At 42.2% G+C, this 144,179-nt stretch overlaps 1 protein-coding gene and 1 long non-coding RNA gene across 3 annotated transcripts; both read right to left on the bottom strand.

Annotated features, from left to right (window-relative positions):
- Positions 1–16,506: 16,506 nt before the first annotated feature.
- CACUL1 (CDK2 associated cullin domain 1) lies at positions 16,507–94,568 on the bottom strand. Of its 2 annotated transcripts, none has more exons than XM_027591566.2 (9): positions 93,730–94,566; positions 63,927–64,053; positions 62,661–62,763; positions 40,663–40,758; positions 38,541–38,643; positions 26,518–26,607; positions 23,415–23,553; positions 17,144–17,187; positions 16,507–16,715 (listed from the first exon to the last, which is right to left on the bottom strand). In XM_027591566.2, the coding sequence occupies exons 1-9, from the start codon at positions 94,094–94,096 to the stop codon at positions 16,675–16,677; spliced, it is 1,110 nt and encodes a 369-aa protein (XP_027447367.1). In that variant the 5' UTR covers positions 94,097–94,566; the 3' UTR covers positions 16,507–16,674. The 2 variants fall into 2 exon arrangements, with proteins under 2 accessions (XP_027447367.1, XP_027447371.1); XM_027591570.2 differs by lacking the exon at positions 16,507–16,715 and adding an exon at positions 16,766–17,050 and having other exon boundaries at positions 93,730–94,568.
- An 8,860-nt stretch (positions 94,569–103,428) lies between these two features.
- On the bottom strand, positions 103,429–117,035 carry LOC113921045. The gene is made up of 2 exons (XR_003519485.1): positions 116,883–117,035; positions 103,429–103,648 (listed from the first exon to the last, which is right to left on the bottom strand). It is a non-coding gene; the product is annotated as an uncharacterized LOC113921045 (long non-coding RNA).
- Between the last annotated feature and the right edge of the window lie 27,144 nt (positions 117,036–144,179).

Genomic DNA, 144,179 nt, shown 5'->3' on the forward strand with positions numbered 1-144,179 from the left:
GCTGCTCAGTGGCTGTTTATTGAGTTAAAGGAAAACAGGCATCTAATTTTAGCCCAAAGAAGAGAAAGTTAAAAAGCAACCTGAATAGTGGACTTTGGCTAGACAGTATGATCAAAACTGCTGTCATTCTCCGTCATGTGATAATGACTTTTAAAGGAAAGAAGCCATTCGCACTCACTGCGATCAGAGCTGCCCTGGTTTTCCTGGGACTACGACTAGCCCCACCTCCAGTGCCAGCCCCCTGATCGGGTCGGGGAAAGGCAGGCCACAACTACACTGCCCTAAGTACTTTCCTAAGTGGCCTGGTTCCAAAGAACCGAGCGGCTAACCAAGCACCCGGTACGCAACGTCAGGAAGAAAACCCCACAGCAGCTAACACAGCACGAGCTCGCCCACTTCTGTCTCTCCAGGTGGCAGGGGACCCATGACAAGGCCCCCACACAGCACTGCAACCTCTCCCCTCCAAGTAGGCACACCCTGGTGCCGCGGGCCAGGCGCAGGTGCATGGATGGAGCAGCGTTGGAGAGGCGATGGCCCTGTGGCTGGTGCGGGGAGACCTGGAGTGATCACCAGCTGGCTCCCCAGGACCCCGGTGTAGCAGAAGCCCCGTTGACTCAAACGCCCTGCTTGGGACCCAGGACTGAACCCCATGTGGAAAATGGGGTGGTAACAGCAGTGCCTGCCTCCCAGGGCTGAGCGAGGGGATGTGACACAGAGCTTGGAACGAGGACTTGCTCACTGGGGCTGTTCTCCTACACGACCTCATTTACAGACAGAAACTGAGGCCTGCGGTTTGCTGTCCTGCTCAGGGGGCTCCTTCCAGACGTCAGGTGGTGGCCCCCGCCCACCCCCAACTGTTAAAGCCCACTAGGTTCCCAGAAGGTGCCCGTGGCCCGTCCCCTCCCTCCAGGATGCCCTGGCTCCCGCTCTCCTGGAAGGTCCCCTGTGCTCTCAAAGCCCCTGAGCCCCGGTCCTCCCTGCTAGCTCGCACTGCTTCCGGGGACGGGAAATGTGTTGTCTTTTTTTTTTTTTTTAATTTAATTTAATTTTATTATGTTATGTTAGTCACCATATAGTACATCATTAGTTTTTGATGCATGATCAAAACAGGTTCATTGTTTTCGTGTAACACCCAGTGCTCCATGCAGTACGTGCCCTCCTTAATACCCATCACCGGGCTAACCCATCCCCCCCCACCCCCCTCCCCTCTAACACCCTCAGTTTGTTTCTCAAAGTCCATAGTCTCTCATGGTTCGTCTCCCCCTCCGATTTCCCCCCCTTCAGGTTTCCCTTCTTTCCCCTAATGTCCTCCATGCTCTTCCTTATGTTCCACAAATAAGTGAAACCATGTGATAATTGACTATCTCTGCTTGACTTATTTCACTTAGCATAATCTCCTCCAGTCCCATCCATGCTGATGTAAAAGTTGGTTTTCATCCTTTCCGATGGCTGAGTAATATGCCATTGTATCTAGGGACCACATCTTCTTTATCCATTCATCTGTTGAAGGGCATCTCGGCTCTTTCCACAGCTTGGCTATTGGCAGACATTGCTGCTATGAACATTGGGGTGCATATGGCCCTTCTTTTCACTACATCTGTGTCTTTGGGGTAAATACCCAGTAGTGCAATTGCTGGGTCATAGGGTAGCTTTATTTTTAATTTTTTGAAGAACCTCCACACTGTTTTCCAAAGTGGCTGTACCAACTTGCATTCCCACCAACAGTGTAAGAGGGTTCCCCTTCCTCCACAACCTCTCCAACATTTGTTTCTTGCCTTGTCAATTTTTGCCATTCTGACTGGTTTTCCACTTTGTCGGGCACCAGGGCAAAAGCAATTTACAAACAGCTGAGGAGAGCGGCGGCGGGAAGTGTTTTGCAGTTCGTTAAGCTGTGGTAACCGGGGCTTCGAGAGAGACACTGGCAGCCATGCGGGAGCATCTGCTCATGCAGACCAGAGGCCTGGCTGCGCCCAACAGGGTGGGTTACGGACGGGGCCAAATCAAGGACGGGGGCTGCTAGGGACCCCATACCTGGTTACTCCATCCTAGATCCACTGTGATGTCTCCCTTTACTTCCCAGAGAGAAAATGCAGAGGAGGAAGAAGTCCTCATCTCTATGTTCAATGTGTTCATCTATGTGTCCACCACCTCATTTCAGAAATGCTCCAAAGTGGATAACAGTCCTCACTCTGGGGAAGGGATCCTGCACAAGAGATCTTCTGGGGGTCTAGCCAGAGCACTTGGGCTGCAAGCACCAGTCACTGACTGCCACCCCTGAAGACGGAGGTAAGGCCACAGTGGGCGAAGGGATGGTGGTCACCAGGTGGAAGGAGTGCTGTGAGCCACACTTTGGAGCCCCCACACCTGGAATGAGGGCTATCTCCGTGGCAGGACCCCCACCCAGTCCCTGCTGTCTCTGTTCTTGCAAAGGGCTGGCTCCTGTCCATTTCAGACTGCAGATTTCTCCACACACCATCCCAACTCTGGGGGAGAAAGCCTGGATGGCTCGGGTGGCCTGCCCACCCAGGGCTTCACCAGCAGTGCCCCTAAGACTATGGCAAACAGGAGGAACAATCCCCCAAAGTAGACTACATGAAGAAGGGAAATGGAAGGTCAGAAGACCCAAACAATGATGTTCACCACCATGGGCCAATTTTTGGTTTTATAGATGAGGAGACTGGAGGTCAGAGTGGTTCAGTGACTTGCCCAGTGAATTAATGGTGGAGCCAAAATCCCCAGTCTGCTCCAGATTCTAAGCTGAGCTCTCCCTGCAACAGGGTTCAGTCTCCTGAGTCTGTTTGCCCTTGGCTTAGATCTCTGTCCCTCCAAACAGCAAGCAATAGCCACTCAACTGCGATTTCTGGCTGTGTTGGCAGGGCAGTCATTTTTTAGCCTCGGGAGTCTCTGGCTCTGCTGAGAGAGCTGACTCTTGACCACCTGTTGAGCACCTGTTCTTCCGTGTGCCCGCAAAGTCTGGTCTTCCCTGAGGCTGGGGCACTCAGATGGGGCTCCATCTGCAGGCCGAGCGGCCACCCGGAGATTACAAGGCACTGCCCAGCAGAGAATGCTGTTGGCAAGAGACGGCCCAGAGGCTGAGGACTCAGCACCACACAGGAGGCTGAGTTCACGCCCCTGGGACCCCTCTGCCATCCAGACAGCTGCGCCCTGGAGCAGCATGGCCACCATAAGGAAGCAAGTGAGCCCTTACTGGGCTTGCCAGGCTGTGTTCTGGTTACATCTTGCAGCCCTTACATCAACCCAACAGTGTGCAATCGTTGAGGACCGGCTGCTGTGTCCCCGGTGGGTGACCTTGGACAGGTCACTTCACATCTGTGAGCTCCACCTTTGTCACCGGAAAATGGAGCTGCTATGAGCATCATTCAGACGATGGACAGAGTGCTTCGCACAGTGCCGGGCACACAGCTGACACTGGGTGATAGAGCGGTGGAAGAATCACTGCGGTGGTAGTTGTTATCCTGAGAACTGAAGGATGAGAAGCATCTGAGCCATGGAACAAGTGAAAGCCTGAGCCCTCTGGCTTTACATCAGGAGAAACTGAGGCTCGGAGAGCTGAAGTGACCTGCACGGGGACATACCGCTCATAGACCAGGAGCTAACCGACCCCAACGCATCTATGTATATTCTTTCAACTGCACCACGCTGCCTCTGAGAGGTCCTGGTCAGTGTCCCAGCCACTTGCACCCCTAGCCTGAGTCTCAAGCCCCACACCCCCCCACCCCATGTCTCCAGGCCACGGTGGCTCCCCATGGGCCCTGGCCTTGGATGGCCTGATGTGACTGGCAGTCTCAGTTCTTAAAAATGCCTTCATGGCCAGGGTGCCTGGGTGGCTCAGTTGGTTAAGCACCTGACTCTTGATTTTGGCTCAGGTCATAATCTCAGGGTCATGAGATCGAGCCCCGTGTTGGGCTCCATGCTCAGCGGGGGAGTCTGCTTGAGATTTTCACTTTCCCTCTCCCTCTGCCTCTCCCCCTGTGAACGCTCTCTCTCTAAAATAAATCTTTTTTAAAAAATGCCTTTACATCCAAACTTCACTGGAGCACCTACCTCTCACTTGAATTTTCCCATTTTTCTTTCCAAGGCTCCCCTGTACCCTAAGATAGCACTCCCAGCCCAGCAGAAAGCCTGCTTGCCTTGATTTGATCTCTCCTGTATCAGCACATGGGGCTGGTGCCTTAACCTTCTTGCTGTGCTTGCACAGCACCTCCCCACCTCACAGCTTGGATCAGTTTGACTTAGCATGATTTTCAGTCAATGTGAGAACTCCGGGTCTGTAGGAACTAGGGAGTAGCTGACTAAACCCAGGTTATCCTTGGAAACCCTGAGAGTAGAGGGTGCAAGGAACCCAGAAGAGAGGGATTCCCCCCCCCCCAGTGCCCCAGGGAAGATCTCCCAGCTACAGGAGATCCACATGCCAGGGACTTCAACCACCCATCTTTCAAAGCTTCCTCTGATGGGTTGAGTTGCCATGTCATTTTAGCTAAAGCTAGGCTGGTAATACCAATACCAACCCAATTCTCCAGTCCCTGATTGGAAGCCAAAAATGTACTGTCAACACCAGCAAGAGGGCAGTAGAAGCAACACACAGGTGTTAACACAGACCCTTTGATTTGAAGATAAACATTTAAGTCATCTCAAAACAGATTTTTTACTGGCAGAGCTTGGCAGCCTGCCATCAGACCCAACACCACGTGCATGTTGGGATTATTGCAGCTTCCCTGTGAGCTTCTAAAAGAGGACTGGCAGCTCAGGTTCGAGGACTGTTATTTCATACCCCTTTATAACCCTGAGAAACCCATGGGATTAAAAAAAAAAAAACTTTTGGGGAAAGTTTTTGATTTATGGAAGAATTGGAAAGACAGTACAGAGCGTTTCTATAAATCCTTCCCTCAGCTTCCCTGAGTGTTAAAACCTGATGTTTGGTTCATTTATCAAAAATAGGAAATCATCATTGGTACCACACTATTAACTAAGCCACAGATTTTATTCAGACTTCCCCAGCTTTTCCACAAACATCCTTTTTCGATCCCAGGATCCCACATTGTGTTTAGTCGCCATGTCTCCTGGAGTCTTTTGTAACCTAATCACAGAAGTGATGTTCATCACTTTTGCTGGATTAGAAGTGAGTCATTAGGTCCAGCTCCCACTTGAGGGTGAATGAATACCAGGAGGTGAGGATCACAGAGGGCCATGTCAGAAGCTGCCTACCACACTTCTGGAGAGTGAGGCTAATAACTGCCTTAAATAATTGAATGCTCTTAAAATGTGCACAAAGCACCTGCCATACAGGCGGCCAGCCAGTAAATGGCAACCATTACCCATAAAGTAGGCGCTTGGTTCACATCTATTTCCTTTCCCTCTTTTATACTGTTTGAGCCATCTCCTTTCATTGATAGATGTGTTCACCAAGCACTAGCTCAACTAACATGGCCCTTCCTTTGTTGCCCGATGCCCTGTCACCATTACATTGTTACATACCACCACCCTACCTAGCTTCCTTATGGGTGAACCCAGTCACACCCAAGAGAGCACTTTTCCCAGCCAGGGACGTGGTTTTCTTGGGCCTCTGTTCAGCTAGTTCCAGCTCTGTTCGGCTTTGTGCTATTTATAGTTCCCTGGCTATTACAGTCAGGGGTGTGCCTATATCCTTGTTTACAGATTCTAGATTTGGGCCACCGTGACTTTCAAACAAGAGTACATCAGTTCATTCTGGACAAGAGGTGGTGTATTTGTGTAGTTGTGTGGAAAACAAAATTGATGTAGAATTGGGGGTTGGCAGGGGGAAGGTTGTTTCTGGCACCTCCCAGAGGCTCCTTAGTAGAAGTCATTGCCCCGTGCAGTGGATCCCAGTACCCAACAGTCACCAACAGCCATTCTTCCCTTCCCCCTTCCTAACAGAGGCCTGGCTCAGTTCAGGTCCATCCTCCTCCCATGGCCACTGGGAAGTTGAGCCCAGTCCCAGCCCCAGCAGGGAGACGTACCTAAGTCTCCCATGGTGGTCCCAATCTCTTTCCCACTTATTAGTTTGGGCATATCTATGTATCCCAACTTCCCCAAAGTGGGGGGGGGGGAGCTGGGGAACAAGGTCGTCTTCTCAAGTGGCTGGCCTCATGGTCTGACAACCATAGCAGCCGAGATGACCCTGAAGGAAGCAATTCCAGAATAAAGCTAACATACCGAGGCTGGCAGAGCAAAGAACTGGAAGAAACCTGGCTCCTTAATGATGTCAATGAGCTGCTATATTTATTGACCCTGGCACTGCCCAATCTTGGGACTTTTGTGAGATAACTCGACTCCCTTAATGTTGAAGCTAGTGGGTCTCTGAAGTAAAACAAGATGATCCACAGAGATGCAGGAAGAAAACATGAACTGTAGAGGTTTTTAAGAGTAAAGAAACTTTACCCAAACACAATGCACACGTAGGGGTCAGGCAGCGCGAAGACACGAGGTACGCCACAAGAAGCGGCGAGAGCTCCGCGAGCAGAGGCGGCGACCCACGCGCCATCCTCTTGCAGAACAGAGGAGTCTGTGTGGCAAGTGAACTCACGGATTTGATCTTACGTAAGGGCACGCTTACAATATTTTATACGATGGGGAAATTTAAATCCCAAATGAGGCTGCTGGTTTTCTTAAAAGTATTGTCAAACTTAAAGATGGCATGTATTTATTGAGAAAAAGAAAATGTTTGCAATTTTGCCAACCTTTCTTGTGGTGACAAGGGCCTGTCAGTAATATGCAATGTAAAAGGTATTAAAAAAAGAAGAAAAAAAGACTATCTGACCCTTCAAAGTAAAGAAGATATTCTAACAATGAGTAAGAAAGCAGCTACCTTTTCCAAAAGAAATTCATGTTAAAAGCATTTTGAAAATGGTTAGACATGTTTCCAGCTTTATGAAAATGTATTACCAAAAACTGTCACCTATAAAAACTCTCTTAACACCTAAACCTTGGGAAATGAAATCCAAAAATGACTTTCAGCAAGTTTTGAACCCATTTCTTTTTTAACCAATAAAAATGCCACACTTGCAACTGAGCAAGAACAAGGTACTGGCAGTGAGAAAGATGGAAATTTATTATAAAGATTTCAACAAACACTTTTGAAGACTAGATGGAGTTGAAAGTCATTGGGACCCACAGATCTTAACGAAGTGGCTTTTTTAGCTACAATAGCCACTAAAACCCAGCATTAAAATAAACTTACCTTAGAACCAGAAATTAATTTTTATCACAAAATGTTAAAACTAGAAGTTTCAAAAATAATGAAGCATTTTTAATTGTATAGCTCTCACTAAAAGAAAAAAAATTTTTAGAGCAAAAGGTATTTTTTTAACAATACACATAAAAGATATTTTAAACATTTTCACTTTTTCCTGATTTTTTTTTGCCTTATGTGTATTGGTATAGTACGTAAACATTAATTTAAAAAATATACATGTCTATATACACATGCTGAGGTGGGTGGTACTCTACACGCACTCGGGTGACTGGTTTGGACAGCGATGTTTCATGCCATTCCTTACATCCTTAGAACAAACTTCTCCAATCCCCCAAATATTAACTATACTGTCTTCTAACTTTTATAACTTATTCTTAAATTTTTAGTCCAACTGGAATTTCTTTTGGTGAATGGTCTTACGGGAATAAATTTAATTTTCTCTACTTACACCAGCACCTTTTACTGAGTAATCCATCATGGTCAGAATTATTTCAAAAAGCCACCTTTAATGTACTCTAAATTCTTAAAAGCATTTGGGTCTATTTTTAAAACTACTTTCCCCTGAACGGTCCATTTTTATGAGTGTAAAAATTTAATTGCACTTTAAAGATTTTTTTTGGTACAGCAAGTTCCCCTTTTTCTCCCCTTACAATGAAGATCCTCTTATTTTCATCTGTTATACTTCCATATGAATTTTTAATTTGTATTAAAAATAAATACTCTATGGCATTTGGATTGACTTTGCACCGAATATACACACCAACTCAAGAACTGACATATGTACAACGGTCAAAATGTTCCTATTATCAAGCGCTTATAAGCCCGTGTTGCTCTCTGCTTTCCTTCCACCCCATCCCTAAGGACACCATGATCTTACATGTTGTTAGTCTTCCTTTAGTTTTACTACTCATGAATCATTCTGACTTCTTTAACTCGTGATTTCTGAAATTCACAATGTGCAAAGCTCCACACTACCCTCACTGCTCTCTAGAATTCCACTGCACTGGGGATGGGCATTTGGCTTTCTTCTTCCTTCTTTTTATTATAAACAACGCTGTTGCGACCATTCCTGTGGGTTTCCTGGGTGTATACACCCATACAGGAGTTTCTCTGAGCGTAAATCATTGCCTGTAAGATAGATCTGTGGTCAACTAGATAATACTGTTTTCCAAAAGTGCTAGTACAGACTTACATGCCAACAGCAGCAGATGAAAGAGACCCTGCAATCATAATCTGTCCAATTGTTGGTATTTTCTGATTGTTTAGTGGCTGCCAATTTGGTGGCCACGAAATGATAATAATGGGTTCATTTCCTGATGACTAATCAAGTTAGACATCTTTTCAGGTTTATGGGTCATTTCTGTCCCTTCTGTGAAATGCTTGCATCTTTGCCCATTTCTCCCCTTTTTGTTACTGATTTGCATGCAGATAGCTTTTTAACAAGTTAGGTATGTTGTGAGTATCTGTATTGTATTCCACTTTGGGCTTATTTTTTCCACTCTGTGGAATGTTCAGTAAACAAAAGTGCTCTATCAGCGCAGTCAAATCATTCATCTTTCAATGTTTTGCACCTCCTCCTTTGTTTACAAAATCCTTCCCTTCCCAAAAGTCATAAAAACATTCTTCTATATTGTCTTTTAGAAGTTTTATAGTTTTAACTTTCCTATGTGAACCTTTAATCCACCTGGGATTGCTTTTTGTGCCTGATGCAAGGCAAGGGCCAAGTCACTTTTTTTGTGAAAAATTACTGAATCCCCGTTTATAAATAATCCATCCTCGGGGCGCCTGGGTGGCTTAGTTGGTTAAGCGACTGCCTTCAGCTCAGGTCATGATCCTGGAGTCCCGGGATCGAGTCCCACATCGGGCTCCCTGCTCAGCGGGGGGTCTGCTTCTCCCTCTGACCCTCCCCCCCTCTCGTGCTCTCTCTCTCTCTCTCTCTCAAATAAATAAAATCTTTAAAAAAAAAAAAATAATCCATCCTCTTCCCCAAGGTCTGCCACGACTGCCCTTTTAAAAATTAAGTTCTCGTACTAATTGGGTCAGTTTCTGAGCAATTCATCCTTGTCTGTTCATCTACTCGTACTCTCTGTATCAATTCGACATTGTCTTAATCACTACATTTTACGGTAAGCTTTTTGTTGTTGCTTCTTGAGATGTCTGAGTAATGGTTTCTGTTTTTTTTGCATTTTAGAGGAAGTTTTAAAATCTGGTCATGCCAGTTCCCTTCACACTTCATTCTTTTTAAATAGTGTTCTGAATACCCTTGCCCTTTGCTCTTCCATTTACATTTTGGGATCAGCTTGTCAAGTACCACAGTGAAAACCACTGGGACTTTTGGTTGGCATTGCATTAATCTATTAACCAGTTTGGACAAAGAGTTGAGACCGAGATCATCTTCTCCATTACACGCTCTTCATTTATTTAGGTCAATAAAGGTGTTGGGTTTTTTTAAATCATCATTTTCTCATTAAAAGGCTTACACAGCTCTTAAGATGTATTCTTACATACTTTATATTGTTTTGTTCCTACCGTAAATTTTATTTCTTAATTACATTTAAATTTTTAAGACGTTACAGCTTGTAGCTGGATGCATGGAAATATAACTGACATTTGCATATTGTTCCAGGGATCTTGATAACTCTTAAGTCTTTTTCTTTCTTTTAAAGATTTTATTTATTTGACAGAGAGAGACACAGTGAGAGAGGGAACACAAGCAGGGGGAGTGGGAGAGGGAGAAGCTGACTCCCCGCGGAGCAGGGAGCCCGACGCGGGGCTTGATCCCAGGACCCCGGGATCATGACCTGAGCCGAAGGCAGATGCTTAATAACTGAGCCACTCAGGCGCCCCGATAAACTCTTAAGTCTTTTAATTTGCCTTGTAGACTCTGGATTTTCACAATCTGATCATATTTTAGTCCATTAACAGATAAGTCACACTGAATGATTTTCTAATATTAACCAATTTGCTTCCTGGGATAAATCCAATGCGGTCATCATTCCTTATACTTTAAATACAATGTTAGATTTGGTTTGCAAAAAATGCCTATTTTCAGGGCGCCTGGGTGGCTTGGTCATTAATTGTCTGCCTTCAGCTCAGGTCATGGTCCCAGGGTCCTAGGATCGAGCCCCGCATCAGGCTCCCTGCTCCACAGGAAGCCTGCTTCTCCCTCTCCCACTCCCCCTGCTTGTGTTCCTGCTCTGGCTATCTGTCAAATAAATAAATCTTAAAAAAAAAAAAAAAAAGCCTGTTTTCTTATTGGAAGGTGCAGGGAGATTTTATATATCTCCATCAGGTCTAATTTATTAGTTGTGCTATTTAAATCTTCCATGCCCTTCATCATCATGATCGTGTCTTCTTCATGATCTATTAATCAGGGAGGTATGTTTAAAATGCCCATTATATTAGTAGATTAACCTATTGCTCTTTGTAGTTGTAGCCATTTTTTTAATACATGTTTTGGGGTATACGATGAGTCACTTAAGGTGCATAGTTAAGAAGTTCAGAATTGTTCTGTCCTGGCCAATGAAACCCACTGCCCAAGGCAGAGGCTCTATCATGAGTAATCTGGGGAGGAAAAAGGGCTTAATACGGAGAGACTAAGGTTGAGAAAAATAACCTTACCCAAGAACACACAACTCAGTTAAGCTAAAACAGACTTTTGCTCTCAGATTATCTGTATATGATATTCCTTCTACCAAACTATGTTCTTTGAAATCCAAAATGTTTTGGAATTTTAGATTATGAAGACATAAGCCAATAGAGGAAATAAACACACATCAACACACACAAAGAACTGACTCTAGTAGAAAAGTTTTATGCTCAGTAAAAAAAAAAAAAAAAAATCTGCTAAAAGAAGGGAGAGGATTTAAATAACTCCCTATGTGGCTGAAACAAAGAAAAAGCTGACGGAGGAAACTGTCAGGTGATTTCAATGCAGAGAGTAAAAGACAGTCATGGAATCCTGCTGTGTGCGGTAATCAAAAAGAAGGTACCAGTACAACACAGGTCAGGTTTTAAGAAAGAACAGGATGACAACTGGCATTCTGAGAACATAGCAGGAAGGACACTTGAAGAGAGAAAGCAAGAGAGACTAAAACTGTAAAGTGAGATTTCAAAAAACCTAGTGAATAATTATTAATTTCATAGCAAGAAACCACAAAGGGTTATTTTTTAAAAGTGTGGTATCATCAATGCAAAAAACCACCAAGTCAGAAACTTTTGATAAAGGTCCACAATGTGCCAGTGTTTAAAGAAAAACAACATATACATATGTACATATGTATACATACTACATACATATGCAGAGCAACTAAATGTATATATAATTAAATACACACACCACACCGTTTTTTTTTTTTAATCACTGGTACAAGGTCAAGATGGACACTGACCCTGCCAGCTGATTAACCAGCTGACAGAACAGACAATGTGCTGAGGGTGGTTATTATTTAGGAGGCATTATGAATATACTGAAAGCAAATCATATGTTCTGTATAACAAGTTACTGTGAACCAAGTATCAACATAACAAGCCAAGGACATCTGTACAAGATTTATTTCATTAACCACAATGTTTTCGAGTGATGGTATACACCCTTAATACAGAAGGAGTGAATCCAAATCCATCAAGAGTTAAAGGTCAGAGCCAAAGTCAGTGGCTTTAATCCCCAATCAGTAAGAGTTTCATCCACCATTTTGTTTTTCTTGGATTGATAAAAGAGATGGTGCACAGAACACCCTGTTCTAAGCTCCACCATGCTTTCCAACAAATAAGCACCACCAGGGACTAGACTTCATTGCTTCATCCTTGCTCTGGCTGTGCTGGTGGGTGGCAAGAGCCTCTTGTCTGCATTTGACCTATTTATTCATAAGCATTCCTGTTTCCAGCCATAACTCCCCACAACTTCACATTTGAATAATTTCTCCTGAATCGCATGGTCTTAATATTGACAACCAGGGCTAATGAGAGCGATTAAATTGCCATCTGTTTAACAAAACATACCCTTCAAAGAATATCCACAGTCTTATTGCATTTAGTACATCGTCACCACATTGAAATGACATGTTAGAATCAATACAAAATATTTATTTTTTTTCCAAACCACAAAATTTACCCCAGAGCCACACTATAAATTTCCTAGAATTATAAACCATTAACATTTTTCTAAACAATGCAGTCCAACCAGAAATGAAGATAATTTTCGACCAGCAGGGGTACAATGTATACTGAGGTCCTGTAAGAATGTACCTCTGATGAGGATTTTCTCTAATGCTCCCACAGCCACACCATCAACATCAGCAGAAATAGTCTATGTACTTGTGCCACTCGGCTCTGTAAAGAAGTTCAAAATAGGATCTTGGCCAGGCAAGGAGGAAAAGTGTCAGTGACCGAGTTCATCAAAACTAAGGGGACAAAACAGGTATCATTACCCTTGAAAAAGAACAGGGGTCCTTTCATCGATTCTGGTGGCCAGAAACTAGGACAAATTTCCACTAGGCAATGAAAGTAACAAGAAAGCCATTTCTCCAAGAACTCCTATTTTAACTTCTGATAAACGTGAACTTCATCTTATGCAATCTTACTGAAAACTGCAACCACAACCGAAAAGGCCCTATAAACCTATTCTAGGTGTCAGTCAAGGGATTCACATTCTGATCTTACATTTTGAAGTCCCCTTAAGAGGCCTAGACCTGGAGTAAAGTAAACATAATACTCTGAAGCGCAATGAGACACCATAAAAAAAAAAAAAAAAATCAGCTCAAAACATCCCAAATGACTGGATACCTAATGTAGGTTTTTTGTTTTGCTTTTTAGTTTTAGAATTTTTTAATACCTCAGATTAGTGTATATTCATAAAACAATGTTCAGTTATTTTTAATAATAGCTTCTTCTTAAACAACTGAATTTTAGCTCAAGGGCAATGCCCCTATAATAATCATGGAAATAATTAACTGCTATAAAACAGAAAAAACACAGAAGAAAATATAGCCAGTCTCAATAAGAAAAGAAGACAAAATCTGGAAGTGCTACTCTGGAGATTAAACAGGCTTATTTAAATACTATGATACAAGTGCTCCTGCTCACTTTATACTGCAGAAACCAATCGTGTTTGCTAGATCACCATGACCTTTGCTAGTACGAGTGCACAGACCACCATTCTGAAGCTCTCCTTTTGTGCTGAAAAACGTTCAAGTCCCTTGTTTGGTCAGTAATGAATATTGCAAGGTGATGCATGTGCAAACTCTTCCTGAGGAATTCTTCACGTGTGCAAATTTGCAACCCGACAGAAAGCACGGAGTCTGCACTCCAGGGGAGTGCGGCTTACATGGCTGGGGCACTGGAGACGCACACAGCAGTAATGCCATGGGCGCCCATTCTCCTGACATCTCACTTACCGCTCAGTTTCCGTCCTATACCCCAAAGAAGGGGAGAGGAACTGCCTCAAACTTGTGAAAGGGACAGGAAAAAAAAAAACTTTCCCACAAAATTTAATAATGCACAACTCATGCATCCAGGTTTGTGTTTCCTCTAAATCTACCTAAGAACTACTAGATTAAGAGTCACACTCTACGAAGTTTTGCCTTCCGCCCCACAGAAAAAAAAGCAGTAGCTCCTGTCAGGTTAGGGTGCAGCTGTGACAACAGAGACCAGGAGAGGACACTGTTACTGAAGAATAAGGCCAACTTTTAAAGTAAGTACCGTCTCTCAAAACCATAGTCATTTACTTTGACGGGTCATTGTTCAGGTGACCGAGCTGCCTTTCTTTCGGGGAGTCTAGCTTCAGGCTGCACATACACACCAGTCGGGCTCGCCGGATCAACTACATGTAGCCTAATGAGACAATCAGTGTATAATTTTCTGTCCTCGGTGATTTGGGCCCCACAAAAGCTAGGATTTAACTGGGGTGGAAAAACTAGACACTGTACTGGCAAGAAAAATACAAGTAAACATGAGAAGAAAATACTTTCTGGCCAACCGAGCTTAGTCAATACAAAATGGAGGGCAAATCTTAATTTCCTCTCCTGTTGCAAACCAAGAATTTTGTTAAACCCAATTAAATAAGCAAGGTCAATTTCTACTTAAAATAAAGAAATAGGTTTTTCATCCTGCAATGCACCTCAAGGGGCCAAGATGAGTAACAAGTCACATACACTAGGAGGATGCATGTATGATTTCTATAGTGCCTTCCACTCACGGCTTTGCAGTACTAAGCCCTGGCCCACTGTGAGCTGCAGTCGCTGCGCAAATATTTAGAGAGACTAAATTTTGCAAACTTGGCCCACTTTTTGCTAACACATACATAATAATAATAAAAGACAATATAAAATCTTTCTCCATTAACTTAATAATGCAAAAGCATCAGAAGATTTTAATGCCAGTTCACATCATAATATAATGCTTTTATAGAGAAAGTTCCATTGTTGGCCAAAGAATACTCTCCCAGAAAAAGCATTTGGGCACATTATTAGGATAATGAAGAACTCATCCACATTTAAAGAATCATCCCAATTTTATTCCTTTCAGAAGTATTATTAAAACCACTCAGGAGAGATGTTAGTCGCAGGTGTTATTTATAAGCCCGCAGCGAGCACTCCATGGCAAGGAGTAAAATTTGGACTTCACGATGGAATGCAATTCTTCCTTGACACCACAATGTTACTGGGGTAGCAAATCAACCTATACAGGGCACAGTGAGAGCCTGTATATATTCTTACAGTAATTCAGTGTTTATCAATACAATCTAAGATGCTCACAGAGTTAAACAAGTCCAATCCAAAGTCCTCTGCAAAATCCACCAACTCTGGTTTGTTTAAGTACTTAAAAAATAAATCTGACACCCTTTACGTTTACTTCTCAGAACAATAATTTTACAAATAGAGGACTTCTATTAGATGACTTCCTTGCTCCTATCATCACACTTCAAACTCTCCCATCCAGCCTGCTCGTGAAAAAAGACAAACTGAATCGGCAGAGGCACCTATATGAGAAACCTGACAATCAGAAGTGTGACACTATCCCTGATACATCTTGTTTTGCCCCAAGTTCTCTGAAGAGGTAAATATTAGTGTGACAGAGCCAAACAGAATCAAGCATATGCTCAATTTAGAGTCAAGCAAAATTGAGAAAATATTTTCACCTGCCACATCTATTTTTCTTTGCCTTCCAAAAACAACTAGAATAAGCTTTGGAGTCTTTTGTAAGAAACTAAACAGCACTGTGGGTACAGAAAAAAAACAAAATATAGCTGTGTCACAGGTGGAAGGAAGCTTGAAACAGCAGTGCTACTTCTCTATTATACTTGAATATAATGCTAAAAAAGATGCAAACTGCAGACTTTTTTTTTAAAAAGTACCTACTCACCCATTTAAAATGAAATGGATCCGGAAGCCCACACCAATTATTATATTTGGATTTAATAACCATATCTGCTTCCTAGAGCACCACAGTAACTAGCTGTTACCACTGGAAATTTCTCCACAATACTAAAAAGGGAGCTTAGTGCTAAAGTACAGCCCACCCCTACACTAGCATCATGCCAATACTCCAGCAGCTGGTGAAATCATGTGAAGTGACAGAGGGAATGGATATGTTCTACAAGAGTTGGTCCCCAACATTAATATGAACATGCCACGGTGAGGCAGGGGGAGATCTGACCAATGAGCAACACACTTCTATTTTCCCACTTACTTAGCATCCTGCTACAAAGTCACACCTGACATCTTAGTGGGTTAGTCTGTGATACCATAAACTTTTTCAGGAAGCATTTGTGAGTTGAACATCATGGTCACAGAGTTGCAAAGTGCACAAAGCTCAAGGCACACAGTAGAAAAAAGTTGTGAACTGGTGAGGGGAAAAGTTATAGCAGAAGCCAAGTTAGCATTTTCCTTTAACAAGACTTTCTAATGCTAAACTCTTTTAATGACCAACTCTTTTAAAAGGGGTTTGTTTTGGTAATGGGTGAAAAACACTGTATTGTAATGATCTGCTTGATTTTAAAGCAAAAGAGATCCTGATGTGTAAAGCCAATATGCTGAAGTGCCAAGTCCACAAATGAACAAAACAAGTGCTTTAAAAAAAAAAAGATTCTTCGGCTCTTATATTTTTGGAGGAAGCTGCTGATGTCGGCTGCTGGATTTCCCTTAGCAATGGTCACTTTTCAAGACGCTTGTTCCTCATGGAATCTGTAGATAAACTCATTAAAAGATTGTCCCATTTCAAAATCATCCCCAAGTCTAGCAGCAACTGACTGTTTTTTTTGTTAGTTTTTTTTGTTTTTTAAAATTACAAACCAAAGTAAGAAGTCCAACATCCTCTTCCAAGAACAACTTTGTGACAGAGCTCCTGAGTGTCTGCAGGCCCCCCCCGCTGTGCTCCGAATACAGTCTCTGCAGCTCCAGTGTGTCCTCTTTTCGGGAAGGAAAGTACATTCAATACATTCACTATCTGTACCCTCTGGAACTTGCACATGCTGATGAGCTGTCTGGAAAAAAAAAACATTGCAATGGGAAAAAGTATGAATAGCAGACAGCATTTGATAATGGTAAGAATCTCTTTATTTAATACATATTTCTCTCTCACCCTTCTCTCAATCCCCAAAAGGAGATTTAAAAAAAAAAAAAAAAGCTGGCTGAAGTGTAAGGGGCTGTGTCATCAGGAACTGTATCATCATTCCATTCTAGTAGAGACTCCAGAATCTGGGAGGCTCTTGACAGCTGCTGAAAACCACTGCCACAAACCAGACTCCAGCGCTGCCACAACCCGCAGAACAGTCTGGCGTCAATCACAGAGTGCCTCGTGAGGCCACCATCAAGAACACTGCGGATTTCATTATACTCACCGCACGGTCCCCACCAGGAGCTGCCTGACATAACAAAACCATCAGAAATGGTAAGGAACATCATTACTTACTATAAGCCAACTCATCCCCAGCTCTTTTCCGGGACTGGTCACCTCTGGGGATAAGAAAAGAAGGAATCAACAGAACACTCAGACATCTTCATACACCAAAACAGGAGAAATGAAAGAACTGATAACAGAAGTAAAGCACGTATTTCAATTCTAACAACCTATCTTAAAACAGACACTAAACTTAAACAGTAGTACAGTCATATATAACATGAATATTCTTAGCTAAAAGGTGCTGCCTTTTAAATATAGAAAGCTATTAAATGAAGGAAGGGTTATCTATAAAAGTGGCTTACACTGGGTTCTAGAAAACAGGTTCAGACTAAAAATGTCTTTGAAGATAAACCTGAATTCTGCTACCAACATCCCTAGTGACCTGGCATATACTAGGACAAATTTCAGATATGAATCCAAAATGTTCCCCCCAAACGTCCCCCCCTTTTTAAGGAGGCTCCACCCCAGTGTGGAGCCCAACATGGGGCTTGAATTCATGACCCTGAGATCAAGAGTCAGATGCTCAACTGACTGAGCCACCCAGGCACCCCTCCCCCAAAAAGCCTTATTATAAGACCAAACACTGCTTAAGGCTTTGAAAAATCTCAGAATCTTAATGTATACGAATGCCCTTCCCGCAGGTGGGAGAACACGAACCTTCACATGTATTAAGCAGTTCATCTTCAACACCTATAGAAGTTCTAGTTCCATTTTACAGATAAGGAAATAGAGGTCCTGATTAGGTCCTGTGCTGCCTGATAAATCCTAGTTTTATCTCTCTGGTTTCTCAGACAATAATCCAGACAAATAACTAAAATGCTCGAGTAATGAGTAATAACAATGGATTTGCTAGCTTTTTCTTGCTCAGTCCCTCAGTGGCATCTACACAGTTCATCTCCTCTTTCCCAAAACAGTTTTGGCTCCACCCAACACTGTCCTTGGCCACTGTTTCTTCTCCGTGTATATATTTGGCTTAGTCTAAGACAGCAATCATACCAGCCTGTGACTTGAAATACTATCCATATGCCAATGACTCCCAGATTTCTGTCTCCAGCTCTCATTTCTTCCCTACACTTCAGACTTGTAGGTCCAACTGTCTCATCACCACTGTCACTTGGAAGATTGATAAATACTGCCAGTGTACCATGGTCAGTGACTCCACTCGATCCCCACTCCTTCTCCAGTCTTCCTCAATAAATGGTACTACTAGCCACCCAATTACTCAGACCAAAATCCTAGCTCATTCTTGATTTCTTTCTTCCTCTCATTCCAGAGCACTCTGTAGCAAAACATAATCCAAAATCAAACACTTCCCAACAACTCCCTGGCTACACTCCCAACCTTCGCCACTATCATCTCTCCCCGACACAATCTGCAAGAGTCTTATTATTAGTCCAGACCAGAGCCAGAGCAATCTTATGTAAAAGCATAAATTAAATTATTTCATGCCTCTGATTAAAGCCCTTCAGTGGCTTTCCATCACAGTTAAGAATCAATTCAAATTCATTTCCCAGTCCTATGAGACACGGCTCTTGCCTACCTCCCCACCCTCAACTTCTACCTCCGCTCACTGTACGTCAGCCACGCTGGCTCTCCTTCTTCCCTGGCACATGCTAGCACTTTCATACTTCCCATTTTCTCTGCCTGTAGCATGCCTGCCGCCAGTTAGCCATGTGGCTGTCTCCTTATCACCTACGTACGTCCTCACTGGAATGTCTCCCCCTCGGAAGGCATGTCATCTCCAGTTAGCTGGACCAGCCCTTCACTCATGCCCTGTCACTCACTCCCTCTTTATCCCACACTCTGTCTCAATTTCTTCACAGCACTTTTTATTATTTGAAGTAATTTGCTTACACGTTTGTTGTTTATCTCCTAACATTACAGCATAAGCTCCAAAAACACAGGAACTTGTTTACCCAGTACCTAGAACAGTGTCTAGCAGAAAATAAATATTTACTGAATTAACAAATCAGTGAATAATTGATAAATGGCCTCTACAGACAGACTATGAAGATGCTAGCCCAAGTAATTATTTCATGCTTCAGAGTGATCTTCTAGATTAGCAGTTTCCCTCTCCCTTTCTCTGGCTGTGCTTAAGACCAGGACAGAAACCTCTTGCTGGCCGAGGTGAGGAGTCTCAATGACCAGGCAGGAAGAGAAGATGTCAAAGGGCCTCCAAAGAGATCTTCTCTAGGTTGGGCATTTAGAGAAAAACATGCACCACATTTGGCATGAACCAGCCTTAGACGGCCTACAGAGCTCTTAACACCTGTGTCCTAATGCCCTTTTTAAATACCTCCTGTTAACACTATGCCTACAAAGCCAGTTGGCATCTCGTATTATTATTTACGCTTATGTATTACCTTACATGAGTACCATCACAGTAATATTCATCAAATATTCTGAAACAAGTAAGTTAATGCTGATCAAAAAGGAAGACAGAGGATTTTATATCTAGAACCTCAACTTCTATAGATAACCTTCATTCCCACACCTGAAAGGTTAAATAAAAACTGAACGTGCAAAAATAATAGGAGAAAAATGTAGATGTGAAAACAACAGAAGGCAGAGAGAGAATGTAGATGTGATCTACACAAGAGGCTGCCAAAGATACCTCCTAATGCCCCACATCTGGAAAGCTATGGCTGCCCTCAAAACCAGACCCCTGTTACTAAATGAAAAAGTGCCAATTTTAGAGTGACCCTCTCAGTTAAAAAATCAACAATACCCCTACAAGGTACCATTTTGTTCCAGAAATCAAAGTAACAATTACTCTGCAAAATACTTCCCTTTAAAAGCCATTTGGTACGAGCTTTGAAGAGGCCCAACAGGCTGGTTTGAAAGAGAATGTTCCATCTGAGGGCATGCACGTTAGAAGTTCCCAAACAAGGTTCCCTCCATAATGTAATCTCAGACACCAACCTGCCCTCCCCCACCCTCCAATAATCAATTCAATTACCCAGATAACTGATAAAAACAAAATGTTGCTCTTAGCTTATATGTTAATTCTAGCTTACAAATAAGTATATTTCCATGTATCTAAAGATGCTGCATATAAATTCCAGCTCAAATGAGAAATACCCATTAACTATAATTGAGGATATATTTGACAACATTCACAACATTTCCAAAACACTTTGAAGACATCCTGTGCCATCTACATCAAAGCTGGGTGCTGCCTTTCAGGACCATACCACGTAAACAAAACACAGTCCTAAATGAAAAAATAGTTTGCAAAGCTGAACAGGAATCATGTGACTTGTTAGGCATAAACCATAAAATGACTGCTCAATCGGAACAGCCAGTAACAGAATTCTTGTTGGATAGCCTATACTATATTCTCAAGGTTTTCTGCACCAGTGGACACCATTTCTTCCAAAACAATCCTAGTCAAATAATGATCAAAGGCAGCATCAGGTCTGCCAGGGCAGAATGTGGAAGGCCCATACACAAGAGCTGGAAGCATAGGCAGATTCTCTCTCAGCTGCTAAGTATAGGACGGGTGCACATCCTTTCCGATGGGTCTGGGCCAGCTCAGCAGTGGACTGCAGGAAGTCCGAGAATGCAGGTTAGGCAGGACCTACAATGTGCAAAGTACCCACCAGAATAATTTGTAAGGCAGACTTCAGTTCTCATATTAATGTATAATATGTTGTTAATTCTAGAAATGGCCCAATTTGGTTTGTACAACAAAACAGTTTAATCGTATCACCTCTTGGAATACTAACGTTTAAATGCAGCCCTGCACCCTGGTCTCTTCTTTCAGTTCCAAAATTAGGATTAGGAAAATATCTCTGGATATGTTTACACAGTTCTACACACTGTTGTGGAAGGTGAGTTCAAGGTGTTCAGAGAAATCCACAAGAGCTATCTTATAATACATTGCTTCATAGAAATAGAAGTTTTCAGAAGCTTGTTTATTTTTTAAAGGTATCAATAAACTCACCTCTAAAATTAAAAGAAAACATTCAAATAAAAACATGAATCAAAGCATAAAAGACTTCAATATTATGGTAAGTCTAGAGAAAACCATAAAAGGTAGACTCAGATTATTTTGCATTTACTTAATTTAAGAAAAAACTTTTAACTGTAATTCAAAACCCATAAGCCATAAAGAAAAAACCTGATAAAGTTACACAAAAATAAAAAACTTCTGCATGACTTAAAATAAAACAAAAAACCACCATAAGCAAAGTCACAAACTGCAAAAATCAACTGACTTATCTTGGGCAGAGAATCAATCTCTTCAACATAGAGCTCCTAGAATTCAAGGAAGAAAGGCTAACGAATAGAAAAGTGAGCAAAGGGCATAAACAGGCCATTTACAGGAAAAGAAATACAAACCTGGTAATATTCTCAGCCTCACTCTTAGTAAGAGAAATGCAAATTAAAACAATTTTTCGGAGTAATTATTTTTCACCTGCCAGACCAGTGAAAATCCAAAAGCCTAACAATATACTCTACGAGCAAGGCCATGAAGAAGAGGAACTTTTCAAACTGTGCTGGTGGATATGCAAAATGGCACAATCCCCCATGAAGGGCAATTTGGCGATATCAATCAAAGTTACAACTGACTGACTTCTTGATCCAGCAATCCCACTTATCGGAATTTACTCTCCATATATACCTGCAACAGGTACACAATTATGCATGTACAAGGGTATTCATCACAGCATTCTCTATCACAGCAAGACTGGAAATCATTCCAATTGCCATCTGCAGGGGACTGGTTAAACAAGTTCTATCTACACAACAGAAGGGGTTAAGAAAGGAGTAAAAGTAAAAAAACTAAGAGTGAGGCTGAGAATATTACCAGGTTTGTATATTGTGTTTGTGTTTGCTTGTATCTGTATATTAAAAGAAGTACTGAAAGGAATCATAAGGAACTAATAAAATGGTCACCTAAAGGGGTAGGAATAGATGGGGAAACAACTAGGAGCAAAACTTCTCAATGTGTACTTTCTGTATCATCTTTACTTTTGAACCACATGAATATAATAGCTCTTCAAAAATAAGTAAAATTACTATAGCATTAAACGGGCTCATTCTGTATATGAAAATAATACTGCTATTAGAAATATTGTAATTAATGTCAGAAAACACCTGACCACTGGACTTGAGGGAGGAAAATCAGCTGCTTACATTCCAGCATTTTCTATGGCCTTGCCTTCCCTTAACTTGACCCAAGAAAGTCAGGTCTGCCAGACCTACCTACACAGCTTCCATGAGCCTTTCCCGTATGAGCTGCCAGTGAGTGGGGTCACTGAGTAGGGATTACTCAGTGACCCCACATCCACAGGAATACAGATGGCACCAGGACAAAAGGGGAATAAATACCAATGCATGAGGCTGCAAAGAACAGGTTTTTCGGCTTTCTTTCCTAATCTGTGCTGAGACTAGAGACAGTAAAAACGATCTTGGTCAAGACTGGTATTCTGAGATGTAGCTTGGCCTCAGAACCTATAAAAGAGAATGTCCATCCCCAGCCCTAGTCAGATAAGCGAGTCAATATTCAACCTACTATTTATGATCACAACTATACCTCAGGGAGAAACCTAGGCGTCTAACTTTCCATAACTTTCTTCCTTTAATGTCAGGAATTCAAATAAGAGAAGATATGTAAAAGTGCTACCTTACTGCACCCTTCAATGATTTGGTGAGGCAACTGGGTGTTTTCCCATAATATAATCTATTTTGGTTGAAAATTCGCACTTTGCAAGATTTTCTGGGATATAGCTAAGATCCTGAATCGCAAATTTTAGAAAAATCAGCCACATGTATATATCAAAACCAAGGAAGGCAAATTTTCTGGATACATACAGAGATATCCTACTTTTTAAGAAGAAACAAGTAGAATTTAGGGCAGAAGTAAAAATACGAAAACCAGAACTGAAAAGCCATTTTACTGGTTTAGTCATAAACTAGTCATTTGCTAGTTCATTCATAAAACTACATTATAACTAATCATAACATCCCACCAGTGCTGAGAACAATGTAGAGGGTCACAACTGGAAGAGCGCTTATAGGCCTCCCAGCCTCACTGTCCCTCCAGTGAGAGCTCCTTTCTTCTAAATCCATGTTTAGTGAAGGGCAGCTTCCATCAAATCAAATCCCAGCTTCACCATTTCCACAGGCAGCTAACCCCCTCCCCCAGCAACATCACTGTGATTGCTCAATGGCTGTTTCCCATTCTAAGAACCCTGGCCTCCCTCCCTTGCCAAGCCAAACCAGCCGAAGGAAATGGACATATTTTCTCAAAAAGGAAAGAAAAAAAACTTGCCTCGTAAAACCATTCTGTATAAGTTCTCTTTGAAGTTTCTGATCTTCAGCAGCATATTCAGAAAGTTCAGATTCCACAGCCGGAGGGAGAATGTTTGGAATAAATTTAGAAAACAGAGTTGGAGCCATCTGAACCCACTCTGTGAGGGAAGGAAAAGATTCATTAAGGAAATCATAAAGACAAATTAAATGAAAAAGGGAAACTTTTCTTTTGTTCAAAGAATATATGTATTAAACCGAACTTAAAGTGGGGAAAAAATTAGTGCAAGCCCATTCTGATAAGGAATATACGAACAGATTAAATGTCCTTTCTAAAAAGAATTTATAGTACAAAGCAAGCAGATATTTTTACATTTTGCTGATAAACACTCTCTTACCCTTATTCTGTGAATACTAAATATAAATAACATCCACCTGTATCAAGGGCATGCTAAAACTAGCACTCCCCCATCCTTGTTGCTGGTCCTAATTTAGCACTGTTAAACCCCTGTTAGATTCTTTTAATCCTGCCCTTTCAAATTTTCCCTTTGGAAAACATCTTGGCTGTATAGATCGAAAACCACAAAATGTCAATCTGTATTTAATCCAGTGAGCTCAACGCTTTAAAAATTGTAATCTGAGTAAATAATTCTAAATCTTAAAAAAAAAAAAAAAAAAACAAGGGGCACTTGGGTGGCTCAGTCATTAAGCATCTGCCTTCGGCTCAGGTCATGATCCCAGGGTCCTGGGATTGAGCCCCGTGTCGGGCTCCCTGCTCAGTGGGAGCTGAGCTCCCTCTCCCACTCCCCCTGCTTGTGTTCCCTCTCTCACTGTGTCTCTCTCCGTCAAATAAATAAAATCTTAAAAACAAGCCATGTTTGATCCTGTGCAGTGCTGGATGCTAGGTCAATGGTAAGTAAAAAGTGTCCAACAGGAGAATAGTTAAGTTAGACATGACCAAAACAAAACAACAACAAAAAAAACAAGTACCACAAAAAACAAGACCAGAGCCAATCCACTCATCCCTTGTATAAACTCATGGCAAAATGTTCTCAACAGTGTCCCTCCTTCCAGCTCAACTCAAATATACCTTTAGAGTCTCAATACGGAGACCTGGAGAACCACTGACCCACCAGGGAGGGGTGGCAGGAGTCAAACTGATCTGCCATTTTATGGAACTCCAGGAAATCATTAAAATGAAGATGAAGAAATCAAAGAAAAGTGTGTGTATTAAACGAAGAAGGGCAGGATAGGAGAGTTGGCACTGTGCCTAAACTAAGCTTCCTAAAGATCAGATGGAAACATACCAAAAATTCTAAGAGTCATAAGAATCTCCAAGGATTAGGACCCAGGAATTTAGTTTAAAAAACTTCCTTGGGTGATTCAGATGCATTCATTATATGAAGATCGGCACTTGAGAACCAGTACAGTGGACTCAACTTTTTACACTTAAAATTCAACTTTTAAAATATTTTAACCTTAATCTGTCAGGTGAATAAAACTACTTCAACAAACCAGGAAGAGAATGGGTACTGGCAAGACGTGTAAATGTCAAAATATTTTTAATAGTATCTCAGAAAATGCCTAGTGCAGCAAAAGGTTAGTCTCTGATAAAATTCTCCTTTTCAAAAGGACAACTCTCAAAGACAGAATTCTCCTCACAAGTAGTATGAATCCTATTACAAGAGCTCAAACCTGGATAAAACAGCATTTGGATAAACATGTATCTATGAGTTTTTCTACCCTTAGTGATTAGTTTTATTTTGCCATTTTGTTATTTATGATAAAATCCAGAGCTGATAAAGCTGCCTACTCTTTAGAGACAGAATTTAGAAATGTGTTTAATACCACATTTGGATGATTCCAAAATAAAAGAAAAAAAATCATTCATAACCTAGCACTAAAAGAAAAATTCATGAGCCATTTTTATCACATTTAGTAAAATGAATACAAAACTGAGAAACTAGAAACATCAGTTTATTGGACATATGTAATATTTTTGCTACCTTATAGAAGTAATTGCTAAGAAAAACTTGTTTATGAAGTAGAGTAAGACCCGATGCAAATTTAAGTTAACATGACATCAGGATATTCTAGAAGACCCTAACTGCTTAAAGCAGCCTGGGAAAGAAGGTATTTCTGACATCACAGTCTACCCACAATGCCACAGTTTTTAATTTGTTTCCATTTCAGCGAACTAAATTCTGACGTATCTTTCAAATTATTTAAGCAAACAATCAAGCCATCAGTTAATTAAAATAACTACTGGACCTAACTGGATAGTAATAAAAACAGCTAATGTTAGCCACGCTTATTATCAGGTACTATGTTAAGCTCTTTAGATAATGTTTTATTTCATTTAACCCTTATAGACAAAAGAATTCCACAGAAAAAGTACTGTCAAAAAAACGTCCCTTATGTTTCTAGATGGGGTAGCACAATGTTCCACCCTGAGAATTTTTGCAGTCTCTTTACTATGGGCTTTTAAAACATTTGCTAGACAACTGTATGACAAGTTTGAGGTTCTGGCTTACAAACGGGAAGATATATACAAAACATCTTGGAATTCCTTTAAATTCACAATGGCTTTTTTATTCTAAGATAGATACATTAAGATAATTTACAAACCATGCCTTTGAATATAGTGGTCTTTGATTTTTGGTTCTGCTTTACTGAGTATCTCTCTCCTCACAATACACTTATGAAATGACTGTAATTTTACCAACACTTCTAGATTCCCTACAAGTTACAAAACTGGCCTAAGAAGATGGGAGTTGTGGATGTGTATGTCTATGCATATCTGCAGTGTGGGATACAGGTGAAGGAGAAACTCCACAACAAAAAAGACAGAAATGAATACTGGACATGAGATTCAATTTTATCCAAAACATCTGCTACAAATTATTTCTTGTGTTTCCTAAACTAGTCGGTTTTCCAAGTGAGTCCTGATTTTACATTTCACAATGATAACTGTACTATCTACTCAATTTTTTTTGGCTATAACAAATCCAAATACCATTAGGCCTCAAAAAAACACACAAACACTGCCCTCTTGGATAAGGCTGGAGCTCTCATTAACAAACAAATCAACAAGTCCAACCTCAAAAGAAATGGTGACTGTTTACCTGGTCTGAGAGTATACAGGCCTTTCACAATATTTGCCATAGTTGAAGGTGTGACTTGAAATGGTGTCGACTGGGCTTCTAAAAGTAAAGCTGAAAGAGAAAATGGGTTAAAAATATGATAGAACACAATGATTGTCAAGGTTTCTCTATAATTATTTCTCCCAAAGACGAAAGGGCAAACAAGTGTAAGAAAAGAACAGCCCCAGGGGACAAACCAAGTCTACATGCTAAAGATTTTTTCTAAAAAATCCAATGCAGCAGAGTTCAATCTAACAAGTAAATATGTGCAGGTCTGTTAAAACACTAATGGAGATGATTCAATTCATGGGAATTCTGAAAATAAGCTTTCCAAAAGCAGTAGTATTCATGGTACTTAGCGAGTGAGCTGAAAGTGCTTCCCATTAAGTTCATGAGTCAGAAGATTTACACTTGGAAAATAAAATATTCTCTAACTCCCCCAACCATTGCTCTTTCCCCAAATCACCATATCTGAGGCCCTTGGGATATTTCTGAAGACACATTATTGGTAATTTTAGTAACTACGATCTGAGTCAGAAACTCACATTCCCGAACCCCACAGGTGCGTGTACTTTTTCCTTACTAAACATACAGGCAAGGAATTGCCTGGCTCATCCTCACTTTCTTGACTCTCACAACCACTTGACCCCGACTGACCATGCCAAGTCAGCTTTCTTTTAGGTTACCTTCTCCAACGAAAATTTTATTAGAACATTTATAAATAAATAGGAATAATTCTTCTAAATAACATCATTAACAGATATGAATGTATTCCATCATTTTAGTAGATACAACAAATAACAATGATTCCCGTTAACTTTTAATTTCTCTCAAAGACCACCTGCAATTTACTACCCCCAAAACCCACAAGACTTAGCATAACTTTATGCTAATCAAGGCTTGTAAAGCTGTATAAGCTATGCCTTTGCAAAAAGGAAAGCGCCTCCTCACTTGACCAGCAATGATTTTATAGTTTTCAAACATACAATGCGAGTTACATTTCAATTTATATGATGAAGGCCAGAGGTGCATTTAAGTGTATCCTTCTGATTCTATCAGCAATAGACAGTGATAACTCGGAAAGGCACAGATAAATTTTAAGGATGACAAATGTTAAACACTGCAGAAAATCAAATTTTAGGACGTAATGTTTAATAACTGCAATTCTAAATTTTAGGTTCTGGGAGTCTCTTCCACTCAATGTTATCTCTAATTACAACATGTGCCCCACACACAGGCTCTATTTCTATTCATTCATTTTCCTACTTTTTGACAATCGTTTTGGCCTTCGTAAGTCTTGTTCCCACTAACTCTTCACATTCAATCACACCTTAATTATGTCATCAAATATATACATTTGGAAATGAAAAAATGATACATTCACAGATTAAATTATACATAAAATAAATAAAAATTAATTTGGGGAGCGCCTAGATGGCTCAGTCAGTTAAGCGCCTGCCTTCGGCTCAGGTCATGATCCCAGCGTCCTGGGATCGAGTCCCACATCGGGCTCCCTGCTCATCGGGTAGTCTGCCTCTCCCCTTCTCCCCCAGCCCCCATTCGTGCTCTCTCTCTTTCTTGCTATCTCTCTCTCTCAAATGAATAAATAAAAACTTTAAAAAAATTAAAAAATTAATTTGGGATGGATTAATGAAAAGAATTACATTTGGGAGGAGGAGCAAGATGGCGGAGGAGTAGGAGACCTAAATTTCGTCTAGTCCCAGGAACTCAGCTAGATAGGAGATCAAACCATTCTGAACACCTACCAATGCAACAGGAGATAGAAGAAAAGAATAGCAGCAACTCTCTGAACAGAAAAGCGACCACTTTCTGGAAGGTAGGGTGTGCAGAGAAGGGAATCCGAGGCGATACTCGGGAGGACGGATGGCGAGGGAGGGAGCCTCCATCAGCCAATACCGTCAAGTGATAGAGCAGCAGAGCACAAAACTGGAACTTTTAGAAGGCGGCTCCGCTGAGGGACGTCGCTCCAGGGCTAAGCCGGGGTATGTGTGTGTGGAACCCTCGCTGGGACAGTGTGGTCGCAGGACCCTCAGGGTCACAGAAAGACCGGGGGTGCCTGAGTGTGGCAGAGCTCCCAGGTATCGGAGCAGGGAAGCTGGCTGCAGACACAGAGCCGAGGAGCAGGCTCTCAGCTTGGGGTTGCCATAAACCGTGATCCGCGGTACAGTCGGGCCACTGCTCTTCAAGCAGGGACCCAACAAGTGGCAGATCCGGGAAGACTCCCCTTCATCCCCCGGGATGAGCGGCACAGGAGCGCACCACAGGAACCTGCTGGGTTTGGAGACTCCAAACAGGGTCGTGTGCTGGAGAGAGAAACGCTGGGTCACAGGCCAGGTGAGCACGGAGCGTGGCCAGAGAGAGGGGAGACAGAAATGACTGACTGCTTTTCTCTGGGAGCTCACTGAAGAGTGGGGACCCAAGCTCTCGGCTCCTCCGGGTGGAGATTGGGAGGCCACCATTTTCACTCTCATCCTCCAAAGCTGTAGGGAAAATTTGCAGGGAACAAAAGCTCCTGAGAGCAAACCCGAGCAGATTACTTAGCCCAGCCCCCAGCAAGGGCGGTGCAGTTCTTCGTGGGGTAAAGACATTTCAGAACCACTGCCAACAGGCCCCTCCCCCAGAAGATCAGCAAGAACAGCCAGCCAAGACCCATCACTGAGAATGGCAGAACTCCAGCACTAGGGGAATACAGCACACAGAATTCATGGCTTTTTTTCCCATGATTCTTTAGTCTTTCAAAGTTAATTTTTTTTATTTTCCTTTTTCTACATTTTTTTTAATTTTTATTTTTCCCTTTTTCAACCAACATCTTATCAATCCCTTTCTTTAAAATCTTTATTTTTCATTTTTAGAGTCATATTCTATCCCTTCATTAGTGAACCTTATTTTTGGTATATATATGTAAGTTGTTCTCTCTTTAAAATTTTGGGATACAGTTTCTTCTAGAAGACCAAAATATACCTTAAATCTCTACTGTATGGCTTTACTCTAGTCTCCTGCCTGATCACATTCTCTCCCCCCCTTTTTTTTTAATTTCTCTTCTTTCTTTTTTCAACCAATTTATCAATTCCTTTTATAAAATCTTTTATAATTTTCATCTTTACAGTCAGATGCCATCTCTTCATCGTATTTACTCTTATTTTCGTACATACATAAGTTTTTCTTTCTTTAAAATTTTGGGAGGCAGTTTCTTCTAAAAGACCAAAATACACCCAAAATCTAGTATGTGGCACTGATCTATTCACCAGTCTGATCATATCTGATCATATCCTTTTTTTTTCTTTTTTCTTTCCTTCCGTTTCTTTTACCCCGGTTTTAGGTCTCTTCTGATTTGTTTAGTGTGTATTTTTCTGGGGACACTGCTACCCTATTAGCATTTTGTTCTCTCATTCATCTATTCTCCTCTGGACAAAATGACAAGACGGAAAAAAAAAACTCAAAAAAAAGAACAAGAGGCAGTACAGACGGCCAGGGACCTAATCAATACAGACATTAGTAAGATGTCGGAACTAGAGTTCAGAATGACGATTATAAAGATACTAGCTGGGCTTGAAAAAAAGCATGGAAGATACTAGTGGAACCCCTTCTGGAGAAATAAAAGAACTAAAATCTAACCAAGTCGAAATCAAACAGGCTATTAATGAGGTGCAATCAAAAATGGAGGCTCTAACTGCTACGATAAATGAGGCAGAAAAGAGAATTAGTGATACAGAAGACCAAATGATGGAGAATAAAGAAACTGAGAAAAAGAGAGATAAACAACTACTGGATCACGAGGGCAGAATTCGAGAGATAAGTGATACCATAAGATGAAACAATATTAGAATAATTGGGATCCCAGAAGAAGAAAGAGAGAGGGGGGCAGAACATATACTGGAGCAAATTATAGCAGAGAACTTCCCTAATTTGGGGAAGGAAATAGGCATCAAAATCCAGGAGGCACAGAAAACCCCCCTCAAAAGCAATAAAAATAGGTCAACACCCTGACATCTAATAGTAAAACTTACAAGTCTCAGAGACAAAGAGAAAATCCTGAAAGCAGCTCAGGACAAGAGGTCCGTAACCTACAATGGTAGAAACATTAGAATGGCAACAGACCTATCCACAGAGACCTGGCAGGCCAGGAGGGACTGGCATGATATATTCAGAGCACTAAATGAGAAAGATATGCAGCCAAGAAGACAATATCCAGCTAGACTATCACCGAAAATAGAAGGAGAGATAAAAAAACTTCCAGGACAAACAAAAACTAAAAGAATTTGCGAACACCAAACCAACCCTACAAGAAATACTGAAAGGGATCCTCTAAGTAAAGAGAGAGCCTAAAAGTAACATAGACCAGAAGGAACAGAGACAATATACAGTAACAGTCACCTTACAGGCAATACAATGGCACTGAATTCGTATCTTTCAATAGTTACCCTGAGTGTAAATGGGCTAAATAAATGCCCCGAACCAAAAGACAAAGCGTATCAGATTGGAAAAAAAGCAAGACCCATCGATATGCTGTCTGCAAGAGACTCATTTTAGACCCAAAGACACCTCCAGATTGAAAGTGAGGGGGTGGAAAACCATTTACCATGCTAATGGACATCAAAAGAAAGCTGGGGTGGCAATCCTTGTATCAGACAAATTAGATTTTAAACCAAAGACTGTAATAAGAGACAAGGACACTGTATCATACTTAAAGGGTCTATCCAAGAAGAAGATCTAATAATTTTAAATATCTATGGCCCTAACATGGGAGCAGCCAATTATATAAGCCAATTAATAACAAAAGCAAAGAAACACATCGACAACAATACAGTAATAGTAGGGGACTTTAACATCCCCCCTCACTGAAACGGACAGATCATCTAAGCAAAAGATCAACAAGGAAATAAAGCCTTTAAATGACACACTGGACCAGATGGACTTCACAGATATATTCAGAACATTCCATCCCAAAGCAACAGAATACACATTCTTCTCTAGTGCCCATGGAACATTCTCCAGAATTGATCACATCCTGGGTCACAAATCAGGTCTCAACCGGTACCAAAAGATTCGGATCATTCCCTGCATATTTTCAGACCACAATGCTTTGAAACTAGAACTCAATCACGAGAGGAAAGTCGGAAAGAACTCAAATACATGGAGGCTAAAGAGCATCCTACTAAAGAATGAATGGGTCAACCAGGAAATTAAAGAAGAATTAAAAAAATTCATGGAAACCAATGAAAATGAAAACACAACTGTTCAAACTCGTTGGGATGCAGCAAAGGCGATCCTAAAAGGAAAGTATATGGCAATACAAGCCTTTCTCAAGAAACAAGAAAGGTCTCAAATACACAACCTAACCCTACACCTAAAGGAGCCAGAGAAAGACCACCAAATAAAGCCTAAACCCAGCAGGAGAAGAGAAATAATAAAGATCAGAGCAGAAATCAATGAAATAGAAACCAAAAGAACAGTAGAACAGATCAACGAAACTAGGAGCTGGTTCTTTGAAAGAATTAACAAGACTGATAAACCCCTGGCCAGACTTATTAAAAAGAAAAGAGAAATGAACCAAATCAACAAAATCATGAATGAAACAGGAGAGGTCACAACCAAAACCAAAGAAATACAAACAATTATAAGAACATATTATGAGCAACTCTATGCCAGCAAATTAGATAACCTGGAAGAAATGGATGCATTCCTAGAGATGTATCAACTACCAAAACTGAACCAGGAAGAAAAAGAAAACCTGAACAGACTCATAACCACTAAGGAAACTGAAGCAGTAATCAAAAATCTCCCAACAAACAAGGGGAAACACTGAGAGCTTTCCCCCTAAGGTCAGGAACATGGCAGGGATGTCCACTATCACCACTGCTATTCAACATAGTACTAGAAGTCCTAGCCACAGCAATCAGACAACAAAAAGAAATAAAAGGCATCCAAATCGGAAAAGAAGTTAAACTCTCACTCTTTGCAGATGATATGATACTTTATGTGGAAAACCCAAAAGACTCCACCCCCAAACTGCCAGAATTCATACAGGAATTCAGTAAAGTGGCAGGATATAAAATCAATGCACAGAAATCAGTTGTGTTTCTATACACCAACAAGACAGAAGAAAGAGAAATTAAGGACTCAATCCCATTTACAATTGCACCCAAAACCATAAGATACCTAGGACTAAATCTAACCAAAGAGGCAAAGAATCTGTACTCAGAAAACTATAGAATACTCATGAAAGAAATTGAGGAAGACACAAAGAAATGGAAAAACGTTCCATGCTCATGGATTGGAAGAACAAATATTGTGAAGATGTCAATGCCACCTAGAGCAATCCACACAATTTAATGCAATCTCTATCAAAATACCATCAACTTTTTCGAAGAAATGGAACAAATAATCCTAAAATTTGTATGGAACAAGAAAAAACCCCGAATAGCCAGAGGGAATGTTCAAAAAGAAAAGCAAAGCTGGTGGAATCAGAATTCCAGACTTCATGCTCTATTACAAAGCTGTAATCATCAAGACAGTATGGTACTGGCACAAAAACAGACACATAGATCAAAAGAACAGAATAGAGAGCTCAGAAATGGACCCTCAGCTCTATGGTCAACTAATCTTCGACAAAGCGGGAAAGAATGTCCAATGGCAAAAAGACAGTCCCTTCAACAAATGGTGTTGGGAAAATTGGACAGCCACATGCAGAAGAATGAAACTGGACCATTTCCTTACACCACACACAAAAATAAACTCAAAATGGACGAAAGACCTAAATGTGAGACAGGAGTCCATCAAAATCCTAGAGAACACAGGCAGCAACTTCTTTGATCTCAGCCGCAGCAACTTCTTCCTAGAAACATCGCCAAAGGCAAGGGAAGCAAGGGCAAAAATGAACTATTGGGACTAAATAAAAAGCTTTTGCACAGCAAAGGAAACAGTCAACAAAACCAAAAGGCAACCGACAGAATGGGAGAAGATATTTGCAAATGACGTATCAGATAAAGGGCTAGTATCCAAAATCTATAAAGAAATTATCATACTCAACACCCAAAGAACAAATAATCCAATCAAGAAATGGGCAGAAGACATGAACAGACATTTTTCCAAAGAAGACATCCAAATGGCCAACAGACACATGAAAAAGTGCTCAACATCGCTTGGCATCAGGAAATCCAAATCAAAACCTCAATGAGATACCACCTCACACCAGTCAGAATGGCTAAAATTAACAAGTCAGGAAATGACAGATGTTGGCAAGGATACGGAGAAAGGGGAACCCTCTTACACTGTTGGTGGGAATGCAAGCTGTTGCGGCCACTCTGGAAAACAGTATGGAGGTTCCTCAAAAAGTTGAAAATAGAGCCACCATACGACCCAGCAATTGCACTACTGGGTATTTACCCCAAAGATACAAAAGTAGTGATCTGAAGGGGTACGTGCACCCCGATGTTTATAGCAGCAATATCCACAGTAGCCAAACTATGGAAAGAGCCAAGATGTGCATCAACAAATGAATGGATAAAGACGATGTGGTGTATATATATATACAATGGAATATTATGCAGCCATCAAAAAATGAAATCTTGCCATTTGCAATGACGTGCATGGAACTAGAGGGTATTATGCTAAGTGAAATAAGTCAATCAGAGAAAGATATGTATCATGATCTCACTGATATGAGGAATTCTTAATCTCAGGAAACAAACTGAGGGTTGCTGGAGTGGTGGGGGCTGGGAGGGATGGGGTGGCTGGATGATAAGACATTGGGGAGGGTATGTGCTATGGTGAGTGCTGTGAATTGTGTAAGACTGACAAATCACAGACCTGTACCTCTGAAATGAATAATACATTATATGTTTAAAAAAAAAAGAAGATAGTAGGAAGGGAAAAATGAAGGGGGGGAAATCGGAGGGGGAGACGAACCATGAGAGACTGTGGACTCTGAGAAACAAACTGAGGGTTCTAGAGGGGTGGGGGGATGGGTTAGCCTGGTGATGGGTATTAAAACGGGCACATACTGAATGGAGCACTGGGTGTTATACGCAAACAATGAATCATGAACACTACATCAAATAAACAGATAGATAGACAGACAGGTTATAAAATACAGTTTCCGAGACATGGTAAGGACTCAATAAATGAACTCAATAAAAATAAAAAAGATTTACATTCAATAACATAACGATAACAAAGTTGAGATGGCGTAACAGTTCACTAAAATCCTCTCCACCTAAATTCTTTTTAGGAGAACAGTGCTTAAGAGATTTACTCGTTGGTCTCCTCTTTTAAGGAAAAAGAAGGGAATGGGGGCGGGGGCAGCAGCATGAAACTGAGAAGAAAATATTTCTTGAGGATTTAACAGGTGCTAGGTACTTTACAGGTTTAATTCTTTTAAACTTTAGGATTTACTTTCTCACAAGATTATCTTTTTTTTAAACAGATAAGGAAGCTGAGGCTAAAAACAAAACAATAAAAAAACACTGCATAATTCATCTGAAGTCACAGAGCTAGCAAGTGGCAGAGAGGTCTGAGAACTTTTGTTTCACTCTAAATTCTGTATTCTTTCTAGTTCACCATGCCACCACTGAAATACAGATCTTATATGTAACAGGTACTAATGAAGTTTTACCCTTAGTAAAACTTAGTAAACAGTTTTCTCCCCTAAATTATAGAATTAAAAAAAAATACTCCAACAATTCCACTGATTGTTGATTTTAAGTTAACAGTTTTAAAACTAGACTAGGACCTTCCTGAACTTCCAGGACTAACCTCTTTCATTACAGTTTATGACACTGAAGTCTAGAGAGATTAAGTGCCATCCTAAAAGTCACACAGCTTCTTAATAGCTGAACTGGAGCCAGAACCAAGCCCCTCAGAGCTTTCAATTATCCCTCAGAGCTACAGCCTTACCTAAGGGCTTCTCTCCTTTTCTAATTTGAAAAGTAATTCTTAATATCAAAACTAAAATTAAAAATATTCTTGACCTTTAACAAGTTCAAACTATAAGGGTCTGAACTAAAAGGCAGAACCTAAGAATAACTGATAATCATGTAAATTTTTAAAGCCCTCTGTCAAAGTGAACTATAAATCTTCTACTGTAACTCAACATGTATTTTCTCAAGAAACTTCTACCATTAACCAGCCCATTTTGTCACATTTGCTCAGAATCATCAATATAAAAATACTACAGATACCCTGGCTAAAGTAGATCCCAGTATTTCTGTTTTCAAAGATTAATGCGAAGTAAAAATTAAATTCAAAGGAAAACAAATTTACTACCAGCCAGAAGCTAAAGCTTTTTTATTCTATAAGCATGTATGTACCAAGAGATGGTAGAAAATGGCCTTTATTTACAGTGAGAAGTAACTGTATTCATTCATGAAACAATCATTGAAACAGGGCATTGGAGTACCAATTATTCATTAGCAGAGGGGTGTTCATTTGCCTCTGCTGTAAAACACGGCCCCTCAATTCTTCCAGCATGCCTCCCATGGAGAGGTGTGTCCATGCCCACTCGCCTGGAATCTGGGCTCTGTAACTGCCTGCCCAACACAACACAGCAAAAGTGACACTGTGCCAATTTCCAGGCCCAGGACTTAAGAAACCAGCAGTTTCCATTTCCTATATGTTGGGACACTCACTCTTAGAGGAAACTACAGTCACCACAACTTGCCAGTCATATGAGTGAGCCGTCTTGAAAGTCCCCAACCCTTGGGTGAATCACATCAGCCCATGCTGAGTGCAGCTGAGATAAAATGCCTCACCAAGCCCTGCCCCAACTGCAGCTTTGTGAACAAAATAAAAGACTTTATAAAAAAGACTATGTTTTGGGGTGGCATAATAATAATAAATGAAACACTAGCATTTTCAAATGTATCTAAAGCCACAGAAGGAAATTAACTGATGAGAATTTGTTTTGTTGGAGTGAGGGGGACGTACAGGAAAATGTATAACTAGAGATGAGAAATCAATTCTTCATAGCTCTGTTCTTCCAATTTAATTAATATTAACCTTTCTATGCCTGAATTTCTCCACCTGTAACATGGAAGTAATGACTACTACACTTTAGAGTTATGAGAAATAAATGTTAGTATTTGTAAAGTATCTAAAACAGGTCCCAGTACATAGTAAGCAGTGAGTGTATTTTTTAAATCTTTTTGATGACCATCCACATAGCAGTAATAAACTAGAGTGTCCCTTGTTGTTACAGAGCCCAAACCAATGAGGCCAGTGGTCACTGTCTGAATGCCTTACTCTAAGCACAATGCCTGATAACTGCTCAATAAATACGTGATCAGCTCAGTTTTATACAATTTACAAAAGCTCTGGGGTGCTCAGGTGGCTCAGTCAGTTAAGTGTCCAACTCTTGATCTCAGCTCAGGTATTGATCTTGGGGTCATGAGTTCAAGCCCTGCATTGGGCTCCATGCTGGGAGTAGAGCCTACTTTAAAAAAAAAAAAAAAAGCTTAATAGCTTTACAGTTTACTTGGAAAAGAAAGGCGTATCTGCTTTTGAATGAAAATCAAACTATATAATGACAAGAGAAAGATTACTTTTTTGAAAAATAAAGTACAAATTAATTGAAGGTTTAAGAGAAAAAAAATTCATCTTTTTCCTGACTTTATGTATTTACGTGGAGAGGCCTTTATGTGGAGACTCTTCACAGGGTGTGACCTTGTAAAATATCATGAATCTATGGAAAGCTCACACGGATCAGAAGAGAGATTTCTCTCACCAGATCTGGACGACTATATTCTCTTTGAATATTCTCTTTGCATATGCCCAATAAAATTGATTTCCAAATTAATGACAAATATAAAAACATATTCAAAGAGTAAATAAGCTTTTCTACCAAATGGTAGCATTTCTCTAAAAAATTTTAACAGGAAAGACTTCAAAATGCTGTGTTCTATTTTACAATGAAAGCAAAGACAATGTCAACTTCAGAGATAATACTTAAGTGCTGCTCCCAAGATTCTGGTCTCTATTCTGATTCTAGAATCTGTTGGGAACATAATAATGAAACAAATATTACCTTAATCTATCATATTATTTGAAAACTTGGCCTTTTTAAAATAAACTGGCCCAATGTTTAACAATTCATTCTCTTCATTTTCTTAATTTAAACTCAAAAATGAAAAAGAGTTTATGGTCAAGCTTAGAACAATTCTTCCATAAATACTGGTAAGAGTTCACTGTGGTAGAAACTAATCATGACTATGAGAAAAGCAAAAAATACATACTATAAATCCAAGTATGTGCCAAATTCTAAAAAATGACTTCAATGATATACCGCATAAAACATGAACTTTTAAAAGATGCTGAGACATTAGCTTGCAGGGACTTTCCTAAACTCCACTTAGAGAGGTATACTCTTTTAGGAAAGGTAGGCTAAGACACCACCTACTGTGAGGGGGCAGGGGGCCCAAGAACAGGGGGGAGAGAAAAACTAACTGAACTTGGTGCTTTGATCTGCTTACTTACCAATCTACATTACCAAGTTAAATCTTTTATAAATCCCAATTCATAGAAGAAAAAACCAGGACCAGAGGCTGAGAAGCTTGCCTAAGATATAGTTAATAAATAACTAGACTAGACTAGGCTAGAGAAGGGATTTCACACCAAAGAGTAAAAATCAGAGACAATTCTGTGCTACCATTTCAAAGATACAACATAGTGCTCCTTCTAGAATTACCAGTAACAAAGCTAGGGTGAACCGCTTAATAGTATTTCCCCCATTGTCAGGGAGAAAAAAGGTAAGTATCAGGCCAGATATAAAGACATTGTCCAATGACCTGGCTAAGCTGCTCTCAGCTCTCTAGGGGACTTTAAGTCACATTTTCAATTCCTCCAGGTCTCTCTCTATAGAACTGGACTTGCAATACCTCTTGCTATATGAATCAGATGTCAACACTGGCTGTATATGCCAAAACTCTCTGATCAAAAATCAAAAAGATCATTGCTAGTGTTATCTCATCCCTGAAGGTTGAATTACTTACGCATTAGGCTGTAAATGTGCTTTTCTGCAACATGTTCCGTAAACAGCTTTATAAGGTCATCTTTTAGGTCTCTGTTAAGCTTGGTTTCGATGTAAAACTTATTCTGAAAAAGAAAATAGTTTTTTAGTGCCTCAATTAGGGGGAAATGATTTGTCTAATGAGCTGAAGCACCAAAAAATAATTTTAGGGAACAATTAATAAAGGTATCGATTAAAACATAAAAACCCAACATCAAAAAACAAAAGCCCTGCTACTATTAGTTGTCTTTCTGGCATGGGGTTAAAGCACATAAAGACAAAATGTTATGAACCATACACCTCCCAAAGAACACAGGAAGACATTAACTAAACAGAGAGGTAGAGACAAATGGACCACACTGTGTGACAGGCACATAATATTCCTTTTAAAAATACTATATCACCATCAAAAGGCAACAACAGGAAACACTAATAAAAGGTACCCCGTTTATCAATGATCTAGGCTGAAAGCAGGCAGTGGACATGCACTGGTTGACTCCCCAACATACAATCCACTTCACTGATTACTCTAAGTTACTCAGCTTATGGCATTCTTAGGAGTGGTCTTTGGTTCAAAGGCTGACATGTGACCCCACATAGAGCAATCAGATTGAGAGAAGCCTAGGCTTCAGTGCAAAGTATCTTATAACTCATCTTATGACCATGAGAACAAGATGAAACAGATGCTGTGGTACATCAAGGAGATAAGAACGAACCTGAGTCCCTGTAACACTATTGAATCATGGGATTCAACCAACCCTAGAGACTGCCATATTTGCTTATTAGTTTTATTACAAGAGATTAATACTTTTCCTTATTTACTGAAGTCACTTTGAATCAGGTGTTCTGTTTTTCTGTAGCCAAAAGCATCATGATTAGAATGACTGGCAAGTCAAACAAGACTGAATTTGTTCATGTTTAAATGTTAACTCAATGTATAGGTGTGGAAAATAAAAACAGGAATGTTAACAAGTTGCTCACTGATTCTAATTCTTAAACAGAAGATTATGAAAATTATAAACATGCACATGGTAACAAAACCATGCAATAAAAACCAGTCTCCCAAAGCAGACCCTCCGTTGCATTCTCAAAGGCCCCATTCGAATGGGAAAACATTTGTATGTTCTTTCTAAAATGCTCCTTGCATATATATGGATATATATATCTGGATATGCTTTTTTATCCCCAATAAAAAAAAAAACACTTGCTATGAAGAAATATCATATACTGTGTTGCATTTTGCTTTTTCACCTAATGTATCTGGAGATTTCTCTCTAAACGTACAGACATGTCATTACCTTTGACTACTTGTTTTTCTACTGTAAATATCTCCCCACAAATTAACAGTCCTCTGCTGATAATACAGATTCCTCTCAATGTTCTGTTTTGTATTTTTTTTCAGTGAAGTATATTTTATAAAGAATAAATCATTTTGAAGATCAGTACTCCACATATAGCAATCTTTATGCTACAGAATGTAGGATGATCAACCCAAACATCCCATTGTCTAATCTAATAAACAAAGAAGAATTGGGATAATGGTTGCTAACGGCCCCTGCCTTCAATAGGAATACTAACATTAAGATTCCATGATTTTATATATTTAGGAGAGAGAAGGGGCTAATCAACAAAATCCAGAGACTACAAATTATACTCATGGTGTAATTCTCCAAAATGAAAGAGATCACCATAATGGAAGAAAATTTTATTATTCTACTTTCTCTATGGCATGACTTACTTGGCATTTATCATATGTCATGTTTTTAGATAGATGGCTTAACTCTCTACTTTCTGAAGACAAGAAATCTTTCTTATATATCTTTATTTTCCAAGCACAGTATCTTCTGTATGGCAAAAATAAAATAAATGCTGAGTACTGATTATTAATGCCTAATTGTCTATTCAGCAGTGTTATTTATGGAATTTTTAAACAGTAAAAGGGTAAACAATTCTACGTCAACACAATCAAACATTACTAAAATAGATTAACTTCCATTTCTAACATAATACATAGCAAAAGATAAACAGAACATGCTTAACTGCATCTATCTGTACTTAGACCAATAAACAGAGATATTTGGAAAGGGAAAACAGCTCTTACTTACCATATATATGAAAAGAGGCACAATGCTCTGCAATGCTCCCATATACTGTCCAAGAGCTATATTAAATCTTTCAATATAGAGATCTGGAGGGCTGGCCTGTGAGAAAGAACATTAAATGTGATCGTTCTTGGAAACCAAGTTAAAGACTTTTCATCCACCACAATCTAAAATGCAAACAGACTTAGAAGTCCAAGTCAAAATTCATTCTTTCAAAGAATTTTTTTATTTGAGAGAAAGAGAGAACACGCGATGGCGGGGGCGGGGGGGGGGGTGGAGAAGCAGACTGCCCGCTGAGCAGGAAGCCCAATGCAGGGTCTGATCCCAGGACCCAGAGATCATGACCTGAGCTGAAGGCAGAACTTAACCGACTGAGCCACCCAAGCACCGCCCAAGTCAAAATTCATATTGAAATTTACAATAAAGAAAAGGAGAAGACATATCCTGAAGGTTAGTTAAGACTTCTATCTTTGTTCCAAAATCTGCTATGCAAAACGGAGGTTTGGTTTAGCTGTCTTTAAAAACTGTGTAATTTTACCATGTTAGCTAAAAAGGCTTGCTCAGTTAATGAGTAAAAAGTTGCATTCACAAGTTGTGTTTCTTAAGATAAATGAGTTTAAAAACTGTCACTCAACTATGTGGACATTTCCTATAGGAACCAAACTATATTTGAGCCTAGAAGAAGAAGAAAGAGAGAAAAAATTCAGGGAAATGGTACAGGTTTAACATACTATTAGAATGGTTGCTGAATTTTTATAATTACCTTAGGCACAGTAATATTCTGACTTCTCTACCAACTTGGCTGTAAACCACTTCTATAGCTAACCAATTAGCTACAAAGCAGAGACTTAAATGGTCCATATACATCTACAGCTCTGGAGAGTAATACATGCCTGGCTTTTAACTCATTGTTACCAAAATACCAAGTCATAAAGCCAGCAAAAGAAATACTTTCAATTTTACTGCATGTTATGGGCTAAATTATGTGTCCCCCTTCCCAAATTCGTATGTTGAAGCCCAAACGAGTGTGGCCGTATGTGGGGTAAGGAAGCAATTAGGCTAAATAAGGTCACTAAGAGTGGAGCCCTGATCCTTTAGGATTTGTGCCATAAGAAAAGATACCAGGCAGCTCGCTCTCCCTTCCCCTCTCTTCCTGTCTCTTTCCCTCTATCCTATCTCACCCCCCAGCACACTTGGAGGAAAGGCCACGTGAGCACACAGCAAGCCCGTAGCTATCTACAAGCCAGGAAGAGAATTCTCATCAGAAACCAAATCAGCCTTAATCTTAGACTCCCCAGCCTCAAGAACAGGGAGAAGTACATTTCTGTTGTTTAATCCACCCAAAGTCTGTAGCATTTTGTTATGGCAGCCCCAGCGGACTAAGGCACTATGCTTTATGAAAGTATATCCATCCACTGTTTAATTTTATTCTCTAAAGCTAAATTAATTAGGTACCATTTTAATACTGAAGAAACGCACAAATGGGCAAGTCACTTGTCTAAAATTAGAGTGTTAAAAGAGGATACATCCAGGTCTCCCAGGTAAGAATTCATTCCAGGGCCAGAGAGTTGGGGAGAGGGGATGGCACAAATCGTCATGCAAACAAAAGTGAGTCGAACCACTGGCAGTCTCACTACTGGACAACCATACCCTGGTACAGAAAGTCTTGCTTTCAAACGAGGAAAACAGCGAAATGCCACACTGAAAGATTCCAAAATATTAAACAATGAAATTAAAAAACCACTTCAGGTAAGATGTTTTAGAAATGTCCAAATGTTCCAATATTTTTTCTTTTTTTTTTTTTAAGATTTTATTTATTTGACAGAGAGAGACACAGTGAGAGAGGGAACACAAGCTTGGAGAGTGAGAGAGGGAGAAGCAGGCTTCCTGCTGAGCAGGGAGCCCGATGCAGGGCTCGAACCCAGGACCCTGGGATCATGACCTGAGCCGAAGGCAGACGCTTAACGACTGAGCCACCCAGGCACCCCTCCAATACTATTTTTAAAATAAGATTTCATTTCTATTTTTTTCAGGTCTACTTAGATATTAGAACATGTGTAGTGAACTTGTCCTTACTTCTAGTTCATCTTCCATGATTGCATATTTAGAGATTTGGCACACACTAGGTCCTTACATTTATTTCTCTTAGTCTTCCTAATTACCTGCAATCTGAATGTTACTGCCATTTACATATGAGGTCACTAGGGTTTGGAGTCACTTTATCTACAGTCCCACACTAAGCCCAAGAACGAAGAATCAAACCTTAGTCAATCTGAGTCCTTCCATCGATTTACACTGCATCCCTCTTTTAGCATGCTGTACCTTAGAAAACTTTAGGGCACGCAGTCTCTCTGCTTTCACATCCTATTCTTCTCACACGCAGCCCAGCACAGTACTCCCACGGCACGACTAACTCTTCAGTGTGCTGCTTCAGACCTCCTCGAATCTTTTCTTCCTGAATGCCTTTATCACTACCCTGGCTAACTTCTATTCACTCTTCAAGATTTGTGTCACTTCCTCAAAACTGGTGGAAACAGGGGCGCCTGGGTGGCTCAGTTGGTTAAGCGACTGCCTTCGGCTCAGGTCATGATCCCAGGGTCCTGGGATCAAGCCCCACTTTGGGCTCCTTGCTCAGCCCACTTTGGGCTCCTTGCTCAGCAGGGAGTCTGCTTCTCCCTCTCCCTCTGCTGCTCCCCCTGCTTGTGCTCTCTCTCTCTCTCTCTCTCTCTGTGTGTTAATAAATAAAATCTTAAAAAAAAAAAAAAGAAACCTGTCGGAGACATTCTGCCCTCATATAGAGCACCATTCCACTTCTTCACTTTTCCCACTAGGTGGCCTCTGCCACTAAACTTCAAGCCCCTGGAGGGAAAGACCTGTGTCTTGTCTTCATACCTCCATAGCTCACCACAAAACCTGGAAGACAGCATGCAGAGATAAACAAGGACAGTGTTGCCTAAAACTAAATTTGCTTAAATCTAAATCTAACCTAGCCTTGTTTCCATCTAAACTGCTTTCTTATTATCTAACAAGGTTGTATTTAGGCAATTCATTTAGCCCTCTGAATTTCAATTTCCATAACTATAAAATAGGAAAAATACTAATTGCGCTACTTCCAAGATGTGCCAACAATCAAAGAAAATAATATGTGTGTGCTTTGAAAAATGTCAGACGTTATAAATGCACATGCAACTACTGAGTACTGATGGTAAATAAACTCTTATGAATTAACTATTTGTCTAATACTTCAGAAAAACCTATTAACATTATTAAAGGCATTCTCTGTTAACTAAAGAAATTGGGGAAAATGGTTCTACATTATGGGCAAACCTTTAACTATAATGGGCAGAATCACATGTAATACCTCTTTCTAAACTGCTGCAAAGAACTCTGGAAATGATATTTCAGCATTCAAAGAAATAAATTTTAGAAGTATTATATGAGAAAAAAAATCCGAAGAGTTTTTGCATTAAAATAATTTTCCCTTTTCATAAAAAGACACTTTATCTATTCAAAAGTTAAAAGTATGAACATTTATCAAAAGACACACTTAATAGCAGAGAGAATAAATAAAATTGAATTCTTTATTCTTTTCAAGAATTTCCAAAGCCTCAAAAGTTATGAGTATTAAAAAGCACTTTTTGTACTAAATCAAATGTCAGAACATTAGTTCCACATTTCATGCTGCACTTATTAAACCTTTTAAATGACAGGACTATAAATTATAAGTCTTCTAAAATAAATCCAATCTCTTTACAAGGAACCAGAAATAACTGCCATTAAAAAAAAAAATAACAAATTGTTCCTCCTTAAAACTTAAGTTCAGTATACTTTGGGCCCCACTGGGGGAACTGCTGCTACCTGTTTGATTTACATTATTTCACAATATGAATGTATTTGGCTTGGACATTAAATGAAATTTTTTACCCTAAAACAAGCAAGTTAGAAAGAAAAGAAAAGAAAAAAAGGGAAAAAAGAAAAAGCAAGCTGCCAGAAAAATAACTATTGCTCCAAACTTCCTCCAACTTTTCCTAACAGAGCCAGATTCCCTGAAATTTGTAACATATCTGGTAGGAATGCTTCAATTTCTTCTTTTTTTTTTTTTAATGAGTAATGCATTCATCTGGGGGGCGCCTGGGGGGCTCAGTCGTTAAGCGTCTGCCTTCAGCTCAGGTCATGGTCCCAGGGTCCTGGGATCGAGCCCCGCATCAGGCTCCCTGCTCCGTGGGAAGCCTGCTTCTCCCTCTCCCACTCGCCCTGCTTGTGTTCTCTCTCTCGCTGTGTCTCTCTCTGTGTCAAATAAATAAACAAAATCTTAAAAAAAAAAAAGAAAAGAAAAAATAAATAAATAAAATTCAAATGCATTCAAAAGGAAGTAAACAGTTTACCTTTATTTCCTCCTCGCTGAACCAACACTTAATTCCTTTATATCCTTCCAGAAGAATTTTACATACATACATACATACATGAAAGTAAGTATCCCATTTATATCCTTTTCCCCACAAATGCTAACATAAAACCAACACCAATCTGTACTTTTCCTAACAACATATCTTGGGAACTTTTATTCTAGTGGTTCTCAAACATTTTGGTCTCAGGACCTCTTTACATTCTTAAAAATAACTGAAGATTCCAAAAAGCTTTTATTATATGGGTTATATTTATCAATATTTACCATATTAGAAATCAAAACTGGGTTTTAAAAATATGTATTAATTTATTCTAAAATGACAATAATAAAGTTTGTATTTTAACATTTAATGATAAAATAATTATATATTTAATATTCTAAACTAGTTACATGTAAATAACTATTTTCCCAAAAGAGGTTAAGAAAAATGGCATTGTATCCACATTTATGCAAGTCTCCTTAGCTTCTGCCTTTAATAGAAGACTGCTAGATTCTCATTCTGCTGCTGTATGGAATCAGTTGTGGTATGTTGTTTTAGTTGAAGTAAATGAAGAAAATCTAGCTTCACACAGATATATAGGCAGAAAAGGAAGGCATATTTTAATATCCTTTTCAGATAATTGTGGATATTTTTCTTTGAAACTTGATGAGTTTCTTAAAGGTTAGTTGCACCAGGAAATCTGAAACTACCAATGAACTCTCTGTACTCTGTTACATTAAAACCCATTGGTCTATCTTCTACTTTGAATGGATCTTTTAATACATTTTATAACATCAGAAATTGGTCATTTGTAAAATACTGAGTTACATACATCTTCCACATGTCGACACATTTCACTATACATCAAAAAGAAAAAATTACATTTGTTACTATCACCACCTATTTCATCAGAAGAGTCTTTTTAAGTACTGGGAAGCCATCGAGGTCACGGTAGTAGCTACAGGCTTTCCAAATTCTAATTTTCACTTCAAAGCTCGAATTTTATCATTGGCAACCAATACTGTCAGTTGCTTTCCTTGAAGTGACACATTTCATTTTTGAGAAAATGTCATATACCAAAGTCAAGTTAAATAACCATAGTTTGTCAGTCAGTCATTCTTTCAAATAAAAACAGTGTTCTATAGGGAAAAAAACACCCCAGCTAGTTTAGCTCAAAACTCATACAACCATACAAGTGCTTTTTCTTAATCACTGTACTTTGGGGTATGTATGTAGCTTCCCATTTCTTCACACAGAATATTTTTTAAAGTATATTCAAAGTCACAATAAAATTGTGAAACAAAAGAAAAATTTTTGCTGCTTCATCTAGGATATTCTTAAGTGAAATGTTTTTGTTTTCTACTGCAAATGTGTGGAAGTGAAGATTTGTGCAAAGGCATCAACAGTCTGCCCACCACTGTTTGTGAACCATCAGAACAAATATCAACATACAGAAAAGGGCAAATAACATCTTAGTATTACTAGAAAGTTTCTATTTTGCAGACCCTCTGAAAGGATTTCAGGAACACCCCCCCCACCCCACCCCCGCCAAACCACATTTTAAGAAATCTGTTCCTAAGTACAATGTTTAAACATACTATTTAACCAATCTCCACACTGACAGCTTGTTGCTAATCTTCTGTTACCACAATGTTGCAATTAATAACTTCCTACAGATAGTATTTTGTAGACAGTGCTTTTTTAATTTTTTAAGTGAAATAAAGAACTAGATGATAACCTCATGGATAGCTGTATAGAAACAAAGTAATTTCGGCACCTAATTTTGAAGACCTAACCTGCTTAATATCACTAGCATTATACATGTATATATTTAGTTCCTATATATATTCCTTAGAGCAAGGACATAAGGGTCAGATTTGATATACCATACCATGCCTTCACAGAAGGGAAGGAAAACAAGTTTGTTATCCTTACTTTTGAAAGCTAGATAAGGAAGTTTGGTCAGTTATTCTGATTAGATGTATATTTAATTTTATAACAACATGATTTATTTAAATAATTTTCTAGCCAATAGACTTGAAAATACTATGATTTAGGTCAGTACTGCCCAACAGAACTTTCTGTGATGGCAGAAAAGTCCTATATCTGCACTATCCAATATGGTACCCACTAGCCATGTAGGTCTTCTTAGCACTTAAAATGTATTTCATTTTCGTTTGAAGAGTTACATGTGGTTAGTGGCTACCAAAATGGACACCACAGATGTAAAACACAAACAAGTTCACAATTTCATACTTAATATCCCTCCTCTTCCACCTCTGCCCCCCCCACCCCACCAAAATGAAACACAAACAAATTTTAAGAGTATGTGCTTTTGGGGCGGCTGGGTGGCTCAGTCAATTAAGTGCCTGCCTTCGGTTCAGGTCATGATCCAGCTCCCGGAGTCAGGCTCTCTGCTCAGCGGGGAGCCTGCTTCTCCCTCTCCCTGCCCCTCCCCCTGCTTGTGCTCTCTCTGTCAAATAAATTAATAAAATCTTGTATTTTTTTATTTTTTTAGAGATTTTATTTATTTGACAGAGAGAGAGCAAGAGAGGGAACACAAGCAGGGGGAGCGGGAGAGGGAGAAGGCTTCCCGTTGAGCAGGGAGCCCAACGCGGGGCTCCATCCCAGGATCCTAGGATCATGACCTGAACCAAAGGCAGGCACTTAACTGACTGAGCCACCCAGACGCCCCATAAATAAAATCTTAAAAAAAATAAAGAATATTTGCTTTTATGTTCACAAAAACATTTTCTTCAAATAAAGAAATGACTTCTGCATGTTAAAATGAAATAGGGAAGAAGAAAGGATGGGAAGGAAGAGTAAAAAATATAACAAGGCCACCAACCTGTATCTTTATAGAAGTAATACATGTTCATTGAAATTTTAAGATTAAAAATGCTATTATAGAAAAATAACCAATACCAACATTGGTAGATAACTACCATTAACATTTCCTTCTGTTCTTGTGTGTGTGTGTGTGTGTGTGTTTTAACAAATATGGAATTATATTATTTTATAATCTGCTTTATCACCCAGATATATATCATCATCATCTGCCAGGTCAAATATATTTCTATAACATAATGACCATCTGGACACACCATTGTCTATTTCATCTGCCCTTCTTCATGAGATACTTGAACTATGCTTAACTATGTATATTATCCAGGTCCGCATGGATCCCTCTAATCCAGATTAGGACTTCAGTGGTGCAAATGCGTTGAGTGCCACCAGCAACAAAACAATCTTATATTTAAACATAAGATGACACCACTCCTTGCTTAAGAGAGACCAGGTTCAGGAACAATGGTGCATTTCCACAGGCCAGTGAATCTCAAAGAATGTTGTTCTCCAAATCATCTGAAAGGCTTGTTAATGATGCAGATTCCTTGGCCACACTCCAAAGTCCTGACTCAGAAACTTTCGAGAAATGTCTATTTTTAATGAGAACTTCAGGGGAATTTTTGTAACAGCCAGTCCAGGAGCTGTTAAACATTTAGAAAACTCAAGCGTAGACCACTTCAAAGGAAAAGTTTTATGGGAAGGAAGTCTAGAGGATTCAAGAGAGGGCTGAGCAGTAATCACCCATGCAACCCAAAACGTGATTTACTGCAGGACAACATCAACAATTTAGCTGCAAACTATACTGATAGTATTAAAAATGTGATAAGCTAACATTTTAACATTAGTGGTACGACCCCACATGAATTTTTCTTTTAAATTTAAGTTTCTTGACTGCTGTCAAATTCAGTGCTTATAAAGTTACTAAAATGTAAGAGTGAAGTTCCACATCCACTTTCTTGAAATGGAGAAAGCTGCTAGAGAACATCAGTCCCACCCTGATAACAAAAAAAACTAGCTAAACTACATTAATTTTCCAAGCTCATCAGAGACCTCAGGTGTCTGTGTTTTACAGCTGCCCTGTCCAACCAGGTGAAATGAATTCTAAAGCGTGAGCAGCTCTGGGGCTCCTGTCTGGCTCAGCTGGTAGAGCATGTGATTCTTGGTCTTGGGGTCATGCGTTCAAGCCCCATCCATATTCGGGGGTAGAGATTACTTAAAAAAAATAAAACCTTAAAAAAAAAATAAAAATAAAAAGTGACCAGTTCTTCTAAGGAAAGATGGGACACATAAACAGTTTCTCCATCGGTGATGGCAGCCATAAAAGCTGGTAAGAAAACGATAGAGGCTTTGGCCAATCATTCAAGGCCAAGTGTAAACTAATAGTACAGAATCCCTGTGAGTCTCAACACAAGGACAGTCCACACTTTCTCTCCAGTTCCTTTATAGAAGTTTGCACTGGCTCTTTGAGAGTAAACTAAATTAAAAGTCCAGCCTCGGGGCACTGGTTGGCTCAGTCATTAAGCGTCTGCCTTCGGCTCAGGTCACGATCCCAGGGTCCTGGGATCAAGCCCCGCATCGGGCTCCCTGCTCGGCGGGAAGCCTGCTTCTCCCTCTCCCACTCCCCCTGCTTCTGTTCCCTCTCTCGCTGTGTCTCTCTCTCTCTGTCAAATAAATAAATAAATAATCTTGAAAAAAAAATAAAAGTCCAGCCTCTGTGATCCTGGATTCCTTTAGCTTATCCATATAACAATGACTAAGCTAAGTGACACAGCAGCTACAAAAGGTTCACAGATTACTTAATAGAGGAAAATACCTAAAGAAAATACCTAAAGAAGTCAGATGGACTAGGATGACTTCTCACTTTCCTACACACCTCACCTCTTTTAACACTTAGCAAAAATTACTTACTCCTATGTGCTTATTTTTTAAAGGAAACCTTTTTCCTTATCTTTTCCAATTTAAGTCAAAACTGTCTCAAAACAAAAAGTTTATTTTAAAAAGAATACAACTCATAGTGCACTCTGTACACTGTGATGACAAACAATTGCAAGTAACTACTCATTATTTAAGTAATTTGACTCTCTTGCTCATCACAAATTCCATTTCCAAGATGCTGTTTTAACTCAACAAGTAGATGGTTCTAGTAATCTCAAGCATATGCTTTTTATCAACTAGTGAGTGTTTTATTGGATCTCTCTTTAGGTCTGGCATTATGTTAAGCCCTATGAGGACATATAAAAAGAAAACACACACACACACACACACACAAAGAAAACACAGTCCCTATCTTGAAAAAATGATAGTGAACTTATTAAAATTATGGTCTGCTGAGGGTTCCAGTGTCTCATTGGCAAATTCTGTGAGACAAGTACAACATTGCTATAACAACTGCTTTAAGTTTTAGTTTAGATTAAAAAACAGATCTCCAAATAACTTATTCAGAAAAAAATTCAGTAGAATACACACATGAAGAGCTACCTACCAGTAGGCAATGACATTTATTTTACTTGAAATCCACGTGGGGACAACAGGCAATTTTCTTATAATCTAAAATCATCCTCATTCAGCAAGGGGTGAACAGCATATTTGGGGGAATGAAAGTTTTTCTAAAAACACACTCTGTAGTTCAAAAGATATAGAAATTATAGTCTTTAAAAAAAATATGTAAATATCCAAAGATCACATGCAAGACAATCAGTTGAGTTATGCTGCCACCCACTGGACAGAACATAAACAGCAAAGCAAACCTTGCTCTGATTTTAAAAACCAAGAGATTCTGGCTCAGTTTGTCGGCAATTTGGTAGTAAAGCTTTTATATGTAATCTGGTGTCTGTGAAGAGCGAAACAAAGTTAAGTAATGTTGACTAATTATGGTTTAATTTCTATTAATTTCCATTATTACTAATAGGTTTGAGAGTCAAATTATATTTACCTCAACCAAGATGTATTTAGCCCAAAAGATATCAAAACTGTAATCTTATTAAAATAAATGGTTAAAATGTAATTAGTTAGTTGACAAATAAGTCATTAAAACTGTCCCAAATTCAGCACTACTGGGAGAACAAAAACTGCGACACTTTTCTTCTCCACCTCTGTGTTTGTGGTCTCTCCTGAGGACCTGAACTCAGGTTAATATTATTGGTGGTTTTCCTAATGCTTTATTTAATGTTACTGGCCTGGCCTGGGAACCAAGTCTGTTTAAACACTCTCTGTATGTGTATGTAATGTACAGTGTAAGTTCCAAATCACTGACAAACTGCTGGAAGGAACCCACTTGTTAATGGGTTACTGGCTATAAAGCTAGCAGATCAAAACATCAAAACAGTTTTTATGTAGTAAAAGTGAAAATATACTCTCAACAGGATAAAGTGCGTTTATACATAATTTATCAACATTACATGGGGGGAAAGTGCCTCACGACTGCTCTAATGGATTCTGGATTCAGTTGTACACAAAATAATCAAAATATGGAAGTGTCCCTTAAGGAAAATTTTAAGAGTAAAGAATGTTATATACATTAAACTCAATTATCCAAATGGTGATCCAAACAGGATATTCTAAATATTGTCAATTCAAATACTTTTTGTATCAGTCAAAAAACAACCCTTAAAATCTCAGTGACTTAAACAAAGTTTGGATAAATAAAATGTAGTACAATGGAATGTTATTCAGCCATAAAAAGAAATGAAGTATTAATCATGATACAAACATGAATGGACCCTGAAAACATTGTAAATTAATTAAGCCAGACACCAAAGGTCACATATTGTCTAACTTCATTTCTAAGAAATGTCAAGAATAGCCCCAAATCCAGAGGCCGAAAGTAGCCTGGTGGTTGCCAGTGGCTAAGAGAAGGGAAGGGTAGGGCACTAGCGCCAATGATGACTAGCTTTCTTTTCTGGGGTAACTAAAATGTCCTGAAATTAGCAGTGATGGCTGCACAACTTTGTGACTACACTAAAAACCAATGAGTTCGTACACTTTAAGGTGAATGTTAGAGTATGTGATTGTATCTCAAAAAAAATTTTTTTAATGGGTTAAAAATCAAGAAAAAAAAAAAAAACATACTTACCCAGGGACCCAGGATAAGAGAGTCTCTACCATCCACCAGCATTCCCTTGGCAGGCAAAGGGAAACACGGAAGTTTGGACAACTGATCTTAAGGGCTTCAGATCTTTCGGTACACACGTAACCATACATACCTCACTTGAATTCACAATTCACAGGCCAAAGCCTAAGTCTAATTTCAATGTGATAGAGACGTATAGTCTTACCATGTATTGAAAAGTAAGAGAAATGCAAACATTTGGTCAATAGCATTATGATCAGCACCTTTATCTAATGAGTACTTAACTAGTTCAAAATTACAATAGGCCAAAAGAAACCAACACTAGTACCTCAGGATTCTGGCCCTCTAGAAGCTCACAATGCCACAAAGATGGCATCCTCCTTGGTAACTAAACCTATGCCAAAGTGCTAAACTAAGGACGATAGTAGCAACACAAATACAGTGCTCCAGAATCAAAGTAGAGAAAGTGATTCATGAAGCCTGCCTGGAACACTGAAGTTAAAAAAGCTCAGCAAACCCTAACAGACAAGGAGAATGCCCCCTCTGCAGAAAGGGGGAGCTAGGCCCTCAAACAACATGGGTTTGAACTACATGGGTCCACTTATTCGTGGATGTTTTTCATACAGTACAGCACTGTAAACATATTTTCTCTTCTTTATGATTTTTCTTAACATATCCTTTATTATAAGAATACAGTATCTAACACATATAACATACAAATCTGTGTTAGTCGACTCTTTATGTTGTCAGTAAGGCTTCCAGTCAACAGCAGGCTATTAGTAGTTAAGTTCTGGGGGAGTGAAAAGTTATACTCAGATTTTCAACTGCTTGGGAGGTTGGTGCCCCAAACCCCCCACATTGTTCATGGGTCAACTACAGTGGCAAAAGAAACCAAATGAGAAAATACACAAAGATGAAAACACACAGCCCATTTAAATTTTAATAGCAAAATAATGTTACACTATCTTGCTGAGTTCACAGTGTGGAGAGCCCTGAAATCCTTGCTAAGGAGTATGTATGGTCTTTGCTCTTTAGGTACATAGAGAGCCAAAGTTTACAAAAACAAATGCTATGAGGGGTACCTGGGTGGCTCAGCCCAGGTCATGATCTCAGGGTCATGGGATCGAGCCCCACATTCTGTGGATCGAGCGGCTCCCCCACTCAGCAACTCTGCTTGAGATTCTCTCTCCCTCTCCCTTTGCCCCTCCCCCATCAAATAAACAAATCTTAAAAAAAAAAAAAAGAAAATGGATGACTTAAGTCTGAAAAAAACACAATGGACTGATGCAAGATGTACAGTCAAGGCACAAACTAGAATCTTTCTCTATTTTTCAGCCAAGTACCAATGAGAATCTAAACTAGGCACATGGCATGGGATAAATTTGAGACACTTTACAAGGGGGAAAATTAGCAAGAATTGTGATTCATTTCTTATCTCTATCCTATTATTCATCACATTCAGTATATTAAAATGATCATTACACCTTTCCCCTAAGCAGTACTAAAGAATAAACCTACATTTTAATTATCTCTGCAGCCTAAGCATCTAGCACACGTGCTCACACGGACATTCAATGTTTGCTGACCTTAACATTCTCAAACCACTATTGTGCAAGACTGTTGAATCACAGTTCTGTACTTCTGAGACTGTTGAATCACAGTTCTGTACTTCTGAAACAAATAACGCAACATATTTTAAGAAAAAAGAAAAAGAAGAAGATAACAGGAGAGGAAGAAAAGGGGAGTATGTCAGAGGGGGAGACGAACCATGAGAGATGATGGACTCTGAAAAACAAACTGAAGGTTCTAGAGGGGAGGGGGGTAGGGGGATGGGTTAGCCTGGTGATGGGTATTGAGGAGGGCACGTTCTGCATGGAGCACTGGGTGTTATGAACAAACAATGAATCATGGAACACTGCACCAAAAACTAATGATGTAATATATGGTGATTAACATAACAATAAAAAATTTAAAAAAAAAAAACATTCTCAAACCACTAGCAGCCTCCTTCCCCATTCCTCAAGTCCCCTCTAGCAACTGCCAACATTTCTATGGAAACCAAATCAATCTCTCAATCCTCTCACCCTGCCTCTCTTCCAACTGGTCATGGTTTTAGCTATACTGTTTCTCTGATCCCTGCAATGCGTCCTAGATACTTCTTTCTTCCCATTACCAACACCTCCACAATTTCCTGTCCAAGATTCCTGGGGCCGAATGTGTGCCATAATTCAGAACTTTTCAGATTTAGAAGGTATCTTGATAGCTACACAATGTATTATATAAAATAGCCAGTAGAGATTGGGAATGTCAACACATTGATATTTCTAGGTGAAAATACATAACACATTGATATTTTGGGAAAAGAAATGTATGAATGTCCCCCCCAAATTCCTCACAAGTTTAGACCAAGTTTTACTACCACATGAGTTTTGACACCAAACTTACACAAAGAAAAATCCATTTGCAAAGCCTTTTTTGGATTTTGGAATTGCAAATAAAGAACCATGGGCCTGTAATTCACCTGGTCTACCGCAACCATTATTTCCCTACCTCCCATTCTTTCTTACTTTAACCCATCTTGTATTCTCTGGTATTCCACATCAATCTTTCTAAGATGCCACTCCTGGTATTTAAGGGCTTCTACAATTTGGCTCCAATCTGCCTTTTTCAGCCTTATCTCCTCCCAATCTCCCTCAAATACCACACTCTATCCTCATAGGACCACTCCTTGCTACCCAAACCTCTCCAAAAACTGCCTTTGCTTATGAAGTTCTCTGAGCCTAAATAGCCCTCTCCCCAAACATCTACCCATTCTTTTTTTTTTTTTTTTAAAGATTTTATTTATTTATTTGCTAGAGAGAGAGAGAGCATAGGCGAGAGAGAGTGAGTGAGAGTACAAGCAGGGGGAGCTGCAGGCTCCCTACTGAGCAAGGAGCCCGATGCGGGACTCGATCCCAGGACCCTGGGATCATGACCTGGGCTGAAGGCAGCCGCTTAACCGACTGAGCCACCCAGGCGTCCCAACATCTACCCATTCTTCATGGCATTCATTTTTTAAATTTTTTTTAAGATTTTATTTATTTCTTTGGTAAAGAAAAAGCAAAGAGAGACAGCATGAGCAGGGGGCAGAGGGAGAGGGAGAAGCAGACTCCCAGCTGAGCAGGAGGCATGATGCAGGGCTCCATCCCAGGACCCTGGGATCATGACCTGAGCCAAAGGCAGACGCTTAACTGACTGAGCCACCCAAGAGCCCCCATGGCGATTTGTTTTTAATGCCACTTCCTCTTAATTCCTCCATCTGGCTTTGGCTATTTCACCTTTAGTCAAACAGGTCACTTTCTTATTCTGCTTTGAACCACAGTTCCCTGAATACTATTGTTCCAAAGGTCCACTAGCAAAGACTGTGACCTAATTCTTTCTTTGGGTTTCCTTTGTATTCTTTTTCTAATTTCTTGAAATAAATGCTACTAATGTCATTGATGCGTTAACTTCTCATTATGATTGTGGATTGGTCTGTTTGTTTTTTTGGGTCTGTTAATTTTTGTGGCTATATTATTGGGTGCATACACATTTAGAAATGTTACCTTCCTGGAACTGGAACTTTTCATTATAAAAAGTCTTCTTTATATCCAATAATACCTCTTGCTCTGATTCTACCACTTTTTACAAAATCAATGTAGTTATAGATCATCTTTCTTTCTGGTTAATGTTTGTGTATCTTTTTCCATCATTTATTTACAATCCTTCTGTCTAAAAGTATGCTAAATATGCTGCCTCATATTAGCAGCATTTAGTAAAGTTGCAGAATTTCATTTAGTTTAATAATCTGCTTACTTCCCTTAGTCTTCAACATTTCAGATAACGATAGATGGAAGTTTAAATTTATTTTTTTTATTTTTTTTTAAGATTTTACTTATTTGTTTGACAAAGAGAGACACAGCAAGAGAGGGAACACAAGCAGGGTGCATGGAAAAGGGAGAAACAGGCTTCCTATGGAGCAGGGAGCCCGATGCGGGGCTCGATCCCAGCACCCTGGGATCATGACCTGAGCCGAAGGCAGATGCTTAACAACTAAGCTACCCAGGCGCCCCGGAAGTTTAAATTTATTATCTTACTATTAGTTTTCTATGTGTCCCATCTGTTCTCTGTACCTTTTTAAAAATCCTTTGACTTCTTTACTTTCAAAATTATTCCATATTCTCCATTATCCTGTTTATTATACTTTCTTTTACCATTCTTTTAGTGGTTATCCTAGAATTACAGACTGCATCCTTGTTATATCAAACTAATAAACTAAATTAGTACTTTTACCTCTTCTGACACAATGCAAGGGCCTTAGAACATTTTTAAATCCATTGATTCCTATCCACCTTACATGCAATTGTCATGTGTTTTGATTATATATATTTTATGCCCTATAAAACATTATCATTATTATTCTACACTTGCATACTTATCTTCTCTGTTGTTCTTCATTCCTACCTGATTCTCCAGTTTTCATCTAGGAACATTTCCTTTTTCACTGAAAAATACTCTTCATTATTTCTCTAAGGTGAGAGACTACTGGTGATGGATTCTCTCAATTCTTGTCTAAAAATGTATTTTACCATTTCTCTTACTTTTATGCTCACCTCAGATACCGTTTATGAAAAACTACAACTAATTTGATGCCTAGGATAATGTTATCTTTCTCCAGAGAGAATTTACTTTTGCTTCTGGTAAGCAACTAGAGGTACCAGTAAGTCCAGACCACCTTAGTGCATCAGGAATCAGGCTCTGGCTACAATAGTCTTTAAGTTATTATTCTTATTACTCCTGGGATGTGATCCCTCAGGTGTGATGGACCCTAAATTCCCAATTTTTATCATCCTACCCCCAGAAGACCATCAAAACTCTATTAAATATCTCAGCCTATTAGCCTCCCCTTCCAGAATAAACAGGTGCCCCTAGCAGAAAAATGGCTCAAATGCTAGACTCCCCTCTCTGGGTTTCCTTCCTCTCTCAGATCTTGGTCCTATAATTCTTTACTTTTTTATTAGCAACCTTGTTTATTTTTTAAATCGTTATCAGTAGGAGGGTTGGTTCACATTACCTAGTCTTATCAATCACATATCTGCTGCTATACCTAATAGAGTCCCTTGCACACCTGGATGAAAAGCACTGGCTACATCAGGTTGCCCCCTAGGAACCCCTGCAACAAATCAACCAGCTCAGTTTTTTATACTAACCAAAAAATCAACTGTGACTGAGAAAGGCAGTAGGGAGTCTTTAAGGTTTTTGAACAAGAAAATATGCCCATCAAATTAGTGTTTTTAGAAGTTTATTCAGCCAAAAACAAATAATAGAGAAAAACAAACCAATTAGGAGAATACTGCAGACATGTGCCAATAATGACGTGAAGAAGGAAAGGGGAGAGGCAAGTGAAACGACAGTGTTCTATCAACCTTGACAATCACCGGGGAACAAGAGGTAAGGGAGAAAAAAGGAGTCAAAGATGAACATGAAATCTCAAGTCTGAGAGTGAAAATGATTTGGATGAAGAGGAATTCAGAGTTAGACACAAATATGAGGTATCCACAAGAAGAAATCCAAGTTGAAATGTTCAACAGACATTTGGAGACTCTGGTCTGAGCCCTCACCAAAGTATGATGATTGCTAGAAGTTTCAACAGAATTTTCCAAAACTAAAAGAATTATTATTCACTAAACTAGGAGACCACTCATCTATTTCCAGTCATTGGTATATTAAAAAAAATCAGGACTGGAAACTCATGTCTGAGGCTCTGGAGACATGGAAAAAGGAAAATATATTAATAGAGAATTTATCACATTTAAAGAAGAGAGGAGTTAAGCGCAAAGGGCAGGGGAGAATGGTTTAAAAAAAACTAAGGCAAAATACACTGTTACAGTTCACACAACCTAGTAGTATACAGAAAAGTAGAAATTTACATGCAATGTAATATAATAGTAAGCAAAATACTAAGTGGGGTTAGCTAGTTAAGTGATTTTAGTGACTTAATAAACTTAATAACAAAAAGCTTTTTAAAGTTACTAAAATGAGGGGCGCCTGGGTGGCTCAGTTAAACGTATACTTTTGGCTCGGGTCATGATCCCGGGGTCCTGGGATGGGCCCCACCATCAGGATCGGCTCGAGTCATCAGGCTCCCTCCTCAGCGGGAAGTCTGCTTCTCCCTCTGCCCCTCCCCCTGCTCGTGCTCTCTCTCTCTCTCTCAAATAAATAAATAAAGCCTTTTAAAATAAGTAAAGTTACTGAAGTGATGGAGAAGTCATTGTTTCTTTTAAAATGAAAGAAAGAAATGATTTTTTTAAGAGGTAGCACGTTAGATTATACTCTTACATAAGAACATTTAGGTTTAACAAATTAAAATCTTTTTAAATCTCTGAAAATAGTATTCTCTAGTTTTTAAGTCAATAACTGGAGAATATGGAACATTATTCCATATACTCTTCAGTCTCACCATCAGGATATACCTTTTGATGGAGATGAATAAATCACTCCGACATGTAAACCATACAAACCAGCAGCTATTTTAAGATGCCCTTGAAAGACAAAGGCCCACACCCCACAGGTCCAGCTTATTGATTTATCAACACTAGCACTACATTTCTGATTATCTGCCAAATGCAACTCATCCCACTCTCGTTTTAGCTCGTGCTAACAGTATTTCCTTTCTAAAATCAAAGCAGCAAACAAAACATTCCAACCAAATACAACTTTTCTGGCTCATGGATCCTGTTCTGTTCCACAGGAAAAGCACCCTTAAGGTCTCTATAAAGTACATTATGCCACATATTTGTGACACTGAATAAATAAATAAACCAAATTAACTGAACACTAAAAAAATTAATAAAATGCCTAAACGTCTAGAGAACATAAAGATTAGTGATCATGTGAAACTAATTATGCTACTCTTTCCATGGTATAGGTCAATTTTGGTTGCTGAGCATTCACTCAACAATCATTTGCTGAGTTGTGACTCGGCCAGACATGAAGGATAAAAAGACACACATGACAGAGTCCCTGCCCTCAAAGGAGGACCTGTCAGGTGGCTAGACATGGATGCAGAAATAATACAACACAATCACTGCTAACAGGGTTGTTATTGCCAAGATGCTATGAGTCCACAGAAGAAGAAATTCCAATGGTCCGTTTTGTTTTGAGGGGAGCACGAAGACTCCAGAACACTTCACACAGGTGAACACTAATGAGTTTAAGCCTGGGAAAACAATGAAGAAGCACTGGCCAAGCAGGAAGTAGGAGACAAGTTACCTTAGAACTCTGCTTAAAGCAACCAGATATTTCAGTAAAGCCACTTCATTTCAATGTTGAGAAAATTTATAAGATTATATTAGCATGTTTAATCAAAAGGCACACAGCAGCTGCGTGGCAGAACTGAGACCAAAACCAAGGTCCCCATGTTTCTATCCACTTCACCAGGACATTTAATAATGGTTAGACTTTATAATCTTACAAAAGGTATCATTCTAAAGTAAGATTTTTTTTTTCAGGCCATACTGCTGAACTCCAAGTAGAACATGTATTGATTCTAAAAATCAACTAAATTCCCTGGTTTTACATCATATATTACCTTTACATTTATCAGGATGGTTTCCAAACTGCTAACATCAAAAGAGATAGCACTCTTACATTTTAGTTTTTAATAAAAATTCCTACTATATAATGCAAAAATTATTTACTCTTATGCTGTATTAGCAAAGGTGGGGGAAAACAGACATTTCACTGATATATATGTAACTGGTTGGAGTGCAACTTTGGTACAACTTTTGTGAAGTATGGTTGGATGTAGTCAACGCTGTAACACTGTTAGTAACAGCCAAAGACTGGAAGCAATGTAAAAATTCCTCAAAAAACAGTTAAATAAATGAAGGTGTATTAATAAAGTAAGGTGTAATGAACAATCAGACATTCATGATAAAGAATGAGGAAACTCTAGACAGTACTGACAGGGACCATTCTCCAAAACCTCAGAAACTTACTCTCTGAACCTCAGTGACTTCAAAGTACTGGTACCCCAGGACAGCCCAGCTAGGCAAGTAACAAGTTGTCTTCATATTACTGACAACTGATCAAGCAAACTCATGGCAAAAATGTGGCCAAGTGGCCTTCCAAAACTACCAATTACATTGAGCTTGATAATACCATATTACAGTGCCCTCCAACTTGCAAAATATTTTATAACAACAGTCTAACTGTAAGAATGAAAAGAGGTCTTACAGCGCTTAATAAAACTAATACAAGAAAAATCCAGGGGCACCTGGGTGGCTCAGTTGGTTAAGCATCTGCCTTTGGCTCAGGTCATGATCCCGGGGTCCTGGGATTGAGACCCAGGTTGGACTCCCTACTCAGGAGGGAATCTGCTTCTCCCTCTCCCTCTGCCCCTACCCCTGCTTATATTCTCTCTCTCTAATAAATAAATAAAATATTTTTTAAAAATATTTTAAAAAAGAAGAAGAAAAAGAAAAATCCACTTAAGCAAAAGTTCCAATATGACAAACGAATTCAGCAAATCACAGTTCTATTGGTCAAATTCATGATCTACATGTGAAGTCAGAGCCCAAGTGTAACACATTATAAAATCTCCAACTCACATTTCATAGATATAAATAAGCAAGTCATATACTTTGTCCTGATAATTTGAACTGAAATGGTTTGCTTTCTGTTTCAGAAAATTATTTAGTATTATTTCAGTAATAGCAAACTAGTGTTAATAAAACAATTCTTTTTGAGGATACTGAGTTCTTTGCTGATCTAATGAAAGCCCTGGTACTCCCTGAACCCCCAAAAACACCTAACACTTGACGTTAAAAAGCATGATCACTAGAAAAACTTTATTCAAACAAGCAGTAAATTATTTATTGGTAAACATTTGATATACATTTCATTCAGTAGACTAACAATACAATAACAAAGAAGGCAGACATGTTCCTCTGTCCTTTCAGAAAATAATACTGGGGACAGAGGGAGGGACAGACACAGCTACAAAAGAAATACGCAGATAAACGACAATAATACACTGGGTGTTAGAAGCACAGATGAGGCGTGCCCCAAACCCAGGCTTGGGAGAACAAGGGATCAGTGAATGTTTTCCAAAACAAATGATGTCCAACCTGCAGCCAAAATGGTATGTTCACACTGACCAAAAAATAAGAGGACGGAGAAAAACAAAGAATGCTCCAGGCAGTCAAGTTAACATGGCAAAAGCCAAGAAGTGAGAGAGTACATAAACTGTTCAAGGAAGTGAAAAAGTTCGGTATGCAGGAAAGAGACGTAATGTATCAGGCCACAGAAATAAGAAGGAATCAGACAATGATTCCTAATCAGACAAAGGCTTCCTAAATCATACTAAAAAGTTTAAACTTCAATCTAACAGAAAAATGATAATCAGATTTGTGCTTTAGAAACAGCCACTCTGACAGAAATGAAGAATAAGCAAGAGGTGCAAAGACTAGAGGCAGAGCCAGCTAAGATGAGCATTTCAGTAAAACACTGAAAGGCTGGACGGTAGCTGGACTGGTAGTGGCAAGTGAACAGAAGCAGACAAGGGCTAAGAGAGAAACAGGGAGTAAACAAGATTTGGTAATAAACTGGATGTGAGAAATAAGAGCAAGGGTAGAGTCAAGAATTAGTAAGCAAGTAACTCGAAGCTAGAATACATGGATCTTGGGTTTCATCTACAGCCTAGATACAATCTCTAGGTACTAAATATATTTGTTAAATGAGTAAAGATTTCACATTTAGTGGCAAAAAGATTAAGAAAACAGTTTACACTCTAACAACAGGAAAAGTATATATTTGGCTATGATAAACATAGCTCTCATTATAATTAAAAAAAAAAGCTACTTTAGTGCAACATCTGTGTGGGATAAACAAGACCAAGATCCCCCAGACCACAGAGTAAGTGCGGAACAACATTCAAGGCCAAAGCACGCCTCAGCAGTTGCTAGAAACTGTGGATGTTACAGAACTGCTGGAGCACTTCCTAAGTGTGGTATGGACCTGCTCATCTACTGCTGGGTGACTTTTCTCCACATCATGTGACTTCTACACCAGAACCAAAATATCATCTGGCCCTGGCATAAAGACAGTCCCTGACCTGCAAGCACTGGAAACTTCACCAAGGCAGGGAGGGGCAGGGATCTGAGGCCAAGCGCTTCCTTCAAGAGAGTTATTTCCACAACTTGCTCCCACCCAGATTTTACAGCTGGGATGATGTTCATCTCTAGAGGGCTTATCAACAAAATGCTGACTTCAGTTGTTCTTATATTAGCAAATATCAGAAACTAGCAGGCAAATACCACTCTTCAAAGAGAATACCAAAAAAAGTTACAGTAAAAAATTTATACATACATTTATATTAAAAAAGTCATCAAATACTGAAGTTAGCAGAAATAACACAGTTTTAAATAAAAGAAACACTAACATAGTAATAAATGGCATCAGTTAAAGTCTGAAATATATTTAATCTATAAAGTTCCACAATTTATATCTAATTTTCTAACAATTTATTCTAAAGGTTAGATAATTTGGTCAATATTCATCTAGGAAATATTTGTAAATTTATACCATTATCAAATTAATAAGCCTCCAAATATATATTACATATACTAATTCCAAAAATCCCAAGGAAGCAAAGATCAATATGATCAGTTCTTTACCTGCAGCTCCTTTGAGACTCGCTCTAGGTGATTAGTTATCTTCTTAATCAGATCACTGTACATCTGTTCTGAGTGCTGCTGGCAGACACATTTATACACACAACTGTGGAAAAAAACCAAAACAGAAAAACCAAGTTAACAATGAAGCACTTCATTCAACCTAAGATGAACGCCACTAGTCATCAAATGATTAATTCAGGCCTAAATAAAGTGACCAATCACAACTTTTTTTATTATCTGAGACAGAGAGAGAGAGAGAGAGAGAGAGACAGAGAGAGAGAGAGAGAGAGAGAGAGAGAGAGAGAATGCATACACTCGAACAGGGGAGGAGCAGAGGGAGAGGATCTCAAGCAGACTCTGCACTGAGCAAGGAGCCCAACCACAGGGCTCGATCTCACAACCCTGAGATCATGATCTGAGCAGAAATTCAGAGTCAGACACAACTGACTGAGCCGCCCAGGCACCCCAACCAATCATAACTTTTAAATAGAAATTTACGTTGCCCCAATCAGTGCTCAGATGAAAGAGATACTACTACCAGCTGTAAATCTTTCTGAGTACTGCATTACACATTTTGTCAGTACTAGATAATCTACTATTGGGTGATAATCTGAAAATCTGACTACGATAACTACTTACAAACCAGCTTCTCTCTCATTCTTTCACTTCAACGAATGTCAAAATAAGGGAGAGAGTGATAATTAGCAATAACTCTAACTCACAAAAAGGTTTGTAATGTAACCTCTTTGTGCATCACTTGTGTAGAACAACACAATTGTCACCTCCTCCTTTGTGACTAGGCTGATCTCATGTCCCACCCCAGATCCTCACTAATTTGCTGCTTCCATATACCAGGACCTGGGAAACAAAATAACCACAGATAGTTAGGATTGTGTGTTAATAAAAATCAACAGATTAAACTAGGGTCTCCGTGTGAGATAAAAAATATGTACTTCCGTGCCAGATACTTGTCATTCTTGTCTTTTTCACTGACCTCCAAAGTTTCTTCATTATGTATGGGGGGGGGGTGGCAGGCTAAGATGGGAAGACGTCTAAGTGAGGTGGTCTTAACTCTACCTTGACTTGAGAGCCGATTCTGAAGGACAAAGTATAAATCAGACCTCCAACCTCCAACTGTGGAATATACAAATAACCTACAGATCCTCACCTGACATAATATTACATGTGTACACATACTGCCATATTTCAAGTGTCATGAACCTTAATATACCCTCTCAAACCCAGGCAAATGATATCTTGACTTACCTGTATATCTGTTCATAGGATATGGGGATATAGTCACCAGGACTCTGGGTTAAAAGCTGATCTATGGCACCATCCAATTTTGGCCAGTATGTGCTCTTATAATCTTCAATAGTTATAACATTCATTACTAAAAGTAGAAAGTAAAATAAATATTACTACGTATCACATGTAAAGTAAACACAAATCATAGCAATTTTGTGCTCTCAAATTCCTTTCACTTACTTTAATTTCTTTTGACACTCTTATCACCTAAATACAACTCAATTACTATCACATTTCAAAAAAACAAAACAGCAATCTTGTCAGGGATTTTAAAACAGCCATTAATTATGATGTAAAAAGGAATGACGATGAGTCTGTCCTTAAAAATAAAAACAAAACAAGCATCAGTGGTTTCCTTTTCCAGTTATCTATTAACAGTGGCACATTCTCAAACACACACCCTCTGATATACATTGTCAATGAGGTGACAAGATGGCCTATCCATGAACCACAATAAAGTTCTAGGGAATTAGAACCCCAACAATCAACCTTTAGAGACACCCCTGAGAAAATCTACCTAACAGTAGGACTACAGGGATTAAAGTCCAAAGGCTACCTTAACAAAAGAGGTTGCTAGAAACTTGCAGGAATCTTTGGCACCACTAGCACTTCCTGGACATGACTACAGCTCTGACTCAGATTCTACCTAGCTCACACTTGATAAGCCCAACAGAAAAAGTCAACAACCTGGAGACTTACAATGAGGCTTACCTTATTGCTCCTGTCTGGCTCTTAGTCCTTCACTAAAGGTTCATAAAGTTTTTATAACAGCTGGTCCTAACAACTCTGAAATCCAGGCCAACAGCTGCTTTACAACAATGAAATGCTAATGGGGAAAAGAGTGACTACCCGCCTGTCCTGGAGAAAAGAGCTATCCAAAGAGCCTAAAATACTTTTTTTTTTTTTTAAGATTTTATTTTTATTTGAGAGGCAGGGGAGGGACAAGCAGAGCCGGAAGTGGGGCTTGATCCCACAACCCCAATATCATGATCCAAGCCAAAATCAAGAGTCAGAGGCTTCATCTACTTGAGCCACCCAGGTGCCCAACACTCTGTGTCTTATGAACCACCACTATCTCAGGAGATCGGAGCCAACAATTACTAGATCAGGTATTTTACTATGTATTTTACCAGAAACTGGGGAACAAAGAGCTGACTTCCCCAAGAGTACATGGCTAATTACTGCCAGAAGTACCAGATAAAAAAAGCCTTTATCTAACAACTTTCTATCACATTACTGATTTCTAAATTCAGGTTCAGAATGTTTCTCATATGTATGGACCACCCCTGTCATTGTTGTTCAGTATTTTCTTTAAATCAATTCACTCTTTCTTGCGTAAATTTATTCTAAAGGGCACCTGAGGAATGAACTATTGATTCATAGAGCATGGAATAATCTTAAATGCATTTTGCCAACTGAAAGAATCAGACCAAAATGGCTACATATTAGAAGATTCTCACTTATATGATGCTAGTAAAGTCAAAACTATAAAGAGGAAAACAGACCAGAGGCTGGAAAGTGGGGAGGACTGTCTACAAAGGGTAGCTTGGGAAAATGAACTCTTGTGTAGAACCAGTCCTAGTGGATACAGCACCCCAGGCATTTGTCCAAAACCAACATAAGTATATACCATAAAAAAGTACATTTACTGTACGAAAATTTAAAAAAACAAAACAAAACCAAAAAATAAACCAGGATGTAGTAGTAAAGATAGAATGAAAATCTTGACAAATGAATTCCTGCACTGAAAGGAATGGAGAAGAAACAAATGTTTTGACTTACACATAAGGCTAAAAACACAGAACTATATACGCATGTACAAAGACACACACACACAAAAGGATGGAGGAGGCCAGATCACAGAGGGCCTTAGGGGCCATTCCTTTACTCTGAGTAAGATGGGGACATTTGGAGGGTTTTGGGTGAAGTGATGTGATCTGACTTAGGTTTTCTATGGCTCATCCAGCTGCTACGTTAGGAGTGAGCAGTCAGGAGGCTGTGAGGTGATGGGGGTTGAACAAGGTGGCAGTAGTGGGGGTGAAAGAGGTCAGATTTAGAATAAATTTTAGAGGTTGAGCCAACCAGATTTGCTGATGGTTTGGATGGGAGACATGGATGACTTGGTTTGGATGGAGTCAAGGATGACTCCAAAGTTTGGGGCCTGAGCACCACAGGATGGGGCTGCTGTTTACTAGGCTGAGGAGGATGTAAGAGAAGCTCAGAATATTTCAAAGTCCAGTGGAAATTGTTGGTGCCCCATCCATTTACTCTGTCCACAAAGGCCACTGTCAACACCAACCATTATCTGCCTCAGTGTTCTCTCTGGCTGTTAGAGTTGCTCTGACTGAAGGAGGGGCAGCTTGGAAGTTCTGAAGAATTAACAACCCCAGGAGCCTTCAAGTAAACGAGAATTCAGTATAAATATCCCAGTATCTCCCTTTTACTCTGGAGTAAGACAAGGCTGAGGTGCATGTGCTACACGGACTACCAGAGCTCCCCACTGGGCTTACACTCCTGTTGTCCACAGTGGTGACTTCTTTACTGGCTTCTTTACCTTTTCTGTCTCATGTCGCCACTCCCCTGCAGGTGCATCCTAGAATCACCCCCTTGTGCTTACAACTATCTGTGCTTTAAAAAAAGGAGGGGAGGGGGAAAGGAATCTATCCAAAATAGAAAAGCAGTATCATTTTCCATTAAACAAAAGGTGATACAGAAATAAATACAGGGTTATTATTAAATTCTAGCCGTGTCCTACTGCCTGAAGCTGGAGCTTGCTCTCCCTGTGAAAAATGGAGATTGGCCAATGTTGATAAGTGTTACACACTAGCTCCAAAATACCATCTTTCTGCTTTTTGAAGGACTCAAAGAAAACTGAAGAAGAAAACTGGAAATAACTAAAAAGAACATCGCTTTCTCACTACGGGATTCTAGGTTACTGAATCTCCGATCAATCTATCACCTAAAGCATATCACATACCTGCTCTACACCAAAAGTTGAAGTTTAAAGAAAGTAAGTGATATGCTCAGAAAGAAACCTTCAAGTACAGAAGCCCAGAATTAACATAATCCCATGGGCACCCGACTGCTGCTGCGTTCAATGAACTCTGCCTCTGCTGCAGTTGGAGAGCGCTCCTACTTCTCCAGCAGAGGCTTTACACCTCAGCAAATTACCAAGACAAAGATTCAAAGGAGGAAAAAGAATCTAAAATGTAAAGTCCTGCAGCTGTAACTACAAAACGGAGACTTCCCACTACAGAGATGGTAATTCATGTGGCAGGATTTTTTGTTTTGTTTTTAATGTTCTGCTTTTAAGTATCTTTGAAAAGAGACTTTAAAACAAAAATGAAAAAGGCATGATCACGGAAAATCTTAAAGCCTATTTCCACATGAAAAAAAGTCATATCTATTTCCACTCTACATTTCCAAATATAAATAAAAATCTATTTATACATATATTTTGCTTGAGAAATAACATGTAGCCAATTCAGTTGACCTTAAATGCTACCTGTTGTAGACTGAATATTTGTGTCCCTTCCCCCAAAATTCATATGGTGAAATCTTAAACCTCCAATGTGATGGTACTGGGTGGGGCCTTTGGGACATGATTAGGTCACGGGAGTGAGATCCTCACAAATGGAATTAATGCCCCCTGAGAGCTTCCTCGCCCCTTATGCCATGTAAAGACACAGCAAGAAGACAGTCTACTATGAACCAGAAAGCAGGTCCTTGCCAGACTCTGAATTTGCCAGCACCTTCATCTTGGACTTCCCAGCCTCCAGAACTGTGAAAAATAAGTTTCTGCTGTTTATAAGCCACTCAATCTCGGGTATTGTGATAACGGCTTGAATGGACTAAGATACTAGCTAATATAACTTCCTTCTAGGAAACCAGCCAATCTTCACCATAGTAGCAAAAGAATAGGAGAATACAGACAAGTATCAGAAGAACCACAGATAGTCTGAAGAATGAACACACACCGGTATATACTCTTAGCCAAAGATTAGGAAGGTTTTTCATACCTGCAGTCATAATCTGCAGTCAACACTTAAAATAACAATCCAAAAAACTTTAAGGTATTCGTATTTCCTTGCTAATGTCAACCCACCCGATTGAAAAATATACACATGTATACAAAGCATGTGTGTGAATGTGTGTGGTGTGTAGTCCTGAATTTTAAAACTAGATCTTCTTGTTAGAGAAATGTAGTCAATCACTTTCAACTTTGTCCATAAAAAAGTTCAGACTGACAAAAAGAAACACAAAGCATGGAAACTAAACAAAAATGAAATTACTATTAAATTACTAAATTTGGGGGGTACCTGGGTGGCTCAGTCCATTAGGTGTCTGCCTTTAGGCTCAGGTCATGATCCCAGGGTCCTGTGATCAAGTCCCGCTTGGGCTCCCCTGCTCAGCAGGGAGCCTGCTTCTCTCTCTCTCTCCCTCTGCCCCTCCCCGCCTGCTCGTTCTCTCTCTCTCAAAGAAATAAATAAAATCTTAAAAAAAAATACTAAATTTTATCTAGATTAGATTTTCCAGCTTGAAAATAATGCACTTCTTTTCAAACTAAAGCCAACAAAGCCCAGGCCAGGAACACAGACGAGTAAAGCAGGCCTAGTGTAAAAATAAAAAAGAACAATGAACACTACAAAGAACTGAAGGATGCAGTGCTCTCTGGAGACAGTCAAGTTCAAAAAAATGTTAAAACCCTAGTGTTGGCCTCAAAACATCATGCCATAAGACTTAAAGCTAGGAACACATAAGATAACAAGTTCATGCAGTCTAACTCTTACTGAGAAAGCTGTTTAATTGACCTTTACTAAAATAAAGTGAAACAAAAAGTCTGAAACACATGGAATAGTTGAAATCTAAGGTTCAAGAAATATTAGCAGGTTACTAATAAATAAGAAACTATTAGAAACATATAATTTATACCAGGTAGGAGTAAATATGTTCAACTCTCATACTTTTTTATTCAAGTAATTTATCAAAACTTGACATTTATTACTGATCTCCCTCAAACTACACATAAGCCCCCTGGAGGAGAAATTTACTACTAGAGCCCCAACTCCAAAGAGTGCCTAGCACATGATAAGTACTCAATAACATATGTGAAGTAAATTAATTTAATGAAAGTCAAAATAAATGCTTACTATAAAAACAGTTGACAGCATACCACTTATCAGTCATTCTGGAATTAAAGTTTAAAGCATATTTTATTTCACACAGGCTGAAGCAAACCAACAAAGCTCTACTATTTCTTTTGAATTTCTTTGTTATTTCTTTGTTTATAAGAGGAAGATATATTCAGAAATCGTATCAGGTATTACTAATTTATACTTAGTCTACTGCAAAGACCTCTCATTACCTTTATCAGTGGTTCTCAAATATGAGGATACCCAGAACAGCATCGGCATCACCTGGAAACTTGTTGTAAATGCCAAACCCCAGGCCCTAATCTAAAACTACTGAAAACAGAAACTTGGGGAGGAGCAGGGAGTGATTCACAATACAGGAATCTGTTTACCAAGCCCTCCAGGTGATTCTTAAACCTGCTCTAGTCTGAAAGGCACAGGACAGCCAGGATCACAGGTGTGTTTCTGTTCTCGATTGCTAGCACATGGTTTGTCTGTTCTGAACAACTTGGAGAGTCGATTAAAGGTGTAAATGTATCAAAGAAAAATTTTAAAGGAAAAATGAGGAACTGTTTTCGTATCAAAGACTCCTTAAAGTTCTACTCTTTCACATCCCTTTCTCCCCACCAATACCGCCTTCATTCAGAATTGACTCCTTAAGAATACAGCAAAATCAATTATGAATTAAATGATTAAGCCAAATTTAAGAGGCGCCAAATTATGTTTCAAACACAATGACTTTTTAGATTAACTATAATTAATTACAACTAGATAAGGTGAAAGAATGGCCTAGGACAAAAAGCTCTGGGTTTTCTATTTAACCCTGGCTAGTATATGGGATCTCAGGAAAAAAATTACGACTTCTTGTTGCCACCCTGTGTCCATCCATCAGTAACAATCTAGTAAACTTGTGTTTTCCAAAACATTACGACCTGGCAGAATGCTCTATTCTCTACAGCACAAGGGGATGACAACCCTTTCAAATAACGGAAAGAAGCTGAAGGCCAAGAACAGAGTCTGGGGAATGAGGGGAAGCCTCTGGGAATGAAAAAAAGGAATAGAGTAAAACAGGAGAATCAAAATCAGAACAAGGTAGTATATTCTGATAAATAAATGGGGTATTAACTAAAAAAGACCAATTACTTATTTCTCTCAAAAGGAAAATAACTTGATACTGACAAATGATAGTAATACTTAGTTGTTCCTAAGAAAACTTGCAATTAAAAAAAAAAAAATAGTAAGGAGGAAGAGCAAGATGGCGAGGAGTAGGAGACCTAAATTTCATCTGGTCCCAGAAATTCAGCTAGATAGTTATCAAACCACTCCAAACACCTACAAACTGAACTGGAGATCGAAGAAAAGAATAGCAGCAATTCTATGAACAGAAAAGCGACCACTTTCTGGAAGATAGGACGTGTGGAGAAGTGAACCCCAGTCAATATTCGGGAAGATAGACAGCGGGGGAGGGAGCCTCCATCAGCCAATACCGTCAAGTGATAGAGCCGCGGAGCACAAAATCAGAACTTTTAGAAGTCGGCTCCGCTGAGGGACGTCGCTCCAATGGCTAAGCGGGGCGTGGAACCCTTGTTGGGACAGTGTGGTCGCAGGACCCTCGGGGTCACAGAAAGACCGCGGGTGCCTGAGTGCAGCAGAGCTCCCGGGTATCGGATTGGGAAAGCCGGCTGCAGGGACGGAGCCGAGGAGTGGGCTCTCTGCTAGGGGTTGCCATAAACCGTGATCTGTGGCACAGTCGGGCCACTGCTCTTCCAGCACGGACCCAACAAGCAACAGATCCGGGGAGACTCCCCTTCTTCCCTTGGGAGGAGGGGTGCGGGAGCGCACAGCAGGAACCTGCTGGGTTTAAAGGCTCCAAAGGGGTCGTGTGCCAGAGACAGAAACGCTCGGTCACAGGCCAGGTGAGCCCAGAGTGCAGCCGGAGACCGGGGAGACAGGAGTGACTGACAGCTTTTCTCTGGGGGCACACTGAGGAGCGGGGCCCCGAGTTCTCAGCTCCCAGGGCCAGAGATCGGGAGGCCGCCATTTTCATTCTCATCCTCCAAAGCTGTAGGGAGAGCTTTCAGGGAACAAAAGCTACGGAGAGCAAACCCGAGCAGATTACTTAGCCCTGCCCCTGGCAAGGGCGGGGCAATTCCGCCTCAGGCAAAGACATTGGAGAACCACGGCAACAGGCCCCTGCCCCAGAAGAAGATCAGCACGAACAGCCAGCCAAGACCAAGTTTACCAACCAATGAGAACGGCAAAACTCCAGCGCTAGGGGAATACAAGACATAGAATTCATGGCTTTACAAGACATAGAATTCATGGCTTTTCTCCCATGATTCTTTAGTCTTTCAAAGTTAATTTTTTTTAATTTTCTTTATCTTTTTTTTGAATTTTTCTTCTTTCCTTTTTCAACCAACTTCTTACTTGTCAATTCCTTTTTTTAAATCTTTTCTAATTTTTAACTTTACAATCATACTCCATCCCTTCATTGTATTTATCCTTATTTTTGTATATATATGTTTTTCTTTCTTTAAAATTTTGGGAGGCAGTTTCTTCTAACAGACCAAAATACACCCAAAATCTTGTGTGTGGCTCCGTTCTACTCACCAGCCTGATCATATTCTCTTCCTTTTCCCCCCCCACCCCTCTTTTCCACCCAGTTTCAGGTCTCTTCTGATTTGTTTAGTGTATATTTTTCTGGGGTCGTTGTTACCCTTCTAGCATTTGTTCTCTCATTCATCTGTTCTCTGGACAAAATGACAAAATGGAAAAAGTCACCTCAAAAACAAGAACAAACGGCACTACCAACTGCCAGGGACCTAATCAATGCAGACATTAGTAAGATGTCAGAACCAGAGTTCAGAATGACGATGATAAAGATACCAGCTGGGCTTGAAAAAAGCATAGAAGATACTAGAGAATCCCTTTCTGGAGAAATAAAAGAACTAAAATCTAACCAAGTCGAAATCAAAAAGGCTATTAATGAGGTGCAATCAAAAATGGAGGCTTTAACTGCAAGATAAATGAGGCAGAAGAGAGAATTAGTGATACAGAAGACCAAATGATGGAGAATAAGGAAGCTGAGAAACAGAGATAAACTACAGGAGGAGAATTCAAGAGGTAAGTGATACCATAAGACAAAACAATATTAGAATAATTGGGATCCCAGAAGAAGAAGAAAAAGAGAAAGGGGCAGAAGGTATACTGAAGCAAATTATACTGGATAACTTCCCTAATTTGAGGAAGGGAACAGGCATCAAAATCCAGGAGGCACAGAGAAGCCCTCCCAAAATCAATAAAAATAGGTCAACACCCCAACATCTAATAGTAAAACTTACAAGTCTCAGAGACAAAGAGAAAATCCTGAAAGCAGCTCGGGACAAGAGGTTTGTAACCTACAATGGTAGAAACATGAAACTGGCAGCAGACCTATCCACAGAGACCTGGCAGGCCAGAAAGGACTGGCATGATATATTCAGAGCACTAAATGAGAAAGATATGCAGCCAAGAAGACTATATCCAGCTAGGCTGTCACTGAAAATAGAAGGAGAGAAAAAAAAACTTCCAGGACAAACAAAAACTAAAAGAATTTGCGAACACCAAACCAACCCTACAAGAAATACTGGAAGGGATCCTCTAAGTAAAGAGAGAGCCTAAAAGTAACATAGACCAGAAGGAACAGAGACAATATACAGTAACAGTCACCTTACAGGCAATACAATGGCACTGAATTCGTATCTTCCAATAGTTACCCTGAGTGTAAATGGGCTAAATGCCCCCAATCAAAAGACAAAGGGTATCAGATTGGATAAAAAAGCAAGACCCATCGATATGCTGTCTGCAAGAGACTCATTTTAGACCCAAAGACACCTCCAGATTGAAAGTGAGGGGGTGGAAAACCATTTACCATGCTAATGGACATCAAAAGAAAGCTGGGGTGGCAATCCTTGTATCAGACAAATTAGATTTTAAACCAAAGACTGTAATAAGAGACAAGGAAGGACACTGTATACTTAAAGGGTCTATCCAAGAAGAAGATCTAATAATTTTAAATATCTATGGCCCTAACATGGGAGCAGCCAATTATATAAGCCAATTAATAACAAAAGCAAAGAAACACATCGACAATAATACAATAATAGTAGGGGACTTTAACACCCCCCCTGACCGAAATGGACAGATCATCTAAGCAAAAGATCAACAAGGAAATAAAGCCTTTAAATGACACACTGGACCAGATGGACCTCACAGATACATTCAGAACATTCCATCCCAAAGCAACAGAATACACATTCTTCTCTAGTGCCCATGGAACATTCTCCAGAATAGATCACATCCTGGGTCACAAATCAGGTCTCAACTGGTACCAAAAGATTCGGATCATTCCCTGCATATTTTCAGACCACAATGCTTTGAAATTAGAACTCAATCACGAGAGGAAAGTCGGAAAGAACTCAAATACATGGAGGCTAAAGAGCATCCTACTAAAGAATGAATGGGTCAACCAGGAAATTAAAGAAGAATTTTAAAAATTGATGGAAACAAATGAAAACGAAAACACAACTGTTCAAAATCTTTGGGATGCAGGAAAGGTGGTCCTAAGAGGGAAGTATATAGCAATACAAGCCTTTCTCAAGAAACAAGAAAGGCCTCAAATACACAACCTAACCCTACACCTAAAGGAGCTGGAGAAAGACCACCAAATAAAGCCTAAACCCAGCAGGAGAAGAGAAATAATAAAGATCAGAGCAGAAATCAATGAAATAGAAACCAAAAGAACAGTAGAACAGATCAACGAAACCAGGAGCTGGTTCTTTGAAGGAATTAAGATTAATAAACCCCTGGCCAGACTTATCAAAAAGAAAAGAGAAAGGACCCAAAGAAATAAAATCATGAATGAAAGAGGAGACATCACTGGGGTACCTGGGTGGGTCAGATGGTTCGGCATCTGCCTTCGGCTCAGGTCCTGATCCCAGGGTCCTGGGATCGAGCCCCACATTGGGCTCCTGGCTCAGCGGGGAGCCTGGTTCTCTCTCTCCCTCTCCCTCTGCCTCTCCCCCTGCTCATGCTCTCTCTCTATCTCTCTATCTCTGTGTCTGAAATGAATAAATAAAATCTTAAAAAAAAAAAGGAGACATCACAACCAACACCAAAGAAACACAAACAATTATAAGAACATATTATGAGCAACTATATGCCAGCAAATTAGACAATCTGGAGGAAATGGATACATTCCTAGAGATGTATAAACTACCAAAACGGAACCAGGAAGAAACAGGAAACCTGAACAGACCTATAACCACTAAGGAAATTGAAGTAGTAATCAAAAATCTCCCAACAAACAAGAGCCCAGGGCCAGATGGCTTCCCAGGGGAATTCTACCAAACATTTAAAGAAGAATATTCTTCTGAAACTGTTCCAAAAAATAGAAATGGAAGGAAAACTTCCAAACTCGTTTTACGAGGCAAGCATTACCTTGATCCCAAAACCAAACAAAGACCCCATCAAAAAGGAGAATTACAGACCAATATTCCTGACGAACATGGCACAAAAATTCTCACCAAAATACTAGCCAAGAGGATCCAACAGTACATTCAAAGGATTATTCACCACGACCAAGTGGGATTTATTCCTGGGCTGCAAGGTTGGTTCAACATCTGCAAATCAATGTGATGCAATACATTAATAAAAGAAAGAACAAGAACTATATGATACTCTCAATAGATGCAGAAAAAGCATTTGACAAAGTACAGCAACCTTTCTTGATTCAAACTCTTCAGAGTGTAAGGATAGAAGGTACATACCTCAATATCATAATAAAGCCATGTATGAAAAACTCACAGCAAATATCATTCTCAATGGGGAAAAACTGAGAGCTTTTCCCCTGGAGTCAAGAACAAAGCAGGGATGTCCACTATCACCACTGCTATTCAACACAGTGCTAGAAGTCCTAGCCTCAGCAATCAGACGACAAAAAGAAATAAAAGGCATCCGAATCGGAAAAGAAGTCAAACTCTCATTCTTTGCAGATGATATGATACTTTATGTGGAAAACCCAAAAGACTCCACCCCGAAACTGCCAGAACGCATACAGGAATTCAGTTAAGTGGCAAGATATCAAATCAATGCACAGAAATCAGTTGCATTTCTATACACCACCAACAAGACAGAAGAAAGAGAAATTAAGAAGTCATTCCCATTTACAATTGCACCCAAAACTATAAGATACCTAGGACTAAATGTAACCAAAGAGGCAAAGAATCTGTACTCAGAAAACTATAGAATACTCATGAAAGAAACTGAGGAAGACACAAAGAAATGGAAAAATCTTCCATGCTCATGGACTGGAAGAACAAATATTGTGAAGATGTCAATGCTACCTAGAGCAATCTACACATTTAACGCAATCCCTATCAAAATACCATCAACTTTTTTTGAAGAAATGGAACAAATAATCCTAAAATTTGTATGGAACCAAAAAGACCCCGAATAGCCAGAGGAATGATGAAAAAGAAAAAGCAAAGCTGGTGGCAGCACAATTCCGGACTTCATGCTCTTTAACAAAGCTGTAATCAAGACAGTATGGCACTGGCACAAAAACAGACACACAGACCAGTGGAACAGAATAGAGAGCCCAGAAATGGACCCTCAACTCTACAGTCAACTAATCTTCGACAAAGCAGGAAAGAATGTCCAATGGCAAAAAGACAGTCCCTTCAACAAATGGTGTTGGGAAAATTGGACAGCCACATGCAGAAGAATGAAACTCGACCGTTTCCTTACACCACACAAAAAAATACACTCAAAATGGATGAAAGACCTAATGTGAGACAGGAAGCCATCAATATCCTTGAGGAGAACACAGGCAGCAACCTCTTTCACCTCAGCTGCAGCACCTTCTTCCTAGCAACATTGCCGAAGGCAAGGGAAGCAAGGGCAAAAATGAACTATTGGGACTTCATCACAATAAAAAGCTTTTGTACAGCAAAGGAAACAGTCAACAAAACCAAAAGACAACTGAGAGAATGGGAGAAGATACCTACAAATGACATTATCAGATAAAGGGCTAGTATCCAAAATCTATAAATAACTTATTAAACTCAACACCCAAAGAACAAATAATCCTATCAAGAAACGGGCAGAAGGGGCACCTGGGTGGCTCAGTCATTAAGCATCTGCCTTTGGCTCAGTTGTGATCCCAGGGTCCTGAGATCGAGTCCTGCATCGGACTCCCTGCTCGGCGGGGAGCCTGCTTCTCCCTCTTCCACTCCTCCTGCTTGTGTTTCCTCTCTCTCTGTGTCAAATAAATAAATAAAATCTTTAAAAAAAAAAAGAAAGAAAGAAATGGGCAGAAGACATGAACAGACGTTTCTGCAAAGACAGCCAAATGGCCAACAGACACATGAAAAAGTGCTCGACATCACTTGGCATCAGGGAAATACGAATCAAAACTTCAATAAGATACCAACACACACCAGTCAGAATGGCTAAAATTAACAAGTCAGGAAACAATGGATGTTGGCGAGGATGCAGAGAAAGGGGACCCCTCCTACACTGTTGGTGGGAATGCAAGCTGGTGCAGCCACTCTGGAAAACAGTATGGAGGTTCCTCAAAAAGTTGAAAATAGAGCTAACCTATGACCCAGCAATTGCACTACTGGGTATTTTACCCCAAAGATACAAATGTAGGGATCCGAAGGGGCACGTGCACCCCAATGTTTATAGCAGCAATGTCCACAATAGCCAAACTATGGAAGGAGCCTAGATGTCCATCAGCAGATGAATGGATAAAGAAGATGTGGTATATATATACAATGGAATATTATGCAGCCATCAAAAAAAAAAAACCAAAATCTTGCCATTTGCCATTATGTGGGTGGAACTAGAAGGTACTATGCTAAGCAAAATAAGTCAATCAGAGAAAGACAATCATATGGTCTCACTGATATGAGGAATTAGACACAAGACAGAGGATCATAGGGGAAGGGAGGGAAAAATGAAACAAGACAAAGCCAGAGAGGGAGACAAATCATAAGAGACTCTTAATCTCAGGAAACAAACTGAGGGCTGCTGGAGTGGAGGGGGGTGGGAGGGATGGGGTGGATAGGTGATGGGACACTGGAGAGGGTATGTGCTATGGTAAGTGCTGTGAATTGTGTATGACTGAAGAATCACAGACCTGTACCCCTGAAACAAATAATACATTATATGTTAATAAAAAAATAACATAAAAGTGTTACCAAATACTTTAAATATCCTTTTCCTTATTAGGAGGGAAAAAAAACCCTACTACTCAGGTGTATTTCCATTTGCCAATAAAGGAGGGCGGCTAATGTTAAGTCCTAATGAAGCAACTGTTTCTGAAGTAGGCAAAAACCTTTTCAAAGTTGCATGCTTCAGGTATTTGCTTGTTCAGGAAGTTTAGAGTTTGTGGTTTAATTCAATTAAAATCAATTAAATAGTATGGCCAATATAAAATGTCTACTGTGATCATTAAGAAATCATTCCATGTAAAAATGAAGTTACATTCACATAAACAATTAGATAACACTAATATCTTATTTTTATTTCACGTAAGCCCTCATTAACTCATTGTTTAAGGATTCTGTGCTTCCCACCCCAATCTATCCTATCATCCCCAAAAGGAAAACATTTTAGTCCACAAAAGGCTTGTAACATACTGTGTGGAACTATATAACCTGCTTTGTCTTACTTCAAATAACATGTTTCTTTCCTCAAAACACTTTGTATAGGAAATACATTTAAGTACTGTTTTACTGCTTAAAAATCCACACATTTCTCAATTTCACCAAACGTAATGGTACAAACATCCTTCATCACTAGTATCTCCGAAAACCAGCTACAGTGGCCCACAGGAAGACTGAAATCTATATACGTTTAGGAAAGCTACTACACAACATTATTCTACAACTAAAACATCACACTTGAGATTGCAACACACTTCCTAAAATGAACACGTTATGATAGTACATATGAAAAGGGCAAGGGCTATCATCTATTCTAGTTCTAACTCCAGCTAATCCAAAATCTCCTAATATTCATACAGAAAGTATCTGCTCAACTGAATACAAAGGTGTAAATCATGCTAAGTGTAGGTGTGCCATAGTTTTAAAAGTCTGTTGTTGATTTCCTACAAGTCAATCTCTCCGTGGCATTAAGACCAGGAAAGTTTAACTTCGAAATAGTAGTACAAGGCAGTGTGTGCTGAGGTGGAAGCACCAATAAGTGAGCTAATCTTGCCCTGCAGGATCCAGAAGTTCAGGGCTTGAAGACAGGATACATGAGTGTGGGTTAGAGGCAGAGAATGGGGGGCAGGGAGGGGAGAGGTGAAGATTGGCTGCAAATCTGTAGACAAAACAGTAAAAAGAAAAGGGATTTTAATCTGTGCAGAAACTGAAAGATACAAGCCTGGGACTCTGAGACACAGATATATGAAAAGGGCAGAGGGGGCACATGCACAAGCATGTCTGTATGAAACACAGAGCTGATGGATTAAGTAAAAGCCAAAAGTCAACATAAGGAACACTCAAACATCTAATCCTGCTCCTCATAAATTCTAGAATGCCATGGACCAGGAAAAATGTACTTTACTTCCTGTTCCATTTAGCTACTACCCCCACCATTCTCCCGGGATGGAAGATCTTCCCCTAGAGAAAATGAACAGAGCCAGAGAAAGGACATTCCCATACTAATATCTCACAGTTCCCCAACAAAACAGCAGCTCTGCATCTAACTAGCCTAAAGTGAGGGCCAACACTTACACTTGGTAAGGTCCCTTGTAAACACAGAAGTACCACAATTAGCCTGTTTCAGTTTTATATATAGACAGCTATGGATCACCAAGATTTGTAGAAAGTTTCGGACATGAGAAATCAAAACAAAAACAGAAAAATAGGGGCGCCTGGGTGTCTCAGTCGTTAAGCGTCTGCCTTTGGCTCAGGTCATGATCTCAGGGTCCTGGGATCGAGCCCCACATCGGGCTCCCTGCTTGGCGGGAAGCCTGCTTCTCCCTCTCCCACTCCCCCTGCTTGTGTTCCTGCTCTAGCTATCTCTCTGTCAAGTAAATAAATAAAATCTTAAAAAAAAAAAAAACTGAAAAGATAAAAAGATAAGAGAATTTTAAAAACTTGAAAAAAAACCCTGTAATTATTACCCTTGAAGAGGTTAAGATAAAAATTAAAGACACTGCCATGAAAAAGCAATCCAACTGCTCTTAAAACAAAAATATAGCAGCTGTTAAAAAACACAACAGAATATCAAGAAATTCTCCCCAAACATTAAGAGGATATAGCAAAAAGAAAACAAACAGGAAATTCAACACCTGACAACCCATAATTCCAGAAAAAAGGAATAGAAAAAAATGTAAAGGAAGAAAAATATTGACACATTAATATAAGAAAATATCCCAGAAATTTTTTCAAGGGAAAAAAGGTCACATATAAAAGACCAAAAATTAAAATGGCACCTGAATTCTCCAATATAATACTGCAAGCTTAAAGTCAATGAAGCAACACTTGAAAAATTCCAAGGAAAAGTTGTTTTCAGTTAATAATTCTATACCCAGGGGCACCTGGGTGGCTCAGTTGGTTAAGCGACTGCCTTCGGCTTGAGTCATAATCCTGGAGTCCCGCGCATCGGGCTCCCTGCTCAGCAGGAAGTCTGCTTCTCCCTCTGACCCTCCCCCCTCTCATGCTCTTTCTCTCTCATTCTCTCTCTCAAATAAATAAATAAAATCTTTAAAAATAATAATTCTATACCTAAACTGTCAATTAAGGGTGAAGGCAGAATTTTTAGACAGAGAAAACCTGAAACTTTATTATATACACATATTTTCTCAGGAAGCTACTAGAAGATACCTTCTACACACACACACACACACACACACACACACACACACACACACACACACACACACACACACACACACACACACACACACACACACACACACACACACGGAAAAACAATAAAAAGGAAGACATCGAGTAACAATCATTCCAACTATTTGGGAAGCCCCTGCAAGGCAACTGTGCAGTAGCCCTAAGGAATAAACAAGCAGACAAAAAGAAAATACAGATTAATTGGGCATTTTTAAAACACCAGTGACAGATGGTGGATCTGATGAAGCCACTGGAAAGTTTTAAAAATACGCTCAACAAAAATGATGTAAGTATAAACAAAGCAACTAATAACAAAGACCTATGTGAAAGAAAACGGAATCTGAGTGCACTCCTGGCCTTTAGGTGAATATTTACATAGTCATAATGTAAAGATGGTTTATTAATTGAACCAAAAATTGTGGTATTAAAAGAATTGAAGGGGTAAAGGTAGGTAGACGTATAAGAGAACTAAAACCTCATATTAATAACCTGAAGCCAGCAGATCATATAAAAGTGATAAATCAAGCAATAACAACATTAACACACTGAAGTGTGTGGATAAATACTAGAAGAAACAGCTAAATGAATGCTAAGTGACTGACTCTGGGTTATAGGTCCAGGAATGGGAAGGGGCAGAGGAGGGAACCACTGATTCTCATTATGTATCTTTTCATACAGTTTGAATTATAAACCTGTATTTTAACAAAAACAAAGTTTTGTGTTGTTTTAAGGCCAAAGAGTTTGGTGAATTTCAAATCCTCAGAAAGAGAAAAAAAAAGCTAGCAAAAAGAAATTTTTGTTTCAGTATTTCCAATAAGTATTCTAAGGCACAGGGAATAAGAAAGCTCAGAGTTCACCAATTGCCCACTAGACCTCTCTACGTTACTATTCCATAGACCTTAAAAAAGATAAACACACACACACACACACACACACACACACACACACACACACACAGCCCTACCTATACCATCCCAGATCTGTATCCTCCCTCCTTCACCCCCAAATTTTGTAGACTCTAGTCCCCAAATATTTCCAAAATCTGAAACATGATCTCTTCCAATGATTTATTAGTTCAGGTCATCATCTCTTGTCTGGACTACAATTACAACCCCCTAAACTCGTCTCTAGGCCTCCATTCACTCTCCTTTCCAATCTAAATTAACATAGTAAGACAAATTTTACCAAGTTGACTCTCTTAATACCCTTCAGTAGCTCCTATTCCTACAAAAGAAAATCCTACCTCTAACATGGCATGTCCCTCACCAGACACCTTTCTATCCATTTGTGTTTACTTTGCACCACTCCGTCCTCACACCCTGTGTTCCAACAATGTCAACTCTGGGTTTTAGGCACAGAATGCCCCCTCTGCAAAGGAAGTCTCTTTGAACCCAATCCCACTTCCTCAATCCTGACAAACTTTTTTTTTTTCAGATTTTATTTATTTGACAGAGAGAGACACAGTGGGAGAGGGAACACAAGCAGCGGGAGGGCAGAGAAAGAAGCAGGCTCCCCGCTGAGCAGGGAACCTGATGTGGGGGGGCTCGATCCCAGGACCCTGGGACCATGACCTGAGCTGAAGGCAGACGCTTAACGACTGAGCCACCCAGGCACCCCAAAAAAAAATTTTTTTTAAGATTTATTTATTTGAAAGAGAGAGTGCAGGGTTGGGCAGAGGGAGAGAGAAACCCCAGCAGACTCCACAGGGAGCTGGACGTGGGGCCCAATCCCACCACCCTGAAATTGCGACCAGAGCTGAAACCAAGAGCCTAAGGCCGACCCACTGTGCCACCCAGGGGCCCCTCTTCTGACAAACTTTTATTCATTTTCATAAAGATTCTCTTTTTCCTCTACCATGTACTTACATAGCTTTACTACAGCATTTAATCATAACATCATAATTATCTGTCATCTCCCACACTAAACTCTGTCTCATCATCGAAGGCTAAAATATTACCCTGGCATACAGAAGACCCTAAATAAATTATTTGTTGGATAAAATGCCATTCAGATGTCTGGTCAGCACAACTGCAAATTACGGATCTATGACTATCTATAGAGGTTAATAGCCAAATGACTACAGAAGTAGAAAGAAAAACAGAAGGCCAGTTTGTCCTGCTAACATGTTACAAAAGGCTATCCACAATTTTTATATGGATTTAACAGTTTATCATGTGATTACATATGGTCTACAACTCACAGAGTTACAGTTTAAAGAGGAAGTAAAAGCATTCATTTCCTTTAGGGATTTGGGACTGGGCCTTACAGAAACATTACAATGGCTTTCTCTTATAGCTTCACCAATGTCACTTTGTACAATACATGAAAAAGTGGCAAGACAAGATTCCCAATGAGACCCTGAAATTCAGCCTATCAATCAATATCATAGTGCCACTTACTGCAGCACAACTCCACTAAGCTGGAAGGCAAGAAGATACCGAGTAACAACCACAGATGCTACAAACAGTGCATATTTTAAGACCTGAATGCATTAACTGATACACTTGTAAAAGGATCGGCCAATCTGGAAACTGGCAGATGTAAAGGGCAGGATTTACCAAAATCAGTAAACACTTTCATTTAATTCAAAAGTCAACTTTAACACATTTTTTAATCATTAATTAAAAAAAGAGAATAATTTCACTGAATTCAATTTAAAATCCCGTGAAGCTTTTGTCCCTCTGAAGAAGAGAAACTTTTGGTGTACTGCGTTAGTAATTTTCCTGAGATCATGGCACAGTATCAGTTAATGCAAGATCCCTCCTTACCCTCCCTGTCTCTATCCACTCATTGCTTTTTATTATCATACCCCAGTCCCACCTGCCTACATCCCCAACACATTGTGACAGGGAACCATTCTATTGTTTAATATATTTACAATATAAGCAGATGTAACATGTGTTACATCTGAGCAAAAGCTTTAAAAGCCATTTAGTGCTTCTGTCCACTCTTCTGTTTGTCTCTGCCAAGAGTGACAGGACCCAGAAAAGAGCTGCTGTTGAGAATGAGATGACATGTGAAAAGCCACAGGCAATTGTCAGCCACGAATATAACATGAACAAGAATAAACCTGTGTTGTTCCATAAGCTCCTGAGATTTGGGAGTTATTATCATAGAAAGCTAACCAATGTAGAATGGAAAGCTCAACTAAATAATTACACTTCCCAAATTAGATTCCACCAATAAGACACATTTGAGTGAAATTTGCAAGGTCAAAGTGAGGACGTATTATTGCTGCTGGTGATTCTGGCAAGTAAAGCCAGAGAGAGGAGAGTTTGTGACATCCAAACTCCAAGTTCCAGTGTCTGGTGATCCACTTCAGGGATGAGGGAGGCAGCTTTGATGACGTAAGGATGGTGGTGGCGCAGCAGCAGAGGGAGCCTGCCCTCCCTCAGCTTTAATGGAGCAGCCTCACTGACTTCTACACCTCCAACCTTTTCAACAATGTTTAAAGGACCTAATTTCCGGTATTAAATTATCTTCTTGCTTTGGCTATCTGGAGTGATTTCTTGCACTGAACTGTAATCAATAAAGTACTGAAGTAGTGACAGGACACATTCTCAAAAGCCAGGAAGCTGGCTTTGGTTTTCCAATCTAGTTGGATTTAGAGGCGATGATGACAGTGCCAACATCAGATAACATAATGCAATAGTACATGGTAGGCAGCAGCAGAGAGTTCTACATACCCGGAATAAAGTTCTTCTTAAGGAAACAACATGGCAGACTGTTCTGGCAGTTACGATGGAAATGAGAAAGACTGTGGAGTCGTAGGTCTGATTCTGATAACAGGTGAAAACTTTAAGAAAATGATTAGCTCGGGGTGCCTGGGTGGCTCAGTCGTTAAGCGTCTGCCTTCAGCTCGGGTCATGATCCCAGGGTCCTGGGATCGAGCCCCATTTCAGGCTCCCTGCTCCGCGGGAAGCCTGCTTCTCCCTCTCCCACCACTCCCACTGCTTGTATTCCTTCTCTCACTGTCTCTGTCAAACAAATAAAAATCTTTAAAAAAAAAAAAAAGATTAGCTCAACGAACAAAGACCAAAGAGCGTCTGTGACTGTCATAAAAGAATCTCTTAGTTCTTACAGGCACAGGGTTGTTATAGCCCAAAAGTCAGAAACAGAATGATCCTGCAAGCTACGTAATTGCCATACAAAAATAATTCAAAGCTTAGACTAATCTTTTAAGTGAAAGGATACTGGCTGTGGAACAGTAGGACCTTGAGACCTGAAATGGGGACCAGCTTGGTGGAGTCTGATCATCTGGGAACCCTGACCTCACAAAAGTCACTGTGCCTTCCCTGCCTAAGAAGTACCCCTCCTCCACAACATGAGGCTAGTCTTTACCTAAGTGAAGACTCTGTCATGACATTTCCTGAAACCTATAAGGGAATGCAGATCTCCTCATGCCTTACTTGCAAGCAGCCCTCACTGCCCCTAAACCTCCAACCAAATCAGATTCTCCAGGGGAACAAGTACCAAATCTAAACCAACAGGAGTCAGCTTACATTCCAAAAAACACTATAGACTTTGGAAGACTTTAAGACTTCCGAAGACTTTAACACCTTATGTTGACAGAAACCTAGAGAAGGCACATGGGATCAGATTCTAGGGTTACTGAATAAGAACGAAACAACTTTAGATAGGACTTAAGTTATCAAAAGGAATACACTTACTAAAGATTATTTACTGGACCACCTCAAGCAACTAGATATGGTTATAACAGTTTGCTCAGTCAACTGACAGAAATCTGGACTCAATGACAGCCTACATTAAAAACAGTTGGAACTCCTGTTAAATAAAAGCAAGATTAAGAGAGCAGATTAGATACCAAGGAAGACATAGCAATGGGAACTATCTGAACTAAGGCACAGGGAGAGGGGAAAAAATTGAGAAAGATAATGAACAGAACCTTAGTGATTTAGGGTCCAATAACAAGTCGTCTAACACATGTGTAACTAAGGTGAGTGGTAAATTTTTTAAAATTATATATAGTTATAATATTGTTATAATTACATAATTGTAAATATGTATTAATGTAATTATAATTAATTAATTATAATTACATTAATTATATTATATATATAATTATATATATAATTAATATATAATATGTTAACTATAATTAACTATATAATGAATGATGATGTTCCAAATTTGATAAATTCTAAAACCTTACAAATCCAAGATGCTCAATGTACAATAAAAAGAATAAACAAAAAGAAAACCCTACCCCAAGGAACATAACAATCAAACTGCTGAAAACTTAAGCCATAAATGAAAATCCTAAGAGCAGCCAGAAAAAAAGGACAAGTTAGAGAGAGGAACAAAGATAAGACCATACGGACATGTTTTGTAAGAAACAGGCAGGCCAGAAGGCAATGGAAAGGTATCTTTAAAGTGTTGAAAAACAAAAACAAAACAAAGATTGTCCATCTATAATTCTATATCCAGCAAAAATATCCTTAGAAAATGAAGGTAAAATACTTTTGCAGACTAACAAAAGCTGAATTCAAGGACAAAAGGACTGCCCTGTAAGAAATATTAATGTAAGTTCTCAAGGCAGAAGAAAAATAAGAGGTGGAAACTTGGGTCCAAACAAAGGAATAAAGAATAACAGAAACAGTAACTGAGTAAACAAAAAAGAATTATTTTCCAGTTTTTGATTATTTAAGACAAATTTCATATATTACATGATTCCATTCATATGAAATGTCCAGAATAGGTGTATCCATAGAGACAAAAAACAAGTTGCTGGATACCAAAGGCTGGGGAAGGGAGGAATGGAGAATAACTGCTTAACAGGTACCAGATGTTATTTTATGGTGATGAAAATGCTTTGGAATCAGATAAAGGATGGTTGCAGAACACTGTGAATGTACTAGATGCCACTGAATGGTTCACTTTAAAATGGTGAATTTTATGTTACATGAATTTCACCTAAATTTTTTTTAAAGATAAATGGATGTTTTAGGCAAACTTAATAACTGTATATTTGATGCGTGTTATAAGTAGAAGTACAATTATGACAATGGCAACACAGCATAAAGGACAGGAGGGAGAAATGAAGTATACTAATAAGATTGTTAAATTATATGTGAAGTGGTCTAATACTTGAAGGCACGTTGTGACATGCTTAATTTTCATATTGTAAATACTAAAATATGCACTAAAAAAAGGCAAAAAAAAAAAAAAGCATGGTAATAAGCCAAAACGAAGACATACGTGGATCATAAAAAATAATGAAAAAGAAGACAGGAAAAGAGGAAATTTAAGAAAAACAAAAGAACAGAGGGGACAGAGAGAAAACAAATCAGAAGATGGTAGATTTAAACCCTACCACATTGTTAATTACATTAAATGTAAAGGTCTAAATGTTCCAATTAAAAGGCAGAGGTTGGGACACCTGGGTAGCTCAGTTGGGTAAGCATCCAACTCTTGATTTCAGCTCAGGTCATGATCTCAGGGTCATGGGATCAAACTCCCCATCAGGCTCCACACTGAGTATGGAGCCTGCTTGAGAGTCTCCCGCTCTCTCCCTCTGCCCCTCCCCGAACTTGTGCATGTGCTTGCACTCTCTCTCAAAATAAATAAAATCTTTAAAAAAAAAAGGCAGAGGTTGTCAGACTAGACTTAAAAAAGCAAAATAAAACCATATGTTGTATACAAGAAATACACTTTAAATACACAGATAGGTTAAAATAAAATAGGAAAAGATATATTGTTCAAATAATCTTGAAAAAAAATAAAACAATGGGAATGGCTTATCAAAAAAAAAAAAAGCATCCTTCAGAGTAAGGAATATTACCAAAGATAAAGACAGACATTCTATAATGATCAACCAACCAATTCACTAAGAAGATTCAACAATCCTAAATATGATACACCAAAGAACAGATTAATGGAATTTAGACCCACTACCTATATGGTCAGTTATTTTTCAACAAAGTTGCCAAAGTAACTCAGTGAGGAAAGGATAATCTTTTCAGTAAATGGTGCTGAAACAACTGGATATCCATATAAAAGAAAAAAAAGAACTTCAATCCTTATACTACACACAGGTATCAACTCGTAACTTAGATCTAAAACGTAAAAGCTAAAACCTTAAGATTTCTAAAATAAAATACAGGAAAAAAAAAAATCTCCCTGACCGAGGGATTTCTTAGGATATTTCTTAGGATAAAAAAAGTACAAACCATAGAAGAAAAATTGATGTCAGACTTCATCAAAACTTAAAACTTCCGCTCTTCATAGGACACTGTCACAGAGATAACATTCACAATACATAGTATCTCACAGAATATGTATCTAAAATTAATGATGAATTCTTGCAATAAGACAAAACCCAAGAAAAACTTAAAGAGATTCTCACAAAATTACATTAAAGGGAAATAAGCACATGAAAAAAGCCAATGGCATGTGTAAAAGGGAAATGCAAAATAAAACCACAATGAGATATTACTACTCTCCCTCTAAAGTGGCTAAAATTAAAACAAAGAAAGAAACCTTACAATACCAAGAATGTGAAATGTACCCAGTATAAATATCAGTAAGTATGTGGAGCACTGGAACTTTTACACATTCCTAACAGGAATGTACAATGATACAACCGTTCTGAAAAACAGGTTACAGTTTCTCATAAAGTTAAACATACAGCCAATATATGACCAAGCAATTCCACTTACAGGTATTTGTATGAAAACCTATGTCTACACAAAACCTACATGATGGTTCATAACAGCTTTATTCATAATAACCCAAATTGGAGACAACCCAACTGATCACCAACATACAAACAAATAATTTGTGGTATCCCCCCCAAAAACAGAACTCAGCCCTAAAAAGTAGTAACATGCAAGAACATGTAGGAATCTCAAAAACAAGGTGAAGAAGACAAGCATAAAATAATACAGATTATATGATACCATTTATAAGAAAACCTAGTAACAGAAAGCAGAGGGCCTAGGGGCAGGAGTACTGAAAGCAAAGAAGCATAAAAAGTATTTTAGTGGTGAAAATGTTCTATTGATTGTTTTAGTGGTTACTGGTGGAGAGACAGTCTTCCTTGGGCTTCTTGCACTCCTACATGTCTTGCTGAGTGTGCTAAGATTGCAAGGCCCAGACCGATTGCTCTTGAACTTGAGCCATTCTATAGCTGGTAACCTTGAATGACGAGGTAATGTTTTCCCCTGAACAAAGAGCAAGCTCGCTTACTGCTTTCTAGAAAAGCAGTGGATTCCCCAAGTTCAACATTCTTCAGCTGCAACACAAACCCAGGGAGGGAGCATCCATCTTGGCCATACTGTATTGCCTCTGGGAGACCTGGGGAAAGGGAAACCTATGCAAATATGCTGACTTTCACACTATTTACTGTGCCATGAATAACATACTTCTTTCTCTGATCCAGGAGTCTCCTGCTTCTGCCAGCATCCAGTAGTAACAGTAACAGGCTAGCTTTTAGCTTGCTCAAATCCTAGATAAAATGTTATGCCTCAAATGGGTACAATTTATTGAATATAAATGGAAGAGAAAGGGAAAAAGGTGTATGAGAAAGAAGTAAATGGACAAAAAGGGAAAAGAGGAAGAAGAGAAGGAGAATGAAGAGGAAGAGGGAGGGAAGAAGTGGTTGGAACACCAGATATTCCTTAGTATGTAGAATGAATCAATCCAGACTTATGAGGAATGTTTGAGTGTTTTTATCACATCCAACACACACACACCCACACCCACACCCACACGTAAATGTTCTCCAAGAAGAAAGACCCTTCCTCAAGGAATTAAATATATTGGTGAAGGATGTACTGATTTCCTTGAAAACTGCTGCGGTGGCTGTCCCTTGCAGTTCTGGGTTAAAGATAGCCAATATTGCCTTTAAAGGGGGCTCCCTGATTTCAGTGGGATAGTGGGATGCCCAGAGTGACAAAGGATAAGTGGAAGCACTTAATCCTCAGATAAAAAGTAGGTATGGTTTTAATAGGCAAGAGGGCCAGACCTGTCATCAGAATGGTTTGGATCTCTGGTGGTGGATAACCATGGTGTCCTAAGGAAAAACAGATGGGCAGTACACTTGATGAGAAGAAAAAAAAGAAAACAAACAAACAAAAACCTCTAGGTTTATCAAACTGAGGCCTGACTTAAGTGGCCACAATGTAAGAATTATGGCATGTCACCTATACACAGGCTGAGCTTGTTCAAAGACACAGAGCCCCTGCAAAAAAAGGAGACAATGGGTTCCACTGAAGCAGGACCCTACAACATTGCATCAGGAGCATACTTGAAGTCTTCCTCCTAGCCTTTCCAAGAGAACATGCAGCTTTTCATCAAGGAGACAGTGCATGTGGGAAACAGAATCACTCGGGCTTTTTAGGGGTTACTCAACACTGGCTCTAAGCCCATGCTAACCTTTAAGGACCAGAAGATCACTGTGGTAAACCAGTCAGATCAAGAGCTGTGATGTCATATGAAGAAAGAAGTGTTCTCCAATCCATCTCACAGTGGACCCAATGAATCCATGAACCCACCCTGTGTTCCTGAACACAGTTAAAGGCTCCCTAAACTATGGAGTACGGGTTATCAGCATAAGAAGGGCCAAGTGTTTAAAAAAAAAAGGCCAAGTAAAATCCCCTAGATGTGCTCCTTCCTAACAAAATAATAAATCCAAAGCAACAGCACATCTCTGTGGAAACTGGAGGACAATACCAACTTAAAAGACTTAAAAGATGGTGGGACAGGGATTGTTACGACATTCTGTTTCACCAGCCAGTGCAGAGGACTTGGATCTTCGAGAATGACTGTGGATTACAGTAAACCAAATGAAGTGGTGACGCCAATTGTAGCTGTTCCAGATACAGTCTCTACTGGGACAAATCAACACAATCCCTGGCACCTCGTATGCATCCATCAAGCTGACAAATGCTTTCTTTTTACCTATTCCAAAAAGAGACCACTGGAAGCTGTTTTCATCTTACAGTCCAGAAATACACTTTGACTGTCATAGCTCAGGGCTTCATCAATACTCCAGCTATCTTTCATTATTTGGTCCACAGACTGTGGGCATCTCAACACCTCACAGGTCCACTACATTGTTAGTTCAACCCGCAAGTGTATCCCCACCCACACCTGGTGCCATCCAGCTTTCTACTTTTTGCCAACCTAACAGGTGGGAAAAGACACTATTACTCTTTTAATTTTAATTTGCCTGTCTCTGATTATTTAATAATTCTAAATACCTTTTCCTATGCATGTTAAGATTTACTATTCTTTAACCTACTTATTAATATCCTTTGACTATTTTTCCACAGAGGTTGCTGCCCTCTTTTTATTGATATGTAGTTCCTTGTCTAGTCTACATATTAATCCCTTATCAATCTGGGCACTGCAAATACCTTCTCTCATTCTTTGTCTTTCACTGAATGAAAATCTTTAGTTTTTATATAATCGAAGTCATTATCTTTTACCTTTATAAATTTTTGAAGCTTCCTTGTCCCTTAAGGAAAGAGCTTTTTCAACAATGTCTTCCATTAATTTTATAATTTCTCTCACATTTAGGTTTTTTTAATTTATCCATAACCCATCCTTTCTAAAGCGTAAGGTTTGCTTTTTCTCCATATAGTGAGCCACTCTTCCTAATGTGACTCCTTTCTCCAGTGACTTATGATGCCACCCTTAAGTTCCTGAACACATATGGGCAATTTGTTCCCCAAGTCTATTTTTCTGTTCATGCACTGACACTACAGTTCTTATTACTACAGCCTTGAAACAGTTATCTTAATTTCTGATGAGGCAAGCTCCACCAAAACAAATATTAAAGATTGCTTTAGCTATTCACAAACTTTATCCCATCTGCCATATGAATTTTAGATTTAGGTTACTCAGTTTGTCAGACAAACCAACTGGAATCTTGATGGCAATTTAATCGAATTTATAGATCAAAATGGAGAAAAATGACCCTCATAATAAAACATATCCCAAGAACATGGAAAGTTTTTCCTTATTTAGATCCTCTTCTAGTTCCTTATTAAAGTTTTAAAGTTTTCTTCTTAAAGTTCTTATGTACTCTTGTGTTAATTCCTAGAGACTTTACAGTTTTGATGTTTTTATTTATTACAATATTTACTTTTGATTACCTTTCCTAGTTGGTTATTGCTAGTGTAGTAAATGCCACTAATTTTTGTAGTTTGATCTTCAATCCAGTAACCCTGCTAAACTCTTACTAGTTCTAATAGTTTCTCTGGATTCTAATGGTTCTTCTAGGTAAGTGATAATATCGGCAAATAATGAGTTTTTATGCTTCCCTTCATATCCTTATATTTATTCTTCCCCTTTGTAGTGTTAGCCAGGACTTTTCTTATCGTGTTAAACAACAATAGTGATAGAGGGCATCCTTGTAACTGATCTTTAAATGAATGTATCTAAAATTTCTCCATTAAGTATTATTATTTGCTAGAGGTTTTTGGTAATGACCTCAATCTAGTTACCTCATATTCCAAGCTTGCTAAGAGTTTTTATCATATATAGTTGTTGAATCTTATCGAATGTTTTTATGGTATCAAGATAATCATGATTTTTCTCCTTTAGTCTACTAATGTGATAAATTACCTTAATAGTAAATAGATGTTGAATCATATCTACATTCTTAAACTCCACGGATCATGATTTCTTTTACACAGACATGAAGTAGGATTTTCCTATCTATGCTAATAACTGAAACATCTATAATTTTCTCATATCGTCCTTATCTAGGTTTAAAATCAAGATTCCACTAACACTAACTTTATAAATTGAGCTAGGCATCTTTTTATTTCCCTATTTCCCAGAACAACTTGTAAAAAGGAATTGTTAAAGTTCAATGCAACTCACTGATCTCAGCCCAGTTTTTGAAAGTGGAGGTCTTTACCATGTCAGTTTGTTAAATATTAATTCAAGCCATCCATTTCTTCCGACACCAACTTTCAGCTTGTATTTTTCTAAGAATTTATACTTTTCATCTAGGCTCTCATATTTATTAACCTACAGTTCATAAAATTCTTTTTTAAAATTCTCACGCTTGGGGCGCCTGAGTGGTTCAGTCGTTAAGCATCTGCCTTCGGCTCAGGTCATGATCCCAGGGTCCTGGGACCGAGCCCCACATCAGGCTCCCTGCTCCGTGGGAAGCCTGCTTCTCCCTCTCCCACTCCCCCTGCTTGTGTTCCCTCTCTCGCTGTGTCTCTCTGTCAAATAAATAAATAAAATCTTAAAAAAAATAAAAAACAAAAAAATTCTCATGCTTGTAGTTATTTCCCATTTTTCCCTTAATTATATTTGCATCTTTTTTTCTTGATCAATCTTATCAGAGGTCTAGCTTATTAATCTTCAAAGAACAATCTTTTGGTTCAGCAAATCTTTTGTTCCTAATTTCATTGGTTTCTGCTCTTAATTTGATGGTGTTTTCTGAACTCTTCAAATGAACCATGTAAGCACTAAACAAGCTTCTGTCAGCATTTAGATAAGTCACCTGGCCACTCTGTCCAAGGCTTGGTTTCACTATATATAGACTTCAATAGACAAACTATATTATTCTCACATATGCATGATAAAAAAACAACCATATCCAATTCTTACCAACCATACCTACACATGAAAGTCCTTGACCAAAGCTTTACCTTGAAGGCAAATAAATTAGATTATGTGCTTGTACCCACCAAAAAAATGAAAGTGTAAAGCTGTAATTGTATATCTGAATCAAGGCAGATATTTTCTCTGCACAGCTAATTGGACAATTACTGGTACCGCTTGATAAAATTAGTAACCAGAAATGAAATCTCCAGTTGCTTTACCAGATGCTATTCAAATCCTGCAGTTATTAATAGGAGAGTAAAATCTGGCTGCCATGGTCACTTTTCACCACTACCACCACCTCCAAAAAAACCCACTCAAAGCAAAAGCACTTTTTTCCCGTAGCTATAGAAGCATACCTCCTGGTTAGGGGCAGTTTGGGATTACAAAACAGATCTTGGTCTTCAATCTTTCTGCTCGCAATTGAACATTAAGGCAAGGCAGATCACTAACATAAAGTTCAACATTCAACATAATCTTGGACTTGGACACATGCTAAATGGCTTATTCTCATGAGTGTAGGCTTTGAAAAGTAATTGTATATGTTATTAGCTTCAAAACGGACGTCGCTCCCACCGCACTGGTGTGACCCAAGAAACAACTCCTACATTTCCCTATCAGGACGCAGAAGGTGTACACTGAGGAAGGGAAAGAACGAGATGTAGATATTGGTCAACTTTCTAATTCCCGAGTTGTTTCACGCAGACTAGCTAAAAGCACAAGAACACAATTGCCACAGTTCAATCGGGTTACAAAAAAAAAAAAAAAAAAAAAAGGTTCTCCCTAACGAAACTCAGAAGGCCTTATTTTCCCCTCACGTTTGAGGGCGAAACTTTGAAGGGGGAACGGAGAAGAGCTTCTTAATGTTGCGAGACAGCCAGCTGTGATAAAGATCGCATTTGCAGGAGAACTTGGGGCTGTGTGCACACCAGGCTGCTTCTCTAGGTCAGGTAACACAAGAAGCCAGGGCCGCTCCGGCGCTGGCCGCAGACACCAAAAGAGGGGGGGAAGGGAGGAGGGGAGGGGAGGAGAGACCCAGGCCTGAAACAAAGGAAGCGGGGCTGGCCGAGAAGGGTGGATTCGGCGTCCGGGTGGGGAGGAGAAAAGCCAAGGCTGCTGGGGAGAGGCTGGACTCACAGAACTTGGAGGTGGAGGTGTTGATGTTGATGGTGGAGCTGGGGGTGGGGGCGGGGGCCGCCTTGGCCACAGCGGCGGCCGTGTCGCAGCTCTTCAACATCATGATCACCCCATTGGCCTCTGGCGGTGGTGGCGGCCCCATCGAGAGCCCCTCCTTGGGGCCTTTCCTGTCCACCGAGGCGGCGGGCACCGCCAGCAGCTGCCCCCCCGGCGGCTCTCGCGCAGGGGCTTGGATCGACGAGGGGGGCGGCGGCGGTGGCTGGGGCTGCCGGAAGCCGTCCACCGCGGCCTCCCAGTTGTTGTGGTTCTGGTCGTCCATCATCGCCACGTAGCTGCCCCACTCCTCCTCTTCCATGCTTTCCTCCATCCTGCAGGCCCCCAGCACCCGCCCGCCTCACAGGCACCTGCCGCCCGTCTCAACCCCGGGCCAGGGGGCACCGCAGCCTCCTCGAGCTCACATCGCCGGGGGCCGGCACGGGCGCGGCGGGGAGGGGAGCAGCGCGCCGGGTCTCTCCGTCTCCGCCGGGCCGACTCTTGGAAACAGGGCTGACGGCGGTGGGCGCTCCCGGGCTCTAGCCTGGGAGAGGCAGCCGTAAAGCGGCAGCGCCCCTCACGACATTTTACAGCAACTTCCAACAGGCGGTTGGAAAGGGTAGCTGGGGGAGCGGCCAGGAGGGCACGTGGTGCGAGGAACGAGCCAGGAGAAAGCAAAGCAAAAAGGGGCAGGAGCGGTGAGTCACCCTCACGCAAAAGGGCAAAGGTTTGGCTCGCCTCAGCTGGCCCCGAGCTGAGACAGGAGGGGCTCCGGGTTCGGAGGAGCAGACGTCGATCCCGCCCCCGGTCCGGCCCCACGTGACAAGGGGGTTTGCGCACGCGCGTTCTGTGTCTGGTTACCAGGGCGACCGGAATCTGGCCCGCTCCTGAAGATGCGCCCCAGATCCTCTGGCGTTCGCTGTGGTACAGGCTCCCGTTTCTGTGGTGGTTTTCGTACGCCCGCCGGATTTACTGGGTCTTCGTACCGCACAGGGGCTCGCGGCCCGGGCCTTTGGCTGACACGGAGCTAAGAGGCCGCAAGAGGCCTGGGTTCGCACGTTATAAAAGGGTGGGACTGCCCTGGGTGGCCCTTGACGGGTCTGCTGGTGGGCGTCTCAGCCCATACTACCGAAACTTTCGAAACCAAGAATAAAAACCGAAACATAGCAAGGCGGCTTTAAAAAAAAATGCGCTTGAGCTATTCATGGACTTTTTTTTCCAAGTTCCTTAACCTCTATACACTGAGGCCAGGAATTTTAAATTTTTAAATGCCAAGCTTCACACAGTGTTCAACAAACCTGACTACAAATTTGGGATTATGTGTGAGAGTCCTGAAGGGAAAGGGGAGAGGTTATGTAACTATAATTTCTTTAATTTCCCTGCATTCTCACATTATAGCAATAGTATATTACAGGAGAACAAATGTTATTGTTTATTGTGTTTATAGCTCATTCTACCCACTGGTGATAAAGTTGACTAGAAAAACCTGTTATTATTTACTCTAGCAGATAATGAATCTTTATTTCCACAGATGTGTAATTAATGTGAAGAATCACTTCAGCTGCTGAAAAATCATTATCTCGGATGTATTTCAATGTCCACATTTATTTGGGCTTTTCTACATATGTTTTCCCAGTGTATTCTGTGCTATACTTAATGCGACTGTTCACTTGTCACTTAACAATGATTTAGTTCTAGACAGTGCTCCCACATATTAGTGGCACATATTTTTTGAAGCGGTGCATGTTTTTAATTACATGGGCCTACTATACTAATTCTCTGGCCCTGGGAAATTTTTGGAATATTTTCTTCAGTGAAAGATAATTGAGTAAAATGCTACGGGTGGAAAAAATGTAACCTGAGAATTCTGTGCCCAGAAAAAAAAGAGGATGGAAAAGCAAAACAAATTACAATCTTTTATAGACAAACAACAACTCAGAGTTTATCATCAATAGACTTTTATATAGGTGGGTGGGTGGCTGTGACTGGAGATAAAGAGGTTTCTACATAATAAAATATTCGATACACAAGGAGGATACAAATCATAGCTATATCTCTAATAACATGGTCACAAAATATATGAAGCAAAAGTTCATTAAAGTACAAGAAGGAAGAGAAATCTACCGTCATGGCAGGTGATTTTCACATCTCTCTCTCATAGATTGCAGTGGGTTGAATAGTAGCCCCCAAAAAGATATATCTGTGTCCTAATCCCTGGAACCTGTGAATCTTACTTTATTTTAGAAACAGGATCTTTGCGGGACGTGAGGCGTGCAATGCTGACGTGACGAGAACCATTTTGGACGTTGGTTTTCTTTTTTGTAAGGGGCTTCAGAAGGCTTCCTTTAATCTTTACTTTTGGTCCCACTGCCAAGAAGAGTTGTTCAAAAGGTCGTAATACCTGAGTTCAGAAGAAACAGCTTACAGTCGAGAAAATGCTGCCTCTTGAAACGGATATAGCAGTGGAAACCAAAGAGAGAGTAAGGTTTGAGCATCATATAACACAGGAGCTTAAAGATCTATGCTCATTGATAAAGAGGCTAGTGTCCGAGCGCTTGGAAAGGAGAGAGAGAGAGAGAGATAACAGAAATGTGCAAGCCTGATCGGTCACAAAATCGAATTACCGAAGTAAATGCAAAACAAGAGAAACATGCAGAAAAAAAGGAAAAATAAAAGAGAAGAAGAGAAATCTACAGGATCGATCCAGGAGGTACAATCTACATGTAATAGGAATACCTGAAACGGGAAAGCAAATGAAGCTGAAACAATAAGGACCTAATTGAAGAAAATATTCCAGATTCGAAAAACGAACTAAATCTGCAAATAGAAAAAGTTCATAGAGTATCAGTAAAACAACGAAAAGAAAGCAACACCTAGACCTAGCCCAGTGACGTTTTTAAACTGGAAGAATAAAGAAAAAAATTCTACAAGTATTCAGAGAAAGCAGGTTACCTGTAAAGGGGTAAAAGTCAGACTGACGCGATTTTTCTCTTGCAACTCTAAATGCCGAAAGTATCTACAGCTTTAAGGGAAAATGATTTTGAACTAAGAGTTATATATCCTGCCAAGTTATCGTTTCTAAATGAAAGCAACTGGAAGACATTCCTAGATATGCAGGGGTTAAGAAAGTTTATCAGCCAAATACCATTCTTGAAAAATTTGCTAAATGATGTTACTGCAGAGCACAAAAACAACTCGAGTAGTGAGGCAATTGTATGAAAAAAAAATGGCGGGTAAGCCTTAAAGCTAGTTAAATATCATTAAAGATTAAATTGTTATATGTAGGGTTATAAAACTAAATGCAAAGATAAATTCTTGAGTTGGGTCTAAAATTTCAGTTTGTCTTGTTTTAAACCGAAAAGGTGTGCTAAATGTTCAATGCAGACAGCAAGTAAGTACTGTTTTTAGTATGTAATGTAGATAAAGATATGCATGCTCTTCAGCTAAATAAATAAAAAGGGCTTTGTTACTGTGGTGGACAGGACACCTAGAGTAAAGGCATTCCAAGTGTTAATCTGATAAAATGGGAAATTGGTACAGTTTTGTGTCCTTTATTTTTAATTATAGAGGGGGGAAAAGTAACAAGTTTGTTTATAATGTTAATGCTGACAATGTGAAGAAAATTTCCAAATCCCTGACTGGGGAGGTGGTAGATGAAAACCTTGTTTTATGTACATCTTGCCTAGGGAAAATCAGTAGTAACCACTTCATGTAGTAGTTCATTCTAAGTAAATTTGACGTTGAGATAAGTGTTACAGATAAAAGAGGAGAGGAAATGGTGAAAAAACAAAAACAGTACGGAAACATTAAAATTAGCATAAAATAGACTAACAGAGATAACAGGTGAATTATCACGCTCATAAACAGGCTAAATATCCCTGTTAAAAAGATTCAAATTCGGTCAAAAATCAGTCTCTGAACCTGGAGGTTTACATTTGTGTAAAACAAAGGATAAAGGAGTTTAAAGATAATGAAAACTGTTAAAGCATAGAAATTGAAATAAGGAGCAACATTTTTATCAGAATTTAAGCTATAACAAAGTATAAAACTGTAAGATGTAGCATTTAAGAAGCTTTATGTGGTAAATAACATGGCATTCATCTGTAAAATGTTCAATATCTTGATGTGAGTGGTAGTTTTACTGCTGTATATATAGTTAAGTGCATTCTAAGTACTTAATAAAGTAATTCTTAATTCAAAAAAAAAAAGAGGGTCTTTGCAGATGTAATTAAAGCTGAGATGAGAGCTTCCTGGATTAGCCAAGTGGGCCAAAAAACCAATGACAAGTGTCCTCCTAAGAGAAAGGCAGCGGGAGATGTGGGAAGACAAAACAGGAGGTAATGTGACCCCAGAAGCAGAGACTGGAGTGATGGAGCCACATTCCCACTCAAATGTCAACAGGCACCCAAATCTGGAGGAGGCACAGAATGGATTCTCCTCTAGAGTTTCCAGAGAATTTCACCCTGCCAGTGCCTCGATTTCAGACTTCTACCTTCCAGAACTGTGAGAGAATAAATTTCTGTTGTTTACCAGATCACTCGTGGTAATTTGTTACAGCACCACAGGAAACTAATACATAGATTAAGAGGATAAAAAAATCTTTAAGGAACTAGAAGATCTGAATAACACAATTACCAAGCTTGATTTAATGAATACAAATAGGACATTGCACTCAGCAACCACAGAATAAATATACACAAGGATATGTGTAAAGTTGACCAAAAAATTGAGCATACTAGGTCATAAAGCAAGTCTCTCTACAATGTCTAAGGATTGGTATCATAGCAACCACGTTCTCTGACCAAAAATCAATAACCAACAGACAGCTAGTAAACCCTCATATTTCTACTCTTCCAGTCAACTCATGGGTCAGAAAATCATAATGGAAATTGGAAAACATTTAGAATTTAAGGGATTGGTACTCTCTTAGCAATGCAGCTTCCATCCTAGCAAGGCCCTACTCCAGAGGTTTTTACCCCACATTCTGGTGAACACTGAACCCTTCATATGTATACTGCCAAAACAACCAATATAAGGCATTCATTTTAGTTGTAATTAAACACACCATTGGGGAAAAATCGAATGATGACTGGGCCAAAACAATCACTAACAGGGTGCAACTTGCCATAAATAAGAAAGAAATACCACCTACCAAAGGGAAACCAAATGAGTGTATTGATAACTGGTTGTTTTTATGGACATTATGAGACATTATTTTTTACATTACACATGTAAAAGCATAATTTTATATATAATATGTAAATGTAATTTACATCTTAATAGGTATATAGAATATGCTATAATAAAAGCATATTTTAATAGTTATTAGCTTAAAATCTTAGATGATTTGTTCTAGGATATGGAGTTAGGGAATAACATTACTAGCAACCACTGACCCAACATTGGACAGTTACAACACATGTCAATAATTACTGCAAGCTCCCATGGTTGCAGGTATTAATCTATTTGCTTGGCTTTTAGGTTGGTTGGTTGGTTGGTTTCTATTTCCCACTAGGTTATCCATTTCATTAAACCAGGATATATATATATAAAATATATATGTAAGATATGTATCTTTATATATATATAAAAGGACCCCATGGGGGGGGGAGGGAAGCCATCTTTTTCTTTGTTCCTTTTCCTGCTTCTTTTCTCGCTAGGAACTGCACCTCTGCCTTACACATGACTTAACGCATGTTCTTGTAAATGTCAGGAGTTAATGATTTCTTTGGAGTCTTCCAGCACAATACATAACATCTAAGGAGTGACCAGTCAGGGTCATAAACTTCTCCAAGGCCACTGACCCCAAACACCTTGAGGCCAAGAGCCCTGGCTCCAGGGCGTAAGTGACTTATAGAGGACACCTGAGCACTCATCCTTGTTCCACCAGTTCCTGGATGCCTGAGAATACATGTACACCATACCACCACCCTCAGTAAAAACTCCAGACCCCTGAGCCAAGACGAGACCCTGCTCCCTTTAAGTCTCCTGGACATTCTGTATCTGTTCTATGTCTTCAGTAAACTCTGCTCTTACTTCCTCTTGGCTTGCATTTGATTTCCGTCCTGTGCAAAGCCAGGGACCCTCTTGGCTGGTGGTGTGGGACCTGCTCTTGGGGTCCTCGGACCTGGCCAGTCTGCGTCATAAGTTTGTATACACAAAGAGAAGACTGATTCAAATACTAATAGCAGTTATCTAAGGATAATGGGTTTATGGTTTATCTTCTTTGTATCTTTCAATGTTTTCTATATTCTCTACAATGAGTGTGTATTATTTTTATAATCAGAAAAAAAATTCTTAAACTTTAAAAAATAAAACAGAGGCACCTGAGTTGGGTGGCTCAGTCGGTTAAGCATCTGCCTTCAGCTCAGGTCATGATCCCGGGGTTCTGGGATCAAGCCCCACATCGGGCTCCCTGCTCAGCAGGGAGCCTGCTTCTCCCTCTCCCTCTGCCACTCTCCTTGCATGCAAGCGCACGCACTCTCTCTCTCCCTCCCTTCCTCTCAAATAAATAAATTCTTTTTGAAAAATAAACACAACATGAAAAAATATAAATTGGGATTGTACATTAAAATGTTCCTTTTGGCTCCCAGAAACACATATCTCAAGTAAAAATTGCATAAAAATCAAGGCTATTCATGGACACCAAACTGACAAGGTCTAAGCAGGACAAAGGTAAGGTGTGGTTCAGCCAGGGCTCCAGCTCTGTTCTCTGCATTGGACTTTGTCCTGATCTCCTCTTTCATAAGTTTCATCCTCAGGCTGTTGGTAAAATGGCTGTCATAGCCCTGGGCCTTTTATACATGGATAAGATGTCAAGAAGAGGGTCCAGGTCACCTGGGTGGCTCAGTCAATTAAGCAAATGGCTCTTGATTTGGGCTCAGGTCCTGATTTCAGGGTCATGAGATGAAGGCCTGCATCCAACTCATGGAGTCTGAGATTCTCTCTTTCCCTTTTCCCCTCCCCGTGCTCACGATCTCTCTCTCTCTCTCTCAAAATAAATAAGATCTTTTAAAGAAGAAGAAGAGGGCCCATAACTTCAGGTAGCTCTCTTATTATGAGCAAGCAAGTTCCTTCCCAGAAGCCCTCAGCAAACTTCCTCTCAGCGCCTCATTGGCTCCTTCCACAAGTGATGCACATGACATTTAGACATATTCCAGAGCCATTTACCAAAAAGGGTATGGATTTATTTCTGGAAAATTAGGCCCACTCCTAGAGCCCAGAGTGGGATCAGCTTCTCCTTAAGTACATTGGTTGAGAAGTGAACAATGGATACAAGAACAAAAATTGGGGTCCAGTGGTGAAGTTTAAATAGGTGCTGGGTATGCAGCAATGCCCATTATCAGCCCAAGTCCCTAATCTCCTGGAGTCTATCCACTACATAACCTCATCCCAGCCTCTCCACTCCTCCCCCTTCATTAGCACCTCCCTAATTAATATATTTAAGCAAAATTGTATATACACTGATTAGATAAATATATGCCTAATTGTCTAAAATAGTTAAAACTTGGAGGGGGTGAGGCACAGAGACTCTGTCACTAGGAATTAGTCTTTGTTTGGCTTTAAATACCTTCGTGTCACTTTTCCCATGGAATAGTTCATTGTGATTGTTCAATACTTTTGAATAAATCCATGCCTGACTAGCTGAAGTCTACCTGAAATCTTATTCATAGCAACAGTTCTTTTTTTTTTTCTTAGTCAACTCTTTTTTTTTTTTAAGATTTTATTTATTTATTTGACAGAGAGACAGTGAGAGAGGGAACACAAGCAGGGGGAGTGGAAGAGGGAGAAGCAGCCTCCCCACGGAGCAGGGAGCCTGATGTGGGGCTCGATCCCAGGACCCTGGGATCATGACCTGAGCCGAAGGCAGACGCATAACGACTGAGCCCCCCAGGCGCCCCTTTAGTCAACTCTTAAAACATGATCTGTGCAGTGAGATACATTTTTCCCTAAGAGAAAGCAAAGTTTATTATTGCCATTTTTACATGTTTTTATCTATTCTACCCTCCTAATTCTTGCATTGTTAGTAAAGGATGACATTGCTCAGAGGTGAGCAGGAAAAGGAAAGGAGACAGGAAAAAATTATGTGAAAAAATCCACAGACTATACATGCCTCTTCTAAGTTGTCAAGTAAGAACTGAATCAAAGAAGATGTGGTAGACAACATACAGCATATAAATGATTTATTTTAATTGCTGTTTTACTTTAAGTTTACTATTAATTTCATGAAGGCATTAGCACGGAAAACTTAAAAACATGACTTTGATAGAGATAAACTGTATTAGGATAAAGAATGCTTTTTTTAATCCCTAGGAGATTATAATGGACCAATATAGCATTTGACAAAGAAATGACTTGTGATGCATAATGCAACTGGAAGTCTAAAAGCAAAGCTATTGGAATGATCTCGATTAGAAGGCAAGAGGATTAGAGACATAGAAATAACTCAAGCCTTAATAGTTGCACACTGAGATTACTGCTTACAGTGAAGATGTGTAGCCACTCAGCGGAGTATTCTCTATTCGGTATTTCTTTCCACATAGATTTTGTTCCTTCCTTTTACATCTTAGCATCTGAATCCTAAATTCCATCCTAGCAGGGAAACAGATAATGATGTAGATTCTCTCTGTAAACATGGTGAATTTAGAAGCTGAAGAAAATGACTTTAGGCTGAAGGAGGCCATAGAATAAGAGTTCTTTCTATTAACACCTTGTTGCAGGCGTACCCCTTCCACTCAGTCATTCACAAATCTTTCTGTGTCCAGGCACATGCTGGGGCTAGGAGAGTAAACAGGCAAAGAGTTTCTGCCTCCCATGGAGTTTCCATTCCACTGAAGTGTCAAGCATTAAATAATTAACCACATGAGCCAAAGTATGGCAAAGCATTGTGAAGGAAAATACTAGATGCTATGAGAGGGCACAACAGAAAATTATTTTACTTCACGTGATCAAGGAGAATTTTTCTGAAAAAGCATATTTCTGTTAGATGAAAGAAGGGTAGAAGTTCATCAATCAGCAATTTAGGGAGAGAACATTCCAGGCAAGAGAATCAACATGGGAAAAGGCATTTGCCATCATCTAGGAACCTAAAGAAAGTAATGAGACTCAAGTGGAGGAGAGGGAAGGGGATATGGCCTATGGAGGAAAGGTAAAAGGAAGAGATAGCCAGGTTATACAAGTCCTTGTAAGTCCTGTCGAGGATTTAGTGTTTCTGCTTGAACAGAAAAGGGGTAAGGACGTGCTGTGATGTGCTTTTTGTTTTATAAGGGTGTCCAACTGCCCTGAGGGGGAATGGCCTCGTAGGAAAGGAAAGAGCAAACAGAGAGACCAAGTGGAGAGTTATGCAAATACTTAAGGCAAGTCATGATGGTGGCTTGGACTAAGGGGATGTCAGTGGGCATGGAAAGAGGTGGTGGACTGCAGATTGATTTTGGAGTTAGGCTGGACAGGACTCCATGCATTAAATACTGAAGGTGAGGGAAGGAAAGTTTTCAAGGATAACTCAGCCACCCTGATACAGACCTGGGTAAATGATCATGCTCATCCATAGCTGGGTTTTTATCAGATGCATGCAATGGAAGGAGAGTTGGGTGAGTGATAGAAATGATGAATCAGTCAGGGACTTCAAGCTGGATGAGAAAATAAAGACCAGATGGGGCAGATGACTATAGAGAAGGTAAAGTTGTTTATTGATGAGAAGTCTCCGTGAGGTCAAAGAGCTACTGCAAGGATGTCTGTCCTTTAATTAAGAAACCAGCAGGATAGGTCATAACCAAAAGGTAGAAATTGTTTGAATTACCAATTTGGTACTGCTTCTCTACACCCACGTCCTCAAAACAAGTGACCGTTCCTGGATGCTTGAAGGCTTCTGGGTGATGCCCACCACCTACATACAAAACAGAGATATATCAGAGTGCAGGGAGGATTTGAGCAACAGAAGCACTTAACTGAAAGAGAAGACAAATTAATTAACTTCTGAAATCCCTTCCACTTGGCATTAATGCAATGGACTCTGGCACAACAAAGTAACATTTCCCAGTTGTGCCAACTGTCCATTTTCATGTTCTAATTCATGGGCTTAGAGTTACTCGCTGTGTTAAAGCAATTTGATTTAATTTAGACAAGATAGATGAGATGCACTTTAAGAGTTAAGTAAGGCAATAGAAGACCCTCGGATATGAGTGAAGTATAGTCTTCAGTAGAAAATGTATTTGTAGACAGTGTATTTGCTCTACCCATTGCTATCTGTTATAAACTGTTGCTGACAAAAGAAAACCAGAGTTAAGTTTGTCTATTTCACTTCCTAAAGCATTAATTTTTTTTTAATTTTTAAAGGAAACAAAAAAGTTTGCATGACTATGAAGGAAAGTCAGACAAAATTTCCCCAAACTAATTTCTATAGAGATTATTTTGGACTGTTACAGCTCAAAATGTAACCTGGAGAAAAATTTTAACAAATTAAAAACATAGTGCTATTGTCAGCACTGGAGAATTCAAAAGGAAATTACTTTAAAATACTGTATGAACCTTGGTATTTCTTTCAAGAGACAATGAAACTCATGATATTGGTGATTAGCAATTTATATAATGAGATTAAAATATTTTATCCTATTTTCTGTGACAATAATTGATCATATACAACTTAACCCCATCAAAATGTTATAGACTCATGATATATCATGATCATATGAATGTGATATAGTAAACTCATGGTTCCCTTCCAATCCAAGAATTGCTTTAAGAATTCAATGGACAATTCTAGCTGCTTCAACCTCAGCCAAACATAGTTTCTCCACTTTGAAATAAATGAAAAACACCCTAAGAACCACAATGTCCCCAGAAGGTTGTCTAATTAGTCATTACTCTCAATAGAACACAAATTATGTGAAAGCCTTGATTATAACATAATTAGTAAATTACTTAAATGAAGGCAAGAAAATTAACTTTTATGGAATAAATATAATTTATGAATTATGTATGACTTCATTTTATCACTTATGCAAATAATAAGCTCCCATAAAGAGTGCCCAGACATATACAAAAGCAGCTCAATTCTGTCATCTTTGATATTTTACCATAACTTTACATGTACCTTTTTTTGTGTCAGGGAAAGGGAATAGGATATATGTTACATAATAGGATACGTTAGCTGGATGTATAACATTTAAATATCGGGACATACAGATGAGCCTCCATTTGTACTCCTGCTGCAAATATTAGATTTGGGCCTGGTCGGAGGGCTGGGGATGTAAGAGTTCAGAAGACTGGAAGGGCCACCCACATGCATGTTGAAGTTTCCCTCATTGGGAATGATGGCAGGGGTTGACATAGAGATAAAGGTCATCCAGAAACAAAAGTGAGGGGTGCTAATAACCCAGAGACGGTCACCATGCAGGAGCAGGGTGGATGACTTCAATGGTATGTGCCTCAGTGGGCCTCACAAGGGGGAAGGAAGGAACAAGAAAGATGCCAACACCACCTCCCCATCGAAGAAACACAGGGTATGAGAAACATGTGTCTCCCTGAGAGGTTGCAGAGAACCTTCGCTCAGAGAAGAGCAACACTGGGTTAAAGCAAAGACTTGGAGGGAAAACTTGAAGAAAAAATACATCAAAGAACGTGCTGCTCATGCAGCAGTGAAAGGGATTGTGAAGGAGGAGTGGGGTGAAGGAGTGTGTCAGGGGAGAAGGTTACAGGGAACTTTGGAGATGAAAATTCAGAAAGTTTATTAAAAGTCATTGTTGGCATGTTGAGTGATGAAACAGCTTTGAAAGGTCCAGTGTACCCAATCCCAGTGGAGCCTTAGGGGAAGGGAACACCTGGGCCCAACACAGTTCAGTTGTGGCCTGGAAGTGAGGCCCTCCCTGTGGCTGAAATTCAGGACTGGCCCTCCGCCCTCAGCCAGCACTGGCAGGTGCTGTGGGTATATCTGTGGTTGGCAGCAATGAGCACAAAACACCTGGTTCTTCATGGCCGGTCAGTCTGGGCAATTCTCACTGGCATTCCAGGTGGTTGGACCAAGATGATCTGTGATCATGGGGCCAGCATCCTCAGTGGATTAGCCATGGGCAGAGGCCAGGGCCTTTTAGAGGCCACACCAATCATCTGGTAGGAGTTAGTATCTATCTTGTCATTTAAGAAGGGGCAGCTACAAATGGGTCTCAACTCCATTTTTTTCACACATAATCAGCACTTTCATACATTATATCCCAAACTGCCATTCATACTCTAAACGCAAACATTTCCAGCTCTGGCACAGAAGTGCGTCCTGCCAGCCAACAGGTCGGTTTGGGCAACTCCGTTTCATTATCTGTCAACGGTATATGTTTATGAAAATTGCATGTTTTTGCCTTATTGTTCTGTAAAAATGGGAAAATGGAAAACTGGATGAACTGATACCAGTGATTTTTAAAAAGCTGTAAAGTTAATCCCGTTTAGACACAGATGGAAACCATTAGGAGAGCTGCAGAGACTCTAATCTCCTTTGGCCATTCACTGGACTTCAGCCAGTTACTCATGTGTTTAATTGCCAAATGAAAGAACAAAATTCATTTCAGAAGGCAACAAAACACCATTAAGGACTGTCAAAAAGGACACTTACCATCGAGGATTTTATATTTTTAGCTTTCTGAGACTGGAGCAACCTTTTATAGCTATGGGGATCCATTGTTCAACTTTGATGCCTTCAGATGCCCCCACATTTTGAGGAACATGATTTTTTTAAAAAATGGAGGTTGCCTGAGCAGTCATCAGTGATTCAAAATGGAAACCTCTCTCCTGGAGCACATTGTCTCCAAGGTGACAGTTTAAGTATCACTCTGAAGCCTTGACAGGAGAGAATGGAAGGCCATTGAGCTGTTTGTATAATTTTAAGGCAGGGAAAGCAACTAATAGTTATTGTGTACCTACTATGTGCCAGGCCATACCAGGGGCTTTTTCCAGCCAGCATGGGCTGCCTTTTCTCTCTGCCCAGAACTACCCTAACACCAATGCTAAAAAGGATTATGGGGGTCATGATGGCCAGAGCATTTGCCAGCTTTTCCACGTGGCCCAGAATACCATGAATAATAATAATAATAGTAATATTAAGGCTACTAAGAGCAGTGATAAAAATAGCAAATACTCATTGCCTATTAACTTTGTGCTAGACTCTGTGCTAAGGCATTTTCTATGGATTATCTCATTTAATCCTCACAAGAACGCTATAGAGTTTTTACAGATGAAGAGGCTGAGGCTAAGAGAGCTTAAAGAAACTCCCAAGGTCAGGGGTAAGAGGAGCTAGAACGCGAGCACGAGGAGTTTGACCCCAGAAACTATCCACATGTCCCCCACACTCAATTGTCCATGAGTGGGCCATGCATGGCAGCAGGGGGAAGTAGGAGCCTCAGGTGACCCACCAGCAAGAGGATGGTCACTTCTGGAGGCAGCCTGGTATGGCAGAACAGTAGAGTCTGGGTCAGATAATACCTCAGAGGACTACTGGGAGCATTACTTGAGGTGCTTAAGGTCAAACCCATTCTCTGTGATACCATCTTTCCAAGGCAGAGCTCCCCATATTCCCCCAGAGACAACTGGGGCGGCTTGGCCACGGCTATGTGCACTTCTCTCTCATCTTCTGGTTGGCTTGATCATCTTCTAAAATGTCCTCTCTTTTTCATCCTTGTTCTTGCTTAACCATACCTCATACTGCCAACACCACCTACAAACAATGCCAAAGCTTAGACCTCAGGAATAGAGAGACAGTAGATATCTGATGGAGAGTCAAGAACCCGAGCGGAGTTCAGCCAGGTATGCCTAGGGTGTGGCCACACAGGCTTCTGGCAAGGACCATTGGTAGCCCAGCTAACAGCCACTCCCTGTCCCCACAGCCTCTACTAGTTTGCTGGGAGGCATCAGGCAACCCCGGGCTCCCAGAAAGGTTCTACGCCAGAGCCAGTCAGGGTGACTCCTCAGGAACAGTGGTTGACTTAGGGATGGACCTGCTCTGCAGTCCTGGCCAAAGAGCCATGAGAAGGCTGATGGAGGCTCAAGGGACGCAGGGAAGGAATGTCCCCTTCTGGGGGTAGGGGAAAGCTTGGGGCTGCAGCAACCGTCACATAGCCCCTTAGCAACAAGCCCGAGAACAGAAGCCAACATGCTGAAGTTGGTAGAGCAGGGAGATGAAATGAGCCTGAGTCCTCAAGGATGTTTTGAAAGCCAATTAACCAACCCTGGACCTGCATACCTCCATATGTCTTATTGTGTGAGACTGTAAGTCCTCTTGAGGCTTGACCCTCTATTACAGGCGGCTGAAAGTACCCTGATACAACAGCTCTGTAGCATCTGGTGGCCCCTGCCATCACTGGGTAGTTACCAGGTACCAAATCTGCACCACACTGGGGGTGTCCTGGGAAACTTAGTCCAGTTAATACCACCCCAGACCTGTGGGCAAAATGCGAGTCAGTGGGAAATTATTTAATGAACTTTCCATGAGGCCAGGAAAAGTGTCAAAGCATTTTAGCATCAAACCTAATTGAAACAACAGCTCTTTAATCTAAATTTACAACATAATCAGCCTTCTGGTTACCTAATTATAATTAAATTAGATTGGCAGTGTATTTCATATATGCTAATTAAAAGCACCAAAAGAAAAAGCTGCATTTGGAAACTGCCCGTGAGAGCCAAGTGTGAGAGCGAGCTTCCGGGCTATACATTTGGAGACCTGGGTTCTAGTCCTGCCTCTGCTCAAACTGGTGGCCGTGTGACTTAGCCCCACTGAGTCTTCTCGTCCGTGGGATTCCAATCAAACACAAGGTGTCCTCATGGATTCATTCTGCCTATTCTTGATAACTATTCTCATATAACTAAAATCATACACAATGTACTTTTTTTGGTATCTCGTAAGTAGCCTACTACGATTTTCATGTGGTTCATTGCCAAAGAAATGACGAGCCCAAACTAGCCAATATTTTGACTGTTCAAGCATTAAACAACCCTTGGGGCCCTGAGACTGTGCAGGCAGGAAGTCGGCTTGTGCAACTGCCTGGCTGCAAAGTAGGGCAAACTCTCCAACATTCACTTTAGATGTGGCCCTGGAGATAAATGGTCAAGGCAAAATCTCCCAGTGCATGGAGTCAGGGCCACAAAGAACAATGGATCAGGGAGCTCCTCCCAGAAATCTGAATAGAGTCTAATCAGGGAAATTCTCCACCCACTGTCCCACCCGCCTCAGGGCCTGCCCAGCCGAGCTCACAAGTGCCAGGGGCCAGGGGCTTCTCTGTCTGCCAGTCTTCCCCTTTCTGAATATAAGTTTGTACTGTAGCCCTGTTGTTTCTTCTCCACCTCCATGTATTGGCTGTGAAGGTGGGGGATTCAGCTAACTTGTCCTTTTAGTTTATATGATACCAAAGCAAGGGAAGCCACATCTAAACTCAAGAGAGGACTGGACATCCTCAGCTTTAAGCTGGATACGGTGACCTGGGAGGTCTTTGAATTATCCCCTTTGGGGAGGTGATGTGTTCTGGGGGAGAGATGAAGAAAGATGCACACAGATGCTTAACTGGTCACCAAGGGCACCCAACACCCTTTGGGAGTGTGGAGCTGTCCCTGGGATGACATTTCCCAGCCCCTTTGCATTTATTTTATTGAAGTGAAATTCATGTTAACATAAAATTAACGTGTTGAAATGTACCATTCAGCAGCACTCCATACACTCACAAGTGTTATGAGTCACCTCTTAGATCAAGTTCCAAAACATTTCCACATCCCAAAAGAAAACTCCATGCCCTTTAAGCAATTACTCCCCATTCCTCCCTCCCCTCAACCTCTTGAAACCACCAATTTGCTTTCTGTCTCTATAGATTTACCTATTCTGGATATTTCTTATAACAAAAGGAATCGTTCATTCAGTACATGACCTTTTGCACCTAACATAAGTTTTCTGGGTTCACCCGGAAATATACCAATGTTGTAGCGTATACCAATACTCGTTGTAGCATATACCAATGTTGTAGCATATACCAGTGTAGCAATACCAATACTTCATTCCTTTTTGTGACTGAATAATATTCTGTTGTATGGATCTCCATACATTTACTGATCCATTCATCTGTTGATGGACATGTGGGCTGTTTCCACCTTTGGGCTATTGTGAACAGTGCTGCTATGAGCACTCATGTACAAGCATTTGTTTGAACATCTGTTTTCAAGTCTTTGGGGTACATACCTAGGAGTGGAATTGCTGGGTCATTTGGTAATTGTGTTTGACCTTTGGAGGAACTGCCAGACTGTTTTCCACAGCATCAGCCCCCTTACACTTTGGTGCGATGGTATGACCAACGACTCATTCTCACCAATGGCAAGTGAGCGGAAGGGATCATCATCATATCTGGGCAGACATGCTTCCCGCAGGCTCGGCGCAGTCCTGGCTAAGCACAGGAGGGAAGGAGGAGCCACAACACAGAGGGATCTGGGTTCCTGGATGAAGGAACACGCCTGACCAGAAACACGCACACACCATGGTGTAAACAAAGCAGTAAACTTCTAGGGTGTTAAGTGACTAAGGGTTCAGGCTTTATCTGTCACAGCAGCAGGCATTGTCTTCTATACATGGCTCAAATTCCATCTCTTAATTTCCAGCTTCCTAATAGAGGTCGCCCTGCATGATCCCACCCCCACATCTCAACTGGCCTGGACCGGACACCAGATTCATCATTTCTGTGCTAGACAAGGGTATGTTGATTGCAGGGAACAGAAACCACTCGAACTAGCAGAAGCATTTATCATGAGGCTACTGAGATCTCATGGACTTTGGAGACAAAGTACATTGAAGCATCATGCAAACAATTGGAGACACAGCAAGGGAGGAGGGCAGAGGGACACAGGTTCCTGAGTGCCCATCACAAAGACTCAGGGAGACAACTTTTTCTATTTTGGTTGTGTACTGAATTACTATTTTTAGATATGATGAACATGAAACCGCTAGTTTTACACTGTTTGATATTTGTTTCCAGGCAAACTCTGGCCCCCAGGCTCCATTTATCTCCCTCTGTGCTGGGATGAGGGTCCAGATTGCCATAGGGAACCAAGGCCAGTACTACCTCCACTCCACATCCAAGGGCCCTGTGGTATCTGGTCTCTGCTTCTCTCTGGGCGACTGTCCCTGCTCTCAGGCACTGCTTTCTGCTTGCTCCTCCTCTCCCAGGCTTAGCTCCCCACTGGGGACAATCCAGCCCTTATTCCTCCCTATCCAGACCTTGCTGGCTTATTTATCCCTCCAAATTCTTAAGTTGTGCATGGTCCACTCCTATCTGTCACTTGGAATTCCTGCCTTGGGTGGCTGGTTCCTGCTTTAGTGAGTGTTTATGTCATCTCTGCAGGGAGAAGGTACAGCCGCAGTTTCATGCTGGGGTCAGAACCTACTGCCCCCACATGCCATCTTGTGATATCAAGCAAGTGACTTAATATCAGTGAGCTTTGGTTTCCTCATCTATAAAATGGGTAGAAGAATAGTACCTACCTCAGTGTTCTTGCAAATATTTAGATAGATAGATAGATAGATAGATAGATAGATAGATAGATAGATAGATAGATATAAAAGATAATGCTAGCAAAGTGCTTAGCAGGGCACTCCTGATACACAGTGAGAGCTCTCAAATCCAGCTCCCTCCTCAACCCAGCAGGTACATGGTGAGCAGCAAATGTGATCATTGAGTCCATCTGGTTCTCAGATCTTCAGATGATCAGAATCAGAGGAGTCGCTTTTGGGAAGGTTCTGGCCTATCTCCGAAGCAACTGGATCAAAATCCCAGGGTTGGGCTTGGCAATCTGAGATTCTAATAATCACCAGCTTTGACACCCTCGGGGACACCCCACCAGGCTGGTGAGGCTTCCTCTGGTAGGAAACGGGGAGAAAACTCTGACCTCAGCCCCCAACAGTCACAGGAGTTCCTCCCTTGCTCATTCAAGCCCTTGCTCAAGATCCCCTCCTCAGAGAGGCAGCTACCTCCCTTCATCTCCTTCCAAATCCTCCTTAGCCCATTTCACTGCCCACCCTGGGAGTGTGGGTTTATCATCCATCATCTGTCTCCCGCACCCCCTGGCCAGTGCAGGGACCTATGCACCTGGCAGTGACTAGCACATAGTAAATAGATGGTAAGTACATAAGTCAAATAAAAGAATGATCCAGCCTCTGCTGAGTACCCCTTCTCCATCCCTTAACAAGGTCTCGGGCATATTTCAGAGCTTTCAGATCCTTTTCCTCATTAAAACAGCCCAGTCTGAGGCAGCAACCTCTTTGACCTCAGCCGCAGCAACTTCTTCCTAGAAACATCGCCAAAGGCAAGGGAAGCAAGGGCAAAAATGAACTATTGGGATTTCATCAAGATAAAAACTTTTGCACAGCAAAAGAAACAGTCCACAAAACCAAAAGACAACCGACAGAATGGGAGAAGATATTTGCAAATGACATATCAGATAAAGGGCTAGTATCCAAAATCTATAAAGAACTTATCAAACTCAACACCCAAAGAACAAATAATCCAATCAAGAAATGGGCAGAAGCCATGAACAGACATTTTTCCAAAGAAGACATCCAAATGGCCAACAGACACATGAAAAAGTGCTGAACATCGCTCGACATCAGGGAAATCCAAATCAAAACCTCAATGAGATACCACCTCACACCAGTCAGAACGGCTAAAATTAACAAGTCAGGAAACGACAGATGTTGGCGGGGATGCGGAGAAAGGGGAACCCTCCTACACTGTTGGTGGGAATGCAAGCTGGTGCAGCCACTCTGGAAAACAGTATGGAGGTTCCTCAAAAAGTTGAAAATAGAGCTACCATACGATCCAGCACTTGCACTACTGGGTATTTACCCCAAAGATACAAATGTAGGGATCTGAAGGGGTACGTGCACCCCGATGTTTATAGCAGCAATGTCCACAATAGCCAAACTGTGGAAACAGCCAAGATGTCCATCGACAGATGAATGGATAAAGAAGATGTGATACACACACACACACACACACACACACACACACATACACACACACACACTGGAATATTATGCAGCCATCAAAAGGAATGAGATCTTGCCATTTGCAACAACGTGGATGGAACTGGAGGGTGTTATGCTGAGTGAAATAAGTCAATCAGAGAAAGACATGTATCATATGACCTCACTGATATGAGGAATTCTTATCTCAGGAAACAAACTGAGGGTTGCTGGAGTGGTGGGGGGGTGGGAGGGATGGGGTGGCTGGGTGATAGACACTGGGGAGGGTATGTGCTATGGTGAGCGCTGTGAATTGTGCAAGACTGTTGAATCACAGATCTGTACTTCTGAAACAAATAATGCAATATATGTTAAGAAAAAGAAGAAGAAGAAGAAGATAGCAAGAGGGGAAGAATGAAGGGGGGGAAATCGGAGGGGGAGATGAGCCATGAGAGACGATGGACTCTGAAAAACAAACTGAGGGTTCTAGAGGGGAAGGGGGTGGGGGGATGGGTTAGCTGGTGATGGGTATTAAAGAGGGCACGTTCTGCGTGGAGCACTGGGTATTATGCACAAACAATGAATCATGGAACACTACATCAAAAACTAATGATGTAATGTATGGTGATTAACATAACAATAAAAAATTTAAAGAAAAAAAAAAACCTGAACCTGGCAATGAACATTTCCAAAACCCAAAACATATTTTTGAGAGAAGTTTAACAATCTTCACTTAATTTTTAAGACAAGATATAAAGTCAATAAAAAATTATCTACTCTGATATTCATTCATTTGTTCAAAAGCATTAAATGAACATTAAGTCTAAAGGATTAATGGCAAAACCCATTAAATTAGTGGAAGTTGGGGCAGGTTCCAAAGAAATATAAAACATGCACTCTGTGCCCTTGAGAATTTCACAATTTAGTTAAGGAAAAAATAATTACCAAGCATTTTGAACCATACTTGAAAGTTGTGGAGAAATAAAATTTTTATTAATCTCTATTAAAAAAAAAAAAACAGCCCAGTCTGCTTTAGAACGCTATTTTCTTATCTGATTCCAAGGTCATTCCTTCCCCATCAAAACTGAGCTTGGGGGCTGGGGAGCAGAGTGAGGACAAGCAGTCTATTTTCACTTCCTCCCCACACCTAGGAGTGAAGGGGAGCTTGGTGTACCTTTGAGAAAACCCTTCCCTTCTCCAGCTTGTCTGGGATTGGGGGCTGGGACTCGGCAATTCCAGGGCAAGGACAGAGGTCTCCTGCTGGCACTGGCACACTGCGGTCTTCTCTGGGTTGGGAGGTGCTGCCTGCCCGGCTAATCCTTCCTGGGGGCAGCTTGTAGATGCTAGTTCCTGTGGGTGCAGGCTTGAATTCTCCTGGATCCAAGAGGTCGCCTGCTTGCCAGCTCTCTGAGTGAGCCGGTTCCACTCCACCACACACCTAAGCTGCCCCTACTGGCATTTATACCCACAGCCTGTTACTGCGGGGGTCCTTTGGCCCTGGGGCAGCCACCTCCCACCATGTCCCCCGGACTCCTGAGAAAATCATACACCTGGGTGTTCAGAGCACACATCGGTAGACAGGTGCCTGCCCCTTACCCTGCCACCTCTCTCCAGCCCTCTCCCCCCTTGCTCAACGAGGCTCATCTGGAGATCAGCATGTCCCAGGCCTGAGCACTATCTCATCAGGAGGGAGTGCCAGGCTCCCCCTCCTTCGGGCACCCTCATCCCTACAAGGGATTCTTTTGAAAACTTTCCCCTTCATTGGGCTTGGTAGCACAATGAGGGGAGCAACACAATGGAGCAGCCCCTCCCTCCCGCCCCCACCCCCCTCACACACATACATACCATGGTGAGGAAAGGAAATTGCCCCTCACAGCCCTCCCTCACACAGCCCCATACAGATTGACTCCCGGTCCTCATCAGTCTTGGGCCCAGAGCCATAGAACAAGTCCTACTTTATAGCCTGTCCAACAGCAGAGAACACTTCTTGATTTTATCAAAGCTTCCAATCTTGGAGGTTCTGCCAAATGCAATGAGCCCATGGACCTTGTGAAAGCCAGTATCCTCACATAGCAGTAGAAATAAAATTCTCCAGTGGCCAAGGAATGTAAAATGAATTGTTACACATGACTTCCAGGAAGTGGCCCTTAATGAAAAGGGCAGGATCTTCCCTTCTTCCTGATGGCTAAAACGTGGACATGATGGCCAGGGCTGTGGCAACTATCTTGGGCTATGAAGTATACTCTACATGATAAAGGTGCCAGACCAACAGAGTAGAAAGCTGGGTTCCTGACAATCGTAGAACTGCCTTTCCAACTCTGGGCTGCTTGCCTATGGTTCATCTACACTGAAAGAGAAACAGACCTTATTTGTTCAACCAAACTTTTCAAACTTTCTGCTTCTCATAGCCAAACCTCATGCTGATAGTCCGGCTCTAAGCTTGGGGGCCTGCTCTTTTTTGGAAAAATTATTTGAGATAATCAGGATTGAAAGATAAGTGGAAAGGAATGATTTTTGCATTATGACTCAATATTATTTAAATGTGTTTGGGCACTAAATTCTCTCTCCTACCACAGGTGGTACCTGCCTCACATTTTAGAGAAAGCTCACAGGCTTCAAAGTCAGTCAAACCCAGGTTAGAATTTTTCTAACATTCACTAGTTGTGTAATCTTAAGCAAGTTACCCAACATTCCTGAACTTTAGTTTTCTGTTTTATTAAGTAAGAATAATGTCTGTCTTGAAGAGTTCACCTAACACATTTTTATTGTGCATCTACTACCTCCATAACTGGAGATGTCATGGAGAAAAAGACAAGGTCTCCACTTTCATGGGGCTTCATATCCAATGAGGAAGAGCAGATTAAAAAAGCAAATAAATAAGCAAACAAAATAATCATAGTAAACAGTTCACCATGACGGAGAATAACAGGGTGCAGGGGCACAGGAAACTGGGAAATCATCCCCTGTAAGGACTAAAAGAATAACCTCATGTTAAAGCTCTGAGCACACTTTCCAGTTACTATTATAGCCCTTGCCCGGAAGCTGCCAGACCGACTCCCTTCAAGGGGGATCTGCCATTCACAAAGCCCAAGTGCCTCCATCACCCCAGGCAGCTTGTGCACAGCTCCAACCAGGGTAACTCAATCTGTGCTTTTCCTGTCCATCCGAGGATGGATGGCGGGAGGATGGACAGACAGAAGGCCTCACACAGACCGCCAGTAGGGAAAGCTATTGGCTGCCGACCCTGCCTGGCATAGATCCTCCACCGAGCTGGCTTGGTCTCTTTGCATAATGGGCACCACCTGGGTCCCAGGGAAGGCAGTTGGCATCAATTAGATTTCAGTGAGCCCAAGCCTCAGGGGCACCCTGGCTCTCTTCCCAGGTAGTGGCGCTGGAAGCTGCCAGCTCCTGGGCTGTGTGTCATTTACTCCTAACAACCTCCATCATGACCTCTTCTCAATCAGGCAGGGCCCACAGCTGCACCTTCATGAGAAACGGGGTTCTCGGAGCTAAGTGATCAGACCTCATCCACCACTGCATGCCTGCAGCAGCAGGATGCGCGTCCTGAATACAACAGGAGCAACAGACGGGCTCTGAAACTGCTCTTTCTAGCTTTTATCCAAATTCATCCAGTAGAGAAGGATGGGCAGTTGAGAATATGTGGTGTCACACAGGCCCCAAGTGGGTCCTGCAAAGGCAGACATATGGGAGAGATCACATCCCAATTTGGCTGCTCTCAATTGTCTGGTCTTGGGCAAGTTATTTAACCTCTTTAAGCCTTGGTTGCCCCATCTTAAAATGGGCATAGTCATCATAGTACCTACTGCATATTTGGGGTGAAGGATTAAGTAAAATAATCCAGGTAAGCATATTTAGGAAATGCTGGATGGGTCTTTGCTATGATCCATCTTCACTCAACAACTGTGTTTGAGCATCTGGTAGGTGCTCAATATGTGCTAATATGTGCAAAGACAACAAAGCTGCAAAGACTTTTGGAAACCATCTCAGCTGGTGACCATCCATATTTTGGACTGCAACTCTTCTAAACTGGGTGAAAGACCCTATAATCTACCTACCCTGAGTATCACTTAGCTTTTTTCATGTAACCACCCGCCCCAAAACTTAGTGACTTCTAATGACAAACCTTTCTACTGTTTCATGACTCCATGGGCTATCTGGGCAGTTCTTCTGATCAGGGCCAGCTGGTCAGAGCTGGGTAGTCTGGGGTGGTCCCATGCACAGGCCCCAGGCCTCCGTGGGGATGTCCACAGCCACTCTCCTCACGGTCTCTCAGCTTTCTGAGACTACAGTAGGCTTGCTTACTAAGTGCCAGAAGGTCCAACAGTAAGAGCGGACGCAAGCTCCAACTCACAATCACTTTCCAAGCCTCTGACTATGACATAGTACCTATTGCTGTATTGGCCGAGGCAAGTCATAAGGCCAAGGCCAAAGTGGGAAGGGACCACCCATAGGGAATGAACAAGGGACGCAAGAACAAATAGGAGCCATCACTGCCACTGTCAACCTCTCTGAGCCATTTCCACTTTGAGAGGAAAAAGAATTTGGTAAGAATTAGAGAAGGAATATATGGGAACCACATATTGTGTACTTCAGTAGTCCCCAGATGGTTTTGATAACATATCCCTGTATTGGTCAGCTCAGGCTCCCATAAGAATACCATAGACTGGGGGTCTTACACAACAGAAATTTATCTCTCATAGTTCTAGAGGCTGGAAGTCTGAGATCAGGGTGCCAACATGATCAAGTTCCGGTGAGAGCTCTCTTCCTGGCTTATGGACGGTTGCCTTCTCAATGTGGGCCTACAAGAGATCCATCTCTCTCTCTCCTATAAGGCCACCAATTCTATTAGATTAGGACCCCATGCTCATGACCTCATTTAACCTTAAGTACCTCTTTAAAGGTGTTATCTCCAAATATAGTCACACTGGGGGTTAGGGCTTCAACATATAAAGACAGGGAAAGTATAATTGCTTTCTTATTTTTTGGACCTAGAGTTCTACTATTTTTCCTGCAACCCAGTGGATTGTGTTGAGCTCCCTTACTTGGAGACCACTGATTTGCTTTGTCAAAAACAAACACGAGGAGAATCTCATGTTTATGTGGATTCCCCATATACACATAATTAAACTTGATTTAAAAATGTGAGGGGTGCCGGGGTGGCTCAGTTGGTTGTGCATCCAACTCTTGGTTTTGGCTCAGGTCATGATCTCAGGGTTCTGAGATCAAGCCCCTGTCGGGCTCCACACCCAGCAGGGAGTCTGCTCGGGATTCTCTCCCTCTCCCTCTGTCCTTCCCCGCCATCTCTCTAAAATAAATAAATAAATCTTTTAAAAAATTTACATGTGAGATTTTTCACATGATATTCAGATTTAAAACAATGCCTTATACCCAGTGTTTCTAACAACTGAATAGCTAATATAAAGTACCGGGTAAGTAGGGCTTGGGCTTACATAAAATTGGAAGTCCATGGGATGGCAGGCCATTTGCTCATAAGAAACCAAGAAAGGTTTCATGTTAGCATCAGTGTGTGGCCCTCTGGGAGGACATCCTTAACTCCAGCCCCCAGTCGATGCACCAGGCTTCAGGACTCTTAGCCCTACATTGTATTAGTTTCCTGCAGCTATCATCACAACTACCATGAGCTTGATGGCTTAAAACAACAGAAACTTAGTCTCTCACAATTCTGGAGGCTAGAAGTCAGAAACCAAGGTGTCAGCAGGGCCATGCTCCCTCCAGAGTCCCTCAGGGAGAATCCCCCCGCCCCTTGACGCTGCCCAGCTTCTGGTGGCGACAGCATTCCTGGGCTTGTGGCTCACAGCTCTGCCTTCACATTGCCTTTTCCTCCATGGGTCTCTCTTCTCCTCTGTGTGTTCTTTATCAGGACATTTGTCATTGGATTTGGGGTCTACCCAGATAATTCAGGACGATCTTCTCATCTCAAAATCCTTAACATAGTTATATCTGCAAACACCCCATTGCCAAAGAAGATCACATCTGCAGGTTCTGAGGGCCACCATTCAACCCACCGTGCACATCCACCCCACAATCCTTACAGATGAACTGGAGCCCAGAAGGTGAATCGGGGTACAGCGTGGACCAGCTTCTGTCTTTTCCTCTCTCGTGACCAGGCAGGGCTTCTCTGAAAACCAGGATTCATCACAGAAGACTTCCGCATGCAAAGAAGCACTTCCTCGTCGCTGTTCAGGATTAACTCCTGTTCTCCGACAGGAAGACAGTGTGAAGCAATTTCTTGCCCTTTAAGGACCATAAGCCTCCTTCCTCCTGTCTTTCCACTGCCATTTCCATGCATTTCTTCTCCTCTGGTAATCTTCAAAGCATTTTCCAGGAAACTAGCAGCCTGGTTTCTGATCTCTGGGGAAGGAGTCAGCCATCTGAGGTCTGATTAGTGGGCACAATAGCAGCTCTGCCTGACCCAGCAGAGTTCTGGCCTCACAGGGAAGGGAAGAGTGGACTAGGGAGATTTCCTCTTGGCCTCAGAGTCAAACCATTTTGAAGTTTAACTAGGCGTTTGCCCTGTGGTCAGGGTTGCTATATTTAACAAATTAGAATGCAGGATGCCCAGCTGAATTTGTGTTTCATAGAGAATGAGTAGTTTTTTTAGTGTAAGTATGCCCCCATGCATTATTTTTGGATCTACTTATAATGCAATATTTTTTTTAATTTTTTAAGGATTTTATTTATTTATTTATTTATGAGAGAGAGAGTGAGCACAAGTGGGGGGAGGAGCAGAGGGAGAAGCAGACTCAACTGAGCAGGGAACCCAATGCAGGGCTTGATCCCAGGGCCTTGGGATCATGACCTGAGCCCAAGGCAGAGCATTAACTGACTGAGCCACCCAGGTGCCCCTATTTGCTCATAAGAAGCCAAGAAAGGTTTCATGTTAGCTCATAAGAAACCATATGTTCCAATATTTGGAACATACTTATATTTTAAAAATTGTTTATCTGAAATTCAAATTTAACTGAGTATCCTGCATTTTATCTGTCAACCTTATCTATCTATGGCCTTCTCTCCCACCCTTCCTTCCAAAGAGCCTTTGTTTTGAGCCTGCTCTCTGCAAAGTCCTTTACTAGGCCCCAGTAAAGCCAAATGCTCTCCTTCAAGGTATTCACAGCACAGGGGAGGAGACAAGCTGGTAACACATGCCTTTCACACAATGTGATCCATGCCCATCCTAATAAATGTTCCCACAAACTGTCTGGGTGACACAAAGGCAGGAACAATTTATTCTGTCTGGGGGAAAGAGGAAAAAAGCTTTGGAGAGGTGCAGGGGTGGGGCTCTTGAGCCCAACCTGGATGGACAGGTGTAAAGCAGGCAGGACATGGGAACACACTATATTCTGGGACCGCGGAGATGCCCTGTGGCCGGGGTGGTGAGGGGCCAGCTGTGTGTGTCTCTGGGGATGCTGGTGGCGTTGATGTCTGGAGCGGAGACAGAAAAGTTTGGAGCCCAGAGTGAAGGGCTCTTTCACCATGCTGAGGAGCTGGGGCTTTCTCCCACCATCGGTCCTGAGAGACTAATATAGAAACAGACACTGGCCACAGCATGGCTGACAGCGTCACTCTGACCATAACCTCCGTAGCAACCTCCCCAGGAAGCCAGAGCACAGCCCCGGCAGCAGTCCGGCCAGAAAGGCCAGGGCTCAGTCGATGCCCGCCAGCTTCCCTGTCTTGCCCCTGCTTCCAACTCAAGACCAATGACACAAAAGTCCCCATTTCCAGTCATCCACCTCCAACTTCCCCAACAGTCTCCAGTTGGGGCACGCTTAACGTCTTCCCTCTTCCTCCCTATAAAGCTTCCCCACTCCCCTGCCTGCTCTTGAGTTTCTGTTCTAAGTAAATGGCTTGTTTGTTCTCATTTATGTGGTCTCTATTTCCTCAGTACAGACCATAGGTATTGCTTTTTAAGAGAAGGATGGGGCTCTGTGGAAACTGGTACTCTGATGTATGGTGTTAATACAACCACAGATGCTGGCGGTATTCACAGCTAGAAAAATCTGCTTTTTGAGGCCCTTTGCAATCTACACACACACAAATTTTTAAATGTTTATATTCACCTGAACACTCCCAAATTCCTTTACATTCTGAAAAGAAGTCTTTGAATCTTTAAAGTGCAGTCTAAAAGCAAAAATATTGTTAAAGTTACCCTTTGTTTTCTTTTTGACTTAATATTGCGTTTCCCCGTTAGCGATTGCCTCATTGACTCCAGCTCATCCCCCGCCTCCCCCGTATCCTAACCGTCAGCCATCTGACTCTGAAGCCCCTCCCACTAAAGGGGTGGAGCCCCTTGAGGTTGCACTTGGCCATGTGAGCTGTTTTGGCCAATAGGACATTAGCAGACATGATGCAAGTAGAGGCTTGAGACATGCTTACTCACTGGGGCTTGGGCTTCCACACCCCTGTCACCTCTATGAGAAGATCATGCTCAAGCTAGTCTGCTGGTCACAGAAGGAGGGTGAGGGTCAGGTGGAGAGGAGGCCTAGACCCCTAGCCAAGCACGGTCTAGATTAGACAACAGACCCGTGAGTTAAATAAATGGTTATTTTTCCGATGCATCTGTAATTTTGTGGTTGTTATACGGCACTCTTGTACCAATAGTTGACACCCCTTGATTTCAGAGTTTCAAGAAATTTTTCATTGCCATGAATACGTGATTACTAGCAAATCCTATTGATTGCCTACCCAAATCCATGCCCCCTGCTATTCTTTCTTACTGGTACAGCTTTGATTGTTTTTTTTTCTCCCCCCAGGACTTCACCCTTATCCAACCCAGACAAGTGCTTGGAGAAAGTGGCCTCCGCACCCCCAGGGTACAAATCTCCATTGACTGAAGCCAATTGTAGCTTGCTGGTGATTGGATTAAGAAAAAGCACATAGGGGCGCCTGGGTGGCTCAGTCAGTTAAGCCTCTGCCTTCAGCTCAAGTCATGATCCCCGGGTCCTGGGATCGAGTCCCACATCGGGCTCCCTGCTCAGTGGAGAGTCGGCTTCTCCCTCTACCTCTACCCGCCCCCCACTTGTACTCTCTCACTCTCTCTCAAATAAATAAGTAAAATCTTTTAAAAGGAAAGGAAAGGGAAGGAAGGAAGGAAGGAAGGAAGGAAGGAAGGAAGGGCATATAACACAGTTATGGCCAATGAAATGTGAGAAGACTGGTGACGGGCCTTCTAGAAAGGCTTCAAACCTTTTTAAAAGAAACACATAAGGTGACACTTCCTTTTTTTATGTCACTAGATTTTTGGAACTGCTGCTACCATCTTGGAACCATGAGGGAAGCCAACAAGAGGACAAAACAATACTCTGAGTTAGACATATGGAGAAGCCATCCCATAGCAAGCCCTTGGAGCTGCCATAACTTGGAGCTACTTGTTACAACTCTTTGCTATTTAGACCACGTTTCCTTGCAGTTTCTGTGCCTTACAGCACAATTCTTCCTAAATGATTCAGATACTTCCTCAGAAGAGGAAAATCCAAGTGAAGGAGAAGGATGTGTTGATTATCTTTTCTTTCTTTTGGTTTTACCAAGTGATTCGTCACTGGCGCAAAGACTCTAACAAAATCTTTAAAGATGGGGTTAAAAATAGCCGTTCCAATGGATGCCTCTTAGATTTGATTTTGAGGGTTTTCACCATGGCTACAATCTATTATGAGATGACTTCTGGCCTCACCACTGTGACTCTGTGACACTTTGCCCAGTCATATGAGGACCCCTTGAGGACAACTTCAGAACCTTGGGCAGATTGGCAAACACAGGAAGTATTCCAACAAGCGTGGAGTTCCTTGGTGATGGTCCCTCCATCCAAGGAGAGACTCCTGGGTCTATGACCCTTGAGACGCTTGACCTGGCGAAGGTGAAGTTGACCCTTTTTAAATAGTGGCAGCTAAATTATAAAAAGCAAGTTCAATCCACAAGAATGATCCTTCTCCAGCACGTGAGCATATGATACATTTGCTCAGTATGATACATTTCACCTCAGTAAGTAGCATCTTCAGAAAACACATTAAAATGGTCATTAGACTTTATCGAAACTTGCTGATAATTTAGGTAACTTGACTACCTCCCCCTCCTCCCATGCTGTGCTCAGCAAAAACCAGCTCTTGCCAAATTATCATTCATTTTATTAAAACAACACTTCAGGTGGCTCTCTGGACTTGCCAGACTTTCTCCCAGCCCTGGACCACTGCCCTTGCTCTTGCTTTCCCCTGGCATATCTGTCTCCCATCACGGCAAAATGGCAAAGTGCCTGGCAAACTCCTCACCATCTGGCAATGCAAAATTCTGATGTCGGTTCCTCTCCAAAGCATCACCTGGATCCCTGAGACAACGCAGCATGAAGGGTGGTTGAAGTCGGGCCCACCTGATTTGAGATCCAGCTCTGTCCCCAGTTAGTGAGGTGACCTCAGTAGAGAAACCCAGCTTTTCTGAGCCAGGCCTCAGCTCCTTGTCCTGTAAAGTAGCACCACGATTGCCCCTGCTTGGAGCTCGTGTGGAAATGAGATGGAATCGTGGGTGAGGCCCTGGCACAGAGTAAGGGCTCCATGTATTTTGGCTGGTGTTACTGGATGCCTTCCCATAGAATCATAGAGCTTGACAGCCGGAAGGGGCTTCAGAGTTTCTTCTCAACCTTCAGTGTACAAATGAATCACCTGGGGATCTTGTCAAAACACAGGTTCTGATTCAGTCATCCTGGGGCAGTGCCTGAGATTTGGGTGTGGTTCTTACAAGTTCCATGGTATCGCAGATGCTTTGCTGGTCAAAGAACCTCACGCCAAACAGCAAGGCTAGAGGAGACGTTGAGTTCCTGCTTGCTTTACAGAAGAGGACAAAGCCAAGTCAGGAGTAGAGAAAATCCAGAAGCAAACCTGGTGACCTGGCCATGTGGGCCATGAGAGGGTGGTGAGCTTTGTTCAGGGGCAAGGACGGACAGGCAGATGGTACTAGCCAGACATCAGAAGTCACGTCTTCACATAAGTCCTGAAGACAACAGGACTTCACAGGAGGCACACGGTCTGATGATGGCAAGTGTGGGCCATGTGCCAGCCCTGTGCTCCACGATGCATGGGATACAGAAGTGAATTCTATGAGTGCAAGCTTCAAGGAGCAGAAAATCCGCTCATCTTTCCCATTCCTATTTTCCTAGCTCCAAAGAATCCCAGCTAACACTTATTTACTGCTTAATATGTGCCTGGCATTGTTTGAAGACGTTTGAAAAGCAGCTTTATTGAGATATGACTCACATACCATACAAATCACCCCTTTAAGCATTCCATTCCGTGGCTTTTAGTATATTCACAGAGTTGTGCAACCGTCACCATGGTCAATTTTAGAACATTTTAATTGCCCCTAAAGAAAACCCTGTACCCACTAGCAATCACTCCCCATTCTCCTCTACCCCTGCCCAGGCAACTACTAATCTACTCTGTCTCTATAGGTTTCCCTATTCTGGACATTTCATGTAAATGGTATCATAGAATATGTGGTTCTTTGTGACTGGCTTCTTTCACTTAGCGGAATGTTCTTGAGGCTCATCCTTGTAGCATTTGTCAGGACCTCATTCCTTTTTATTGCTGAATAATCTACCATATGGATGTACCAGATTTTGTCCAGTCATTGATGGATGGACATTTAGGTTGTTTCTACTTTTTGGCTGTTAGGAACATTTGTGTACAAGTTTTGGGTGGGTATATGTTCTCATTCCATGTTCTCAGAAATTGATATATATATGTGTGTATATATATATATGTGTGTGTGTATATATATATCTCATTTAATCCTTAAAACCCTACGAGGTAGTTAATATTATTATACCTAAGGCTCAAGGAGGTTAATTAACTTGCCCAAGGTCCTACAACTTGTAAGTGGTAGAGCCAAGGGAGGAACCCAGACAGTCTTGCTCCAGAGCCCGGGCCCATAAGCACTCTTTATCACCTGGAAGAATGCCTGGCGCATTCAATACATATTTATGGGATGAGTAGCTGAATTAGACAGGGGCCCTGCTCTCAAGAGACTCATCACGTGGTTGCCTTCTTGCAGATAGCTTCTCTCTAATTAATCTCTGCAACGTTCTTGGGGTTGGAAATGGGGAAAGGAGAAGGTTGGCTGGAATCAGCTATGAAAAAGCTGAATGTGGTTGATGCCGACTGCCTAAAGTGAAACCTTCAGCGAGGTCTGAGGCTGTAGGTGCCTCACAGGGAGAAGAGCCAGCCCTGGGGCCTGAAAGATTTGAGAAGTTACAGAAAACTTCCTCTTCACTGAAGCAAACCAGAAATCTGCTTTTTGGTTGGTGGTTTTTTGTTTTGTTTTGGTTTTGGTTTTTGGGTGTTTTTTGTTTTGTTTTTGTTTTTGAGTAAAGTTGAAGCTCGTTTGTGCGCCTGATAACATCTCTGTCGGAGGTCTCAGACTTTCTTTTCCCTGTTCCCTGTGACAGAATGAGCAGGAGTGCTAATTTGGGGGGTGGGCAGCTGGACCGAGTCATCCAGAACAGCCAGCAACAGGCAGGCACGGAGGTTCCAGGCCAGGGAGCTGGAAATCCTCATCTCGGCTTCAGGGGAGCAGGGAGCTGATTCTTAGGGACAAAGGCCACATCAGACCACCCCAGCTGACCACATTCCCCAGGGCCCAGCCCTGCTGCCCTGCTGCATTACCCAGCTCTTCCCTGTCCTACACACTAGCACCTACGCCATGGGCACTCTGATGTTTTGGGGAGGTGACAGTGACTTTTATAAACTAGACAGTCATCAACATGAGTCTCAAACACAGCGCTGACCCTGGCTTTGTCTCATGTTCTCAGAAATCCTTAACCCCCCCTCACTTACCACCCTTACCCTTGGACTTGACGATGCATCTGCTTCTCAAGTTAGGACCTTCCGTTCTCAGGGACAGGCTCTTGGCCACCACGCAGGGACGGGAAGGTGCCAGTGAAATGGGGCAATCTCATCCTCAGGGCATTGCCAAGGTTCCAAGTGCACCAATTCTTGGAACATGGAACTCAGCAGAGGGTTACGCACGGTGGAGGAAAATAAAGACAAGACCTCACTCCCCCAGGAGCCATACCTGGGTTCACATAGCTGGGTGAGCGAAAAGGTGCATTTCTAGAGAGGGCCCAGGGAACAGAGAGAGCAGGCACTCTTTTTCCAGGGTAATAAGGCACTGCCTCCAGCCCCATCCAACCCCACTTTCCACACAGGGTAACCAACTCATCCCAGCTTGCCAGGAACTTTCTCAGTTTTAAAACTCAAAGTCCCACCTCCCAGCACCCCCTTGGTCCCAGGCAAACTGAGCCTGTTGGTCACTCAAGTTCCACAGCTCAGTGGGAGGGGATTGTCCCACCACAGTGCCCCATGGGAGTCAATGACCCCTCCTCCCCAGCCTCCTCCCTCCCCTTCTTTTTCCTCCTTCTCCCCCTCCCCCTCTTCCTTCTCTTCCTCCCCCTCCCCTCCCGGTAACAGCCAGGGAGGACACTGTGACGATGGCATCAGGCCAAAGACAGAAGGCCAGAGTGCGCACGTGGGTCCCGCGAGACTGGGGAGCCCCCCGGGGAGCCCCCCCATCCCCGGGGGCAGAGGTGTGGCAGGACCGCCGGCAGTAGGCATGCTGGCAGGGACAGCCAGCTGGCTTCCAGGAAGGAAGCGAAGAGGAAACGGCAAGGAGGACGGAGTGGCAACTGCATTTCACAGGCGCAGGCTCCATCCTGCCTGAAGCCCTGGCGCGGCCGACCACCGCGCCTCGCCCCCCGCCCCCCGGCAAGGCCAACCCCCAGCAGAGCCGGACCCCAGCACCGCTGACCGCCAGCACAGCCGACCCCAGCGCTGGGGTTTGGGAATAATAAATACCAGATGTGGGAGCCCAACGGAAGAGAGCTACTGAGGAGCAGCCTCCCCCATCTGTCCCCATGGCTTTTTTCTGGCTGGCCTCTCCATTTGGGAGGGCCAGGTCACAGTGTCGGAATTCACAATAGGCCAGGACTACAGGACAAGCACCAAGGTAATGAGGGCTCCCGACTCCAAGGAGCAGAGTGGCCTACCTACGTGGCTGGCTTTGTACTACCAGGTAGGGCCCCTGCCTCTTCCTCAGAAGGAAGGGGTCAGTGGGGAGGAAGGGGAGCCTTCCTGGCTCCCAAAGGACTACACAGTCGTCATCACTTTCTCCTCTGTCACTCCTGCCCCACAGAGGTCCAGCAAGGGAGGCTGGACATGTTGGGTGCAGCTGATTGGTCCCATGGACCAGAGATGGGACGTCTCTTACTGGTCCTTCCAACATGCAGTTGGGGCAGGGAGCAAATGCCAGAAGTCATATCCCAGGTAGAGTGCCAGAGACAAGATGGGGGACTGGTTCTCACCGTGGTTAAGTAAGGGAGAGGGAACAATGAGAACACGGAGGGTCAAAGCACGAGTGAGAAGAGGAGAGTCAAGGACCAAGGACATCTATAAGGGCAGAGAAGAAGCTGTGGGGGGGGGGGGGGGACGGGTAGGCTTTAATTAGGCTACTGGCATATATGGCACCCCCAGCTTAGTCACCACCACCACCCCCACATCACACCAAGAAGGGGCCTCTTTGAGGTCCTCAAACCCTTTTTTTCAAAAAACAAGTAGTCATTAACACTTTAGTATGAAGTTCTACAATCAGATTGTCAGATCCTTCCCTCCTAAGCCCTAGGTGACACCAGTCCTAAGGATCCTTGGAGAGCAAACCCTGGAGGTCTGAGCACTCTGAGCTCTGTGGACACAGGATCCTATGGTAGGAGAGATGGGGTACTGAGAGGTGCCACCTTCACCTCTTCTCACCTGATTTTCTCTCCCAGCTCCCTGAGCTGGAATGCCCATGCCCACCTGCAGACCCAGCACTACCCAGGTCTGGGACCATCCTAACAGACAGTTGATGTCTCAACAGCCTTAAAAATGGCAGCCCCTGGGACTGGATTAAAGTCTTACCATCCACAGGCCCAAGGCTGCATGGCCAGGTCATGCTAGGAGTCAGAAGCCTGCATGTGGACCCCTGGGTTGGCCCAGCATGGAGGACAAGGTTCCTGCCTCAGTTTCCCTCCCAGCACTTTGTTGCCCCACAGATGGGAGCCCAGCTCTGATTCCCCTATCTGCTTCACTGGGGACCTAACACTGCTTAGATTTTTCCAGCTCCTTCTCTCGAAGTGGGAGCTTGCTTCCCAGACTGTCCAGAGCTTGCTGTTGGACCCTGAATAGTGACCATTCAGTTGGCTTTGCCAGGACCACACCTGCCCCATTCCTGGGGCCTTTTCCCTTCCCACGGCCTACCAACCAGCATGGCTATGGCCCCAGTCAGTGTCACACTTGAGCTTGTCTCCTTTCTTTCCCTTCTCTTTCCATATTCATTCAGTGGACTGGAAGGTGTGGTCCAGGGGCTAGACAAATGGCCACTGCCTAACTGAAGGCATAGACAATCCGAAGGAGGGGGCAGAGGAAAGAAGTGCCCAGTCCTCCAGGGAGGTAGGCACAGCTGCTGCCGAGCTGGAAGAGGGGCATGAAGGGCGGCTGGTAAGAGGCCCAGTGCAAATACAAACACAAATATGACACAAAAAAGTATTGCATGGGGGTTAAATACCCAAGTTTTGATATCGCATTTCCCAGGTTCAGATAACCCCTGTGGTCTTGGGGTAAGTTACGTAATTTCTCTGCAACTCATCTGAATTTCCTCAACTGAAAAACGGGGGGAGGGGGGAGGTACCTGGGTGGCTCAGTCGTTAAGCGTCTGCCTTCGGCTCAGGTCATGATCCCAGGGTCCTGGGATCGAGCCCCCCACATCGGGCTCCTTGCTCAGTGAGGAGCCTGCTTCTCCCTCTCCCACTCCCCCTGCTTGTGTTCCCTCTCTCACTGTCTCTCTCTCTGTGTCAAATAAATGAATAAAATCTTTAAAAAAAAAAAAAACGGGGATAATGAAACCTTGAAGGGCTGCAATAAGAATCAAGTGAGACAGCATACTGACTGTGCATGGCACACAGTAGATATTCTAAAAATAGGGGCCATTATTTTATTGGAAAATATACATCCTGCTTTGGGTATAGGACTATCACCTCCAGGAAACCCTCTAGGCTTTCTTTCAAGTTTCTGGAGTACTTTTCAGGGAAAGAGAGGACACAGGAAGTTATACTGTGGAGTGAGGCGGAGGTGGGGCAGGACAGGTCAAAGAACAGGAACAAGCATGAATTTGCCCCTTCCTGGGGCCAGGCCTTGTGCTAACTCCTTGATATACTATACCTCGTTCTATCTACCCAGCAGCCCAAAAAAGGGAGATATTCTGGTTAATCCAACAAGACAATAACCCAACCTCAGTCACTGGCCAGTGAATTGCTCCTGAGTGTTCGATGTGGGGACATGCAAAACTAGCTCCGGACCGGCATACAGCAACAGCTCAAAGGCAAGGATTCAGTCTCATCAACCTGGAGAGTTACTGTGCGTTTCTAAGGCTGAGGGGTTGTGAGCAGCTGAGCATGGCACTGTCTCCCTCCAGAACAGTGGGGTGGGAGGAAGCTGCTTCCAGGGCCAGAGCAGGAGCAGGGGCATGTGCCTCTCCAAGGTGAAGCCAAACACTGAGCTCAGGCTCAGGTTAGAGACGTCACATCTTTAAAGCACAGTCTATTCACTGTGCTGGGTCATAAGGTAACCGGTTGCGCGGGGGGGGGGGGGGGGCGGGGGGGGAGGCAGGGGGTTCTGGAACGATCTGCTTGGCTCTCGGTAATAGCTGTTTGCCGTGGCAACAGGGGAGACTCTGAGCCTGCTCAGATGGGAATATCTCTCCAGGGACATTTCAGACCTTTGTCTTCTCCTTGTGTGGGAGACGGCTATCCACTGAATGCATCCCGGGGACCAGAGAGAAGCCCAGAGTGCCCCCATCTGCCCTTTTGGTGCCAGCCCATATCTCCCTGTTTTCTTTTTTTTTTTTTTAAAGATTTTATTTATTTATTTGAGAGAGAGAGAGAGAGACAGAGAGCACGAGAGGGAAGAGGGTCAGAGGGAGAAGCAGACTCCCCGCCGAGCAGGGAGCCCGATGTGGGACTCGATCCCGGGACTCCAGGATCATGACCTGAGCCGAAGGCAGTCGCTTAACCAACTGAGCCACCCAGGCGCCCTCCCTGTTTTCTTTCTCCAAGGGATTCTAATCAAGGAACAATGGATGTTAAGAGGAAAGAAAACACAACATAGAATGTGCTTGGACCAGTCTGAGAGCAGAGCTGTTTTAACATCCCTCCACATGGGACTGTTCCGCCAAACTGATGGATCCAACTACGAGTTCCAGCCCTCACTAGCTGTGTAACTTTGAGCGAATTCAATAACCCCTCTGTGTCTCAGTTTTCCTGTCCATACAACCAGGTCTCCACCTCACAGGGCTGCTGTGACAATTAATGAGTAATTACTCATAAACCCCTTAGAGCAGTGCTCGGCACAGGGTAAATGTTAGACATAGAAAGAGATCCTCCTCCTCCTCGGAGGGGCAGAGGGAGAGAGAGTCTTAAGCAGGATCCATGCTGGGCGTGGGGATGTGGGGCTCGATTTCCAACCCTAAGATCATGACCTGAGCCAAAATCAAGAGTGGACACTTAACTGACTGAGCTCCCCAGGTGCCGCTAAAAGAAATTACTTCTTAGCTCCCTCGCAAAAAGCTCCATGCTCCAGAGCACACTTTTCTCCCATTGCCACTGTTGCTGGGTAGCCGCCCCTCATGAGCGTCTATGTGTCCAGCTCCACAGGCCTCAAAAGGCCTAATTTTGTAGGTCCACAGGGGCCAGCCTCGTGTGTCCAAAGGCAGAGGTCAGGCCAGGCCACGGGCATAAGGCTGGGAGTCTGTTGTTGCACAGGCGAGAAGGCAGGCTGTCCCAGGCTGGTCAGTCAGCTCATAACAGAGCTGGGGGGAGAATTCCAGAACTGGGAGGTACCACCATGGGACACAGCTTTGGCTCCAGGTCAGCTCTGGGTTCCAGTCTTGATCCTGTTGCCCACAGGCATGTGTCCTGTGTCCAGCTACTTAGTTCCTATGACTCCCAGTGTCTGCATCTTTAAAGGCAGGCCAGCAGTGGTGTTTACCTTTCTGTTGTAGGAATTGAACGAGTTCATGCCTGTGAAATATTTGGCAAAATGCCTGCTTAATAGGTAGTCACAGCCTCCTCCCACCCCTGTATCAGTCCGTTACAGCTGCATAACAAAGAGCCTAAAACTTTGTGGGCTTAAAACAGCCATATGTTTCTTCGGCCCGTGAAGCTGCAGTGTTGGCAGGGCTCCACAGGGAGCTCATCTGCTGCATTCGGCGTCCAGTGGGGGTGACATGGATGATGGGGCTGGAGTCACCTGAAGGCTCACTCCCTCTCGGGTCCGATGCTCCGCTGCGCTACCGTGGCAGCCTGGACTCCTTGAGCTTCTCTATCTCTATATGGTCTTGCCACACGCTCTCCCCTGTGTGGTATCTTCCATGTAACTAAAACCTCTTACCTGGGGGCTCAGGGCTCCACAGGTTCATGTCCCAAAAGAGAGACCTGGGCAGAAGCTGGATTACCCTTTATGACCTAGCCGCAGAAGTCACTTCACCACACTTCATTGGTGGGGGCGGTCACCAGAGTCTGCCCAGTTTCAGGGAAGGGAACATAGACTTCCCTGCATGATGGAGGCCAATGTCATGGTGTAAGAAGAGTGTGGGATGGGGTGCCTATTGGTACAGCCATCTTTGCAAAAGAGTCTGCTCCATGCCCCACTCAGCACGACGCGTGCGAATGCCTGCCTCCCCAGAGATCCAGACGGAAGCCTGGTGACAAATGCTGCTACAGTCTGGGCTCACCGGCAAGCCTGGCTCCTTCTCCAGCCAAAACCGATAGGGTGCATCTGGGCTTTCTGCTCCACCTTCTTTGGCTCTGGAGGCCCTGGTCAGGCAAGACCTTCACCAGCCAGAAAGCACCAAGCAGCTCGTAAGAACCTCTGGGGCCAGCCTCCCTCCTCTGCCACCTCACCTCCACTAGAGCAGGGCTAAGCAGAACTAGGGGAAGGTCTGGGGAAGATGGTCTCCAGAACCATTTCCACCTCTGCAGGGGTCCTGGGTCAAGAAGGGGCTGGAGCCCACACAGGCAGATTCCCACCCCCATTGTCCTAAAGCTTTAAGATTCTTTGGATTTGTCGTTTCTACCAAATACTCCCCATCGGTGAGACAAAACAAGCAGATGCCCCAAATGCCCCACCTCCTTCCCTTGCCCAGAGGGATGAGTGGTGCCCTTTTAAAGCTCGGCCCCACCCGACAGAGCCCTGGGCTGCAGATGCCCATCTTTGCTTCCAAAGCCAGAGAGATGTAGACGCAGGCATTTGGCTGGAAAACGGGTCAGCGTGCCACAGAGCAAAGCCACCGCCCACCCACTGTGGGCTCAAGGGCTCAGTTCACTTCTCTAGAGTGACTCTAACCCACGTGTCACCTGGGGTCTCTCTGCCTCTTAAGATCTAGACAACATCGCCTCAGAGCCCCCTCCCACATCCCAACCCCCTGCCTCCCCAAAGCATGACATTCCTGGGGTCACTCCCCTTCCTGCCCCTCCGCCTCTGGATTCCTGTTTTCTGCTCCCGGTCCCCGGGGCCGTCCTGTGTGCTCACATGGCCCTGTCCAACCATGGGTCACAGACCCACCCCGGGGCCTTGAGAAGGCAGCGGTTTGCACGGGTGATTTGGAAAGAGGAAGGGCAGATGGATCCACAAAACAAGCTCACAATTAAATCTTAGATGTGCCCATTCTCAGAAAGAATCTCAGCCATTCCAACAGCCAACACCTGCTCAGGGTTCTTTTTCTTTACCGACTGCCCTGCAACGTCAAAAAGACCCCCTACTTTATTGTGCAGAGCACCTCAGCTTTCTCCAGCTCCAACCACCAAACAGCCCAGAGGCCCCTGGCGTGTCCACCACGGCTCGCTTTCATACAGCACAGCACGTCCTGTGGTGCCCTCCTTCCTCCAGCCCACATTTCACTTCCTCAAACCCTGGGGAAGCGTGGCACACGCTCTCCCCTAGGGAGACAGGCATCCTGGAACTGGCTTGGACTATTTTCTAACAGTATTTTCCCCATTATGTGGAGCTGGACCTGCCCTGACCCCGCCCACCTGACCCTCTCCGGGTTCCAGCTGGGAGAAGAGCCTGGCCCACGTGCGGACAGGACTTGTTGTGAACTGGCCTCTCTAGCACGATGCTTGGAAGCATCAGGGGGCGAAGGGGACATCAGTCACAGCTCTGATCAGTTAGGCCAAACTGTTTCACCGGAACAGACCAGCCTGCGGCTTGGAGGGGCGCACAATGAACCACAGAGATCCCAGATGTGTTGACCAACCCTTCACTCCAGGAAAAAGGAAGGGCTCCGTCTGCTGGGACATCTGCAGGTGAGAGCGCCATAGAGTAGTCACCCTCCCAGAACATGCTGGCCTGGGCCTGTGGCCTTCACGCACCCACTAACACCTTGCCTTTGCTTGTCCTTTGCAATGTATAAGCGTCCAACTGCCAGGTCCCTGGAGACAGGGACAAGAAGAGAAAAGGAAGGGCTGCTGGCAAGGGGTCAGGAATAAAAGTTGGTCGGCCCAAGCAAAGTCAGGCCGCACCAGGAGCCCTCCCCACAGCCGGGGCCAGGGTGCCTCCTGTTTGGCTGGCCTGCCCATGCTGTTCTGTGCCCAGGCCTTCCCCGGGAGCTTTTCACCCTTCGTTAGCCACCATCTGGCGGTGTCGTTGAGAGCCTGGAAGGTGGCCAGGAGCTGGCGCAGGCCAAGCACAGAGATTTGCTGGCCTGTGCACTGGGCCTGGTTCAGGGGACCTCAGGTCTCTCCTGATTTAATGGTGGGGGAAGTTCTAGCTGCACGGAGAGTGGTGTCCCAAGGCCCACAGATGGGGGCAGCCCCCGGTGGGGAGGGCGGGGGAGCCACGGGGCAGGGCCGTGTTGTTGTTAAACGCAGCTCATTAGGTTTTATCAGCAAGATGCTGCTCAGTTGGCGGGAACACACCTGCCCCCCAGCCAGAGGGGCCGCTAGAAGCACCGATGGCCCTGGGAAGGCTTTGGTGGGAAGACTGGAGCAATGGGCTTGCTCTTAGAGCTTGGCACCCTCTGCCAGACCTACCGCCCCATACTTGGGGGACCTCAGGGAAAATGTAGGGGGCATGTCAGTACGCTGAGCCCAAGGCCAGGGAAGCCCAGCATCCCACCCTCCCCAGGACCAAGACGTGGGCAAAGCCAGGCCTCTCCACTGGCAGCCAACTGTCCCTGAGGCTGGACTCTAAAAACGGACCACACCACAGGCCAGAAAACTTTGTAAAGGCCTAGACGGTAAATAGTTTAGGCTTTGTAGGCCAAGAGGCAAAACGGAGTATGTTGTGCAGGTACTTGCATAAATACTTAAAATTTAACCACTTAAAAATCTGAAAACCATTCGTATTTCATAAGCCACACACGAACAGGTGGTGGGTCAGATTTGCCAACTCCTGGACTCCAGTTCCCGAGGCAAGAGAGCCAGCAGGAGAGGCTGTCTACAGCTTTCCTACAAGGCAAAGGCCTCAAATGTGGGTGCCACAAAAGCCTGGGGGGGGGGTCACACAGCCCCCATGCACACCTACCCTACCTGGAGGCCTGGACCTGCCCACGTATGTGTCAGTCTCTCTCCAGTCCCGGCCTGCCACCAGGCCATGCAGGGAGACCTCCCTCCCCACGCAGGTCCCACAGGCCCCCGAGCTGCAGTGTGGCCATCCTGACGTCTTATGGTCCTTACTTGAAATGCCACCCCCCATAGATTGCTGAGGTCTCAAACTGCACTCAGCCTCAGTGCAGTCCCCATAGCCCCCTCCCCTGTGCCATGGTCAGTCCTGGCCCGAGTTTGTCTTGCCAACTCTCTCCTTAGGTGACTTCTCATCCCAGCAACTTACTTAGGCCATCAGGCAAATGCACTTCTGGTGAGCCCCCGTGCCCACACCCAGCCACATCTGAATCCGCTTAGCCTCATGCTGGGACCCCCACCGATGACATTAGATTACCAACCCCACGCCATCTTATAGGGAAAAACGAGCAGAAACAGGCCTAGGTGTAACACCCGGCCACAGGACCTTGGAGCATCACCTGGCGTCACGCAGCTCCACCTTCCATCTGCAAAATCTGATGAACACTGTGACCGGCTTGGGTGCCCATGAAGCCGACGCTGTACGTGGAGGGGTCTGGTGTAGGGCATCTATGGCCTGGAACATGTGTAGTCCTCAGTAGCTGCTTCTTGGATCCTCAAGGAAAGTTGAAGTCCAGAACCAGGGTGATGGAGGTGGAGAAACAGCCGTGGGAACACAGAGGCAGCTGACCCGAAGATGGTGAAGAGTGGAATGACCCCCCCCTCATCTCTCAGGGTAGTGCCCACTGGTCTGTTGCATGCAGGCGGGGAGGGGGACAGGAAAGAGGGAGGTGTGGGAGGGCTATCTGACCACCTGTCGCAAGGTGAGACATCAGGATAGGGAACTGTATCCAGTGTCCTTACAACCTCCTCCACCCTTGAGGAGGAGCAGACACCTTCCCTTAGCTACACCTGGCCAAGGGCTTCACCACTGACTCGGCTTTGTTTGGGATGGCTTTGGCTGCAAGGAACATCTGAGCAAACCTGGCTTAAACAACACAGGTTACACCTTAGTTAAGGAGAAGTTGGAGGCAGGAGGTTCTGCAGTGGGTTCACAGCTCTGTGATGTCTGGGATCCTGGTCCATCCTCTGAGCATCTGTTCTGGCCTTGCCCTCCTGGTTGCAGGAGACCTGCTGCAGCAGTCACTCCCCCCAAACAACTGCATCCCAAGACTCGAAGTTGGGGGGCAGGGGGCTTCCCGAGTCCCATTGGCCAGAACCGGGTCACGTGCCCAGCCTTAACACAAGACAGGAGTGAGCTAGGCTCCAGGCTGACCCCTGCTGAGTACACTGCATCCCATACCTCAGCACAGTTGGGGTTCTGCTGGAAGGAAAAGGGCATGGGTGGGTGTTTGGTCAGAAGTCAACTGAGCTGCCAGGCCTTGTTGAGACTTCTGTTTTTTCGCATCTGCATTATTTTTAACTAGAGCTATTTTCCTGTCAAAACAAGTGAGTCACCATGCCCTTCTGACTGAAACCTGGTGGATTATTAATACTTGCATCCAAATTCCCGGGGAGACACAGATGCCTGGATGGGATAAGGCAAGGAGATTTCAGGCTGCCCTTGGAAGGATTTGATGTCCTCACACCAGGAGCTGGGATGCTGGGTATATGGAGGGGGGCTGGGCTGGGCACCCATATGTAGGGAGCTGGTAATTAATGGCTTTTATTCGTTCACTATGTGATAGCCACTCTGTCCAGACAGGAGGGAAATAGGCATTAAAACATAAAGGGGAAAGAACTAATTGAATTGTCCAGACACTTCGTGGTGGCTCCAACAAGGGGGGGGGAGCCTCCTGACCCCTAGTGGTCCCTGAGATGGTTTAAAAAGCCATGCGAATACCAGAACAGGAGCCAGAACATTCTCACCCGAGATGAGCCACTTAACTCAGCCTCAGTCTTTCCATTTGTAAAAATCAGCATTTGATATCAAAGGCCAAGATCCTTGCAGCTCCGGTCCTCTGTGACTGCAACCCTGAGCCAAGAATGACAAGCAGGACAATTTGGGACTAGAGGGCTGAGCCCAGCAGCCCCCTGGGTCCTCGTCATTCCTTCCAGACTGACAGAGATAATGCAGTGCAAGAGGAGGGTGAGGGTACTGGCCCCTAGCACGCTGAGCACTTGCTACAGGCCATGTGTTGTCCCCGTGTGTTACCTCATTTAACTCCCTCAGCAGCTCCATGGAATACTTTTTTTTTTTTAAAGATTTATTTATTTGAGAGAGAGAGAGAGAGCATGAGAGGGGGGAGGGTCAGAGGGAGAAGCAGACTCCCTGCTGAGCAGGGAGCCCGATGTGGGACTCGATCCGGGGACTCCAGGATCCTGACCTGAGCCGAAGGCAGTCGCCTAACCGACTGAGCCACCCAGGCGCCCTCCATGGAATGCTTTTATTAACCTCGTGTCACTGAGGCTCCGGGAGGCTCCTGCCCCTATTCACCTATGATGGACGGAATGGTGTCCCTCCAAAATGCGTATGTGAAGCCTTAACCCCCAATGTGACTGTAGCTGGAGATACGGTCTTTAAAGGGATAACTAAGGTTAAATGAAGTCATAAGGGTAGAGCCCCAATCCAATAAGGACCAATAGGATTGGTGTCCTTATAAGATGAGGAAGGGACGTGCACAGAGGAGAGGCCACGTAAAGACATGGCAAGAAGGTGGCCATCTGCAGGCCCAGGAGAGGGGCCTCAGAAGAAACCAGTCCTGCTGATGCTTGATCTTGAACTTCCAGCCTCCAGAACTGTAAGAGAATACATTTCTGTCGCTCAAGCCACCCAGTCTGTGTTTTGTTATGGCTCCCCAAGCTGACAAACACATCACCCAACAGTAGAGCCGAAGCTGGAAACAGGCAATCTGACTTCAGAGCCATATTCTTTTTTTTTTTTTTTAAGATTTTATTTATTTGACAGAGAGAGACACAGCGAGAGAGGGAACACAAGCAGGGGGGAGTGGGAGAGGGAGAAGCAGGCTTCCCGCCGAGCAGGGAGCCCGATGCGGGGCTCGATCCCAGGACTCTGGGATCATGACCTGAGCCGAGGGCAGACGCTTAATGACTGAGCCCCCCAGGCGCCCCATATTTTTTTTTTTTAAGATTTTATTTGAAAGAGAGCATGCACACGACTGGGGGGAGGGGCAGAGGGAGAGGCAGACTCCCCGCTAAGTAGGGACCCTGATGTGGGGCTCAATCCCAGGACCCTGAGATCATGACCTGAGCCGAAGGCAGACGCTTAACTGAGCCACCCAGGCACCCCTCAGAGCCATATTCTTAAGTACCTCATCATCTACGATTCAATTCTTTGATTGGAGAGGAGGGAAGCAGATCTCCTTCCAGCCAGGTCTACGTGTACAAAGTACACAGATATCAAATCTCACCCCTTCCCCTTCTTACTCTACATAACAAAAGACACTCTATTTGGGTCTTGCCAAGACTCAGGTTTTGGGTGGAAATGGCCCCAGGGAAACAGGGGCCAGAGTTCTGTGGGTGGCTAGAATTATCTGGGCAACATGCAGAGCTGCGTCAGGCCTAAAATGCCTGTAGGCACCAAAGAGATTTCAATCAGAGATTTTTTAAATGATATCAACATCTGCTTCCTAGGGAATAGTTTTAGATGCTGCCCAAATCAGAAGAGACCCAGATTTAAATCCTGCCTTCCATGACCTTGGGCAAGTCATGTCACCCTCTGAGCCTCAGTTTCCTCATCTGTCACATGGAGAGAATTATTCTGACTCCACAGCCATGCTGTGAAGAGAGGTTAATACGTGGGAACCTGCTTCACAGATGGTGTTAATTCGGTACCACCTAACCCGAGGGACCACCTGAAATCCCCTTAGCTTCATCAAAGCAAACCCACAGTTACAAATCCCCTGGCAGGCAGCCGCCAGTCCTTTCTGGAAGGAGCTGGGTATAAATTATAGATCACAGTCTTTCCGATCAGCTGCTGTTCTGGTTCTCGCCTCGCTATGGGCGGTGGAGGAGGACTGGGCGGGCTCCCTCAAAGCACTGTTCATGGCCCAGGGGATCCCTGCCCCCAGCTTTCCTTCCCCCAAGAGCAAGTGCTCCTTGGGCTGGGGATGCCCCAGAAGAATTCCCAGAAAGCCGCCCTGCCATCAGCCTCCAAGACTTGGAGCTAGCCACAGTGTGAGCCCCAAACCCCAGCCCCACTGAGCATGCCCACTCCATCCTCCATCCCCAGGGAAGGGCTCCAGCTCTGGAGACCCAGAGGAGGAGCCAAATGCAAAGGAAGTAGGTGTTTAAGATTGGGAGGCTGCAAGAGGCCAAGGTGAAAGCAGGCCTGTCGTCATCAGCAGGGTCTGCCGACCTGAGCAGATGGAGGGCGATTCCTTGCTTCCTTCCTTTGGCCTGCAGCCTCCCCGCCACCATTCACACACACACCCAGGGCCGTGTTCCCAAGCCACACTGCACCTGGCTTGCTCTCCCTTCTCCAGCCCCTCTCCAGGGAACCCCCAGCCATTGCAGGCTGAGCAAGCAGCCCATGGGGAGATAATGTCCAAATCCCCGTGTCTCTCTCCCTGGGAAATCTGGGGTCCTGCTAGCAGAGAGTAGTAGGGCCTGGTGCCAGACAGCCAGGATTCCAATCAAACTCTGCCTTTCCAGCCTCGTGACTTCGGACAAGTTACTCCCTTTCTAAGCCCCGTTGTCCTCGTCAGTAAGAACGCAAACACCGATAACACCCAGGATGGCGGGAATCAAATGAGGTAATACGTTTAAAAATGAGTAGTGCAGGGCCTGACAGGGAGTAAGCTTGAAACAGAGGTTAGCAAGCTGGGATGCAGGGCCGGGGCCAGAGTGAAACCAGCTGGTAGTGAGGGTACAAAATGCAGGTGCCTGAGAATAAGGGCTCCTTAAGATTTATGGCCTGACCCCTCACTTACCTCGCTGATAGTATGCGCTTGACCATCTGGCTTTATATCTCTGTATGTGAGAACAAGAAAGCAAAATTATCCAAAACATGAGTCGGCAACACAGTGCCCTGTATCAAGACCCCTTCATCCTGCCTCCACTTTAATTTTTTTTAACTTTATTTATTTATTTGACAGAGAGAGAGCACAAGTAGGCAGAGAGGCAGGCTCTCCACTGAGCAGAGAGCCAGACGTGGGGCTCGATCCCAGGACCCTGGGATCATGACCTGAGCCCAAGGCAGACGCTTAATGACTGAGCCACCCAGGCACCCCTCCACTTTAATTTTTTAAACCAAACCCACCAATCAATCACCAACTACCATCAATGAATTAAATTGCAAGGAAAATTAAGTAAACAGCTCAGATTTTAATCAATATTTGCCTCGGCCATGAGAAAAGAGGTTGCTTCTTTGGCCTGTCCCTAATCGGCAGTGTTAATTATCTTGGTTACAAACTAGCAAGTTAATTATGAACTAATGAAGTTAAAGGAGGTCATTTGTTAAGGAAAACTGATTACATATTGTTAGCTCTGGGGGATTAAATGGAAAACCGCTGTCATGAAAACGACTTTAAGAATTAGATGCGGTAGGGCGCCTGGGTGGCTCAGTTGGTTAAGCGACTACCTTCGGCTCAGGTCGTGATCCTGGAGTCCCGGGATCGAGTCCCACATCGGGCTCCCTGCTCAGCGGGGAGTCTGCTTCTCCCTCTGACCCTCCCCCCTCTCATGTGCTCTCTATCTCCCATTCTCTCTCTCTCTCAAATAAATAAATAAAATCTTTAAAAAGAAAAAGAATTAGATGCGGTATTTGATTTGTGAGGTTGCGCAGCTGGAAGGATGATGCAGGGGCCTATGGAGGTCCTGCGGGCCTTTGGATCACAGGCCACCGCCACCCACACCCCTCCCCTGTGCTCGGGTCCTGCAGAGATCTGCCCATGTTATGGGAGACCGCTTACCTGGGTAACCTGTCCAGGTGAAATGGTATTAACACTAGAGAGGTTTCTTTCCTTGGGGGGGGGGGTGTAGGAGGGAGGGGTTGCTGGGAGAAATGTAGGTGAGCAAGAGTTGGAATGGAGGTGTGTGTGTGTATGTGTGCCTGTACAAACTCAGGGTCTTCTCAGTAGGCAGCCCCAGGGCACCGGGATGGAAACTGCCCTACTCACTGGGGAACAGTGTGAGAGCTGTAAGTACCTCTGCCCTTCACATGGGTTTCCAGATGCTGCCTTGGAAGCTGCAGAAATGCTGAGCCGGAAGGCAGAAAGCTCGGGCTCGTTCAGGAGTTGCGTACCAAAGTCAAGGCAGACAAACCTAACGGCCAAGTGATGGACTTTCCATGCCAACCCATCTATGAGCCATGCCTGCAGAGCAGGAAGAAGGAACAGAATGAGCTTGCTGGCGTGAAAGTTCATTCAAAGCCTTGACTCCCATGCTAAGTGAGGCAGAAATTGCTAGCTGCCCACCAAGATTCATTCTCCTTTTCTTCCTTAGAAACAGAACTCTTGTTTAAGTCAAGGTGGAAATTCACCCAGCTTGAAAAACCACATTTCCCAGACTCCCCTGCATCTGAGTAATGAAATTCTCGTCAATGAAATGTGAGCAGAGGTTACTGGGTATGATACCTCGGAGAACAGAAAGCTGGGATGCACGTTTTTGCTCTTCTCTGTTCCTCTTTTCCCTGGCTGAAATGCAGGTGTGATGGCTAGAGCTCCAACAGTCCTTTTCAAGCAGAGGCAAACTTAGGGATGGAAGCTACTAACAATCATGGAGGAGGGAGGCAGAAGCAGCCCTGGGTCTCTGATTACTGTGGGACATCACACCAGCCCTGAAACACCTGCCTCTGGACTTCTATGTGAGAGAAGAAAACAGAACACCTGAGGCGGTGTATTTGCGCTAGGGTTTTTGTTGGGGGGTGTGGGGAGGCTGTCTCTTTAATGCACACAATAAGGATTATGGACACCTCAGTATTGGCAATTTGATTCATTCAGTTTGTCAAGCTGGAAGAAGAAACAATAGTTATGAGGGGGAACCCCCTGTGAAACGGGGGACCAAGGCGGGGGAGGAAATCTGGCCATGGTGACTACCCCCCCCCCCACACACACACGCATGCTAAGCACACTCACTCTGCTCTTTCTCCTCTCAATGGTTCAGAATATTCCAGCTCCTCTGAGGTTCAAGCCCATTTTACCCATGCGTTCAGGTCAACTGGGCCACTGTAGCCTTGGGGTTGGGGTTGAGTGTGTGTTGGGCTGCCAGGGACCTGGCCTCCTGTACTTCATCCACATCCAGCTCTGCTTGGCGGCCCTCCCTCTGAGGCCACTGAGCAGGGAGGTGGCCTCCTTCTAAGTCCCAGAAGTCTGTCCATCTGCCTCTTAGAGAGTCGGGCCCAGAATGGCTGTCAGGAGTCCCCCACACCCACCATGGCATGGAAGGCCGGAAGCCATCCGTCCGTCTCCCTCTCTCAGGGCAGTAGAAGCCCTGAGGGTGGCCTCGCTCCGCCATGTCATGCACAAGAGGAAAACTAAGGCTGGGAGAGGCAGGCTCGCACGTGCCTACCACCCAGCCTGACAGACACAGAGACCAACACTGGCTCCTCCCAGCCCTCTTCACCCGCTGCCCACCCCGGGCTGGGAAGACAGAAACCTTCAGTCATGTGGCCCCATTAATTAAGGATTGGGGCGGAGCTAAACCCAGGCTGAGCCAAACCATACTTCCGTACGGCCCGCAAAAAGTGTTAACTTAGCCATATTCTGAAACGGTGCCGTGCATGTGAAGTAAATGCACGTCACATATGTAATTTTGACTTCCTAGGAGCCATATTAAAGAACAAGGAAACACATAAAATTAACTTTAATAACATTTTATCGGATTCAATATATCTGGAGATTATCATTTCAACCTGTTAGCAATACTAGAAAATCACTAATGAGGCGTTTTACGTTACTTTTTTCCTACCAAGTCTTTAAAATCTGGTGTGTATGCCTACCACGTGGAATAGCACCCTTCTAGAAAGTTAGTGGGAAAACCTCACATCCTTTAAAAGGTGAAGCACCTTGTGGGCATAAGCAGGCAATTACACATACCAGCCTGGTCTGGGAATGCCTTTTGTCCTGTATCCCTGACACCACTTGAAATCATCAATTTTTTTTTAAATTGTCCACCTGGATTTTTAACAAAATGCCTTTGTTTTAGTTTGCCTTTTCCTGACCACGCGAGAAATGGCCAAGTACATTTTCACAGGTTGATGGCCAGTTACAGTTGTCTTCTGTGAATTGTCTTCGATCCTTTGCCCATTTTTTAAATTGGGTACTTTTAACTTTTTCTCATTGAGTATTTTGAATATTAACGCTTTGTAAGATATGAAGAAAAAGTTTTCTCTGGCCTGTGATGGTGCTTCACTCCATTTAGTGTGCCTTTTGTCAATCTGAAGGGGTTTTTTTGGTTTTTATATCATCAAGTGTGTCCATCTTTTTCTTGGTAGCATCTGGGTTTGGTGACTTGGTGAGGAAGACTTATACTCCCCAAGATTACAAAAATATTCTCCTGTATATTCTGCAAATATTCTATTCTAGTTTTTTGTTTGTTTAGCTCTTTGCTCCAACTAGAGTTTATTTTTGCCCAGCCTTGTTCCTAGCACAGCTCACAAAATGTCAGCCCCTGGTGCTTGCTTGGGGAGGGTAGGGCTCCCTGGAAAGGTGAGAAATGCAGATGTGCAGCTGGAAAACAGCCCCCTTGTGACAGGAAGGCTGGGAAGTGACGAAGCTAGAGGCTGGCGGCTCAGGCCTTGAGGTCTTTGGGCCTCTTACCAACCCGAAAGCCACCAGGAGCAACTCCCAGGCAGCTTTTCTAACCCCGGAGAACCTCAGTTTATCCTCTACCAAATGAGGCTAGTAATGCCTCCTAGCATCTGGGCTGCAGGGATAAAATAGCCTCTCTGTGGCTCCATTTCCTCCTCTCTAAGGGGGATAAGACTGTCCCTCTTCAGTTCCTCAAAACTTAAAAATCGAAGTACCATACAATCCAGTAATCACGCTACTGGGTATTTACCCAAAGAATACAAAAGCACTAATTCAGAGAGATACACGCACCCCTATGTGTATAGCAGCATTATCCACAACAGCCAAATTATGGAAACAGCCCAAGTGTCCATCAGCTGATGAATGGATAAAGCAGATGTGGTATAGATACACAACGGAATATTACTCAGCCATCAAAAGAGTGAGATCTTGCCATTTGCCACGACATGGACGGAGCTAGAGAGTATTACACTAAGTGAAGTAAGTCAGTCAGAGAAAGACAGATACCATATGATTTCACTCATACCTGGAGTTTAAGGAACAAAACAAATGAGTAAAGGGGGAAAAAAAAGAGACAAACCAAGAAACAGACTCTTAATTATAAAGAACGGATGGTGACCAGAGGGGAGGGGGGTGGGGGGGGGTGGGTGAAATAGGTGATGGAGATTAAGGAGGGAACTTGTGATGGGCATCAGGGTATTAAAAAAAATAATAATAATAAAAGAATAAGAAGGACATCCCTCCTCCTAGTGAGGTAGTTGTACTGAGGTAAAATTAGTTGACACTCCGGCTTACAACAACAGCTTACAGCCCTCGTGGTCAGTGAGTTGACGAGGCTCAGCTGGGTGGTTCTCACGGGGAGTCTGCTGTCCTCGTAGTCAGCTACAAGGCCATCAGCGAGAGCCTCGGCCATCTGAAGGCCTGGCTGAGCCGGGTGTCTGAAGTGGCTCACTCACATGGCTGACAGTGGATGAGACTGCTAGCAGGGGTGGGGACTCCTTTAAACAAGTGGTCAGGGAGGGCTTCTCTGAGGAGGTGACATTTTTGCTGAGGCCTGAATGGGAAG

The sequence above is a fragment of the Zalophus californianus genome, chromosome 15 (genome assembly GCF_009762305.2).
Source record: "Zalophus californianus isolate mZalCal1 chromosome 15, mZalCal1.pri.v2, whole genome shotgun sequence".
NCBI lineage: Eukaryota > Metazoa > Chordata > Mammalia > Carnivora > Otariidae > Zalophus > Zalophus californianus.

What these genes read in the sequence shown, in the direction of transcription:
- CACUL1 (XM_027591566.2), bottom strand. Translation starts at nt 94,096, where the DNA reads ATGGAGGAAAGCATGGAAGAGGAGGAGTGGGGCAGCTACGTGGCGATG. An exon ending in CACCTCCACCTCCAAGTTCT is followed by an intron (nt 64,054 to 93,729) that starts GTGAGTCCAGCC and finishes TTCTACTTTTAG; the next exon opens with TAATGAATGTTATAACTATT. An exon ending in TCCTATGAACAGATATACAG is followed by an intron (nt 62,764 to 63,926) that starts GTAAGTCAAGAT and finishes TTTTTTCCACAG; the next exon opens with TTGTGTGTATAAATGTGTCT.